We start from the raw sequence: 114019 nt of genomic DNA, 5'->3' as shown, positions 1-114019 counted from the left end.
CATAAGTCACTGAAGACGATTCATCAATTGACTTGAACATCCATGGACCCCTTTGGTATGATGTTCTCTGTTACTCTGAGCTTTACTGATGGATTGCGTCATTACCATTCGTCGGCAAGAATTCATAGAAAGTACAGTTATATATCATTGCATTCAAAATAGATATGAATAAAGATGAAAACATATAGTCTTGAGTCGTTTTGTTGAAGGATGAAGACTGGTTGGCAAGAAAATGGGAAAAACGAATGACAGAGGAACGCACTGTTTGTCGTTGCCATGGTTACTGACATGCTGCTTAAGCGAAAAAGTGTTTGGATACGGATCCTATCTTCTTCTTCTTTACTTTGTAAAGGGTAATGTCTTTTTATTTATTTATGTATTTTTTTTTGCTCCAAGCACCCGCAAGATAATCTTCAAATCGCTCGTTTAAGGAGAGAACATTAAGGTTGCAAATCTTGCATTTTGACAGGATGAACCCTACACCTTCAAAGTGAGACAATAATACCCTTTCAACTGCTGGATGGATCCTGATGAGTGTTTGTGTGTGTGTTGTGTCAAATAGTTTAATACATATTTTTTTCTTTTTCTGTTTTTTTTCTAACAATGATAACGCTCGAAAGATTAAATGACCTTCACAATAACGGGTCAATATCAGTCGTTTACATGGCAGTAATTCAACAACTAATGTCTAAATGACAAAAATCCGGGACTCAGGGGATATGACGATAACGTTAAATGGAGAATGAAAGTGCCGTGCAGTGACCCCCGGATTTGTGTCAGCTCATCTTACTTACCGCCACCATACTTGCACTTTCCTGGGTTACCTTCCGCAACATAACGCACTGGCTGAGGACGGAAAGTCGAATACTATATACACATACACACCTCCTCCTCCCCCCCCCCCCATGTTATGTGTTTAACCTGTTACAGAAGATCACATTGCGGTATATGTTTGATGTATTGTCATTTGTTTCTTTTTAAACCCAGAACGAAATTCCTTTTTATGAGATGAAAGTCGAGTCATTGTTACGCGATCTGATTGTGACATGCGCGACATACAGACAGGTATGAGTATCTCCAGAATAAAGCGGATACTATAGTAAGCACTTTCCCCCTTAACAAACCCAATAAAAGTTAAAGAGGAGGATGACAAATAGTTCACTTGGAAAGCGATAAACAGTGACAGTTATTGCTTTCTTGAGAATTCTCGGTTATCAGATTATGAAGTTGTATATAGTCAGTGGTGATAGTCAATCATTGATACTGACAATAATTGTATTCGATGCTTCAATTTCGATGAAATGTATATATATATATATATATATATATATATATATATATATATATATATATAAAAGAAAAAGTATCAGAAGTTTCACACTCACAATGAAAGCAACAAGCATTACTGTCATTACTGTTACTGTTTTCTGTAATCACCAGTATATTACTTCTGTTAAACAAAAAAATAAATAAATGAATGTATAATTTCCAATTTATTTCATTTACTTTACTTTCATTTTCAACAGAGTATCAGTACACAAAACAGCATGAAAAATATGTATGAATATTCTACATACATCAAAATATAATGTAAACACAATAAATTGAGAGGGCTATAGATGCATGATATTTTCTAAATAATGTTGAAATGTAAGCCTGTCAGTTGAACCATTCATCCCTAATATAAGTACTGTTTTAAACACGCTAAATTACTTTCATAATCAGCAGCATTATCCATGAAGATCATTAAATCCCCAGTTAATTGTGGTAGTCATAATTATAGCAGACGTGACGTCACGGCAATTAAAGTTCGATCATTTGAAAATGCCATCTTATTATCTCGTCTTCTCGCTTATGTTCATGCTTTGGAGGAATATGTAAACCATGGTTCATGCAAATTTCTTCTGCGTAAATACGATTGACAGATTGTGACGCCAACAAACGTCTTGTCAAAGGTCCGCCTATTTCACGCTTATTTAAGACCATGGTCTAAATTTGTACCATGGTCTAAGTTTTGTCAGGTTTAAACTATACCTTCTTGAATTCTGGCCAATAATGCGGGTTTTTTTTTCTTTTTTTGCAGGTAAACATTCATGACATAATCTGCCAAGTCGCAAATTAGTGAGAGGAATGTGAGCTGCTATCCTCTTTGTGTGTGTAACAGAACAGAACAGAACAGAACAAAACAAAACAAAATAAAACAAAGCAAAACAATTTTGTGGGAATATACGGTGTTTATATCATTGAACAAAATCTGAATAAAGAAAATATAAAGTGTGTGTGTATGTGTGCATTCAGCGCACTTGTTAGTGACAGGTAGTGCACATAAGATGCACATAAACTTACTGCACATTGCTGGCAACTAAAATCTTACGTGTCACATTTTATTGACTTTGCCAAAGATACGTATAATCCTTTCAAGCCGAAAATCTTTTCAAAACTTTCAAACAGCTTGGCGCGAAACCGTATACATCAGATGGATGGATTCGCATATCTGTGACATGTCGGAGACTGGGAAATGTGAGCAGACGGCGCAATGTTTGAAGAGATCAGCGAAATTATTTCCCGAAAATGGAGGAAAACAGAACTTGGGAAAGCACGAATGAAATCACCAGATACCATGGCATACCATGATGATGGATATGGCGATTTCCCTCCAGTTTTTCTTGAGTTTCATGGGTTGATTTAAAATGATGCAACAAAGAGTTCACACACACAAAAACCAGCGTGCTTTGAATCATGTTCTGCCGAGTGTAGTAAATTGGGGCTTATACTACGGGACTGATGATTGCAAGGCATATGACATTGATGCTATACGTGTTGTCTTTGTTTTGATAGATTTGAAGGATACGAATGATCTCCGATATACTTCAGTTCAGCGATCGTTTTGCTATTTCTACTTCCAATTATATCTTGGTTTTTACTGTTTACTTTATTGACAGTCATGCCAATATGATTGTAATTACATAATCAATGTTATGTCATATTATGTCAGATGTATAATTTATGATATATTATATATCATTATATCTATGGTTTATTTCTTTCTGAAAAAGAAATAAGGTTCAAATTTGCGAAGGTTCCTCAGAAGGCATCTATTTTCATTTTCAGATTAACAAACATCTGGCATAAAGAGTTTTTGTGTTTCGGAGTAACGAAGCATAGGAATAATGAAGATCACCTTTGTATGTCCATCTGCCTATCTCTCTATTACATTATATATTCATATATCATATTCATATATATCATAATTATGTGTATATATGTAATGATTTTTTGTAATCTATCTATATTTTGTAATGTGCGTATATGAAATGTATGTATGTAGTACGTAAGTATGTATGTCGGCCTATATATGCCTGTTACTCGATCTAGTAACATGACATAATTTTAGGAGCGATAATGAATTCTGCCGAGGATTCATCCTGTTTACATTATCGCTTAAATATCACTGGAAAAAAAAAGATCATAAACCTGTTTTTCTTCGAGACCCCCGCGATGCGAATCAATAAGACCATCGATCGTAAATTCACGAATGTTTGTGATCCTCATAGCTTACATCCATCCCCTATGGATCGTTGGGAGGGGTAAGGTCGCCGGTGCTTATCCCGGTGACGCTTTCGACTCCCCCTATAGTCGGTTTAAAGTCTTCTATAGTAATAGTCGGTTATATGCTTCATTTTTAAGCGATCGATTTTTATGCCATTTTCGATTTGATTCACCTGTCCCTCCTCACCATAGTTACGAAATGAATCAATTGCACATAATGTAGTGGAAATTATACATCAGACCGGTCATGTTACAAATTATCGATGGAATTCATAGAATAAACATTCCTAATATTATAATGGTCAAACTGAGCTGAACATAAAAGAATTATACGCTTAATCAGATCTAGGGGGTGTTTCATAAAGCTGTTCGTAAAGTTACGAACAACTTACGAGCGACTGGTGATCAGTTCTGATGTGCTATACTTATCAGAATTTCCATAATGCAGCACAAGAACTGATCACCAGTCGCTCGTAAGTCGTTCGTAACTTTACGAACAGCTTTATGGAACACCCCCTGGATACAAGGGAATGATGATGTTCTAATTACACCGAAATCTAGAGAACATTTTTAAACAGGGAATGGTTTATGTCGGGGAGGTCTCTTTCAAGCTCCCTGGTTTATTAAGTACCTGACTTTCATAATCGTATTGTTGGGCGCATAATTATATTATTGCTTAAAGGACAAGTTCACCTTCATAAACATAAGGATTGAGAGAATGTAGCAATATTAGTAGAACACATCATTGAAAGTTTGAGGAAAATCAGACAATCCGTTCAAAAGTTATGAATTTTTGAAGTTTTTGTGCAGTACCCGCTGGATGAGAAGACTACTGCAGTGTATGAATAACTTAGATGTCACATGCGTACAACAATATAAGGAAAATATAAAGAGAATTTCACAAAATTCCATCTTTTGAAAAAAGTACACATTCCCCTGACTCGTTACCGACAAATGTTATGGGTAATATTATTCCCTCTGCCTTTAGAAAGAGGCAAGTCAAGTGCTCTTTTATTATGCGAAAAAAGTGAAAATATGTTGAATTTTCTTTTACATTTTCTTTATACTGTTGTACGCATATGACTCACAAGCTGTAGTAGTCTCCTCATCCAGCGGTTCCAACACAAAAATTTAAAAAATTCATAACTTCTGCATCGATTGTCCAATTTTCCTCAAACTTTCACTGATGTGTTCTACTAATATTGTTGCATTTTCATAATCCTTATGTTTATGAAGGTGAACTTGTCCTTTAACTTCTTCATTGACGATGGCTACATGCTTGTATACAACATGGAAGCAGGGGGGCAATTTCTTTGGCAATATTACTATCAGTGTCAGTGTCAATATCCATATCAATATCTTGGGACTAGTCATTCTACGACTTACAAAGTAGGCCCATGAATCAAAGCATCAATGATCTCATTCTGCTCGAAACCCTTGTTGACGATTTGCAACGATAGCAAGTATTATTCGTGTTGTTGTTGTTGTTGTTGTTTGTTGTTGTTGTTGTTTTTTGATCATGTCAAGAATAACACTTGTATTCTTTGGAAAGATGGTTAGCATCGTAGACTGACTTGTACAAAGATGGTACATTTGGCTACTCTGACATCATGGCCTGTTCCTTGGTCTGCTCAAGATCAAGATCAGTCTGAATCCGAGGGTGGAGCCTCCCTCGCCTCCCCCTCGACAGAAATAGCGTATAGTGTGACCGAAACACATTGATACTAATGATAGCTGTGATTCTGGATGACCTTACCTTACGATTAACGACTCATAACATGGGTTATTCCACCGTAATCGGACACCACGGATCGAATGGTCTATCAATGCGTTATCAATCTCACGCCATTCTAATCGCTGTGATTGGAAAAAGGATGCGTGCACATTATTACGCAATATCGGATGCTGCCGTGTAAGTAAAGAGCTATCGAAACCAAAGACGAAAGCGGCAATTAGGTGCTGGGCATCGCCCTCCAATAAATAACCACAATCACCACAATCACTACATCATGTGAAACAAGTCATTTTTGATTGCACATTACTGTGAAGCGAAGGAGATATAACACATTCTCCCCTGTGGCACAGATTTTGTAGATATCGTTTGCTTTTTGTTTGATTGTTCTGGTTGATTGTCTTTTTTTCAACATTAGGACAAGCATCATGCCTCTGCGTCTTTTGGTTTTACTGTACGCAGGATTTACAAAACGTAAAAAAAGTGTGGGAAAAATTTCTATCAAGCCAGGCCACGGACTCACATTAACTCTTTCCTGAGCAACGTATAGAAATGTGCGTGGACAAAATACACATTGCTATAGACTAGCAGTAAATACAGCTTTGATAGTAATGTGGCATAATAGAGAATGCGGAGCACACATTATTCTGCTTGAAACTGCGATTAGATCCTAATATAGCGAATGACATGCCCTCACTGATCTTATTTATTTCGTCAAAAAAAAAAACCGAACTTTAAATGTATTTTGACTGCAACTAACTTGGTTAGAAGCAAAAGCAGTGAAAGGGCATTGGCTACTTTAAAAGTATTTGCTATCGTCGTATATAAGCTACAATTGAATACAATGTCACCATTTTCCTCTGTTTTATGTCATGCAACAGGTCAATGATTTGTGAACCATGAAACAAAGATTATTCCCTTTGAGTGATAAGTGTCTGCTCTGACTAGAATCCCAGATATTGCGAGTAGACAAGTTGCCACCGCCACGAAAAGGATAAAAAGACAAATGAAGCATATTAAAGAACATCGATAGTTCAAAGCGACAGCAGATGAGGTGACATAAAACCTTATTGATATTCCATGTACCCATCTCGGCCCATGTGGTGTGTTGTATTGTGATACATAATTATATTGATGTTTTCTAAGGTATGAATGAAGGGAATTCTGATTCATGTATGAAATCATGTTGAAGAAAATAAATCAACAAGCAAATAAACGAATATTCTGGTAACTTTGATCCAGGAGGGTAAAAGGGAAATGGTAACCTAGAGTATAAGAGGTATAATAAAAGGCGTGAATCCTAAAGTATACAGAGGGTAAGAGTATACAGAGGTGTGTTATATTCTTAAAACAAAGATTCAGGTGGGTAAAAGGTGCCGTGTAAAGTGGAGGGTGAAAAGAGGGTGCATGGTGTATTCCAAAAACATTGATTCATAGGGTAAAAGGTGAAGGATCAACCGTAAGAGTGTAAAATATGCTGCATTCCTTCTATATACAACACCAACTGCTGATGTAATGGACGATTGACGCTGTATATTTCATCTCGTGTGACAACAGTACACGTGGAAACCAAGTGAACTGAAGTGTTGGAATCTGATCTATACCAACTTAAAACAATTATTTATGAATTAGAATATCAATGCGCAAGGAACCTAACAGCATTTACTTACCGGAAACAGCTGTAATGAAACCGAATCCTGACATACCGTAAACATGATGGATGATTAAACTGCCCTTTGTCAAAGTGGGTTTCATGATTTCCAATAAAGCCTTCTGAAGCCACTCACTTTGTATGCAAATTGTAAGGCCTGTTTAAAGGGTCACAAACTGTTTTGATCGACATAATAATGGTGGGACCTCGATAGGATAAGCCACAAAATAATGTTTGCTGTGGCATACATTCAATTTCGAATAATTTCTCTACTGGAGAACCTATTGCATTCATACACATTTGTAAACTGTCCTCAGGGATGATTTGTCCCAATGGGCAGCCGACTGATTTCTATGGCCCATTAGCTTTTCTTTGACAGTAACTATTCTTCCATGCCGTTTGTGTGCTTATAAGCCTCAAACGCAGACGATCAGTGTGTGCATAACAGTTACATTTTCGCGGACACAGCAGACAACGAGCTGCAATTCAGCTCAGGTTTCCTTGTTCATTGTCGTTTGGTGACACAACACTTGCTCCTGCGACAATTGCACCGGTCTTTATATAGTTATAAACTTAGGGTATGGGTTACGGTTGTGACATAGGGCTTTAGGTTTAGTTTGATGTGAGGATTAGGATTAGGGTTAGGGTTATGTTTGTGGGTAGACTTTGTGTTTGGCGTAAAGTGCAGATATTTCATGGGAACAATATTGTCGCAGAAGCAAATGTCGTGGAGCCTGTTTGGTCAGACAAGAGAGATAAATGGATAAATGGAGAGAGGGAGAGAGATGGAGAGAGGGGGAGGGGGAGGGAACAGATTTAGAGAAAGTAACGGGAGGTCACGACTCAGAACTGTCACTCCTGCTGTCTGCTGGAATAGAGGGAGGAGATCAAAAAGTGTGTGGTATGTTCTTCTGCTGTTTGCTTTCATTCCATATATGTGCAATGAGCGTCGGACTGCATAATAATTATGTTATCAAATGTGAGAAACGCAGTTAGGTGTGTATAAAGCCACATGGGATTGATATGATTCTGTGGTTATTAATCATGAAAATGCATATAAAATGGGGAATAATTCAAAGTCTCTTATATATGTCTGTTTGTTTCATATGCAAGATGAAGTTCACGTGACAAATTGCTCTTTAAGTTTAGGGCATGTGTTGTTCTGGTCCAAAATTTACGAAAGCTTTTCATTGAGGAGTATACTTTAACAAATCCATTAATTGTAAAATGAGTTGGTTAAAGAGATTCCAAACATACAGCAAACATGTTTAGTTTATTTCCAATCGAACGTTTTCGTCGCACCATCATTATCGAAAGAAAATAAACGACTGGGATCAGTGGACATGCAGAGACTGCGATAATCGGATCCTGTGATGACGAAATGAAAAGTATGAACAAATCTGCACACACAAAACTGCAAAAATCCGGGAGAGATAGCCTCTTAGACTATATTACATCCTGGGTGTGTAATATTCTTGTCTTGATTAACAATGCTGGAAACACTTTCATGAAATTCCTAACAGGACATTTTTGTAGGATCGAGATCTGCAAAAAGCGTCAAGTACTCACCCATAGAATCGAGTCTTCACGACTAATCTTCCGAAATAAACACGAATGATGACGTCAACACCAAAACAGAAGCAAGTACAAAAGGCAAGAATCTACCCGGCATCCAATCTCCATCTTTTATACCAGACGCCGCCGCGGCTCGCGGATAGAGTAGGTAAGTTATGACTTCACTTCACTTTCTGGGGTAGGCCTAGGTATAAATCTGTTGGTCCAGGCACTGCGCAATGAGAGTGTACCCTGTGTCCCGTTTGTGTTCGGTGCGGGAGCGTTTTCAATGAGCGAAAGGAAATACGTATATCTTCCAGGCATTACAACTCATACTAGTACGGTGCCGTACGAGGTCAACCAATGATGTGTATCAGTGTGTAAAACCGCCGACCTCAAACTTTTCTCATGCTGTCGTTCGCCGATTCCAATCCTTTTTTTCCCAGTAACGAATGACAGAAGTAACTCGGAATCATATATCCTATTTCATTTAAAAACAGCGCCATTCATATCATAGTGTCATTATAAGTAGATAAATAAAAAGATGAATAGACAAATGAATTGATCAACCTAATATACACATATACGCACACATACACATAAACATAATATATATGACATACGTTTACATGTATATGTTTATGTTTATACTTCGATATAGTTTACTCAAGGAATCATGAAAAACTAAACATGGAAAAAAAAACATTGACAAGGAAGAGTTATGATGTGAAGAACGCCAAGACAAAACAATATTCATGCGAACAGCTGCAGATGTGTAGGCCTATATACGTATATCTCTATATCTGCATATTTTTATTATTCATAGCGTGTCTATATATTACTTATATATACACCGTACTTGAGACTGATGTTAGCCATGGTAAAATAAGAATATATTATTAGACTGTCATACTTCTGCTTCTCTTTTCGGTTAATTCCATCATTGTTTCTAGACCCTCGTCCACATTAACTTCCATCTATTTAATTGAGGCAGGTGCAGGCCTAATCAAACTCCTTTTTTCCCCTTGATATTCATTGATTTCATTCAAATCATTCATAAATCAACCCATTCTGAGTGTAACATGAACAGAAACGGTACAAATGCAATTCAAAACACAAACAAATCCATTTGTCAATTTATACTGCAAATAATCTCTCTTCAACTTAGATAACTCGATTATAAATCAACCCTATACTGACAATTTCTTCACGAGAAAGTATTAACATGTACTAAACCTATATCCCTTGAATATATTGAATTATATAACTCATTCTCACTTACGAGGGCATATACATAAAAAAAACCAAAACAAACAACCAAATACATTATACTAATCTAGAATGAAATCATTCAAAAAAAAAAAAAAAAAAACTCAACCATGCTACCTTTCCCCTCCCAACCAAAACAAATCTACATCTATCCTAAATAACAAATCCTACCAATGTCTTTCATACAATTTATAACTTTTACACACATACACACAAAACCCCCACACAGGTACGCACACACGCACAGTCGCTTAAATACACATGCAGGGTCGCAGGTATATGTAAGGATTCACGATGTACTATGTACCAGAGAGTGACGTCAGCGCTGAATCAATATGGGTTAAAGCGTCAAAATACTACCACGGAAGTCATTCAACCCATAATATCTGCTCACTCACTCACTCAGAACCAAGGAGCTTCGAAGCTCCTTGTTCAGAACACCTCAAAGAAGGAGCCATGAGTACATAGTAGTTCAGTCTGTGACGCACACTCAGTTTGAAAACGGGGGATTTTCGAAAGTAAATACTAGTACCTGAATAGGACATTGCATTACTTAGTCACGAAATTAAACATTGTGCATACATGAGAGTACGTCAAAATGTGTTTGCTGACGTCAGCATGATAATCAATTCATTTGGCCAATCAGATTGAGAGAAAACACAACGGGTGACCGCCAAAAAACAAAACAAACAAACAAAAAGAAACAAACAAAAAACCCAAACAGAAAGGATGACATTGCCTCGTTGTATGGCTAATGCTACTGCATTATTCTTGTGAATGTGACGTATTACAAAATCAATGTGCGTGTTGTTGTTTTTTTTTTTTTGTCATTATATATTTCCATACAGTGACGAAATATAATAGTGTTTATGAAATCCGCGTGTAGAGAGCAATTCTGTTGATAAAAAACAGTTTTTGTGTCACACACACACACACACACACACACAGTTAATATCGCTGTAGGTCTTGCATGGTCACAAAGATAACTCATTGTAAATTATTTGACGCGCGAACAAGGATTTTGGCAATGGGTTGCCAAATGGGTTCACTTAAAAACCATATCAACAAATAGAACCTACGTTCTACGTTCTATAAATAGAACCTAGCTCACGGGAATGGACCACTTCCGTCTGACACTTGACCTTCTGACCCTCTCGGAACCACTCTCGTCGAGATGTCACATTGACACACTTTTAAACTTACAGGTTGCCGATAGTAGTGACAGAAAAATCCAAATTATCTGAGATATATCACAGACCTGGCCTATCCTTTAGTCCTTCAGCCATCAGGTTGTGGAGTTGGAAGTCAAAAATACATGTAAATACATTCCTCGGTTTTGTTTGTTTAAGAAGGCAGGGGCGGGGAGAAAAATAATTGACCAAAGTTTGTTTGAATTGATGTGTAAAAATAATAATGTTAACATGCCGGAGAGTATTAACACGATCATGGATAACAGATGATGAACTATATAAAGAGAGCTAATCGATCATAACTGGCGGCGGTACAAAATTCTGTCTCCCTAGAATTTACCTGGGCTCAAGTTATTGATACGACAGCACCTTCTATTTCGATGCTACAGTCGGATCAAAAGTGAGAAAAATCAAAATTTGAAATCAAGCTAGTCCTTTAACTTCCTCTGCAATACTTTCTTTTTAAAAACAAAATATGGTTTCAGCAAATTAATGGAATCTGCGTAACCTCTAACCGTAGGTTTGGTTACTGATTACTTCCATTTCAATGATAGTTGTGACGACAGTGACAGAAATCAGAATTAATCATGCCAGTTCTTCAACTTCCTCTGCCATACTTTCTTTTTAATGAAAAATGTGTGTCTCATGATTTCAGCAAATCAATGGGATCATCGTGACCTCTAGCCGTGGGTTTGGTTACTTGTTTCTTGATAAGTCAATCGTTTTCGGCTCGATCAAAAAAAAAAAAGAGACAGACAGACAGACAGACAGACAGAAAGAAGAAGTATCACGTAGAAATATCATCATAATGTGATAGTTACACGATATCGTTTTCATTACACCTTTGTCCACGACAGTAATTCAGACCGAGAACTTGGTTTATAGTATCGCCTAACATTCCTGTAGCCACGAGAGGGGTTCGCTGGTCCCTGGAGCGCGCTCTCCAGAGTATTACAGATACAAAGGGTCAAGCTGCAGAGTGAAACGGGAGCAGCAAAAAACAGCGTTGACAGTAAATGACGGAACAATCGATGAATCAATCCCAGGTTTACGGTCATGATGCTTCAGGCGACGGTATGCGAATAGGAAACAGATGTTTAAACTTCCAGGATCACATCAAAGTTGGCATCTTCAACGGAAACTTTCTTGAATTGGGTTATACAGGACAATGCGACGGACGGGGGGTTAGTGTGGATGGATTTGGTCGAAAACCCCTTCAAGCTGAAAAGAATGCCTGAAGTTGAACATGATAGATTCGGTTATGTGACATTGTTAACATTTAAGAATACAAATCATCGCCTCATGGTTGTCCCAGACAGTACATACTCGAGTTTCCATTTCATTTTTCACTCTGCGCATAAAAGGTTCGTATGCTAGGCCCTAAATGTATATCGACCATGGACCGACTTTAGCTCAGCGCTGCCATCTGAGACATGTTTACATCTTGCTAAAATATGAAACAGGACTCCAATAATGTATAACCTAACCAGAATCTAGCCCTGAATGGCTGAAGACTTGTCTTCGTCGTTGAATTCTTTATGCCACGGCACCATGCGTTGTTTTGAGAAAATGAACGTTCGATTCAATGTATAATACATTATGTTTGCTGTCAATGAAGAAATGGAACACAAAACTTACCTCGATTTCTTATTGTTGCGTTTAAAATATTTCGTTTATACGTGAAAATTTCAGAATCGTCAGCCAAGTTCTCAGGCATTAAAAAAAAGTAAATATTAATAATATGAAACAAAATACACTTTGTATTGAAAAGAAAATTGCTGAAAAGAAAGGTAAAGTGAGTAGTCATTTCAAGAATTGACCATAAAAATTGGCTCTCATTGATGAGGTGATATCATTTATGCAATCATTATCAGTTTTCACGAGTGAGACAAACCCCTCCCCCCCAAAAAAAAAAAAAAAAAAAACAGAAAAAAAAAACTAGAAATGTCGCTATGGCGACAGGTATGCCTCCGCCATAATGCATGATTCTCCTAGTAGGTCTAGATATCACATATGGACAATGTGTGATTACATTTTCACAAAATTGGCAAAATAGTAAAATGACAAGTTTGTCACAAATGTGTTGAACGTTCACCTTCCTTGACCTAGGTTTAATTGAATGCATAGGAGAGCATGTATTTGGGGAATTAAGGACTTTGACCCATTCATACATTTACGCATTGAGTAATTTTCAAGGTATGGAGAAAAAGTGCAATTTCTGTATTGAATAGTAAATTGTTACCATTTTCATCTGGCCTTTGACCCTAAAATTCATTAGATAATCACTGTCAGGCAGAACATGTATAAATATGAATTAAGTTTCAAGATAACTTGAGCCACTTCCGAGATATGGAGGCAAAAGTTAACTCAGCACTTTCACTTGATCCTTGACCTTTTGACCTTTGAGACAAAAAAAAAAGAAAAAAAAAAACCTTCCAGAGAATTTCTATTACGTTACACTGTATGCGTACACCAAGTGTAAAAAGAAATATAATCCTGCTGGCATTGCATAAACATGAGGGAAATAGTAAAATTTTGAAGTGTTGCACTTGACCTTTGACCCCTGACCTTTGACCCCATGAACCCTACATTCTCTAGATAATCACTCCCAGTCAGTACATGTATATACTATGTTCCATGAAGATACCTTGAACAATTTCCAGGGTACGGAGGAAAAAAATGAAGTTTTAATATTTTTACTTGACCCTTTGACCTTTGACCTCATGACCCAAACTTTCACCAGATAATCTTAATTGGGTAATACACGTATACACTAAGTTTCAGGAAAATATCTTCTGGCATTGCATCGATATGGTGGAAATAGTGAAATGTTATGTATTTGACCTTGACCTTTTGACCTTTGACCTTGAGCATGTGCATCCAAAAATTGATAGGCACAACTTCACCCCCTAATACACATACATGCCAAGTTTCATTAGGATACCTCAACAGGTTTTGATAGTAACCTTGTCCACAATATTCATTACGGACGGACGGACGGAAGGACGGATGGGACGGACGGAAGGACGGATGGGACGGACGGACAACCCGAAAACATAATGCCTCCGGCACCACTTCGTGGCAGAGGCATAAAAACAGAGGGCTTTCATCTCTTTACAACCTCCCTTTATTTTGTGCGCGCTATGTCCTCTCCAAACTAAAATCCATATCATACCAAACACACATGCAGACGCACATGCGCGCACGCACATACCTGCACACAAACAAACATACATTTTCATCCTTGCTCAGACTTCTCCCGCCATTAACATGGACATGGCATAGATGAAACACGTAACAGACAAACTTCGTCGAGACAGGCGTAAATATCGCAAGTTGTATTATTCACTTACAGGGATGACTTCCCACACTGGCACACTTTGTCTCAAGGATAAGTTACACAGATCATCATCGTACAAAATTAATACAATTATAGAATGATGCACATACATACTTAAAGGGGATGGCTAGTAACCGATCAGTGGGAATCAGTGGGAATGCTGAGGGATGATTGTTCCAATCCTTGTGGGATTCATTTAAGAGTACATTATATATCTACTGTTGTGTGAAAATTATTTGCTTCAGAACGGTCTCATATTCAAGTAATGTGCAGATTAATGCCCCGTCACTGACCAGGCACGATAACCTGGAAGCATTAAACTGCACATTACTTGAATATGAGACCATTCTGAAGCAAATAATTTTCACACAACAATAGATATATAATGTACTCTTAAATGAATCCCACAAGGATTGGAACACTCAACCCTCAGCATTCCCACTGATTCCCACTGATCAGTTACTAGCCATCCCCTTTAAACAGTGAATACACAGGTTTTTCACAATTTCTCTCCAGTTCCTTCACACATGTATTCAACTCTCAGATACTTGTGTCTTCCGCACCACATACATTTCAGAGCCTAGAAAAAAAAAAACAACAAAAAACAACAATGCTTTTGGCGACACTTCATGGCGGGGGCATTAAAACACCAAAATATACTGACTTTAGATCATGATTTCCACTCAACAGCCACTCCGCCATAAAAGGTTTTATACAACGTATGACAGCAGTGGCATGATGGAGGCAAAACTCGGTTAAAATTTATGAGAAATCTGACAAAAAAAAAAAAAAAAAACCCAACCCGAAACAAACAAAATAGCAGGGACTATGATATAAATAACGACAAAGCTGGTAAAGGCTGGCTACGCTTATCATGAAAAAAGAAAGAAAACTAAAACACCAAAGAAAATAAAGAACAAACAGAGAAGAGTACAAATGACAGTTTATCCAGGCTATACAGGTAAAGTCTGTCCACTGAGGGAGGTCAAGGCATAAATAAACATCCAGTTTGGGTGCCAGCAGTTTAGACTGTAACACCACAAAAGAAATGTCTTTTCATTATTATTCAGTAGACCATCATGGCTTCCATCTCCCTCAAAACAAAGATTAAAGGGATGGTATAGCATTGGTTGAGTTGAGGATTGAGCTTTCAACATTTTGTGAGATACATGTACTAAAAGAAACCATGTGTGAAATGTTACAAAGCATACAATTCTATGAGGAATTCAAAGATTATTTTAAGAAAATTGGTTTTGAAATGGCTGAGATGAAAAAAACAGAGTAAAACAAAGAGATCCTAATAAAAGGTGAGTCCCACCTTTTATTGGGATCCCGTTGTTTTGGATAGCTCAGCCGTTTCAATCCCATTTTCATCAAATAAACTTTGAATCCCTCTTAGAATACCATGCTCTTTCATATTTCATAAGAGGTTTCTCATCATCACACACACAAATGTTGGAAACCTGAAGACCCACCCCAACCAAAACTACACCATCCCTTTAACTCCATATTGCATGTGTGAAGAAGACAGCCCATCCCACAACCCCCCCCCCCCCCAAAAAAAAAAAACAAAAAAAAACAAAAAAAAACAAAAAAAAACAAAAAAAAAACCCCACAAACGTCTGAGACAGTAATAAAACCCCTACAACATAAGACTTTAACTGGACATAAAACAACAACAACAACACTTAACACATAATAGAGGAAATTGTATGGGGAAAAGAAATATACCTATTCTTCCTTGGTCAATTCCACTCAGATCATTTTCATGTAACAGCACTTTTGTGAACTGAAAGCTGTTCTTTCTCTTTGCATGAATCAATGTACACACTTGTGTATACATATACCACATTCAGTGTATTGAAGGCTTACATGCAGTGTACAATATACAACATTCATACTACAGTACAAGTATTATACACATTCATAAGTGTACACTGGCCTAATAAAGTACCGTTAAGTAGTATGACTGTAAATCTGAGAGTACACTGCTCTGGAGCACAGTTCAAGTTGTATTATAAATACATAAAGGGTTAGATCCTCTACTTTCATATAATGATGGAAAGGTCCATGACACATTTGTGAGTTTCCTTTTGTCCAATCTGAAGGACTCTGAATATGTCACTGGTGTATAGATAACACCTCCATGGTTAGTCTTCGTTCAAGGCATTGGAGGTTGCAGTCCAAATTGCCAACTGACTCAATCTGGAAAAGGTTCGCATAATCCCCAGTCAATCTGCATAATTTGACTTGCGATAAAAGCTTACAAGTCAGATGTATTAGATAGGGAAACTAGAGGAATCACAGGCACATTCATGGGATAACGCATTTCATGGCTACTTAATAGTGAAGAAGATTCATCTCAAATGGTAACAAGTTCATACAAATCAAGTCTATAACTCAAGTGTGGTGAAAATTGTGAACCGAAGCTGAAATGATCTGCTGACTTCAGTGGACATAATGAAGCAAATTGTATACTAAGTTCTTCACTTCCCTTTTAAGCAAACAAATACTTGCAGGCACTTCAAAACATTAAAGTAACTCTCCTGCTGGAATAAATGCTAAAACAGATTCTTTTTACCAGCATGAGGGCCCTTTTAGATATGGGCACTTTTGTTTGCAAGTATAGCAAACATCACAATGAAGAATGATGAGCTGCGACCAAGCCTCAAAAACTTTCTAAGCCTCATATTCCATTTCTACAGGATAACAGGCAAGAATGTACTAATGAAGGTATTACAGATACACTAATGTATACACCATATATTTTGCAGGTTTTTTTTCGCAAGTTGGGCGATATTTGCAAATTTAATGACACATGAAAATATTACCCGTACCTCTATTCCCCACACGAATGCAATGTGCATGCATATGTACACTGGTACGCAATACACAGTACATCAACAAGGTGCCTGTAAACTACAGTTTAGTATATTGCAGGTTTACGTCTTGGCGCACCTACTACGGTGTGAACGGATTTGCACATTTCATCTTGAAAATAGGTGAATAATACTGATTTCTGTCCATTGCTGTCACTCTTCAATCACAAATTTAACCCCTCACGAACTGTAGGGAAGTCGCATTTCGCAAAATATTGAACTCAACTACATTATGGTGTATACAGTAATCCTTTGATGAGAACAGATAGAGTAAACCTACATGTACTGGTTATACTTTGACAGAAAAAGGTAGGTACATGTAGTAGGTAGGTACCACGGGTAGTATAAGTATAAATTACATGTAATACTTCACTGCTTGCAAATAGTATACCAAGCACACAAAAATACAAAATGATGGCTGAGCTCTCTGAATGCAATCTCACTTCCGTATTACCATGCAGCTTGTGCAAAATACAGTACATTGATGCAGGAATATGATGATCTCAAACACGCCACAAGATGGCGCTCTTTGAGAAGAGAGGATGTACAGCAGTTACACAGTGAGTGATTTCAAGTCTGGTGCTACTGCTAGTCTGACTTTTCCATCATGTGTCAAATATTGAACAGTCATGGTTTTACTTTGTCATATTTGACTTGAACCAAATTCAATTACCCTTTCTTTGTGGATTTCTAGCAAGATCTCGCCGATTCTCGTGGTTCAATGTGTGGAGGTAACACTAGCTGGAGGATGGACAGCTATGACTGCTTTTACTTGTGCTAATCCAACGGTAAGTCAGTGTTGCAGCTCGATTTCACATACAGGTAGCTGTTTTGCAAAAAACACCAACACCAGCACATAATACACCCGAACGTGGAACTATAAAGTGTTACTGTGATCATTCCGGGAGTTGAAGGCTCCACACCAAAAGAGATAAACATGTTATGGATTTCTGCAGATAGAATATATTCCTTCTGGCCTCCTTCCACTGCAGAGGAAAGCATATCAATATTTCATTTTTCTGTAAAAATACAAATCATCACATTAAAGGCTCAGGGTGTTTGGACAGGAATATTAACGTGACACAAAATGACTCACAAACAAACCAAAGCTTTCACACTCTTGTACGGCAGCGTGTGCATCAATGGAAATTGAAACAGATGGAAACAAAACATTGGAAAATTGAAAAGAAAACTTACTGAGGAGTGAAAGATTTTGAAATATCAAGACAAGTATTGAGGTTTAAAATGCTTTGACTTACGATATTATGCATGTTAACTCAAAGATACTACAGATATAAAATTAACTGCTCGATAGATTCAAGATGAAATGCAGCGCTTGTACACTACTGTTCCACACTGACCAGGAAATTACATGTAGTTAAATTCTATGATAATAAAACTTTATCTTATACACACTTCAGACTGATGCATGAGAAGACAACATAATGCTTCGTTATTTTTGAATTCTTCAGACTGTTCAACAGCCCCAACTATTAAAAATACAAATATCCAAAATGCCGCCACTTATTGTCCTTCCCAAGTCAACATATGAAAACTTTTATGGTTTTTATCTAGAAATGTGAGCTATAAAACATGAGATGAAAAAAAAAACAACAACAACAACACAATTATAAATCAAAGCCAAAGAGAACAATGATGAATGTCATTATATCTTTGATAATCTGAAAATGAGACAAGAAAAACAAAACGAACTTGAAAAAAAAAAATGCACTTTCCTATCGGGACAAGCAGTCGCTACACATACTGGTAATACAATTTTTACTTTGCTGTATCTGGCCAATTTCATGCATTACTTGTTTTTTTTTTTCTTTATTTGTTATTTTAAAGAATATTGAAAATAAAAACCAACAGAAAGGAACAAGTGCCATTTTATAATGATATTGAAATTGTCTAATGATGGACCAGCTCTAATGTTACATCTGAAATTCAATGATGTGGGTGATGAATCTAAGATTTTGTGCGCTTCTACTTCCTTCTGCAGAGCTACACCCTTTGCTGGGCCCCTGTAAGTTGAACCACAGGGATTGAACCACTGGGTGTAGACCAAAGAAGATGCATGGGACTAGTGTGCACACAACAATGCAGTCGCTCGGAGCTTGCCTCCAAAGTTGGGTCCGTAGTGACACTCCTACGGCACGCTTGTCGATAGTGGACATGCACACCATGCAATTGCTTAACCGAATCTGCCCACAAGATACTGGGCAGCACGAATCAAGCACGTAAGGAGAGCGGCAAGCGTATTAAATGCCACAAGGCATGACTGTGCACAGGAAAATGTTCACAATGTCAGACGCGATGGTGAGTGAGAGTCAGCTATCGGTCTCCTGCAGATACCGAATAAGATCGATCCGTTTCCTTGACGACAAGACAGAGGACGCTCCTCGAGAAAAAGACACAAAAGCATAAAATGGTTCTCTCTCTTATCCCTCACGCTCTCCATGGGGAGTAAGAGAGCTACTCCTTCAGTTCGAATTCCCATTCAAGCTTCTGTTGAACTCCTTGTGCAGTTCCTCTGTTGCAGACGGCTCGGTGGTGCCGTCCTCGATGTCCGTCGTCGTGGAGATGCACTGAATCCTGCTGTCGTCTCCGTCTTCCTCGGGTGCGTGCTGGCCGCCGGATGCTGCCTGCTCGTTCTGGAAAAGGCTGTAGGCTCCCGCTGAAGAGGCGCCCTGCTTGGTGGGCTTCAGCGAGTACACCAGGACACCAACCATAATCACGCCAAAGCCAAAGAGGTACAGGCCTGAGAACTGGAAAAAGAAAAAAAAAAAAAGATTGGCATGTATGCATCGACAGGTGTCTCAAATTGGCAACAATGCTGCTACGACTAAAACTGTACATAAGTATTGTACAACCAGAAACATTCGCGGCATGAAACTATTGCATATTGGAGCCGACCGTCTTTTCTCCGGCATAAAACTTCTGTGAATTGCCACTGGCATTCAATGCATTGGTGTTGGCAAAGGCTTTCATGTGCCTTTTACTTTCTGCAAATCTTGGCTCCTCATAAAATTCATGAAAATTTCACACACCAAAATTTCTGGTTTTACAGTATGCCAGCATGATGGTCGAGAAATATCTTCAAGCATAGTTGGTGCAAAACTGAATCATTATCTGGTAATTATAGTGTTCAAAGATATTTAGGCCAGGTGAGGTTGTCTAGAACCCGTTTCCATGGCGATAAATGGCTGTGACCTCACACTTTGGTACTTTTCTAGGTAAATGAACGTAACACAGATCATAATGAAAGCAGTCACATGTACATGTGAAAGGTATGTCCATTTTTTGTTCTTGCTTTTCTTTGTTTTTATTTGCTAAATTTGAACCAAAGATGTAATTTAACTCTTTATGTGCCACGTTCACAAGTCCGACTCAGTCGATGGCGTGCCAACTTCGCATATTCTGCTCAAACGCACAAACCTGCCCAAACCGATCGATAAATCGCCAAATAACATAGTAAAATAAAAGTGTTTCTTACGATTCCATTCCTGTGGCATGAAGCTTGCATTTTACGTGGTGAATGACTATCAAGCAGTGTCCTACTGGATTTGCAAGTAAATTCTAAGTTTCTGTCACTGTTTTGAGTGCAAAAGTCATGCCTTTACAATGATGGTCATTACTACTGGTCATTTGAAAGAAAAGCAATCACAGATTTGTCAAAAGAATTTACATCAAAACAATACTTGGCCCTTTTTCTACATATTTCCACATGGATTTGAAAATCAGAACGTTTTCCCAAGGCATGACTTGCGTTGCTATCTCTGAATAATGTGGCACACAGGGGATTTACATCGTGGCACATAAAGAGTTCAACTTTGAGAATTCAAGCATGTACGATTTAGGCAAAAGTTGTTACGGATTGTAGAAGATTTTGACGAGACGAACGTACAGCAAAGTGGAAGACGAAGAGGCCAATGAAGAGGGTGTACATGTCGGCCGTGAGGATGGAGAGGTTGACCACGGTGGCGCTGCTCCACTCGATGACGACGGGGAAGAGGGAGTAGAGGAGGAACATGCAGGCAGCGAAGGCCAGAAGGAGGAGAATGGCCTCAATGTGCCATGAGAAAGTGGATAGCTCCTGCCTCTCCAGGACAACCCTGGGGAAGACAAAAAGGGTGATTGAGACTAAATAAATAACAGGGTATTTGAATATATATATATATATATATATATATATATATATATATATATATATATATATATATATATCCCCGCCAAGGGAGGAGGTTATGTTGTTGTTACCGTTGGTTTGTTTGTCTGTGTGCAAAATAACTCAAAAAGTTGCTCACGGATTTTGATGAAACTTGCAGGAAAGGTTGAAAATGACACAAGGAACAGATGATTAAATGTTGGTAGTGATCCGGAAATTTTTATGGATTTTATGAAGGATTTTCCATATTTTGGTAGGTAGGGTCAATGAACTTGGGAGTTCAAGTTGCGCATTTTTAAGGTTTTATATGCGCACTAAAGTGCGTGCTCTAGTTTCTGCTGGGGCGAGGTGTGCCGCGCAGCTGAGGATTTATGACATAACAAAGGCTTCTATATTGGGAACCACCTGGGCGATTTTGTCAGCACGGAAATCACTGATCTCTATGGAAGAGCAAAATCATCGGTGGAAAGTAGCTTCTTGGCGGAGGTCTGCGCTCTAAGAGTGCTTTTCTAGTTTATACAATTAATGATTTAGATAAAACTGAAACAAAAAAAGTGGATACAGAGATAAACTAGAAATATCACTCAAGGTGATTAATACATTTGTACCCCCGCCCCGTGACGACAGTCTTACCCAAGGAATGATCTTTCCTTGATCTTCTGCCATTTAAATGCCGTGACCATGGCAACGCAGCTTCCAACACGTCCGAAAAATATGTCTTGCACATCTACCCACCAAGACTATTGTGTGTGCCACATTTCATAAGCTTTTGTCAAAAACTGAGGAAGTAGTTCAATCCACAAGATCTTTCCTTGATCTTCCACCATTAATATGCCGTTACCATGGCAACGCAGCTTCCGACACATCCCAAAAATATGTCTCGCACATCTTCCCACCAAGACCAATGTGTGTGCCACATTTCATGAGCTTCAGTCGAATACAGAGGAAGTAGTTCCATCCGCAAGATCTTTCCTTGATCTTCTGCCATTTATATGCCGTTACCATGGCAACGCAGCTTCCGACACGTCTGAAAAATATGTCTTCCACATCTTCCCACCAAGATCAAGGTGTGTGCCACATTTCATAAGCTTTGGTCAAAAAACTGAGGAAGTAGTTAAATCCGCAAGATCTTTCCTTGATCTTCTGCCATTAATATGCCGTTACCATGGCAACGTACTTTCGGGTACTGTCAAAAAATGCGTCTTGCACATCTACAACCAAAGGCACACATCTGTACCAAGTTTCATGGAAATTGGGCAAAAACTGAGGAAGTAGTTTGCAACACGAAATTTTCCATCATTTTGGCTCATAATATGTGAGCTGTTACCATGGCAACATACTTTTTGTCACTGTCAAGAAATGTGTCATGCTGACCTATATCCTAAGACAAACATTCAATATGAATTCCATGAGAATTGGAAGAACACTGATGAAGCAGTTTTGCCATGAAGCATTTTGCCCTATATTTTACCAATAACATGCCGTTACCATGGCAACGCACTTTTTGCCACTGCGGAAATATGTGTCTTGCACATTAACATATTCAGACGAACATCTGTACCTACTTTCATAAAAATTGATCAAAAACTGTGGGAGGAGTTCGCGACGCAAGATTTGTACCCATTTTTGCCCATAATATGCCGTTACCATGGCAACGTACTTTTGGGTACTGTCAAAAAATACGTCTTGCACATCTACAACCCAAGGTACACATCTGTGCCAAGTTTTATGGGAATCGGTTGAAAACTGAGGAAGTAGTTCGCGACGCAAGATTTGCAACGGACCGACCGCCCGACCGCCCGACCGCCCGACCGACCGACCGCCCGCCCGACCGACCGCCTGACCGACCGCCCGACCGTCCGCTGATTCCTATATACCCCCTTCAAACTTCGTTTGGCAGGGGTATAATAAGAAATTGTGTAATCAATGACTGGTATGATCAGTAATCAAATATCCAAATGGAAAAATACATAGATTTCTCTCCATATTTTTTCATCCCCGAATGCAGGAAAATTAACTACCTAATCAATCCAACAACGTGAAGTACTCAACCAACAACATGAGGATCCTACTATAAACAGCCTAACTACATTGTATTTGTATAAACCACATCAAACACTGATGATCAGGCTGACAGTATCAGGCAAAACTTGATTCTTCTAGTTTCATAAGCTTCCGTTCACAAGGGCTGCACACTAACCCATTTTTTCTACTGGTCCAACCTGCCTGTCAGACCAGCTGGTACCCAATTTTGTCCATCTTTTACTACTTTATTTCTGAAAAAGTAACTGGTCCGACAGTGACTTCTACTGATCAGGGACTGTCGGACTAGCGCCAGTGTGCAGCGTTGCATAATTACAGTATACAATAATTTGATACAACTGAAAAAAAACCACCAAAGTGGATAAACAGACAAATTAGAAATTGTATAATCAGTGACTGGAATGAAATTAGTAATTAAATAACCAAATGGAAAAATACATAGATTTCTCTCTCCACTTCTCATCTCCCAGTGCAGGAAAATGAACTACCTAATCAATCTAAACAACCTGAGGTACTGAACCAACAACGTGAGGAACCAACTAACAGCCAGCCTAACTAGAATTATCACTGAAGGCAATTAATACCCCCGCCCCTAGTGTTGCTTTATAGTGTGTGATGAGGGCAATGACGTTAATACCAAGTTTGTGCATTTGTCGAATTGGAAACAGAATAATTCTAGTTTACTGTACAATTACAGAGTTGACACTGAGTATAAAATTTGTACAGCAAATGGAAACATGCTTTCCCCCAGCATCACTACATTTAAAGACCATCATACACACCAAATTTGACCTTCATAGCTTGAATGGTTTATTTTGATACAAAAATGAGTGGTTACCATGGCAACACATTTTCCTTAAACTAACACATTGGTGTCTTGCAAAACTACACTTCTAGCTCATGATACATACTAAATTTGACTTTAAAAGTTATTCGATCTGCAAGGTTTTGGTAAAATTGTGGTTACCATGGCAACGGTTTGTGTGACAAACACAAAAATTATGTGTTCCACATCTATACCTCAGGGCCATAATGCCTACCAAATTTGGTTTCAATTGCTTGAAAACTGTGGAAGAAGTTCACTCCACAGGATTTAAAAAAAAACATGCGGTTACCATGGCAACGCATTGTTCGATACAAATACAAAGGACATTTTGCAAAACTACACTTATCCCTAAAAAGACTGGGCTATTTCGGTAGCTCGAAAGACTGGGGGGGGGGGGGGGGCCTAAAGGGCCCCCCCTTAAGATCTCGGCCGTGGATCGCGCGATCGCCGCGGAAATTTGCACAATGGTAGTGTGCGATGTAATCTACAAGATCGTATATTTAAATTTTCCAAAATAGTCTTCTTTTATCTTATTTTGATTAATCATGCTAATTTATGCGAGAAACCAGACTTTTTTATCTAAATCAGTAAATAAAGCTCCAAAAGTGCTCATTTTTGGTCTAGATATTCTTTGTAGCATTCTTAGCAAATGTACTTGAAAAAAAAATCGGTATCAAAATTAATTTCTTATCTATTTTATTGTTTTATGAATTTCTTATGTATTTCTTTGTTTTTTCGACCTTTTGTTTCTGTTGTTTTTTTCAGCAAAATTTGTGGCAGACCCTTTTTGAAGCATAATACTACTAAAACAAATTGATTTTAGCCATTGAGAGTAAAAATACGCATATTTATATGAACCATGTGATAAAACTCAATTTGTATTGACTTTGTACACAAAATCACATTTTTGAGCCATTTTCGGTCTCACGTGCATGTACAAAAAGTTATGTAACTTCAGAACCGTACCCCCGGGCGTCACAAATTTGGTGTCAAAATGTGCGGGAAACTCGAAAGAAAAAAGTCATAGAGCATCGTGGCGAGAGCATTGCGTGTTGCTGAGTAATCGCACGAAATGTCGAGGGGGGGGGCCTTTTAGGCCCCCCCAGTCTTTTTAGGGTTAAAGAGCATCATACACACCAAATTTCATCTTCACAGATCAAATGGTTCAATTTGATACAAAAATGAGTGGTTACCATGGCAACACATTTTTCTTATATCAACACATTGGTGTCTTGCATAACTACACCTCCCAATCATCATACATACTAAATTTGACCTTAATTGCTTGAATGATGTGGAAGTTATTCAATCCACAAGGTTTTGGTAAAATTATGGTTACCATGGCAACGCTTTGTCCGACAAACACAAAAATTATGTGTTCCACATCTATGCCTCAAGGCCATAATGCCTACCAAATTTGATTTCAATCGCTTCAAAACTGTGGAAAATTGTTCACTCCACAAGATTTCAAAGAAAACATGCGGTTACCATGGCAACGCTCTGTCAAGTACTAACACAAAGAGTGTCTTGCATAACTACACCTATAGATCATCATAGATACCAATTTTGAAATTGATTGCTTAAATACCATGGAAGTTATTCAATCCACAAGGTTTGGGTAAAATTATGGTTACCATGGCAACGCATTGTCCGACAAACACAAAAAACATGTCTTGCACATCTATACCTCAATATCATCATTTACCCTAAGTTTCATTTAAATTGCTTCAAAACTGTAGGAGGAGTTCGCGACGCAAGATTTTGCAACAGACCGACCGACCGCCCAAAGGCCCGCCCGCCCGACCAACATTACGGTGATTCCTATATACCCCCTTCACACTATGTGTGGCGGGGGTATAACTACATTTGCATATGTAAATGTATAACCCAAATCAAACCCTGATGATCAGGCTGACAGTATCAGGCAAAACTTGATTCTTCTAGTTGCATAAGCTTTCCTTCACAAGTGCTGCACACGAGCCCATTTTTTCTACTGGTCTGACCTGTCTGTCGGACCAGTAGGTACCCAGTTTTTTCATGTTTTACTGGTCCATTCCTGAAAAAGTTACTGGACCGACAGTGATTTTCACTGGTCCTGGACCTTCGGACCAGTGACAGTGTGCAGCATTGCCTTCACTATGTAGTTAATGTATAATGACAGGTGAAAATGTTCCTTTCTTCGATGAGGCTGAAATTTGAGACTAGGGCCAGTCACCATCTCAAGGCAAGGTTATTTCCTCCTTGTGCCTGAAAGTAGAAATTACCTGCATGCCTCAAACCCACTGACCTTTGCTCAGAACAATAGCAGTGCCCTGGTGTTCCGGAACACCGACCAAATGACACATGGTTATAGTATGGTGCACAGCTTTGGTTAAATAAGCTCATTGCATTTCCCACACGATAGTGGATGCATGCTTTATTTCAAGTAGGGTGTACCCAAGCAAAGAGCACTGTCTTCAAGAATCAAAGACAGTGACATGATGTCATTGGTGGTAGAGTACAAGTATCGGATCTGAGTGAAATCAAAACAGGCAGAAGGCTTTAATGCTTATATCACAAAATGAACATTAGGATATTGAAATCATTATAAAAATAGGTGTGAATCTTCACGTCGATGTGATGTCATACTGAGGAGTCCTCATATCGCTGGTTTTAAGCAATCTCTCGAATCTAATTTAAACTATTGGCATCACTTGCATTTCACATCAAATTCCAATCTACATTGTATACAGTGTCTCAGTGTGCGATGTTTAATGCAACCCATGTATTCAAGAGTGTGTGTGCCTAGAGTATCAATAGACACATTATTTAAACTGCATGTGATTAGCCAGTTGTGATAGATGTGTTGCTGATGCACTAAGTAACGTTAAAAGTATTAAAAAAGTCATAAATACGTTACTCTTTTTGATGACGTTTACAACTGAATTCACAGAGAAATCTCACATAAAACAATTTTTCTGTCCATTCACACTCTGACTGAAGATCGCAGTTCTAGTTTTAGCTCTTTTTAAAACGCAAAAAGGCCAATATTCATCAAATGAATTGGAAAATGATGTCTGAACTTTTTCAAACTTTTTAGTATTCTTGCCATTTTTATGGGAGCAGGGATTTGCGCACCCCTTTGAAGGATACCATAAAGGAGATATGCAATCTAAATTGGATGCCGACATCCTAAGGTTTATGTCATGCTTGATGCCTCACTGTTTGCCGTACAAACAAGAGGGGATGTCGCCAACGAGAGAAAAGTTCCTGACATGGAGTGAACTTACAGAGAGAAAAAAAAATGAGTACAGTGTCATGCAGACAATTGTGGTATTTGTTCTTTTTCTTTTTTGTTCTTTTTTAAAAGAAAAAAAAAACTTTTTTAGAGTGTGCAGATCTCTACCTTCTAACGACGTACCACTCTGCTCTTTGGCCCCTGTATATCAAACACTTAAAATAGTCTTACTAACTTAAAATTACAGTCAATTAAGTCAAAGTCATGCGAAAGTCAACTTCAACTTCCTGACAGAGCTTGAAATATCCATATTTTCTCCAAGACAAATCGGCTGGAATTAAAAAAGCACTAGGATCAAAATTATCATGACGATATCTCAAGTTAATACACAAGTCAGCAGGCACCGAAGTGCTTAGATTAGATTAGATTAGAAGCACACTGTAAATTCTCCCATAAAAGTGTAATGTTGGTAAATATCAAGCAGACTAGTGTTGGATCAGAAATTGCAAAATAACTATAAAGAATACCTGTTAGAATCATTATATAATTAGGAAATATTTCTAATGGAAATTATATACATCTTCTTTTCACTTTCAAATTCAAATAAGAAAGCATTGATAATGCTCCTTTAAAGCATGTAGAAGAAAAACAAATGGCAGTGGTCAGGAAATCCATAGAATGTGAGCTCTTTCATGTGGGACCCAAGAAACACTTTAAGATATGCCAACAAAACAAAACAGGAAGCCATACTTACAGCTGTATGCCAGAGATAAATGTCCCGAACAGTCCGACCATCCCCAGGAATTCCGTACGGGTGTAGTGCCTCACGATGTACTCCTGCGCCACGTTTGAGACGCCATAGAGGCTCGCCCCGAGGATGCAGAATATATCTCCCAGAACTTTGTTGGGCGGGGCATTCTCTGGGGGAATGGAAGTGGAGAAAAGGGGTGAAAACAAAACAATGAAGTAGTAACAATTCATAATTGTGTTGATGAACAATGAAATTCATAATCATAGTGTTATCTTTAGCAGGTTGTTGAAATCCATTACATCACATCACTATAGTAATGCAGCTTCAATAGATATAACGAGGGGTGGAGAGGTACATCATGTGTATAAACAAAACAGCGATATTGTAATGATTCATAATCGTGTCTAGCTTTTGAAGGTTTAATGATTAACAGTGGGGAAAGGGGGATTTTATACAATAAAGTTGTAAAAATTCATGCCACACCTAGGTAGGATACTATGCAATTTGTAGCTTCTATAGGTATTATGGTGGTGGGGGAGGGGTTGGAATAGATGATCATGGTGTGTGGTGAGGAAGGTTAAGTGTAATACCATCACACACATGTATGTAACTCGCTGCACAACATTGCATGTGACTCCTGGCTAAAAAAAAAAAGTCCAATATGGCATCAAGAATGTCTGATCTATTACACAGCCAGCATCCTTCATTTCCCATACAACACTTATTTACCCACTCTTGGCTACAGTCTCAATTAATTAAAGGCATCATTTACCATTTGCAGATGAAACAAAAACCCAGCTTTAGTGCTTCAAAATAGTTCTACAATGTGGGTTAAGGATAGAAACAACTAAATGTAAAAATTTGAATCAGTATTATAATCAATATTGATATTGTGAAATATACAAAATGTGAACAACAGTTATAATAAAAATGTTTCTAGACTAAACCGTCTACAGTTATGGTTTATTGAGAAAAAGCGTGATATCTCCATATATTTAATGCTTTGTTGGGAAATGTTTATATGGTAGGATTTTTGTGATACAACTGACCTACACATACATGTATGCAACAAACGTAATATCTCGAACATTTTTTAAATCACTGCTCCCAATGGTAAACCGTACCATTAACCTGCACTTCAAACGTACAAGCTGTATCCAGCACATTGCATCTGAGGGGAATGATTCAAACAAGGTACATTGTAAATGACATCACCAAAACTTTAAAGAGTTATGGAACATCTGTTTCCATCTGTGTGCCTAACCCTGGCACCAATAAAGGAAATACTGCACTGTAAGTTTGGTATGTTAAGGAGCACTGAGGTTAATGACTTTGGAAAAAACAGTTTGCAACCTTGGATTTTTTTTTTTGGAAAAAAACATTGGCCGACCCCATACAGTGTAGGCAATCATACAAGGCAGATTTTTTTTTTTTTTTTCAATAAGCATATATGGAAAATATATAGCAATTTCAATAATTTTGCCCCCTATAGCTTCTATTTGAATTTTTTTTTTTTTTTTTTTGCTTTGTTATATGTTGTTCACCATGAAGCCTTACAGGACTTCTAATTACACCTAACGGAATGAGCAAAATGTAGAAAACTAGATTCATAGTTAAATGCTTATTTTGATTCTTCTCACTACTCATGTACTATCAATACAGGACATATGCCGATACTAAATGTACGCATGTGCTATACAGAATCACAATCTTAACCGGCTGAGGATGGACTGATTGTGCTACAACACTCATTTCCCATAGACATCTGCCTGAGTATTCTCGGGACTCGTCTTCAATGGGTTAATCAGCATTGGTCCCCATCAAAAAAAAAAAAGGTACATTGTATAAACTGTACCTCTCATTTAAGCCATTTCTTATGGAAAACATTTGTTTTCATTTTTTTCATACCACTGGTTGATCTCCCAGTTAGGGCGTCCGCGCCAATCAATGCTCCTAGCCCGGCCATGCAGATGACCACTCCAATGATGTGAATGATGCGGTATCGGACTCTCAGGATGAAGAACGAGAGTAGAATGACCACGGGAATGGTGATACAGTCCAGCAGCTAGTTCGGAAAAGGAAAAGAACAATGAATGAGATTTGGAACTCTTACAAACATTGCCAACGAAAATAATGAAAAAAAAAAAAAGCATGGTGACCACTGATATGGTCCTGTACTGTAAGTTTCTATAACTACCACGTTCATGACAAATTGTAAAATCTATTGCTACTCCGTCCACTAACTTACACTTTACAAATGTATATCACCACTCGACACTCCTCCCTGACGTTACGACTGGAAATCACTCTTTTTGGGGGGAAGGGGGGGGGGGGAGTACAGGAGAAAAGTGACCTTTGACCTTCATCCCTGACCTTTCATCAATATCAAATTATCATGCATTCATTTTAACCCATCCTTTGAAATCATAATTCCATTGGACATTTTTTTTATAAAGTTAGAGCTGATCAAATGCTATTCCCAAAAAAAAAAAATTTGACCTTCAAACTTTAGGAATTTGTGCCTACACTCTCATCTTTCCATCCAATTTGCCAATTTTCGTACCTACGCTACATGTAGGTACCAATGAAATCCACTAGATGACGATGATTTGTTATTTTATTTCTTCTTCTCTTCTTTTTTTTTTTCAAATCAGGATAACAAAGTCTTTGCCGAGACTGATAGACAATCTGAAAAACATATCACCTTTGGCAACTTCCTTAAGAGGCATTAGAGTCCCGATTTGTTTTATACATTGTACATCTTCAGAAGACACCAATCACTATCACAGACCTCAGCTGAACATTACTCATAAAAGTTAAGTGTTAGTTGGCTCTGGAAGGAAGACGTTCTTTGGACTCTTCGAAAACGAATCCTCTGATATCCATCCTCTAAAAATCGCACTGACATAGTCAGTTACACACAGACAAGTTCCGACTGGTATGGTACTGATAAACTATAAAGGTACAGCCAGGCAAGGACTTTGTTTTTGATATACATTGTATGACAGATACATCACTCAAAAAAGATACTGTAAAAGTGGAAATTTTCGCGGTGTTGAAATTTTCGCGCATTTCGCGCAACCAGAAACTAGCCGGAAAATAAAAGCACGCGAATATTTTTGCTTGCCATATGTTCCTGTGCGTGATGTCTTGATTCCGCGGAATCAAAAACAGCCGAAACTCTTTTTACCCGGCCAAGCGTGAAAAATTAGTCTAGCGAAAATATCCACTTTTACAGTAAATAACAACTTTTTTCCTGTAAAGAATTACAACCTGCTACAGATCAGTGCAAGGGGCAAAATTTATGTAATTTTTGCTGGAATAATGCCCCGTGACGATACAGAACTCAATGTAATCCATGAACGTAGAGTGATATTTTGCCAACTCTGGCAAGCACCAAGTTGCAACAAACATGGGTGGGTGCCGATGGCTGCATGATAATATAGTTGGCCTATACAAACATGTACAGCATGTAAAAGTAGTATCGACACTCGGGACATAATGGACAGAAGCTACTGTATAAGCTTAAATGCAAGCATTACACGTATCATTAAAATGCACAAACAGAGGAAAGTCGTGCAAGGAAATCATAGCCATGCTCCAAACATTTCATTAGCATGTGTTTTTGAAGTAAAAACACAAAAAGGATTCCACAGCCTGATATTCCCCTTTAAACGACAAGGACCAATATGGCACCATGCAACCAGAGTACATACTTTGAACACACAAGATATCCACCTGACTGAACGCAAGTCCCTATACTGAAAAGCTTCCCTTTGTTACGGGATTTCATGTCACTCTCGCTGTTATGTCTCTTGCTCTTTTGTGGTTGATTACTCATCTTGAAGATTCTCAGGGTCTACGCAATCTCAGTCTTCCCTGCTGTATGTACACAAGCCTCTAAGCTTGCTGCACAGGTAGTGTAGTGACTACACAGGGTATATGCACGGCTGATAGTGTTACCCCTAAAAGGTACTACAGTAGGGAACCTGCAAAAGTGTATCTACTCTACACTCTATTTCTAAGGGGCCGTGTCGACAGCAGGTGCAAATAAAACTTTCACACAACAAGAAGCACTGTACACTCATAATTCCCTTGAGAATGACAATATTTACCAATTAAGTCCACCTGTCATAATTTTGGATGAATATATGGCTATAAAGACTGAGTCAAATTTGCAATTCAAGATCCTAAGATGCGAAGCTATACTACCTGATGATTAAAAATGAGAGGCAGTTCCCAAAATGACAACTGAAAAAAAAAAACCCAATTGGATAATATATGAAATATATATTTTTTTTGAACTGGTAATGCTTGACTCAAATGCAAAAATGGCAGACATTTTGAAGTTTTCACTTGGGTGCCTGAACCCATGCTCACAATTGGTTCTATAGGTACCATTTTTACAAGGAATTCTGAGGGGGAAGGGGGGGGGGGAGTTCAATAAAAGAAGAGCAATATGACATACACAGTGGATCCTCATCAGCACTTTAATAACACTAGACTCTCTGCCACATGTTTGACATACTGTACGATGACTCAAGTTTGCATAGCCCATGCAATGCTTACACATGACTCACAACCTCTCTTATGTCTGAACAATAGCATTCTTTGGTCTGGACAAAGTGTATGAGGCCATCAAGCTTCCTCTTAAAAGCAAGTTCTGAGCAATATATTACACTTGCTTGTACCTCATCTTTGAGAGGTATTTTACTCAAATGCAGTCCAAATTGCATCTTAAACAATTGCAGTAAGCTAAACGGCATGCATTGATCAAAGACAACTTTTATATCAGTTTTTACAACAGATTTTGTTAATTCTAAACTTTAATAGGGACTGACATGTGTAATCAGAATTAATACAAACATTTTAACAGCATCTTTTAAACCATAAAACAAAACAGACCAAAAGAAAAACAAAACATAATAAAGCATAATTGCTAGCCCATGTAGCAAAAAAAAAGAAGCTTCATAATAATAATCTGTCATACTGCCAAGAAAAAGCTTTTTAATACACAAATGGCTTCCTCTACTATTCACTGAATTGTGCAGTCTCAACATGAATAATTTTATCCATTTGATACAGCAACCATTTTCAACCTGGCATTCACATCAAATCTTATGAAAACTATATTGTATATGCCAAAAAAACTCAAGGTTTTCATTTTCGCCAATTTCGCGAGTCAGGTGTCATTCGCGAAATTAAAGACATGTGAAAATATTGACTCTGATCCTGATGTGGATGTGACGTACGCATGTACATCATCTCCGTTCAGCACAGGACTCCACGATCGCGAATTTAACCACTCGCGAAATCGTTGAGAATTCCCGATTCACAAAAATTTAGACTCGCGAAATATATGGCATACACAATCAGTACAGTACACCGTGTGTTTGTATGTCTCATTTACATGGTCCCTCCTCCAATTAAAAATGTACGTTTGTATGTGATATGTCACAGAAGTGTGGTATTCTCTTGTTAAGGCACTGCTCCTATCTATCCAACTCCCACTTGAATGAAAGCCACTGCATTCATATAGTTTGTACTCTAGGTACATTGTACTTCAAGTCAAATGACCTTGTTAATAGCTTTTCCATGGGCCTGAACCCTGTGAATCTTCTTTACTTGTAAACCGTTCTAAGGCTAAAAATATATTGATGCTTCGTTAACTATTGTCAGTATTGAGTTTTCACTGTCTGGCACTTTCAATATAAAACAACAACGCCACTTTAAGCAATTACTGTAAAAGTGGATATTTTCGCGCGACTAATTTTTTGTGCTTGGCCGGGTAAGAAGAGTTTCGCATGTTTTTGAATTCTGCGGAATCAAGACATCAACTACTGGGACATATGGCAAGCAAAAATATTTGCAGGCTTGTAATACTTGCGCTAGCTTATGGTTGCGCAAAATGCGCGACAATTTCCACTTTTACAGTACCAAACAACTTTAATGATATGTACTTGTTCCCTACACCATGTGTGCATATATACAAGGTATATGTTTAGTTGTTTATTTTTTTTTGGGGGGGTGGGGTATGGAGTAGGGGTAGGGGACGCAGTGCATTGACCTCCTCACTTCCCAATTTTACAACTGTACACTCCATCAAAAGTAATAAGAGTTACAATAAAGTTTTGCATCAGAATTTTAATACATGTTATAAAGAACTTTTAGTACAATGTGGAAAGTGTAGACAAGACATTTTAGGACCTTATCACAATGGAGTGAATCAGTGTATCACTCACAAATCATACAAGAGTTGAAATGTTTTGAATCTTGTGAAATTCCATTTGCCTAGATCCATACAAATACTTTCCATGCCAAAATACAACTGCAGATGCTATCTATCAGTCCAATATTGAAATAATCTATACCCACATTGAAGTTTTACCTTGGTATACCAGTTCCAAAAAAAAACAACAACTATAAAAGCAGTGACTGCCATGCAAAAATAAAGAAATAATGGAATGAATATTTCCAAGTGCATTGAAAACAGAAAAATAATACTGACAATCAATCCACACCTTAAATCTTTTTTTTGTTTTGTTTTTTGGTTTTCAGTGAAAATCTGCATATATATCTTAAATGGCACTTTATGGCACCCTTTAAATTACTCCCCCCCCCCATTTTTCCTCTCTCTTTCATCTGTCCGTCTGTCTGTCTGTCTGTTTGTCTCTCTCTCTCTCTCTCTCATGGAATACCTGCACCAAATTCTTGCAGGATCTTAGGATTTTGGTGTTTGCATTTATCTTTCCTTTTTTTTAAAAAAACTGTTAATAGCAGTCTAGTAAAACCCTCACCTGTATGCTTGTGATCGTGGTGTACTGATAGGCTTTGACCACCAGGTAATTCGCCTCCACGTCCACCGCTGCAATCAGAATATACTTCCACCATCTCTTGGTGAAGACGGCGTAGAAGTTCTTGTCCTGGGACTTGCGAAGGCAGAGGAGGGTGCAGTAGACCAGGGCCAGGAGCAGGTAGTTGGCGAAGCTCTGCGTTGTCGGGGCCGACACATGGTGCGAGTCGTTCAGGATCTGGCTGGTCACCCCCGTCCCGCAGATGAGCAGGGACAGGGCCTGGCCACCGAGGAATACCTTCAGGAAAGATCTAGCGGTGGAGAGGAAGTTCAACAAAAGCCATGGATGCAAATTTAAGATAGCATGGAAGCTTGTAACTTAGCCATTAATACCAGTGTCATGGAGAGGGTTAATGAAAAAGTTGTAATTTTTGCGTACAGATATTTTCACAAGATGTTGTTTTCCCAATTTGACACCACGGCTATGCCATAGCAGGTGCATGCCTTTCTACCATGTAGACCAAATCTACATTGCGATATTTTCATGTGTTGTTTAATTTGTCGCCAACAGTGACTTGCGACCATCGAAAACATTGAATCCCCACAAAAATAACTGCTTCTTCAGCATTTCTTCGTTTAATCCTAGTACTTCGGAGTTGTAACAACCTCAATCCCGTCAATGACTTCAAGTTCAAATTTAATCTTACGACCGATTTGTTTTTTCAAGCGACTTTGTGAATGATGTGTGAGTCTGTGAATGATACCATTCATTGTGATAGGATGGGAGGTGCTAGGTGGGCACCTCTGAACGTTTCTAAATATTTACAGATACAAATCTAGACCCTACTCAATGAAAATGCTGCTAGACTTCCATTATCCTACAAATGTCATTTTATCATCTTCATTTTCTGCTGTGTCTCAGATTCAGAATCAGAGACTTAACTGGTCATATGCGACGAGACTCGCACAGCTCCCCCTGATTAACTGAATTGTTTTCTCAAGTTTTTGTTTCTGAAAATTACTACTACTACTAGTTTTTAACGAATGTCAGAGATAAAAAAGGCGAAAATTGACAGAGCTTGGAAAACCATTTAAAAAAAATGCACATTTTAATTTATGCAACAAGTTGAACAAAAACAGCAACAAGTTGAAAAAACAAAGAAACAAACAACGTGATGATGTTTGAAGCTCCTTGGTCAGAGAGAGGAGCTCAGCACCCTAACCCCCCCCCCTGCCCTAGCTGTCTGCTTTCTCTGTTCTGTCCTCACCCTTTTCGCTATTCTTCTTTCATCCCGTCTCTTCCACGATGTCTCTGCCTACTAGGCTAAACCTCATAACTTAACACCTAGGCCGATAAGACAACTAGAGGCGCCTGCCCCCGGGAAAGACCAAGACATCACCGGCGTCGGCGGGCGGGTCCTCTAGGCTCTACCTGCTTTGCCGATGGGAACGGCGTATCCCTGCATTTTGGTGCAGGAGTAGGCAGGTGACATCATTTCCAAAACCCTGTCCCCTTTCCTTCCTATGTAAATATATCACTTGTAAATATCAAAAATAAATGTGATTAGGTTTTTTTTTTAATAATTAGAAGTAGTGTAGGTTTTTATAATTGAATTTAAGGGTATATTTGAATAATTATATTTTTTGGAGCAAATTGCCCACCCGGCAGAGAGCTCCAGAAATCTAAATGAACAACAAGCTGAGCATCCCTGCCATCCATGGCATGGCCTGCCCTGCAATCCTATGATCCTACTAATTACTATTCCTACTCAGTTGACAGGGCTGGTCGGGGGGCCAGTGGTAGCCGACCAGCAGACGCCGCCGTGCCGTGCCCGATCACCACTCACTGCACTGCACCCGTTTACTGCCACTGGGCAGCGGGGGACCCATCCCATACCATACGCAACGGCGGCAAGGATTGCAAGGATGGGGCACGTGCGGCTTCGAAACACATGTCATTGCTGGCTTTTCTACTCACTTGGTGAACAATGGAGAAACAAGTTTCTTCAGTTTTGCCCGGTAGTTCGACGGTATCTCCTCCGTCGTACTAACGTAGGGGACCTCGTTCCCATGAACCATTTTGTCTCCGAGATCAAGTAAATTGCTTCAAGTTCTTTACACAATCTACAAAACTACACCATGTGTGTACCACGCCGTATTCGCTTTCTGATGATGTCGTAGCGTTCGATCTTCTACTTTTTGTTACCGTCCCCCGTGCGCATGCATGCGTATAAGTATGCGTAATGCATGAAGCATGCGGTGGCGCCGCGGTCGTAAAACGTAGTCGTCGTATGTGTGTAGCACATTTAGCGAAAAGCCACCAGCCAAGTGTATCAAGTTGTAAACGCAGATATCACGGCGTGATGAAGAGAGAGAGAAGAGAGTGATAGACAACACACTTTTTTGACAGGAAAGTTTAGCCTCTCAGGAAAACCCTAGCGCGACTTTTCCCCATTTTATTTTCGTACCCTGCACTGCACTGCAGTCACCATAGAAAGCCAAATATTTGTTAGGGTCATTTAATTAACTTTTCATCGTGAGAGATGTTGTTTATGTTTTATTTTGTTAGAGGTTGGTCCGATCGTAGAAAAAGAATCTACTCATTGGTCATTAGACGAAGTAAGGTAAATTCTGAACCAATCACAGTGGACGTATTAAGTCAACTACATTGGACCCGACCCGGAAGTGTATTGTCTTCATTTTTAAAGGTTCCGAATTAAAATTCTGACTGAGCGGAGCTGACGCTCGAGTGCACGGCTTCCCACACCGCGCACCGCACTGAACTGCAGTGCAGTGCCAGTCGTAGTCAGTCGACGGCGGTGTACTTATCGTGTGTGAACTAACGGCACATTGTGTACACGAGATACACTAGTCGGTCGATCCGCGCGTTTTACTCACAGAGCTGAGTGTGTGAACAGACTGTAATTCATCAACTTCGGCGTTTTCTTCTCGTAAATTTCCCGTCAGGAGTGTTTAGGATAATGCAGCTATGGCGACGTCTTCTGAAGAGTTAGCAGGACTACCACCAGAAGTGATTTGGGAGTACCAGTTTCGCTTGATTTTAGTCGGGGACTCGACAGTCGGAAAGAGCTCCCTGCTCCGTCGATTTTGTGATGGCAAATTTGTGGAGGTTTCCGACCCCACAGTGGGAGTGGACTTCTACGCTCGCTTGATCGAAGTTGCGCCGGGTAGAAGAGTCAAGCTGCAATTGTGGGATACTGCAGGGCAGGAGAGATTTAGGTAATAACATACATACCTTGGATGTGGGCGTAAAGTTATACTTAACTTATTTGCCCCTCGGTGTCGTCATTACATGACATTAATAACTTTTAGTTAGGCGCTGTGCAGTATAACAATTTAACATGGACAAAAAATATCCCGTCGGGGTTGTATTTGTTCTTGTCTTGACTCCAGAACCTCTCAAAGTTAGACTTGAAACTATTCACGGATGGGCTGTCGACTACAAATGATCGCAACTTATTCCACTCACTAATAACTCTTTGAGAAAAAGAGCACTGTCTCACTTTGGACTTTACAAATAAATAAATAATAAATACAGTGGACTTGTGTGGCGATCTAACTGTTAGACCATGTAATTAGACCCTAACTTTAGAGTAAAACTAACAGTTTTCGAACGCTTAAGCTTTTCTGCAATATTTGTTCAGCTCAAATAATAAATTTACATAAACTTTAATAGTTGAATTACACAATTCTATAGTCTAACGCTAGACCCTATCTAAATTTACAACTAGCTTTTATCTCCATGTTGATTTTGTTAAATACATCATAAAATTGCACAGAATCCCAGAGAATATTATCACCTTGAATCTCTTGATAATCCACCAGAATCAATCAGTCTGGCCCAGCTCCAGAATCCAGACACACGCTATCGTATTCAATGTCAATTGACAATGGGCGTACAAGCCAGGGCCCAGGCCGCGGCCGCTGAAAAATGCACCTCGCCATACCTTGTTGGCGCAAGGTTTATAGGTTTCATCAGGGACGTTGCGGCACCCGTTTGTGTCCAAATTCTGGCAAGTCGGCACTTCAGTTCGGGAAACCCACTCACAAGGGGGGCCCCTCCTTATAAGTAACCCGTCCCCCTTATAAGTAACCCCGTCCCCCTTATAAGTAACCCCCGGGGCACCCCTTATAAGGAGTCTCCACGCTTTTTTGCAATGCAACGCGAAAATGAAAGGACTGCGGCAATTCGCTTGATTATGTCCATAAAGCTTCACAAGTTTCATAGTTACTCACGAAATTTGAGCAAAATCGGTTTGAGGCATCATATCTAAAATCATGGATTTAAATGCGATGTCAAAACGACCCATGCGAATGCTGAAGTGCGAGCGATTACTGGCGTGAGTGTCGCCAGGCGCGGCGGCGCGGTAATGTTTGAGTGCAGACGTGGCGACTGAGTACGGAGACTTTCGTACTCAGTCGCCACGTCTGCACTCAAGCATTGCCGCGCCGCCGCGCCTGGCGACACTCACGCCAGTAATCGCTCGCATTTCAGCATTCGCATGGGTCGTTTTGACATCGCATTTAAATCCATGATTTTAGATATGATGCCTCAAACCGATTTTGCTCAAATTTCGTGAGTAACTAGGAAACTTGTGAAGCTTTATGGACATAATCAAGCGAATTGCCGCAGTCCTTTCATTTTCGCGTTGCATTGCAAAAAAGCGTGGAGACTCCTTATAAGGGGTGCCCCGGGGGTTACTTATAAGGGGGACGGGGTTACTTATAAGGGGGACGGGTTACTTATAAGGAGGGGTCCCCCTTGTGAGTGGGTTTCCCGAACTGACTTCCATTCAACCCCTGCAGCCCTGTTAATAGTCACTGATCTGAATCAGCACCAACAGAGATTTTTTTTTTTCTTTTGACTTTGTGTTTTTGAGGATGCCATCACCCTCTGACCTTGCTATCACGTAAAAGCAAAAATCTTGCAACAGAATGGCATATTTCTTGATTTTTAGCACTTTTTCGGCCTCCCTGATTCCTGATTCTTATCGTGGGACTTAATTTGGGTGCGCTTTGGAAAAGTTGCACCGATTCTGCATTTTTGATGGCGAAATTTGAGATTTGAGATGGATTTTTTAAGGTACAGGGACCTGAATATGTTCATGAAATACAATTGTAGGCCTAAATGGGATGGGTTTTAAGTTTCTTTTTGAAAATGTCAATGGAGGTAGTATGCTGTAGCGACACCTGTGTACAGTGACGGGCTGTTTATAGTTATGAAGGTGAAGCAGGACTGAATATGAGTAGGGTAGAGAGGTTGTTCCAGAGAAAGGGTCACAAACAGAGAAAGCGTGGTCACCATATCGATTGTGGGTGCGAGGGCCAAGTTTGAGCTGATGCCTGAGCTGTCGTAGTCTGATGTAGAGATGATGATCTTATGTCCATGACTCCACACGTTAGTTAAGCTGCAAACGCAAGTGGTGAGGATATGTCCAAAGAACTTCTACTTCTACTCTGAAAAAGTCTATATGTGGTACTGTGTGATTGATTTGGCCAGCATATACATTTTTTTTTTTTTCGTTTGGAGAAGTACAACTGTACAGTACAATTAGCTTAAACTTGTATTTCACTCTTACCGCAGGTCTATAACCACATCCTATTACCGGAATTCGGTCGGTGTGATGCTGGTCTACGACATCTCAAATCGGCAGAGCTTTGAGAACCTGCAGGAGTGGCTGATCGAGGCGCAGGAGAACGTCATCTACCCGCACAGCACCACCTACATGGTGGTCGGCCACAAATCGGACTTGAACGACTCACGGGAGGTGCACCGAGAGGAGGGCGAGCGCTTCGCCCAGGCGTACGGGATGCGGTTCATCGAGACCTCGGCCAAGGCGTGCACCAACGTGGAGGCCGCCTTTTCCGTCATGGCCAAGGAGATCTACGTGAAGCTCAAGGAAGGCGAGCTGCGCATCATGGAGGGCTGGGACGGCATCAAGGGCGGATTCACCGCACCCCGCGAGACCCTGCGGTTAGAGGAACCCATCGAGAAACCTAGGATATGCTGCTGAGGCAATGCACAGATGTTTTTATTTTGTAGTAGGTATTAGAAGAGAGAGAGAAAAAAAAAGAAACATCAAAGAAAGAATTTATCTTATTGGATGTTATATTGTTCGGTATATTTGCAAAGCAAATGTGTGTGCTTTATGGTTTCACATGCAGTTGTATGTACACACTTCAACCTTTATCAAACCTTGCATATCCAGTAAAAATTCTGTCCTCCGTAACTTCATTGTTACATGTGTGTTGACATGTTCATGGATGGATATGGTTGTTATTGTATACAACAAATCATTTTATTCAGTTTATGTTAGTTATGTTCAGCATCAATGAATGAGATATTACATCATTGCCAAGTATTTCACAATCCACATGCTGCTGATCAGGTGAAGTGTACATATGGATGTGTAGGTTACCCTAATAGATGATGATCGGCAAAAGCAGTGAGGAGCCACAATCATAACTGGCCTTTTTATTGCATCCTTTCGCTTCAATGTATGTTATGTTACATGCTGAAATCTCTTTGCCTAAGCTGTCATTGTCAATAGTGCATCCATTTAGATCTCCTTCATCTCATGATTTTGATGACAATGAGGGACAAAATGTACAGATACAGCACAGCGTATATTTGTGAACCCTGTGCTCTCATACCTTAATATAAAGTACTTATAATGGCTACATACTTGGGAGTGAGGTTTATGAACTGTTTGTAAATCTTGATTCTCATTCACATCTTGTTTAGTGTGGGCATGTCCAAAAGCTCAGCGATAGTGTGCCCACATGTCTTTATAATGATACATGATCTGTATCTCATAGATCCACAGCTCCTGTTTTGCAACCTCACTGGTGGCAATATGAGTGAAGACACTGATCCCTTTAGACAAACTTTCTCAGATAGGAATACGTTCCATGGGTACCTCTTCGAATATCAGATGAATGACCAGATATCCTGTTGAGGGCATCTCATGGTAAAACACATCAAAAACATGCCCCTTATAAGCTGAGTTGGTCAAAGGGGTGCAAGTGTAATACCACCTACAAACAGACGTCAATTTGCGGTTCATTTCGAAGGCGTGCTGTCACAAGTACTATGGTAAACTCTTTCTGCTGACAGTATTCCTTTGTCCCTGACTTTGGAAATTGTCATGCAAAGCCAAAACTACATTGTACAGATACACGTAAGGTCTTTATAGCTCCCTAAAGCAAACAACACCAACCAAAAAAAAAAAAAAAAAAGCAACAACAAAAAAGCAACAACAAAAACAAGAAAAAAATTCACACCTCTTTCTTCTGATTTCATTTTTTCCCCTTAGTTCTATAACTTGGACGGGAAATGAGATCAATGCTAAGAAATCATTAAAGATTAGAGTATTATGTGTAATTGCCAAATCAGGTGGTAAACTACATGTGACAGGTCCATACTCTGCATGTTCATGTCATACCCGTGTTGTTTATATGATTTGCCTATAGATATTACACATACCTTGTTATATCACATTTCAGAATTTAGCAATATTATTCTTTTGTTTAGTACATGTCACCTTAAATTAGCAGGGATGGGATCTGTTCAAATACAGATAATGACTTTTGATTATAAAAGAAAATTAAAATTGTTTATTGTAGGTGACATCCTTCTCACATGCTATGTACAGGTTGTACATTGTATTTTGCGAATTTCAGTATTGTTTTGACGAGTACTTGTGGTTTCCTTTGATTTTGCGAATGTACTTACTGTAATTTTCATTTGCATTAATTGTGTTTGAATATATGTGGTATATTTTGTCTCCAGGCATGTAAGATAGAATACAAAGTTAAGATTTATACTGTGTTTCTTTTATTTTCTGTAAATAGGTGTGATGTACTCTGATCTTCAAATCTTTTCACTCTTTCAATTAAGAGAACTTATTTTCTTCTTGAGTTCCCTGCCAGTGGAGAATTCCAATTGACATAAAGATTTGTTTGCATTTGCATGATTATTTTTTTTTGTCCAATGAAACTGTGATAAAGAAAAAAAAAGAAAGAAAAAAGCAAGTCATGCCATAGGGTTTGTTTTATTACTGTACATGTACATGCAACTTTAGAGTGATTCCCAAAATGGTCAAATTGGTGTTTTGTATAGAATTCCTATAAAACAGTGAATGAGATGCATGTTACTCTTAAGCTTATTTTTTAAGTAACGTATTACAATGTGCAATACAAAACTTTGCTCAACTGCAAAAGAAGATATAAAGCAATGTAATATAGATTTTAGCACGAGAGGGCTGTACATTGTTGCTGTATAATTTATCCACAGATGTTCTGGAACAATACGCCGTTCTCAAGAAGTTCCTGAGCTATGTGTAGGATCTTTGTGGATCGGCTTTGGAGTAATGCTGTAAATATTTGCCATTAACTGTATTTGGGTTTGTAGTTGATGTGCATGGACAATGCATAATTATTGTATCAAAAGCATTCATCAACATTTCTGAAGAGGCACTTCCTGTTACATATGTGGACATCGTGTTTCAGAGGTTTGTACAATATTGTCATCATAGCAGACATACGATGACTTGTATTTATTAGTTCCCAGGGAATAATTTTCCAACTCAAATTTGATTAGCAATTCCAGCTGATGAACAATATTTCAAATGGTATCATACTTCTGTGGAAGTAAACTGCTACACTAAAGATAGTTTGTGTAGCAGTGGTGTAAAAATGCATGCATAGCAAATTGCAATGCGATACCAGGAAAATTATTCCCTGGTTCCTCGTCCTACCTCTGTGTGATTTGCAATCAGAAGGGAAAATGCTTTAGATGTATTTCACCCTGTATTGGCATCGTGGAAACTGTGCGTTGATTATATGATGGTTTACCAATTTCCTCTGTATGTATGACGTGTCTTATTCTACGTACCGCTTAATATCCCAGATCACATCAGAATACAGATTATTGTACTGTACATACTTGCTGGAAAGTACAAGTCATCATACTCTTTGACAAGTGACATAGTCTGGATTTTTTGATGAGTAAATTACATCTTGTACTCTTGCAAATTCATCCAGTGATGCTTACAGTAGTTGTCAGTGGGGCTGAAGTGATATTTCTCTGCCCTTTAATGGCCACTTTGTGGTGCCAGAAGTGTGTATACAGTTGTACCAAATGTGTTGTCCATCCGTCCTCTGGTATTAGTGGTAATCTTTTCTTGTTCGCACGAATGACGCAAGAATAGATGAAAGTCTGTTTGTTTATAAGGAGCATAAGAAAAATTGCCTCTGTTTGAGTTAGAGATTTCAAGTCAATGGCTTCCTATGAGGTCATAAGGTCATGGTCAAAGGGCAACGTTATACATGTATACACTGTATTTTCCAAGTACAATGTACCTATATCTGAAGTGATAATTCAAGAGACATTAACTAAAATTTGATCAAACATCGTAGCTACAGAATATGAAAAGCATTCGGCTTGTTTAATCCATGGGAAGATTTGCTGCAAGCCAGAGTTGCATTTGAAAGTTAATAGTTAACTAATTTTACATACTACTGTCAGAACAGTTCACTGGATACACTAGGTTTCGGATTATGTGATAACAGTTCATTATCAAAACCATAAAGCATGTGATATTTGCGGTATATGTAAGATTGTAAAATTATTATTCATGCTTACGATTATTCTGACTTATATGACAGATCAGTTCGTGTGACAAAGCTCATGGTAAATATGCATACAATGTACACTGTACATAATGTAAATTCCAAATCAAGGGATTGATGGACAAGTTCAACTACCAATATTATTGTGTGTAGAGATATAAGTGATAACTCTAGAAAACACTTAAAAAGCAGAATTATGATGCGATACTTGAATAATAAGTATGGGGGTTCAAACAGTTCAAACACTTGGAGAAATCATTCATTTTTAACTAGATGGGACTTGCTGTCCAGAAAGGGCAGAAATCATTGTCCAGAGGTCAGTGTACAGACTTTGTGGCAGAATTTCACTGATTGGCTAAACATTGTAGCAGGAGGGAATAAAACATGGGTGCTGTAGATCAGATTGGCCTTTGAGTTCATGGCCATTCTGGAGATCAGAGAGATGGCATTTTAGTGTCCGCCAACTTTGTGATATATTCAATTTTTTGTAGTTTCCGGATATGTGAGGACTTTAATACGTTTGTTGTGTCTGCAATTTAGGCATTTGCGTCGACTCAAATGAAAGGCTGAAATTGCAATTTGATCATGGGCCATGCAGTGAGTGTGTCATCGAGGTCCTTCAAATTGTGAGAAATGAGGCTAATGACTGTTGTTGTTGTGAGAATTTGGCGCTTTCACAGATTCCCCTCAAGCGGTCAGTGGTCAAGCAAAGTTCTGACACCCATTGATTCTATAGAGTAGTTTTGAGATTGATAGTAGCTAGCTTTTCACAGAAATCGTCATCCCTAATCGCCATGTTCGTAGTGTACAATATATTTCCAAATTGCTCATCATGCACACATACAACCGTATTGTGCTTGTAATACTCCATGCATACAGTATACATTGTACCAGTGAATTGTAATACATTCTAATGTTCATTGTATATTAAAAGCCAGATAGTATTATTTCTCTAAATTAAGAAAAATTCTATGTACAATGTACAAGATTTAAGGCTTGCGATTCACACAGGGTGCAGGGAAGTTCAATAGCATGGTTTATAGGTCTCATTGCAACATCATTACTTCCATTTATTAATACAGAACATATAAACAGAGCCTAATTGAGAATTAGATTCGAACACTGTACTATGTGATTCTGTACTATCTGTATGCACACCATGGAACAGAGAGGCAGCCGTGGACAATGTAAACACTGTCAGCGCTTTGATGCACTGTCCAGTCAGAATGGCCCTCCTATAACTGTAGGCCCGTTATCTGGTGAAGATAACAAGCTATTTGCCGAGTTTCTCCATGCGCTGTAGGGAGGCTTACTTTAAGCAGCTCTTAGGGCTCCTAATAGGAATAGCTCAAGATAAGAGATATGCAGACCAATCATACCAAGCTGTGGTAAGTGGATTTTTTTTAAGTATTGAAGACCAGTCAATTGTTGTTGTTGTTTTTTTTTTTATCTCAGTTTGAACCTGCAACATTAATGGCCACCATGTATCAATGTCACATTTCAACAGAAAAAAAAAAAAGATTATATTGTGTGATGATCAGCCCAAACGACATTCAAATTAAGACACAAGTTACTTTTGCGACTCTAATGTTAGATATCCCAGATGTCTTTTCAGTGGAAGTTTGTGCACATTGTACACTTGAGAGTAAAAACTATGGATGCCATCTGATCATAGGGCATCAATGTGCCAAGAAAGATGATAGTTCTGAATTTCTTGTCATCATGTCCAAGATATATTGTGCCATATGCACGTAGAAATAGTCAAAGCACTCTCTATAAGTTCCTGTTTTGTATGTTGCACTTGTTTTGCTGCTCTTATGTACCTCGTATTATATGTGTTTATATGTATATTATACATTATTTTTCTCCATATCAGAGCACATGTTTGCCACTTGTGCTTGAATAGTCTCTCACGTTTGATTTTCCACATGGATGTGTTGTTACGTGTTCTTCTGTTAATCTGCTACATTCAGCACCATATGTCCCAACAGCAGCATCAATGCCAAAAGTGTATCCCCAGATCAAGATGTTGCTTCAGACATTTCGTTGACCGCCGTTCGTAGGATAATTTCTGCCTTGGCCTCGAGGAATCCAGAAGCAGAAATAAATTGGCATCAAATTGAGATCATTGTTTTTTAGTGGTTCACTGGTAGACCAGACCTACCAAGTCTCGTGGCTGTGGCATGAGTCTCACTCCCCAGCACTCATTTTCTCATAACTCCTAGAGAAAAAAAAAATACGGCAGGGAGATCAATAGTAAACATTGGATGAGAAACCCACTTATGCTGGGTTGAGTCTACCTTCCTTATTCGCTTTGTTGGCTGGAGGATACCTACATGGTTGTATCTTACAGCTATATTTCTTTCTGTTAAACTAGATAATCCAAAAAGGTCTCTAAAATGTCAGTCATACAATCTAGACTCAATTTACCCTTGACCAAAATTTTTGGGGAAAATGCTCAAAATGCTATCTTGCAGAACTATCTTCCATAACAAAAAGATGAGAATTATGCTATCAGAATTATGAGTGTGTCCCAAATTGTACAATTTATCTCTTATTCCAAAATGAAAAAGCTCAATACAAGGGGGGGGGGGGCATTCACTTCCCCACCTATTTGGTTACGTCGTTAAATTGCAGTTCCTCACTCCCAGCCAGTTGAGAAACTTCACATCTATGGTAGACATCCCATCCCTCCCCTACCACCTCCCCTCCCTCCCCCCTCCCCCCCCCCCCCCAGGAAAAAAAAGAGTGTGTTCTTCCATGGACTTGATTAGATAATTTGGCCTGCATTGCCTGTAAATGAGACACTCATCAGAGAGAGAAAAAAACACAAACACACACACAAAACACCCAGATACAACAAGAATGAAACGAGGAATAGCGCGTGAGATTGGGACTCCCGTGTTTATGTTGGTTGTTGCCAGACACGTAAAGTACATGTACGTGTGTTGATAATACCAAACCTTGGGGCACTGCATGGCTGAGATAATTAATGGTGGAGAGAATTATATATCTCTCTCTTTCTGCGGACATTTCTCCAAAACTGGCCCGCGGGCTCTGTCTGCAGACGACCGGCAATCTGCTTGAGTAACTTGTGTTTCAATAGTGTGTTCTAGCTCTCTCCCAGAACACGTTCAACTCTGGCTCTCTTCTCAGGTACATGTATACTGTACACGGGTTGGATGAACATCCCAAAGTAATACTGTGCACAGCAAACTAAAATTGTGTCGGCCGGTCGTCATATTCTGCAACAAATTTGCAGACATTCTCCTCGGTAGTACATGCATGGAGGCTTTGTCAAGTTTTTGTAGATGGAAAATGGTGACAATAATCAGCCGTAATGTTAGATTGCCACAAGTCTGCAGAAAGAGAGAGCAAAAGAGAGAAGGAGAGAGAGCGAGGGAGAGATTCTTGTTGCACAAGACAACTTGCGAAGTTAATCGTATCTAGTCCAGTTTATGTCTTAGTGCTTTCTTGTAAACATGGAAATGTGATGACTTTTAAAAAAATATCTATACTGTATTTATATCTGTCTGCATGTCGTGACTTCCATGTGTGTGTTAAGCTCGAATAGAACTGCTAACTTAAATCTTTCTGACATTTGCACTGGTATAGAAAAATGTAGATCTGCCACGAGCATATAAAGTATGCACTCTTGTATCTTGTCTTTAAAGACGATTAGAATTAATCACTCGGTTTCTGTTTTGTTGTCTCTGAGTGAATGAATACTGGTATAGACAATGAAGCCTTTGGGTGACAGTTTGTCTGTTTTAGAATGATATATTACTGTCATCAACCTTGATTGCTGACAAGTGTTACAGTTCTGTGTTCAGATGAAACTGTGTGTGTAGTCGTAGTCTTCCTTCATTTTTTAGCACGACATATTTGTTGTTGTTTTTTTAATTTTAATTTAAATCTGATATCTCCATTCTTATAAGACTTCTTGTATCCTTTCTTCTTGTGTGTCCCACATTATAGCAAGATACTTAGTCCAATGTGATAGGCAGAGGTCTCACTAGAAGTATTTGTTCATAATTCTTGCTGTAACAAGTGTAAATATACATTCATTTGTGTAACAGAAACCAAAATAATTGCAAAGACAATGCATTATCTTGCCTTGTGGCAACCAAAAATGTAGAAGTGGGTCATAGTAGTTGCAGTTGCTGTCAATTTTTGAAGATGTTTTTGGTATGTGAATTCTTAAGACATATATATGACTTCGTTTTATATTGTGCACAAGTTAGGGCATTAGCAGTTAGCTTTGTTCCCCCCTCACGATGATAAATACCCCACAGACTTTGCGCATATATCTGGCAAGATCCTTTGGACGATGGGTAACATGATTATAAGCTCTGCTTCGTACAAGTACCGGTATCTTTGATGACATACATCAAGAAGTTCAAAGTGTTATCATCATAGAATTGATATATTACGCGCGACAGGTCAGTATAGCCACAAATAAAAGATATTTGCTTTTTTCACGGCATGTGCGATATTAGACTTATGAGTACAAACACTCATGTAGGATGATATGAGAGAAGAATGCATCCTCTTGGCATAATTGTGAATTCTTGCAACAGCCTTATATATCTATATATGCTTTTGGGATAATGGCAAGTAGGTTCGTGACGTGCTTTCCAATTCAACTCTGTTATGTGTTTCCAGCAGTACTGATTGATGGTATGTGATCTATCTGAGGAGAATACAGCTATATAGCTTCAGGCCTTCTATTGTGATGTCATCAGGTTCACTGTATGAGCATTGTTGGTGCAGCTATTCATGGTACTGTGTTCAGTGCTGGAGGTGGCATTCGGGTGAAGTTTTCACCATTTGATATGTGACACCAAGAGGAAATGGTGACGATCCACAAGAAATATGTACATGTATATCACAGTCCCATGTGTATATATTTTCTGTGAAGGCACTGTTCAATATATCTTTCCTCTCTTTGGGGCCTGAATTCCCAAGAGACGTTTTACATCTACTTTTGGTCTCGGGATTATATGCAGATTTTGACTGCCCAAATGTGTGTGATGCATATATAGAGCATATACCCCAACAGACAACATTCATGAATGCATGCTATAACGGGCACATGCAAGGTATGCCAACATCTTGCTTGTTTCATTTCATATGGTCTAAACCTTGACCATCAATCATGACCATGGATTTGATTCAAACCACCAGGTACATGTTTGTGAATTCAGACAGTTTTTCGGTCCAGTTATGAATCCACACAAGCACCAACGAACCTAGTGTCGATCTAGTTACACCTTGTGATATTGCATTGCTGTTATATTTCCGTTAATTGCTTTTAATTGGTTGACTTCAGAGTCTTTGCAAAGTGAGAACTCCGTCAAATAAGCATTGCGTGTGTAGCGAGATATATCTTGGAATTTGTCAGAGGGAGCTTGCAAGTCCAGGTAGTCCCTATCAATGTGTTAGTTTGGATGTCCAGTTTCTACTAATTAGTCTGAGGTTTGCATGATTACTCTCATTAAATCCATCCACTGCTGATACCTCTAGCGCACACTCAACAGTCAGTGTAATACATCCAATCACTTTAAGTAATGTCAAATAGTATACACGTACACCCTCTCTCTGGTTTTTCACAGAAAGACTGAATGAACTTTGTCCTTTTTTTTTCTTCTTCTTTTCTTTTACTTGTCTCCTATGTGTACACATCCAAAAAGTCATTTGAATTAAGATTTGAATCATAAAGATAAGTTATCTATACTCTGTGATCATCTAAAGCATTTTGTCCTAGCTTCGAGATCTCCAGAGTGTGACTTACTGTTGTGAGATGAGGTGTCGCCTGACTAGGGAATTTTCACTTTCTCAAACTGATTATTGGGCCGCATGAAAATATATTAGTCTGCAGAGATCTGTGGGAAATTAAAGATTCTTAGGTCTGATTAAAGTACAAACTTGAAATTTAACAGAGAGAGAAAAAAAAAATGATGTAAAAGCTTTGTGTTTGTCACAGCAACATGAAAAATGCATCAGCATGAGCACTGTTCCTTTTTCATTGGGTGTGTACAGTTCCTGCAATCATGTCAGTCATTATGTCAGCAGTGACATTTTCAAAATATAAGCAGAATTCCAGCCATATGAGTCTATGCATGATGCAGCCTACACACATTGATTTTTATTTTTTAACCCCCTCTTTCTCTGTGATATCCCCTTGTACTGGTCTCTTAAACTGACTTTCATACCATTGATACAAGCATACATGTGTTTGTTGAGGTTGAAACAGCTCTATACTTCACAACTGTTTTGATTGCATTACCAATGCACTGGGCATGTGTTTGGAATAACAGTGGGCTAGTAGCCAATCATTGCATCAATTGCATACTTTTTGTCTAAAAATCTGTTGTTATATGGTTTTGATGGACCCACTAGCTACATGTACAATGTATAAAAGAAAAAATAAAGAAAACATACACACAAAAAAAACAACCAGCAGAACAAAACAAAAACTGAGCCAAATGGAAGGGTGTTTGACAATGTGTAAGCCCAGAGAGTGCAGTGTTGTGTGCTATGATGGCTGATCTTCTGTATGTAGCGCTGCAAAATGACATAGATTTTTAACGGTGTAGATTTTATCCACTTAGTTATCTGTTTCGTACTCCATGTCTGAGATCCTGCAGTTGAAACTATTTTCTATTCTAGATGGAGAAAGCACAGTAGTTTGCGTGATGGCAAGTTCTTCAAGATCTAGAATGTTTTTTTTTTTATTTAACATTTCATCATTTCTTTTTGTTTTTGTTTTGTTTTTGATTTTACTGGGAAATATGGCACTTCTATGTGATCAGTGAGTAGCCACCATGGAACCTGTGTACATCGGACAGGGTTGCCGTTAAATATTGGTATACATGTATGTCTTCAAATTTTTAGATTTTAAAGTATGTGTGTAAGATGACAGTGCTTGTTATTGATGAGTGTTTTGTATGTATTTCTCTTTGCTTTCTTACGGCTTTGTAGCTCAATAATGCGACATTGAGCCAAACTCAAACCCTTGATCATTATTGTAGTCAGGTCCCGAGAGATGGCAATTTAAATGCATAATATCAATATACCCCATCTAAGGTGTGAGGTCTAGATATTTTACCAGAGTATTCAAGCAGTGATAGATTTACAGTGTAGCACAAGGACTCGGGATTCAAGATTGCGCTGTTGGATTGCGTGATGGTTGCCTCCGTCTTCATTTAATACAAAGATGGACAATGTATAAAGACTAGTTAAAGCTGTTCATCAAAGTAGATCGCTGGTGCGTATTGCATGCGCTCTCTTTACGTTAAAGATTCAATAGATCGATTTGCCGTGTACACTGAACCAGGAACAGCCAAATCGAGGCAAACTGAGATATTAATTGGTATTATTTTGACCATTTTTGATGTACTGACCATAGGAATAAGTTTCATACAACCAATCAACCAACAGACAACAAATATACATACAACCAATATACAACGAATATACGACCAATCAACTAATACAACCAATCAACCAATATACAACAAATATACAACCAATCAACAACAGATATACAATGTACAACCAATCAACCAATATACAACAGATATACTACCAATCAACCAATATACGACAAATATACTACCAATCAACCAATATACGACAAATATACTACCAATCAACCAAAATGCAACAAATATACAACCAATATACAACGGCGCCCTTTTGAATCCCTGGTCAGCGTGCTTTTAAGTTTTATATGTATCATGACATGCAATGCATTATCTTTTAGTAAACTGAAAAAGGGAATAAGCAAACTAAAGAGTAACGTTATGATTGGGCATGCAGATATATCCACGGCATTGCAGTCTGTTCACTAAATTTGTGTTGCAAAAGCTCCATCATTTTCACTTTCTCTCTTATATATAAATTGCTCGAAACTTTACCTGTTACAACTCCAGAGCCTGCCGGCAGCTTGCCCCTCCTACCACTGATTTAGTGACTGCTTTACACTACAGTGTATATGTGTATTCTACCCTTGGAAAGGGAAATAGACAATTTGTATAATGGCTGAAATAAATTTGGCTAGTTGACAGATAGGCATTATGCATTGAAGATTACTGTTTACATACATGTACGTGGATCTGCACTTGAAATTGAATATTTTGTGTAGGCAATCATGTCATTCCTGATTATTTGTGTCAGAAATTCGACTTTTTAAAAACAAAATCATGAACACTAATGTGATGTACGTATGAGGTGAATTCTTTCCAGAGGAGGGGGTTTTAATACCCATAAAGGGAGATTGACGCTGTATTTCTTCAAATTGAATGGAATAAATAAAGGATAATATGACAGAGAAGTTGAGTGAAATGGAACAAATGTTACAAATTCAAGTAATTTAAATTAAAGTAATGACGCAATGAATGTCTGTATATTTAAAGTCATCCCGCGAGGTGTTCAGTGGGCACCTTGAAAGATTAAGCATCTTGGTCGTGTGATGAATGATATTGTGTGTTTCTCCTCGTTCATTCATGCTGAGACACGTACAGTATACTGCGTTATACTCAGATGACAAGTTTCTCTATACAAGATGTGTTCATTCTACGAAACTCTGTATGAAATATGTTGGTTGATATAAGCACTACAAACATTTGCTTCAAAACAGCAGAAAGAATTAGGACACTGTGATATACCTCTATGTACATCATAATTTTAGGGTCTGTCGCTGGAGGGTAATTTGTTGACTCTTGAGCCATTTTTTTTTTTTTTTTTTTTTTGCTTCCTATCCGATATCAGCGCTGCTGTGATTCTTAAATGTACATCTGATTTCTGTCTGAAAATGTGTTGATCAATGGGATTGATTTTGGTGATGTCATTTGAGACAACTTTCTCAATGTGGTCAATGTCTCTTATAAGGATGGTGCTGATAATTCACCCAAAGTTAACTGGCCCTAAAGGCAGTTTGATACCCCAGGGGGTGCATACATTGAACACTTATTAGCAAGGACAAGTTAAGCCACATGCTGTAATTTCTGCTGTACAAGATTTTGGGTGTACCCGCGATGTGGTAAATCCCGAGTATTGTGAGTTTTCTGCTCTGTGAAACACACTCCAAAGTAGTTTGGTTTTGTGAGTTTAATACACCCAAGTACAAGTATCCGGTTTTGATGTCTTCTTCATCTGTGTGAAATTGAGCCGTACGTACACGTAGAGGTTATTTGGTATACTGATGCATAGACTTTGCGAAAAACCAAGATGTGTACATGTTTCGGAACGTCCTGCCGTAGATATGCACGTATGTGGTGACCCACAGAGAAAAGTGGTTTAAATAGTGTCTGTGTGACAGTGTCGTGTGCATTAAAGTATTGTTCATAAACTTTATTGAAATAATTATGATACTATGTGTTTCCATGAATGTTGAGACAAGATTAAAAAATGCATTATTAACTTAATACACAGTTGAGGTTGGTTACTGTGTCATTGCTTGTGTATTGCATAGTTGATTAGAACCAATGAAACTTGGGAGTACACACTGTACATTACTACAATAACTAATGTTGTGTGTATTACATTGAGAGCTATGAGTGTGTGTATTTTTAAAGAGTATTTCAAGTGTGCATGCAAGGGATATGTTGGTGACTAATAGATGCTGTAAAAGTGGAAATTTTCGCAAATTTCGCGGAATCCTAAATCAGCGCAAAAATAACATCACGCGAATATTTGTGCTTGCCATACATTCCAGTAGTTGATCTCTGGATTCCGCGGAATTAAAAACACGCGAAACTCTTCTCACCCAGCCTAGCGCAAAAAGATTAGTCGCGCGAAAATATCCACTTTTACAGCATGGTGTGTGTTACTGTGTGTGTGTGTGTGTAAAAAATGAGTCTTTGCTTACAACGTGTATGTTTGTCTGGTTAAAGGTGCATAGTCCCGGTAGTGTAGAGGGCGCTGTTGATGATACTGCCGATCACCGTTAGCATTGATATGAAGATTACCGAAGTTGAGCTGTCATCAAGAGTAAAGTGCATAGGTGTTGCTGTCTTCTCTGCGCATCGCGCAGTCTGTATTAATGCCAGGGTGCGTGCATATGTGCTTCTTATTATGACATCACAAGAGAAGTTTGCTAAAGCTGTCATCCCCCTCAGCCGAATCATGAGCCGAACTGTGGTCGGACCACTGACAACAGTGAATCGGACTTCTTCGGACTCGGGGAAGTGGGCCACAGCGTAAGCGCCAAAGAGAAGTCGATAGCATATAGGTCTCTATAGGAAACTTGCGCCGTGCGGCCGCGTACGCATTTGACTAAAACACCGGGACCATGCACCTTTAAGTTTATGATTTGTGTGTTTTGTTTAATACTACAATGTAGTAAAGGGGTGTGGGGCTGTCATTTTAGACCGAGTTGTCAGTAACCTGCTCACTAACTCCATTTCTTCTCCATATTTCCACTCAGCAGTGTAAATTTACAACTACATGTATTTTTTTCTTATTAATGCCCTTGTACAATGTATGTCTCCCTCCCCAGCAATATTCTTCTTAGACTCAAAGACTTTTGATAGGCTGGAATGTCAGTCATTTTCTTACAGTGACATTAAAGGTGTATCATATTCAAGGTTTAGATCGAAGAGATTTTAAAGGGGCATGAGAGTACGCACTCACCATATGCGTGCATATATGCAAACGAGACGTCCAAAATTGAAGAGGGAGTGCATGCGTTGATCTGAGAAATATCGCAGTCTACGTGCAAGTCATATCTTGTCATATCACATCAAGAGTGATTTTTTTTTTGTTTTTATGACACATTTTATTGTTCAGACATGCAATGTATTTTATTGTTTAGATATTAGTTTCTATGACAATATATTTCCTAGAGTCGAGACCTTTTTATTTTTCACAAAATAGACAATGGGAACTCGAGAGTGGACTAGAAGATAGTTTGAGCAGTACGACATTTGTTTCGCATACATACTTTGAATGACGACACTATAAAATCAAACGGCAACAGCAACGTACATTATGACATTTCATTATGATTCCTTGAACATTTTGACGCAACTATAAAACAGCACGTGGCCGACTGCGTTGAACATATGGGTTGAGCATACTTAAATAGGGCTGTCACCTTTTGTTCAATCACTGTACAGGATCCAGGCAAAACAAGCGCCCACAACCCAAAATGGCAGCTCCCTTGCAGGCCTGCCTCCACTCGATCTGGACTACACTCTCTAGCATCTGTAAAATCAATTACGGTACTAGTAATTTAGTGGCCCGTTGCATAAAACTTACCATTGAATTTCAGTGGCAACTACCATCAAAATTAGGCGTCACAGCCAATCAGCATCAAGGATCGTAAAATTTACCGCCAATTTGAAGACTTACCGCTAGAAAGGAGCGGTAAGTCCAGCGGTAAGGGTTTTATGCAACAGGGCCCAGGCTGAGGTTTAGATAACTACAACTGTAACTCACCACTGATTTATTCATATATCACAACATTGCTCTCACACAATTTCTCTCTCGTGTCCGAAACTGAGATGGTCTCAACATTGTCTCTCAAAGCAAGTGAAGGACAGAAACCTCCTCCCCAAAAAACAAATAAACAAACAAACAGACGAAACACACAAACACACTTACATGTACACACACACACACACACACTCCCACCAAAACAAAACAGTCTCGCCAGTCAAGGAGTTTACATGAGACCATTTCATAGCCATTTATTTTCTGGAAAATATTCTCATCATAGATTTCAAGTCAGGAGCCATTCAAATACATCAGATAAGGATTCCGCTACATGATACCCACTAATACTGACAATTCAAAAGGTAACAATTAAAAAAAAAAAACCACAAGATTTTTAATTTGAGCCAATACATTCCATTCAGGTACAAAACGATTCTGGCAAAAGATATTATATAACATGAGTTGTATACGGCTATCAAAGCTAAGAACAGCTAATGTATTACCTTGCATTACCACCTGAGAACAAACACTTCCATGTACACGTGTATTTGTAGAAGTCCATCGTCAGCTGAGAACAAGAAGGGCGCTTTTGCGTTCTTACATTAGAGGGAAAATGAAAACGAAACAGTCAGTTTCCATGAAATAAAATGTTTATTTAATCTAAGGTGGGTAGATTTTGATGCAAGTTGTATAAGCATTGTTTAAAATACAGAGTGAAATATCACCCCCGTGGTTTTAATTTTTAACATTTTAAAGAAAATGGCAATATTTTAAAATTCACTCCATAACGTAGAGGAGATTGAGCTTTACAATATGATACTGTACCAATATGAAACTTAATACATGTACTCCTAAAAATTGTGACAAAGCCCTTCTTGTTCTCAGCCGATGATAGGAACCTTGGTGAACATGAAACCAATTTTCATTTGACTTCATTTGTATGCCCATGTTTAGCTAGAAATGAGAACAAAGACACAGTTTTTTACAAACACCAGCTCTGTCACCTTATAATCGCAAACGACACACCAGAGGACTGAATTGATTAAATAGCATATAATCTTTGTTGCTGATACACGCGGATTACATCTACCATATCATCACGCCATCATTTTTTGGGCTAATTTGATCCTAGTGGTGATAATGGGGGGGGGGGGGGGGAGGGGTGCAGAAAAAACTTTCTTTTGATTGAGAAGACTATAAGAGCAGCAGGAGAGGGAAATGGAGTATAATCCATCTCAAAATGACAGAATAAAATCATACCCAATGCTCAATTTGTTTCCAGGTGGCAATTAGCTTCACATGCCATTAGTGTCCGAAGATTACACTTTCTATTTGCATACAAGATAAATGGTACAATAGCATGAAGAGATGGTGATGTCGACTTCGTAGCTTGTGGGTTACCGTCTATTATTGCCTATGAATCTATTGCTACAAAGACATTAGATAAAGTTGTCTTCACTATATGCTTTTCCCCTCGCTACAAATTAGCCTCTGACATAACAAAAAGAAACAAAGACTGGAATAATGGATTTGGGTACTGTGCATTAATTTTTGCATGTGACACATCTAACTTTATCTCTAACCCACTCACAGCCTTTCAGGATTTCCATTTATTTGTTATCTTCTTCCCTCCAAGCCTATACAGCTGTAACTGTGGAAAAAAAAAAAGAGACAAAATAACTACTTCGATATGATAAAAACATATTTACAGAGGCAGTTTTACTTTTAAACATTTTTATGCTCTTCTGTAGGAGACCAACACATTGAAACTGTCTACTCACTCTTTGAGCTAGTGATGTGTGCCACTGGGACACAATACTGTGCACATGTTCGTGCAACCGGTCTTCAGTTTGCAGTGGGGACCAGATGGGAGAATCTCCCGTTTACGATATGTTCGGGGTTGGAGTCTCTGAACATGAGGCATGTAAGACTTACAGTACATCACGGATAATATTATATCAATGCATGAAATCCTGTTTTGACTTTTGATATTTAGAAACTCGATATATGTTACATATGACTTGAGTTTTATATGTTCTGTGACCATTACTTGACATGTACGATACGATTTATTGCTTTGCATCCAATGCATGTGGGCTTATTGTAACCATAGATACTACTGTAGGTGTTCTTAAAATTTGTACTATAGCACACCTACAATGGTGTTCTTTTATAAAGACAAGCATTATACATTCAAGATTACGTGTAGAAAGAAATAGTTTGTGAATTCGAGTGAGTACCCCATCACAAGTTGATACTCTACAGGTAATGTGTTGAGTTTTTAGGACATTTTGAATACTAGAGACTGGGAAAAGTTTTGGGGAAAGGATCAGAAAAATAATCCAAATTATGACCTTTTTGCCCCCTAGAATCCCACTGACAGGCGACATCATGAACTGAACATTTCCACAAACTACTATGAGGGCAAACATTTGATAATCAAATCATTGGAATACTATTTCTCCTATATCTGATCATGTTTCATATGTGAAATGGATTATTCCAAACCAGCATAACAGTGTCCATGCTGAAATACTTGTTCTCATACGCTCGTATTAGTTGTAATAATATATACTTTCTTAATGTTATGTTTTCTTTAACACCGTTGGATGTCCACACATCTGACAACGCGTAAGAATGCCTACGTTCCGTTTTACTCTAAAGCTTATATGGCCAGGTTCTCTCCGATTATATAATTTCCATAATTATCAAACAAAATTTTTCACAAAATTAGGAGCTTTGATGGGGATCAGCAGAACCAAGCATGTACAAGTGTATCTGAAAGCTCTACGACATCCATGCAGGCAAATTCATGAGCATATCGATTGGAGCATTGGGTGCAAGCATAGGTGTAGAAGTATGGAAATGAGATACATGCTCTTGTTAGTACAAAATACATTATAGGCCTACAGATATACATCAATGTGACTTTCAATAGCAATCAATTCAACAGCTAAAAGCATGATGATACGTGGGAATTTATTTCTAATACAAGTATTCACTGAGATTTCTGGGTAGTTGATTACTTGATACATTAACTTCAATTTTTGTGCAATATCCCATGGCATCAAGTTTCATATCATCTCATTCCAGCCAACATTATGCTACCTATTTTAACATAGTCTATCATTGTATTTCTATTGGCAGCACAGGAATAGGAAACCATACAATACACTGTAGGTGTCATCTTTTGTTAGACATTTATTGTGCCAACTGGGGCAGGGCCTTTGTTAGCTTCTGGCCTTTTTTGTGCATAACAGGGTCCTACTACGGTCAATGAAACAGAGGTTACCGATTTCAGCTAGCAGTCTCAATAAAAACGCTCGTGGATCGAGGACACATTTTTGCAAAGAGTTGATATCAAAGATATTGAGGTTACTCCACTATTACAGATTCGAATTGAAAAAAGAACGAACCCATCAATTTGAGCTTTGCTAAAGACTGGGGCTTTGTTGGCACATGATCAAGATGAATGGAAGGAAAACGGTCTGTCCATTTTTATAGCTATTGCAGGACCACACCCAGCCCAGGGACCACACCCAGCCCAGGGACCACACCCAATCAAGGGACCACACCCAGCCAAGGGACCACACCCGGCCGATGGACCACACCAAGCTTAATACTAATGATTTTTTTAAAAAAAAGTAATTTACAAACTGACAGATTTAGAAGCTACTATCAAAATGTACCAGACAGTCCTGTGCCTTTAATTCATGAAGGGGAACATGTTTCGCCTCTATTATACATGCCTCTAATCAGCACCGTTTGCAAGGACCATTGGCCATGAACATCAAAAAGCAAAGACTCAGGAAGCCTGTTAATATGAGAATAGCTCTACCTCCACCTACATGTAAGGGTGCGTTTGAGCGCTCTCCTAAAGCGTACCGTACCGTACTGTACCCGCGCCAGAGGAGCGCTCAAACGCTCCTAAAGTGTACGGTACTGTACTGTACCGAGCCAAAAGTGGACCACTTCCCGATGTGCTCCAAAAGCGTACCAAAAGCGTACCAAAAGTTCGTTGTAAAGCATGTGCGTTTCATGCGCATACGTCACAATGCAAAAGCATCATTCTCATTGTTCGGGACAGCTGTAAGTAGGTCAAGCGCAAGGTGAATGACCTTCTTGCTACAAAAATGTGTTACCTTTTCTAAAAATAACTCTTGAGGTACGCTTTCTCAACAAAGCGCTCGAACGCTCCAAAACTGGCACAGTTCGGTACGGCACGCTTTGGTTCAGTTCGCTTTGGTTCGCTTTAGAACGCTCAAATGCACCCTAAGACACACAGTAGCTCCCGGTCCCACTGTGAAATAGTATAGACAGAGACAGAGTGTGTGGGTGATCTGTAGCATTCTAAACAGTTTGAACGAATAGTTGCAGAAGGCATGGGCAGCAGAAATCCTGTACACACACTAAGGAAAGATTTCTGCACAAGAAACTGAAGTTAATGTTACATTGTTGTTTGTTTTGTGTGTGTCTGTAGGAGATTATATCAGAAAGGCATTTGGGCCAGCTGGATTGATTACTGTATACGCCGTATATTTTGCGAGGCTTTTATTTTTTACAAATTTCGCTAGTTGGGTGCTATTTGCTATTTGCGAAAATATTAATTCGATCCTGACATGAATGTAACATGCACACATACATTTCTCCGTTCAATACTGTACTCCACGATCACAAATTCAACCACTTGCCAAGTTGTCAAGAAGTCCAGATTCGTGAAAAATTAGACTCTCTGCATATATGGCGTATACAGTATTGACAATCTAAAGATCGCTCTGTGTACAACACTTATAGACCACAGGGACAAAAAGGAACACTACGGGGTTTAGTCATCTCTTGACTCAGTATGGTTTTTGCTATGATATGATTCCTCTACACACCAGCATCCTACTCACCTATCACATTATAACTATTCTATTCTTTATCACTTAATATCGTTCTGTGGAATGATTATTATACCGTTCTGAAAACAAAAACATTAAAACAAGACAAAGGATTTCATAGAGCTCTTCAATATTAACATCCACTACCAAACTCTGAAAGAGGAAAGAAAGAGAAAGAATAATCGGTAATAAAAAAAATGAAAGAGTTACAGATTGAAAGAGATCCACAATTTGCCTGCAGTCCCTAAACTTCAAAATGAGACATGCATTTCTGTCCACAGATGCACCATGACCAGCATTTACATCACGCATCTACGTTTGTACGTCAGATGCACTCTTACAGTTTGAATCAAACTGACTTATAAAAGTCCCCTTTTTTTCAACTCCACAAACAAATTTGAATATATTTCAGCATAATCTTTATCCCGTAACTTCACTCGTCATTTGCAAAACATGAGGAAAGTATAATTTTTTTCTTTAGTCTTTTCTGATTTCATTTGTTAAAAACATGAGAGAATAAACTTGATTACTTGAGAATATTTCTGCATCATTCTATCCAATGCCACACTTTCACAGACCAAGGAAGATACACGTACATATGAAAAGACACATATCTCCCCTCCGCGCCTCATAAAACTGTACATTAAACAAACCGACAACAAAAAAGAGACAAATTTACATCTTCATCACCATAGCAACGCGATTGTTATTCATATACACTCTGATCACGACAGATTATTTCACATCTTGGCAAGTTAAAAACGAACACGGAGGTCATGATTGGTCAAAGAGGTGGAGGGTCAACTTGACCTTGACCTCTCCAGTGGACACTTCGTGGAGCAGGAGGCTCTTGATAACTGGCCCACGGCCCTGTGTCTCCTTCAAGATGTCCGCGACTCGCACCTCGGTCCTGCCCAAAAAGTCTGTGCGTGGAAAAACAAGAAAAAGTAATACAGCAAAATCAACAACACAGATATAAAAGAAACATACCCTCATAATTAACTGGTGGAATTCATCTGATCAATTCTTTAACCTCTGACTGTGGCTGTGGCACCTGAGATACTTTGCAAGGCGGACACTTGTATATCTACATTGTATATCTTTGAGCATTCCATTTATTTCAGGCCTCCCAAACTATAATCTGTAATAATGTTACAGTGGAAGCTTTACACAATATATTACTGTGCTTGTCCACAGCGAGACAAAGTTTACATATTTTTTTTTTTTTTTTTTTTAAATTGCTTGAGATTAATTGCTGGAAAAATAGTGTAGATTCTCATGGATGACCACAACCAACAAGCAATAATCAGATCGCTTTTCAAAAAACAAGTTAGCGATTTCCAACCTTGGATACAATATACAGTCAAACCTGCCTTAGCCTTCCACCTGTCTACAGCGACCACCTGTCTATAGCGGCCACTGAAAAATCCTGGTGTTGGCATACGTACACACATACATGTACAATGTACATGTAAGGATACAACGATGATACATGTACATGTAAGCAATGCACACAAAGTTGGATGACCTGTCTATAGCGGCAACCTGTCTATAACGGCCACTTTTTCCGTCTCCCTTGGGTGGCCGCTATAGACAGGTTTGACTGTACGTGTTTGTGTTACAAGAGGCAATAATTTCACACATTCTCAGTTTCACGAACATTGCCTGAGTAAAAAAGCATCAAGAAATATGCAATGTAAACATTCTTGTATAAAAATATGACCCGCAGAGTTTAACACACGCGCGTATGCTCAAACACGAAGACATATATCGTCGCTGGGGTGACAAGACCTCGTATCTCAAAAATGTCAAAAAAATTTTATTTAGCTTAATGGTCAAATAATGGGTCAAGTGATGTCTTGGCCAAATCCCAACTGTCTTACTCCAAACAAGAAGCCACCATGACATGTCAAAGAGAAGGCTTTCCCATTCACTATAGTGCTTTGGCCGCCATGTTTTTTCGCTCTCCTGAACATTTGACATTTTTGAGATACGAGGTTTCGTCACCACAGCGATGATATGTAGGACTACTGTAAAAGTGGATATTTTCGCGCGACTAATTTTTCTTGCTTGGCCGGGTAAGAAGAGTTTCGCGTGTTTTTAATTCCGCGGAATCAAGACATGACACACAGGAACATATGGCTAGCAAAACTATTTGCGTGCTTTTATTTTTGCGGTAGTTTCTGGTTGCGCGAAATGCGCGAAAATTTCAACACTGCAAAAATTTCCACTTTTACAGTATACACCAAACGTCTTTAATGCAAATTAGCTCTTTTACCATTCGGTGAGAAGAAGTCTCTGTCATAGACCGTGATACACAGGACATCTTCCTGCAAGTCACGGACGATGAACTGCATGGATGAATCCCAGACAGGGTTGAGGTTGTCCGGCACCACTCTCGTCTTGTGCTCCTGCGACCCCATACTGACCTCGCAGTAGGGGTCGGCGCGACCTGAGGTCAGAGTTCAGATATTGTTGTGACATTTGACTTGCATGGAACAAATTACTCTACCTGTATACAAAGTTCCCCCTGCCCCCCCCCTCAATCATTGCTCTGTATCATTTGTTGTATCATATTAATGTTTTGATAGAGATCAGGGCCCCGTTTCATAAACTTGTATAATATTGATAACAAGTTACAATAGCTGTTATAAGCTATTTAACTTAAATTCTTGCATCTTATTGGCTGAGAGCAAATTTGTCGTAGAAATGTGGCAGTTGTTACTGATAACAGGTTTTATGTAACAGGACCCAGGTACACTGCATGATCCCATGAATTCAATAACAGTCTGCTGAAGAACATCAATGCCAATATTGAAAAGCAGTGAAGCAAGCTGGCAAACACATTAACCAGTGAAAACAGTACTGAGTGGATTAATCGGTAGAGTCCAAAAAACCTTCAGGATGACTGACCTGTGACAGAATTTGACGGCTTGAGTTCGTAGCCCTCGATGATGACCACCATGAGACGACCGACGCCTTTACTCCTCTGTGAGCGAGCTGTGGACATACAATTTAGGGACAATTAATGCAAGTATGGTATACAATGGAGACTGGACTATTGGGAGCATTAATGACACTTCCCACTGAGCGGTTCATAAAACTATGAAGAAAAGGTCTCCCTTTTCAGAAAGCACATCCTTAAATCATCATGGAGTGTCCCCCCCCCCCCCAAAAAAAAAGCAATCAAATTGTTGGATCATATCATGATAACCTAGCTTTATTACAAAGGAAAAAATGTAGCTACAAAGTGAAAAGAGAGACTTGCAAAATGGTTCAACATTTAAACTTTGAACGTATTCAGATGATGTCGTATGTCAAGAAATGGAGCAAAAAAGAAACTAGGAAAAGTGGGCAGACAGGGACTAGACATTTTTAGAATCTTTGGTATATGTTCTGCGCAGACTTCAACACAGGCTGCCATATCTTTGCCAGAGTAAAAGCCATGATCTCAACGTACCTCTCTGGAGCTTCTCTCGCTTCTTCTTTTCCGTCTCCACGTAGTTCTTGGACGCTTGCTGAATCCTCTCCTGCCATTTTGTCCTGTTGATAGAGAGGATGATGAACAGACAGTGAAACCCCTCATTGCATAATTAATTGATCGGAAATCACAGTCTTATCGAAAGACATAAATTTCCCAGTATGGAAGAATGTTCACTGAACAGTGACGTCTCGAAAAAACTTTCATCCAGGACTGTCACAGACACTACAAGCAATCAGTCATCTTTCATTAAAGATGCAGCATGTTTTACAACTGTGCACTTTTTTAGAATCACAAAGAGTCATTAGAATATGTCACACACATTTTCTTTTCACACAATATGCTTCCCCAAACTTGACATACATGTAAGAGCGCTGTACAACCTTTTGAGGCATTCTCAAAACATTATAGTATTGACTGAAGAATGCTGGTTCTTGATTTCAACCTTGCAACACAATTCCTGTAGAAATGAAAGGGTCAACTTTTAAAAAGAAAAACAAACAAACACACGCATATAATTTTAAAACATTGAGCATCTTACATATGGGCAGAGGAGTGATATTTCTATGATACTATCAACCTTCCACAACAGACTGGAATAATGGATGGATGGATAGATAGGCAGATATATAGATAGATAGATTGATAGAGAAATATATAGACATAAAATGGATATATACAATCATGTCAATGGATATATAGGCAGATATAGATAAATAGATACAGACATACAGACAGACAGATAGCTGGCTAGATAGGCAGGTAGATAGATAGACAGAGATAGATAGATAGATAGATAGATAGATAGATAGATAGATAGATAGATAGATAGATAGATAGAAAGCTAGATACAACCTGTAAAACGAGGAATGTTCGTGTGCATTTTAATTTCGCAAATTTCGCGAGTGCCAAGATTCTCGAAATTAAAATGCATGCGAAGTTCTTGTCTCCACTATGTACATTAAATGCCAGTGGCAGTTCGCGAAAATCTCATGCCGCAAAAAAAAAAAATCTCATGCCGCGAATATATCATGTTTTACAGTAGATAGATAGATAGATAGATAGACAGAGATAGATAGAAAAATGAATAGATTGATACAGATAAATAGGCAGACAGACATATACAAGTAGTTGAGGACAGTGGAGGCAAAACTGAGGAGTCTGGGGCACACATGAGGGACCATTATAAGGCAGCTGGCCCAGGAACAGATCTGAGAGGAATCCATGCTAGGAGGCATTATGGGCAGCAACGATATGTGACCGTGCATCACAAAATGAACAAAAAGTCGCACCCCTTGATTTCACATGAGGACTCAAAAAAGGTGAAACGGGTCAGCCAAGTCAATCTTGAGTTTTTCATATCATCTAAAAGAGCTATTCTTCTTCTACATTATCCTTAAGTTTGGGATCATAAAATCAATTGGAAAGTGTGTTTTTGGCAGTTTTTCTACAACCCTTTTTTTGCAGATTGGTGTGATCAGGTATGTCTTATCGAGGTCCCTTTTCATATCCCTTGCCCACTCGTCACTTTCAACTCTAATAACTTTTGAAAGGATAATGCTACTGCTTTGAAAGTTGGTAATAATCATGGACAGAATGTGTTAATACAGCATGCTCAATGTCAGTTTAATTTGATAATCCCTTCATTGTTGTTGCTCCAGTGGTTTATATCCTGTTTTTGTCCCATTCACACCACAGCTAGCAAAGCTTGGTAAAGATTAGTGCTTGAATAGACCCTGTACTTCAGAGCCACTTTTCTCAGTTCACACTTTCCAGAGTATGTGCTTTCTTTCCATTATCTAGATAGCTTAGGGGAGTCCATTTGAATTGAGTTTGATACATCATTTTAAAGCTAAGAGTTTGCTCTTTCAGAATCTACCCTTAACTAAAGATTCATGTCTGGCGACTTTTTGTTGGTTTTGTGATGCAGGGTCACATATGTAAACTACAGAGGCACTCTGAGAGCACAGACCTCCGCCAAGCATGCAGCTCATTTCCACCACTGATCTTGTTCTTCCATGGAGATATCAGTGATTCCCACCCATACGTACTTGGAAGTCACCCAATTTCCCAATATAGAAGCCTTTGTTACGTCATAAACCCTTAGCTGCATGGCGCGCCTCGCCCTAGCAGAAACCTCAAATACGCGCAGCCTGAACTCCAAAGTTCATTGACCCTACCTGCCAAAATATCAAAAATCCTTCATTAATTCCCCCAAAATTCTCGGATCACTACCAAAAGTTAATCGTTTGTTACTTGTGTCATTCTCAACCTTTCCTGCAAGTTTCATCCAAATCCGTTTGCTACTTTTTGAGTTATTTTGCACACAGACAAACTAACTAACTAACGAACAAACAAACCAACAGTAACAACTAGAACCGGAATTTGTCAACACTGACAAATTAGGTGATCCGATCTCTTCGAAAATCAATGATTTGAGTCCTGATCCAAATATTCATGTCCATACAGGTTTCATCTGTGTTGACGGGACATTGGCCGTGTGATGTTTGGATTCTCATTTAGAAAAGGGAGTGAGACCTGCCATCTTTGGTACCGAATTCCGTATACACTAACGGAAATACAGAATGAAGTATATTTGACCTTTGACCTCACTTTGCACACCCAAGATGGCGTCTAAGCAAAAAGTGATTATTTTATGAAATGATTCTTGTAACATGGTTTTTGCGTGTGCAAAATATGGGAAAGATAAGACATGTATTCACCAAGATACAGGATGAAACATTTATGACCTTTGACCCTAATTTACATACCCAAGATGGTGTCCGATCAAGTAGTTGTTATTTTATGAAATAATGTATGTGACATGTACTAAACATATGCAAAATATGGGATAGATAGCCATTGTTGTTGTTCATCTATTGCACAGAAAGTAGTAGAAAGAAAGACAAATAAAGAAAAAAATTATGTTATGTTATAGAAATTTGAAGGAGAAGCATAAAAAAATCAGAAAAAGATAAAGTAAGGAAAGGGAGATTAAGATTAACTAAAGAAAAAGAAGAAAAAAAAAGTGTTTGAAAAAAGTGTAAAAAAATATTGGCAGGGGTTAGCCTCGAACCAGGGACCTTAGGATTACGAGTCGGATGCGCTACGCAATGACCTATTTCATTCTCCATAGGCCCTGTGTATTAAGCAAAATGACGCTGCATCGAAGCCTCGTGCCATTTTCAACCAAGTTTTTCGACGTGATGCCGACATCGTATGAAAAAATGGAGGGCACATGCACGATAGCCCAAAGTCTCAGCTACAACATACTAAAATCTGGGAGAAATTCACGGAAGCATAAGTGAGCTAGTGCTCGAAAAAGAGAGTCATATCAATTTTCACTGCAAGAAAAACTGCTCTCCCATAGAGATAACACGTAAACTGGTCAAATTTGACAATATGACTTTCAATCCATTTTTACGAGGTGATGCCGTCATCCAATCAAAATGTTGTAATTATATTAATGAAAGATCATTTAATAAGCTACAACATACTGAAATCTGGGTGTAAATTGGCAAAGGATAAGTGAGATACGCTCGAGTGAACTTGAAATTTGATGACGTCATTTTGAAAATTTACTTTTTTTACTTTATTAAGAAATTTGATATCTTTTAATCATTTTGCCAGCATCGCCAACTCATAAATAACATGTCCAACTCATCAGCTTTCTGAATATGTAAAGAAAATTGGGGGTTACCGTCCATCCTGCCGAGTAAAATCGGATTTAAAATTGGCATTTTTTTGGCATCGTTGCACTGTATATCGCCATTGACGCGCGCGCGGAATTTCAACTTTGACCGGCCCGTATGACGTCATATTGAGTCGGATTGACTTGAAACTTGGTAGAAATATTCCTTGACATTTTAGGCATCCGATAAGTGTGAAAAAACGGGAAATTTCCATTGCATATGAGCTGTGTGTGCGAATATTTGCGCGTGCGTACGCGTCCGTCCAATTTTTTCAATTTTTCAAAAAATGCCCCAAATGGTCTGAAACGTGTGCAAAAAAAATTTGAGCTCGATTTGAGCATACAAATATTTCAACGCGCGCGTACGCGCACGTTTTAAGAGAAAATATGAATTTTGAGAATATGAGTAAAATGCGCATAACTTGAAATGTATGTGACGTAAATTTCATTGAAAAATTCCATTCCATTAATGAGATATGAATGAAAATGTGTTTTCATATAATGACGTCATAGTGACATCACGGTCGACTGATCACTATGATTTTACTTGATCTGTCGTCTTTGCAACACGATACATGTATGGTATAAGTTTGAAATTGATAGGCAGAGGACTTTCTGAGCTAACCTCTGCACAACTTTTGTCCAGAAATAAAGAAATAAAGAATCCGTACAGATACAGAAGGTGATCCGAAGGATACTCGGATCACCTAAAAACATAACCTCCTCCCTTGGCGGAGGTAAAAAACCAACAGTAACAAAAACATAATCTCCTCCCTTGGTGGAGGTAACAAACCAACGGTAACAAAAACATAATCTCCTCCCTTGGTGGAGGTAATAAGTAAAACAAGGAAGTAAATAGATAATTAGCAGGAGAGGAGGAGGAGAGACAGACAGACAGATAGACAGAAATAGCTGGAGCTACTTGCTGCATGGGCTCACCTGTCCTTTTTGCTCTCTGCCTTGAGTGCGTACACCTTGTCGATGTGGTTGATGTGGAAGACAAAGTCATCTGGAGCCGTTTCATCTGGGATCTTCACCTCCACTTCATTCAGAAACAGTGGCTGTGGTGGTTTCGGGGAGAAGAGATAATGCAATACATGGACATTTCTGCCAAATAACTCAAGTATGCTCCTTTTCAGAAACGATACGTGTAATTTTTTCTTTTCTTTTATTGCAACTGATTGACAAATTGCACGACATCGACATAAATAAGCACTGAATTAATCAATGTTTAGTAGTTTGTAGATGTGTCTCAAAAAACAATAAAACTTGATGCATGAATTTGATTCAATCAAGTAAGCGTAATATGTAGCAACATGCAAAACCCAGCAAAGAAGATGAAAAACACTATTAGAGCTGTACAAGCCTTCCAACTTATAGACAAATGATCTCTTTGATTTGTTCTTATAACCTTTAGCATGACTCATTAACTTCCTGCAAACCACAAGGAATGGAATGATCCAAATCCACATGTACTAAGACTGTAAAAGAACAACAATAACAACAACATGACCAAACATGAAAAGAAAAATATCTTTGGCTATCAGGAATGATATTCAGTGAGCACGCTTACATGTTTGTACATCTTGTACTCGATGGCAATCTTGGAGTCCCCCGCCAAGAAGGGTGCGCGGAGCCCAGGCTTGACGGGTTGGGTGAATAACAAAAAGTCGTTGAAGAGGAACACATAGAGCTCCTTGTTGCTCTTAGCCTGGTGTGATGCGGGATAGAAGTTTGGAGGGAGATTTAAGATGAGAAAATAAGGATATTAATTCAATTCCATTCAATTCAATTCAAGTCAACTCAATTTAATCCTATCCAATTCAATTCAATTCAATTCAGTTCTATTCCATTCCATTCCATTCAATTCAGTTCCATTGAATTGAATTGAATTCAATTCAATTCAATCCAATTCAGCTTTATTTTTTGTTAATATCAAAAAGGTAATACACAATTCAAAGCATATAATTGTCAATTCATATCATTGTTGAATGATTTGAAAGAGATGATTTCACACTCTTTTTTTGTTTCTTTTTTAAACCCTTTGCTGGAAGAGATACATGCCTACAGTTCCTGAAAAGGAAAAAAAAAATGTTTAGTAAACCCCTATAAACCTATAATGGTAACTTTTTTTATATTGTATCGTTAAGAGCTCTTTATTTCTATAATCCCCTTGAACCACAACAGAGAATTTTCATTAAAACTTTATAAGTGCAAAATTTAGATTGTTCATCAGGGATAGAACTCTGTAACTCCTAACCCTTCCTTTGTACAGATGCGCTGTGGAAGTATTGGCATACATGTATATGTCACTTGTAACATGTTCTTTAGGTACGTGTATTTCATGATGTTATGCCCAAAATCAACCCACATTACAGCACTTGTACTTCTGCGTCTCTAATGAAACATGGCAGGTATGACCTTTGACCCTGATGAGCATAATCAATATGCATGATGTCATGTAGGTCATGAAAGTTGAACTAAAAAAACCAAAAAACAAACAAACAAAGAAACTTTCCTAAGATTTATTTGAAGAATTTGATTTTGTGGTTTTCTTTGATACAAGTCATGTCAAATACATAATGTGCATGAAGGCGCATGTGCCTCTATGTCCATGTGACTATTGTCCTTAATAACTCAGTATTCTTACTTTGACTCTGGCTAATGTTTAGGAACACCCTGAACCTTATCCACATCATCTTCATCCACAGAATACCCAGACCCAGACCACATTTTGAACAGTCACGCTTTTGATGTAATTATGATTTCAAGGATACCATGAAGTACATGTATGACCATTTAATCACCACCTACCTTGCCAATGAAATTTAGAGGCATTTCGTCGAGGGTTCACAAGTTTGAAAACAAAGGGGAGGGGGGGGGGGAGAGAGAGAGAGTACATGTATGTGTGTGTGTGTGTGTGTGTGTGTGTGTGGTGTACATGCATACACGCCTATTTGTGTGTGCATGAGTGATTTTAGAGCAGCAATAATGTCATCGTTTTGGCAGTTGTTCATGCTGCTGCAAACATAAGTCCAGTCATGTTACTCACCACTTTCAACTTGTTCTTGCAGTGCATCTTTTGACCCTAATTTGCATGAACAAGATGACTTTGTAGAATGTGGGCAGTACTACAAAAGTAAAACAGCCACCCGATAAGAGCCTCAATTTCTCTATCTGTACAAGACTGGCAGTGTATTTTGGTAGTAAAGAATTTTGTAATACACGATACAAACAAATGGGGAATTTGTGTGTGTTGTGTTTAATAATAGCGTGCGTGTGTGAGCTAGACTGCATATGTGAGTTCTGCAATTTGATACATGAGCAAGGGAATTCTTGCTGTCGCGACCAAAATCAAAACTTTTCGCTCGCCAATTCTCATGGTCGGACATCCGGGTATTTTGCGTGTCACGGGGTCATGGATAGCGGTGGAGTGAAAACAAATAGTCGCGTGAGCCTGGAGTGGTAACGCTGTACGTGTTTTCTGCCGGGGCGCCCCGTGAGCATAGCGCTAGCACAAGCTGTACTACTGTAGCTGTGCGGGAGGCAGGATTAGGCCCTAGGCCTACCCTAAATTAGGCCCTACCCTAAGTCTACTACAGTACTAACGTTAGGCCTGTAGACCTGCCTGAAGTTTCTATGAGGTACCAAGTAAGCGTAGATATCGGGGTAGGGCCTACTCAAAGAGGTTCTACTGCACATCTGGCCATTTTGTCGCGTCGTTGATCCAGAGTCCTGCCGCGACTTCATACGGGCACAGGTCCAGTCCGACTGCCTTCAACTTGGCAAAATACCGGGACCGATCGATCGACAGGATCCAGATTATTAGAATATTGCTGGCAAGACATGATGCATGTATCTCATGAATGATGGCACAAATGACAAAATGAATAATGAAAAACAGTCCCCATGTCTGCGTAGAGTTGCACATAAATTATACGCGTCGCACATGCACAGCATGCAGTATGCGCATTATGCAGGCTTAGCGCTTGCAAGCTGATTGTTTTCACTCCGGAAGTGACGTGTAGCCGACCGCAAGAATTCAAACACAGCTTTCACGTTCTAAACGCATCTGCTGATACAAACTGTGAATGGCGTAATAATTCACACTACAGAAAAAGCATGTCATCCAATTCTGACTTTTGCGGGAAAAATAAAACATTCATGAAACACACACTCTGAGGGTTTATAGAGCCTACACAAGAGTGTGTGCTTTATCATAAAATGGACAACTTTTGAAACAAAGGGAAACAAAATCAATACGTTGTGTGAAGAATAGCTTTATCATGCTACACCAGCAATGTGGAAATTTTGGCATGCAAGCAAAATGAAATGTGGACAAATCAATTTGAAAATTTGGTGTAATAAAGAGCAGCTTCACAGCTTAAGCAGCACTTGCTTACTAAGGATCAAACTGAATAATGCTACTCTGCCCACATTCAAAACATAATCTTTGCCTCCAAAAATTTCATTATAGTTGCGAGGTTCTAGTTAATTTTCCTATTCAAAAATCCTAATTTGTATTGTGTAATACAGATGCTCTCAGAATCTTTCACACTGTGAACATTTGATGCTGTGAAAAATTAGGGATGAAAATGAACACTACCAACAAATGCTTCAAAGAGTGCAAAACTGTGAGTGACAAGATCAACCATACTCAATACTTCTCCTAGATAGTAACAGCATAGCTCTGGAAAGCTTTTCTTTAGAATGGCAATAATTGGACACAGATCGCTGAACAGTTACATCAGAATTCTCAAAATTTTTGCCTGCTTGTGTGCTGTGATTTCTTTCAAAATGCAATTGAACATCATCATACAGCTCAGCCAGCAAAACTTCAAAAATATACATGATATTGAGCCTCCATGACATTAAGCTGTGTCTTTTGACTTCCATGAACAAAATGGTATTGAATAATGTTGGTTTCATTCAGAATTATGATTGACTGAATCATCTGTGCACAATCTATGTGCACACTTGTTTCATGGTGACACATTTGGTCAAGTGATCCAGAGGTAAAAAGAATATTAGGGGAAATACATGAATGAGTGAGAGTGCAGTACTTGAATTTGAAAGCCGTACTTCATTCTTAACTTATAATGGTAGGGGACACCGATACTTGAAAGCAGAAATATGGTACCTAATCCTTTGATACATGTAATTCACCTTTGCATTCAAACATACAGTCAACCTTGCCTAAAGTTGAATCTATCTGGACTGAAGAAACAGCTCCGACTTGACTTACGAGGGATTAAAATCAACAGAATATAAAGACCTTTGACTTTGGTGATTTATTATTCGACTTAGTTGAGGTTGACTTGGGTAAGGTTGTCTGTACATCTATAATGAAGTGAGATTTTGATTATCATTACATAATCCACTGAAGATTAATAACTTTTTCGATGTTTCTGTGAAATTTCACTATAAATTGTCGAACCTGTTACAGAAGTACTAGAAGTCTAATTGAGTTTTATCAAAACTTTGAACAAGACAATTCCTCTTGAAAGGATTTTCCAAATTTGTTGAAAATGTCTCCTGGGTTTCGTAAACACATTCTATATTTCTGATGAAATCCAATCAGTATAAAAGGCACTGTACAGCGGACTGTTCCTTTAATTTTTGGCTTCAATGCAGATAAATAAATGTAGTTTGGAGTATTAACCTATTCACATGTACATATATTTTGATTAAAAAGTTGGCCCTATCATTCTAATCGTGAATTTCAGATGAAATTGATATTCCACAACCAAGACATCATCAACAATGAAAGTTCATATACTGATGACAAAGTGGGAGCACAATTTTGAGTTTCTCCACACTGGTGCCATACAAACATGTCGTATTTGAGATATGCAATGAACAAATTTTGCTAAAGAGGTAACAGAAATTATAACTAAAAACCTGAAGAATTATGAGGTCATACATACAGTGATGCCTATGATCTACAACATACAGTGAAACGTATCAATGAAACACTCCATCCCATCCATTTTATAATCTACATACTGTAAAACGAGGAATGTTTGCATGCATTTTGATTTCGCGAATTTTGCAAGCGGCAACATTCGCGGAATTACAGTGCACGCGAAAGTTCTTGCCCAGACAATATGTATTGGATGCCAGAGGCAAGTAGCAAAAATTTCATGCTGCGAGAAAGACTGTTGGCTCAAATTCGCAAAATTTTCATGCCGCGAATATATCATGTTTTACAGTAATCAAAATGCAAGATCACTTCCATGACTTTTTCTCAGCAATTTGTTGGTCGTATCTATTTAACAGCAGCTGTACTTTCCGAGTTTGCAAACATGCCTATAGAGTTTTATCATCATCCCTATACTCCTTAAAATCCTAGATATTAAGACAGTAAACATGAGAGCCATATTGTACAGCAGACTCATTCAGTGTTTTGTGTTCATGAGTTTTATACTTTCTTTTAAAGTGAAAATGAATTACTTGAGTAGTAAGGGTCATCAATTTGTGATCATAATTGTACGCTGCTTCAACGGCAGACATAAATGGCAGCAGTTTTGAAAGAACCAATCAGGAGTGAGCACTTCCATCATTCCCATGGTAACTGCCACCTACAGGACTGCTGCCAACATTTACGCATCTTGACATCCAGGAGGTTCAACAGGAGCAGTGAGGGAGATATTTATATATATTTTAAAACTAGAAATGTCGCTTTGGCGACTGGTATGCCTCCGCCATAATGCATGATTTACCCAATAGGTCTAGATAGTACATGTGGACAATGTGTGATTACATTTTCACAAATTTGGCAAAATATTGAAATGACAAGTTTGTCACAAATGTGTTGAATGTTCACCTTCCTTGACCTAGGTTTAATTGGATGAATAGGAGAGCATGTATCTAGGGATTTAAGGACTTTAACTCGACTTTGACCCATTCATACATTTAGGCATTGAGTAATTTTCAAGTTAAGGTACAGGTGTGGAGAAAAAGTGCAATTTCTGAATTGAATAGTAAATTGTTACCATTTTCATCTGGCCCTTGACCCTAAAATTCATAAGATAATCACTTTCAGGTAGAACATGCATAATATGTACAAAGTTTCAAAGATAACTTGAGCCACTTCCGAGATATGGAGGAAAAAGTTAGTTCAGCACTTTCACTTGATCTTTGACCTTTTGACCTTTGAGGCAAAAAAAGAAGAAAAAAAAACTTTCCAGAGAATTTCTATTAGGTTACACATGTATGCATACACCAAGTGTAAAAAAAAAAATAACCCTGCTGGCATTGCATGATAGGAGGGAAATAGTAAAATTTTGAAGTGTTGCACTTGACCCTTGATCCCTGACCTTTGACCCCATGAACCCTACATTCTCTAGATAATCACTTCCAGTCAGTACATGTATATACTATGTTCCATGAAGATACCTCGAACAATTTTCCAAGGTACAGAGAAAAAAAGAAGTTTTAATATTTTTACTTGACCTTTTGACCTTTGACCTTTCACCTCATGACCCAAACTTTCACCAGAGAATCTTAATTGGGTAATACATGTATACACTAAGTTTCAAGAAAATATCTTCAGGCATTCAATAGATATGATGGAAATAGTGAAATTTCATGTATTTGACCCTGACCTTTTGACCTTTGACCTCATGACCCAAACTTTCACCAGAGAATCTTAATTGGGTAATACATGTATACACTAAGTTTCAAGAAAATATCTTCAGGCATTCAATAGATATGGTGGAAATAGTGAAATTTTATGTATTTGACCCTGACCTTTTGACCTTTGACCTTTGACCTCATGACCCAAACTTTCACCAGAGAATCTTAATTGGGTAATACATGTATACACTAAGTTTCAAGAAAATATCTTCAGGCATTCAATAGATATGGTGGAAATAGTGAAATTTTATGTATTTGACCTTTGACCTTGAGCATGTGCACCCAAAAGTTGATAGGCACAACTTCACCCCCTAATACACATACATGCCAAGTTTCATTAGGATACCTCAACAGGTTTTGATAGTTACCTTGTCCACAAAATTCATTACGGACGGACGGAAGGACGGACGGACGGACGTACGGACGGACGGACGGACGGACGGACGGACAACCCGAAAACATAATGCCTCCGGCACCACTTCGTGGCGGAGGCATAAAAAAAACCACCCCCAAAACACAACCACAACCCCCCCCCCCCAAAAAAAAAAAAAAAAAGTCCCAAATTCAGGGAGGATTTTATGTTCTCTTGTTTAGAATTGAAATACATTTTTTTTTTTTTAATCAGAGATCCTCCTGAGAAATCAGGTAGACTGGGAAGGTACATGTAGGGGGCTTTGCTGCCATTATTGCCAATGAGAAGGATTGCAAACATCTCTGTGGAATGCAGTCCATATGAATGATTCTTACCTTGTGCAGCTTTCCAGAGTGTAGATATTTCCTTGGGCCAAGGCAATTTGTCAGAGAGTTGAATATCAGCTCCTGCATGGACAACAACAATAACAAAACAGAACAACATTGGTTTTGAATAGTCCTCAGACAATGACAATCAGAGAATCTGTAAAATGACCTTTGTTTTTCTTCCTTTGCTCGTTATGTTTGCTATCAAGTTGTTCCCATGGTAACTGTCATCACAGGCCCACCAACATCCATGCATCAAAATCTGGGCAGTTCCAAGGATCAATAAGGGAGATACTGGTCTATTACACACGTCTCAATGGGGCGAAATATATTCCATAATCTGAATGTTTCACATCATTTCATAAGGATGATGATGATGATGATGAAAAGCATATTTCATAAAACCCCATTTAACGTCTGAATAAATGTCAAACTTCATACATTTCACATACAAATGTTAGTTACCTTCTTTTTTTGCAATTTTTTCATCTATGGATCTGCGACTTTACCACGGTAGCACAGTGAAAGGTCAAATACCTTTGAGCCATGTCAGTCAAATGCTGACATCATGGTGGTTACTGTTGTCATGCCAACAAACACTTCTGTGCACTATGTACAATAGATACCTCGGCGAGTCCAGTGCAGTCCACGTGGTTCTGAAGCCACTCCAGCTTGTCGGAGTTCTCCTTCTCCCGCACTCCCTCGTTGACCTGCTGGCACAGCTCCTCCGCTTTCTCCGTCGCCATCCTGATGTTCCCGTAGTCGGCATGGCCCTCGGGCGTGTACTTCAGGATCTGCATACAGAGAACAAAAATAGAAAGAAGGGTCTTATTTTGTGTTAATCACTTTACCCATTCACTGTAGTTGGATTCCACCACTCTGTCACATTTTCCCCAATCAACAAAGGGAATGTGGAGTGTCTTCAACTTTCACAAGCACAAATTTTGGATCTGAATTATCCAAAAAAAAACGAACAAACTGCCATATAACTGATTTGTAGATGATCACTTTAATGTGGTATAATTCTGAAGGGCAATTGGGGCCCCCGCAAGCTCTTTGAGGTCATTCACATTTGAAAATTAACAGTAAAAGTCCCACTTATCATAGTGCAAAGCCGTGTTACTGTAGTGAAGCATATGAACGGGCCAGTTCATTGGGTGATGGTCAAAGTCCCCTTCGCGATCAACACAATTTCAACAACACTTTTCTTTACATATTGTTTCATATGGGTACATATTCAGTCACAAAACAGGGCTAAAAAAGGTAGACACTTTCAAAACAATTACCTTCTGCAAGCAACTTGTAATATCTTATGAACAGATTTCATTCACTTTAGTCTCTATTATATTTTTCAACAGACACTTTTTTTTTCAATTGTCCATGAAAATTCGCCTTTATGTGACATCAGGTGACTGTCAAACTACATGAAAGGCTAGAAAAAAATATCTCTGCAGCGAAAAGTAGCCCAGTTGCAAGACTTTGCAGGGCGGGGGGGGGGGGGGGGTGGGGGGGGGAGGAGTTTAGCTACACATCATGATCAGGTCTGTCAATATTCACACAGCAAAGTTAGGAAGATTCAGATTTTCCAAGGAGGTACTGATGTGCTATAATAAAATGTACATTTCAACAGGTGAAGAATAATTTCTAAACCAGGGAGACTTGCATACTTAATATGCCCTATATTTCACAGGGTTTAAATTTTCACAAATTTTGCCAGTTGGATATGCTATTCACAAATTTTTTAATGTGAACAGCTATTAACTCCGATCCCAACATGAATGCTATGTGCACACATCCATCACATTTATCATCCCATTGTTACATTCCGCAATAAATGAACCTCAACGTAACCACTTGCAAAATTGGCGGGAAGTACCGACTCGCACAAAATTATTTTTTGCTATATATATGATATAAAGAATAGTACTCTTTCTTGTCAGGTGGTGCAGGATAAAGAGAGACTTGGCAGCTCTGTGCGTTTGTCATGGTGATGCGCCTGCCTGACTTGCATGAACGGTATGTCACGCATGTCCAGAAGAAAACTATCAAAGTGGTGATGAAAATGGATAATCATGCCAGGAAGGAGATTTTCCTCTCCTAGAGCAGATGAATGTACAATTGGTGTACACAAGGATTTGAATAATGATATTGATTGCATTTTGATATACGTCGCTTTATACGGGCACTTTTATTCAGCGCACTGGTGCTACTGTATGTCCGTATATCTATTTTGGGTTGTACAAACCTTCTGGACCAGTAGAGGGTATCGCGTGATCCGCTGCATGGGTTTGATCAGGTAGCTACTGACCGGCATTCCTTTGGTCCGCTGGTCTGAGGCGAGTTGCTGGTTGGAAGAAAAAAATTGTACAAAGAAAAATTTGAGCGTAACGGCCGGCTGACAATCCGTTGAATACTGCTAATGGCATATTCCATTATAAAACTATACTCATTACTCATTGTGGGGGCGTTAAATTGTGGAATAGTGGTTAAGTCCACTCCCGACTTCCAATTGGAGGACCCGAGTTTGAATCCCGCCCAGTGCTCACGTCCTTGGACAAGATGTTCTTACCAAAAATGTCCCTCTCGACCCAGGTGCATAAATGGGTACCTAGCAACACTTGGGTAATAATAATAGCAGGGCCCTCTGGTAGAGCAGTGGCAACATGGAAGAGGCTGCCCTGGGTAAATAAGACATTATTATCATTATTATCATTGTTGTTATTGTTGTTGTTATCATTATTATTCTTATTATTCTTATTATTTTTATCATTACTATTATCATTATTATTATTATTATTATTATTATTATTATTATCATTATTATTATTATTATCATCATTATTATTAGTAGTAGTAGTATTATCATTATCATTATTATTATCATTATTATTATTATTATTATTATTATCATTACTATTATCATTATCATTATCATTATTATTATTCTTCTTCTTCTTCTTCTTCTTCTTCTTCTTCTTCTTCTTCTTCTTCTTCTTGTTGTTGTTGTTGTTGTTGTTATTATTATTATTATTATTATTATTATCACTATTATCATTATACTCAGCAGTGCATTGGAAAGCTGACAATTATCCACAGTGCTCACTCCACAAGCCACAAATTGAGGATATTATATCAACCATCCTCTGGACCTTACCTTGACATACTCCCTGAAGTCCGGGTCATTGTCGATCTTCTTGGACAGCGTGCTGGAGGCACTCAGCTGACAGCTGCAGAACCGAATATACGGCGTCATCCGAGGCAGCTGTGGATTGGGGGTTTTAAACAGCATGCAAAATTAGCTTGAAAACCATCTTTACAGGTGAATTATCCATTATTTTTTACTTTTCAGATGGGAAGACCAGCAATATGGGCGGTGCCATTGATACAAGGTGATCAGAAATGCAACTTTGTGCCCGCAAAAAGTCTATATGTACAGGGGGTTTACCATACTAGAACATTTTGGTATAACAGAAGTGCAAAAGTCACTGCATACAGTATACTTCAGAGAATTTTTGTCTGCAAATTTCTCAAATTAACTGATACCAAATAAAGGACTCACAAAAATAATGCCTTTCATATCACCGATGCGCTATCATCGTCAAGGTGAACATCAATAACTTTTGAAAAGAGATTCATACATATTTCTCATTCCGCCATTGTGGTTCTTGATAGCAAATTTGCAATGATTGGTGTATTGTCCCACTAGTCCCAATTCGCATATCATTATGCACACAAGTGTATAGCATTTCTTGAAGCAGCATACTGTAAAATGAGAAATGTTCACATGCATTTTAATTTTGCCAATTTTGCAATAACCAAGATTCGCGAAATTAAAATGCACACAAAAGTTCTTGTCTACACTGTATGCATTGAATGCCATTGGCAATTCGCAAAAAAATTTCATGCCGCGAATATATCATGTTTTACAGTAGGTGGAACAACATATACTACATGGGTATATTGAATGATATTTCCACATTCTATAAGCTAAGAATGGCAAGTCACTTTCAACATGTAGTTCCCACCATGGACCTTGGCACATGCATTTCACTTCAAGTAGCTCATTTCCATACAGGCATTTGCATTTAGATTTAGGTGCTCTAAAAACGCATCTTGAGAAGAGGAACGAAAGAGCCACAAGTGAGAAAAATTATTGCGAAATGACAAACTCTGGAAATTAAGGTATTTTGAACACATCTCTGTAATGCAGAAAAAAAGGAACAGTGAAAGGAAAAATTAACCAGTGTTTTAAATCAAGAAAATGGCCAAAATATGGAATTAACTGTTTCTGCGAGGGGAGTTTAGTGTGTGAATGTGTGTGTGATGGGGGCACAATATGGTATAATATATGAGTCACTCTTTGATTTTACTTGTCACTTACTCTTGTCTGTGTGACAATAATAGCACAATCAACTTTTGCAAAGTCTACAACCTCAGCATTCATGTAAAACAGGGACTACTTTCCAATGCGATGCAGCGATCAGATAGCAAGATGCTTCGATGGCCAGCTGCTTTCTGACAGACTGACCTGTTCACACAAGATATCGCCAATCATGTGGACAGGCTGCTCCTCACCGCTCATCTTTTTCCTGACTCTCAGAGCTCTGTAATGAAGGCATGAATTCATTACCATGAGAAATAATCAAAACTTGGCGTGCGTTCGAGCGCTCTCCTAAAGTGAACTGAATCGTACCGTACCTGCGCCAGAGGAGCACTTGAATGCTCCGAAAGTGTACTGTACTGAACCGAATTGAGGCAAAAGTGGAACACTTCCCGATGTGCTCCAAAAGGGTACCAAAAGCGAAACCAAACTTCCCATATGAGAATGTGTGTAACATGCACATACGTCATAATTCAAAGAGTTCATTGTGTTTGTTCGGGACATCTGTAAGTAGTGTAAGTGTGCCAGGTGAATAACCTTCTTGCTACAAAATGCGTGACCCCCTTGAAAAATAACTCATGAGGTATGCTTTCTCAACAAGAGCGGTCGGACACTCCAAATCTGGCCCAGTTCAGTATGGTACAATAATGTACGCTCTGGCTCAGTTCGCTTTGGTTCGATTTAGAACGCTCGAACGCACCCAAAACCAATGTCACAGAGTGAATGCTGCCTGGATTTCTACATAATGTAAATCATATGAAAACAAACAGAATGTGGTCAATTCATACTCGGAACTCTAGAAATAGCAAACTCTTGAATAACCTTGTATGGATAGTAATGTAACGTGCACTCCATCTATTAAAGGGGCTGTACAGTACTGGTTGAGGTGGGGATTCATGTTTTTTACATTCCTAAGTGAGAAAATTAGAAACCTCTTATGAAATATGAAAGAGCATGTAATTTTAAGAAGGATTCAACATTTATTTGATGAAAATTGGTTTTCAAATGGCTGAGATATCCAAAAAAGTGATGATAATAAAAGACTACAGGCCACAACTTTATTAGGATCTCTTTGTTTCATCTTGCTTTTGGATATCTCGGCCACTTCCAAACCGATTTTCATCAAATAAACTTTTGATATGCCCCTTAGAATTGCATGTTTTTTTACATCTCATAGAGTGGTTTCTGAATATCTCGCAAAATGTTATAAGCTAAATCCTCACCTCGACTAGAACTGTACACACCCTTTAAGCTTGGAACAAATGAGTGGATCACTTTGTGCTACAAAATCAAAATCTCGTGAATTCGCGGTGCCCGGTGGACATCACCCCTTTCATAGCAGCTTCATGCATGGAGGTGGCACCAATTAACCTTTAATACCAACTTCAGGGTGAATTTTTGTGTGAGAAAGTGGAGCAAATGACAGCAAAACTGTGACAGAGTGAAGTAAAGGTAAAAACCCCTCACACATTTTTGTGACATGCTGAAAATGTTGCAAAATTATCAGTAATTTCCGGTGATCTGAAAAATGTATTACTGGTATTGTATTTGAAACATTACTGTCTATAAAGTTGAAATCATCGTCAAAGTAGCTTAAATTTTTTTTTATTATCTTTCCCTTATTGCTGAAAATGAAAAATATGTTAATTCAGCAATCCCTCTTGACTGGTAAGTTGAAAATAAGAAGGGAAAAATGAATGCAAATGTTGATTTAGCATGGGTGAAGTGAAGTCGTGTCTTACTTGAGTAGTTTGGTATTGCACTGAATGAGTTCCTTCCAGTTGACGAACACCGAGGCCATCTCTTGGACCGACATCATGCCGGAGTCCAAGATGGGTCTCTGGAAGACCTGCGTACATGACACAGATAGAGACAGAACATCAATAGAGCCTTCACGGTCAATCAGCATGCTCTATTTTAACTCGGGAGTTTCAAAGGAAGAACTACTGTGGTTCTCACGACAGAAAATGATTTTCCACTGAGACATGTGTTTGACATATGACGTCAAAAAATTGTGTAAATTACACAAAAGATTTCTTTTACTCGACTGCTAAGAAGGCACAGAATGGGACCAACAACTTTTAAAGGCTAAGTTTACTCCAAAGGAATAAGCGATAAGGATAAAGTGCCTTGCCTAGGGGCACAACCACTGTAGCCAGGGGACTTGAACCATGGACCTTGTGATTGAGAGTCTGTGGTATCAACCACTGAGCCATGACAGCTCCTCACTTCTGTCCTGAAATTTGGGTTGTTGTTTTTTTTTTCTGATGAAAATTTGATCACAGATTATACTTTCATGACTCAAATTTTTTGTAACTCAAATTCACATAGCATACTCGAATATGCTATAAATACCCACCATAGTAATATTCACTTTGTGAACAATTACACAACCAAGCAGAGTAAGACTATTGTTAACATTAAGGTGTTTTCTTCACGAAGACTAAAGTGTTGTGATATGGATAAAACCCTAACCCTTCCTATTTTCCTATTGGGTGTGCAGTGTGATCCACTATAGAACCATACTTATATAGCTACCTTCCTTCTTCACAATACAAACTGTAAATGAAAAGACAAAAAAAAAAGAACAAATAAAGAATGGGACTCTTCTTAGGATATCTTTTTTTTTTTTCAGTACATTACAGCGAAGACCAAATGGGATGGACGTACAATTCTCATATGTACAGTGGATGTGTGTGTGTGTGTGTGTGGGGGGGGGGGGGTGGTTTATAGGCGGCGAGAGTTCACTGACCTCCACGGCGAGCTGCATGTCGTCCACGTACTTCTGCTCCGTCTGGATGAGTTCGTGGATGCGACCCTGGCGGTGTCTCTCCATGTCGCTCATGCTCTCCAGGACGTGGAGGTCGCGGGTCCCTGGATCGAGACAGAAAGGAGGGATTATATGGCGAAAAGAAGATTGCATTTGGAACGTTCAGGGGGGATCGAGGGTGAGAACACCGCGGGCCCACAGGGTGGAAATTAGGAGCATGGCAAGAAGCCTCTAGTTAAAAAATGTCACATACATAGAGAGTGACAGAGAGTTGGGGGGGGGGGGGAGGTGAGAGCAAGAGTTAAAAAGTACCTTGAGGAAGATAGTTGATAGACAAGTGTTTTTTGGGTTTTTTTAAGTTTAAAAAAAAACCCACCACAAATCCCTTGAAATTGGTTACTAAAGGTAATGGATAAATTGAAGAAAAAAAAAGAATCGAAAAAACAATAAACAAGGGGTCGACTGGAAAGAGAAAACAAAATCTTAATATGAGTTCATGAATAAAAAGTGATGTATGAAGGGTATTTTTCACCTTACAGACAGCAATATCTTTAACAAAATCTCTTTCATGGGGCTTGAAAGGTTTATGGTACATGGATGGAAACTAGAGAATTAACTTGGGAGTCGGAGATGTCTTGATCTCCAGGTTGAAACAGGAGGAATCAAAAGTGGTGGCTTTTTGTTTTGTATGATAAAACAAAACAAAAAAAATTAGCCAAAGTGGGGACATTACAGATAATGGGTGTCTGGATAAAAAAATACAAATATGTAATTGCGAATGTAAAACATCTTGTGGTGTGGAAAGTTTTGCCTTTTTCACACCATGTGACACCAATTTCAAAATACAAAGGTATTCATATTTTGCTTACTACACTTTGCACCTAGCTGTCAATGCCTGTTCCTAGTAATGGGTCAATAGTCAGTGGAACAAAAAAACCATGCAAAAAAATTATGGAACAAGTTCACTTTATATTAATAGGCAGTACCCCTGTATGAAAGATCTTGGTGGAAGAGGTATTGGCGAAACTTCAAGGCCTCATTTCATTAATAAACAGTTGCTATGGTAGCAACTCTTGCTAGAATGGCAAGTGTCATGGTCATATTAAACAAGAATTCTGCTTCCTGATTGGCTGTTGCTAGGAGAAATTGCTTTAATTTCTAACAAGAGCTCCTATCCTATTACATCTTTTATGAAATGGGAAAGAGGCATGAATTTGGTCAGGATTTTTTGCTCTCCCTAAAGAACAGCAGGAATTAAGAGTATTTATACTGACTATGTCCTTGAATACGCAGTGCTACAGTGCTTGATCTGTTTATGTTAATTTGGATTCTGACCCTTGATCTTTGAAAGATGTCTGTAATAATGATAATTAAAACAAATCTCCTTGGCTTGTGAAAAGCACTAGGTTGGAAATGTTAGCGATACAATGCACTTTCTGCAGAAATTCACTGGACAATAATAATGTGAGTGATGTTCTTGGATTTCTGTACCTACAATGAAACCTAAATTGAATGTCTGCTTGTATGAATAGTGTAACCCTACCTCTGGGAAGTGAAATGTTGTGAAGTGTGTTAACCTTAGCGTTGACTGATATATCCGAGTGTGTGCTGCTGCTTTAAAAGTACCCAAGGATACACATACTGTATTTCTTTTTTTGGTTCAATAGTGCATGTACACACCCACACCCACCCATCCACCCACACATATATATACACACACATGATGCACACACATAATAATAAACACACACACGTAATCTCAGCACGGTAGTATCTCTTTGTATAAAAACAAGGGACATAAAAAAAAAGTCATGATCATGACATGAGTTATTTCCACACTGGCACCCAAGCTAATTTGGTTTACAGACAAGAGCCCATTCAAACCACATATATGCATGGAATGGTGTGTCTAGAAACCTGGCTTTCATACAACATAATGAAAATTTGTTGTATGACAGAAGATAATACACTACATGAAACCTCGAAATGGAAAACATGGCTCTAACTCTCTATGTGCATTAACAGCAATGTGAATATATTGCACAATTTACAATTAATAACCAAAGTGCCCCTGTGCTTTAAACATTATCCATGATAATCTGTTGTTGTTTTTTCCTCTTTTTGAACAACAGATTACAAAAAAGAGGGGCTCACTGTGTACATGTGTATGATTTAGGCCCAAACGAATCATGTAATACATTATGACCAAAAATTGCTGCTTCAGCAAAGATATAATCAAATTCAGGGTGGAAAGATTTCATGTCTAGGTACACTGTAAATACATGTGCGGCATAAACTGTCATAGGCAACATGAGATCAATAACCCTGAATGGAATTTGTGAGGCAAAATCAAACAAATAAACAAACAAAACAACAAACACATTCATTGTTTTCGTCTTTTTAAGAGCATAACCAGTGATGGTACAAAGACATTGTCCGAGAAGGAGTTCTTTATAAACATGTTCCTACCACATTCAACACGTATTTGGGAAAGAATCCTTTTCAAGCACACACATCGCTTTCTTAATCATTTCATTTTAATCAAGAATTGTACACATGATGACAAAATTTGTACATGCACACATTAGCTCATCATAAATCACATAGAGAAGAATTTTTCTACTCATTTTTTCTTTTTCTATAATATACTGTAATATACTAAACATTTTTGTATATAATATGTAAGTATAATATATTCATAGATTTCCGCATGCAAACATGTTGGTCAAATCTGGTTCAGTTTTCGTTAGAATACATTAAAAACTTTCTGCTGCCGACAGCAAAAAGTTACACAGCACCGTGAGATCAAGAGTCGTAAATAACGTCACAGTTCACAACGTAGACACGACTGTTACACGAAAACTCCATGCAGCACATGTTTTACCGCTCCTTCCACGGTACACGACAGTAACGATACCTGGTGAACTGTGATACTGTTTTGTCATTTTGCTGCACTGATGAAGAACGTTCTATAGGCGCCCTATCATTTCACAAATCTCTACAATGCCTTTTTTAAGTACTAAGTAATAAACTGAAATCATTTGGCCAGCATGCAAATCAAATACTTTTCACCAATGAGAACATTTTTATGGGGACACCAACCCACAATGAAAAATATTCAATATGATTTATCACTACAAGCCTTATATTCATGTTGGGATGGATTCAAAGCTCAGATACAAGTACTGAAAAAGGAAATGAGGCAATATATGCAAATTGTATTTGATAAAATGTCCACAAAAAAAAATGTGTGCAGAACAACCACGCCTACAGTCTATCTCCTCCATCATTTGCAGGTCAACAATGCTATACCACAAACAAATGCAATCAGTGGTTTTATAGAAAAGAAAAGAGGTAAAAGGCGATTATTTCTAATATCTAATGCACAGCCTTATCTGCTTAAAAACAATGGCTAAAATTTCATCTTAAGCTGTGGCTTTTGTCAGGGACTTTTGCCGGGAGCTGAGCATTCTGATTTTCTGTCTTTATCAGTTTAGTTTCAATCTTTAAAAATTTTAGAAACATTCAGTTTGTTAGTTTGAAGAAGACACTTATCAATATAAAAATAAAATATGGTTAACATGAATATATAAAGTACAACAGTATATGTGCATACAAATAACAACAGATGCTCATTTGTAGAAAAAAAGAAGATTAAAACCCATTATGGACCAGGGGAGAATGGCTACAAAACCTTGTCCATTTTGAATCCCAGAGCTTATAGTCTTTGACTTGTATTTTAATACTATAAACTACTATTCAGTATTATGTGAACTATGTTTATGAAGGGGAAAAAGGCAAAAAGGACTTATTATCACCACTGCCAGATTTCTGCAGCAGACTTAAAACAGGATAAATATACTTCATCTTTTTAGACTGGAGAAAACATGAAATAATCTAACATAAATGAATGCACATGACATTGTGTATTCTGTAGCGAAAGGTCAAAAAATAAACATCCATGTCTATAAAATACAATTATATTTATTGTAGTGGTTACACTGTGTATATTATATATAATGGAATATATGTTTTTCCCTTCCAATAATCACTGAATACCAGCCAGGGTGTATAGCATAGACGATCACATTACTCTCTCTGGGATACGCAACATCTCACTGAACTATCTCAATGCTAGAATATACCACGATTCGAATGCTAGCTATCACGAATACCAGACAAGTAAGACTTCTCCATAACGTTTGCTTGAAAAGGCAGCGCCTTCACGAACATTTGTAACGGTGTAGAAAGAGAGAGATTATATGTCTGCAATCTGCAAAACTGGCAGGAAAACATACACACAGTATTGTAATACCTACATACATTGTAATATATCACACTCACACACGTACACATCATATTAATGGTGATGGACATAAGTCGGAAATAGCAGTGGCCCGGGATCACTTCGTCATGAGGTTCAAGCTGCACAACACGACTACAGAGTTCACGAGAGGTTACACCGTCCAACACCGTCAAGTCCCAGAAAACCATTTTGGGGGAGTTTAGTGCTGTATCTTCGTACAACAATTTTAACTAACTATTGTTTAAGTGTTTCACAAGGAAAAGTGAAACATTGTTCATTTGGGCCCTTTGTTGTTCATGCATCATATTTGTTCTCGTTGCAGAATTTCCAAAGGCTTCTTTATTGCTACAATACCTCCAGAACTGACTCTAGAATCGGCTATGCACTTCAGATCAAAGACCCTGTTTCTCTCAGAGATTTTTGCATTCAATATTCCGATTTTGTGCAGATTTCATAAAATGGTCCTGGCCAGTTCCTAGAATCTTTCTCCAATATAAGTTATGCAGTAAAACAAGGATAGATGCCAAATCAATCAAATAATGACAAGTTGATCATATCTGCAGCGAAGTTCCTTCCCAAGACTACCCTACATTATGTATATATGGCTTTGAGCAGAACAACACATTTCCACATTGAGGTTTAAAGTATGCTTGTCCCTTTTGCAACTCTAAAAATTAGATCCCTTTCATAAGCTGGTGTATTGTAGAGGTAGGTAACTCAGACTTTTCCTCAGAATGATAAAACTGGAAACCCCTTTATAATGTAGGGAGAAATGAGGTCATTGACTTCAAAAGACTTTTTTTCAGACCCTTAAAAAAAAAGTGAACCGTTATTCTTCGTATAAAAGGGGAGCATATTCTTGAGTGATATAGGGGTAACAATTTTTCATTTCTTTTTTTTTTTGAAATTTTTGAGGTTCTTACCATAAGATTTCATACATGATATTGGGAGACATTATTCTTCAACCATATCAAGATATAAGACCTTTTACAAGCTACTATTTGAAAGGGAAAACAGCTTATAATAATCACGTTCTGACAAGTATGGACCCAAGTGGCATAGTGTATGTGTATGTACTGTTTGTAATGCCATTAATACCTCAATATACTGTTTTGAAGCAAGTTCACTCATATATTCAACCATGAGCATCGGCTGAAACTAAATGTAGCTTCATTCTACACACTTCACATCGACATCTTCTGAATCCGATTATCTCACTTACTATTCTCATATTATCTTATTTCCCAGTGGAATTTAAAAGCTCAAAGTGCTTCCATCTGAGCACAAGTGCAGTGCATGAATGCTTGAAAGTATCTGTGGTCAGACACCCTGAATATCATTAAAAGTGAGTTAAAAAAGGAAAACAAGGTACATATCACACAACTTTGGCTGTGACAATCTAAAATAGTGTGTTCATAACCACAAAGACATATTATGCGTCATATCCCTCCTCCATTGTCTAAATTGCACTCTTTTTCTTTATTTCTCTCTTGATTTTTATCTATTTATCTTTTTCCCAGTAGAAGTGTGGCAGTGTATAAGTACTGACCATGAAATATAAATGAAGCGAATACATAATTCACAGATTATCCCACTTGACATTTGGATTTATATTATTGCATCCTAAATTAAGACACTTGACTATGATTAACGATGATATATCTTATTTGATCATATTTGCAAATTCTGCACAAGTCTGAATAATAATAAGAAATGCCACTCTTCTGGTCCAGTTTGCAAATGGCTGACTTTGAATTGACAAAAGAAAGCAAGAACTTTCAAACCAACGTTACACATCTCTTAACCCCATTCATTACGGGAACCTGGTGGCTTGTGTATTAAGTCTATGGGGATTTCGGAATTCAGTATGGAACGGGTTAATCATCCAGTCTATTCGGAAAGAATTGAACTCAACAGGACGAGCAGCAGCTGATGTTTTAATTTACAAATATACATACATGTAGTGTACGCCTGGCTGAATATAGCGAGCTTTAGATCTGCAACGCGAACGCTATAAAGACGACACCAATTAGGCAAAAAAAGGTTTTCTGCAAATGCGTGAGACAGCCGTGTCCATTGCCTAACCTGGGAGGCTGCGTCCTCTTTAAAATAGCGTTCACATCACAGATCTAAAGCTCGCCATTTACACTATCACACATTTGACATATGATCCACTGTGCGCAGTTTTGGGTTTCAGTGATGCCATGTTTTTTCTTGCTAAAAAAGTGTGCCCCGTTTCATCCCCACATCACACAGGCCAAAACAATGTGATTTCCTTGATTCAAGAGGGAGTTTGGGGTGGGGCTGAATTTTTGCAGCATATTGGAAAGGTCTGCCTCCTGGGCACCCTATCTCTCCATTCCAGGACCAGAGACGGAAGAAGGCATCAATGCCGGGCATCAATGCCTGCCAGTTCTCTACGGCTCTACTTTAATATTTCAGAAGTCATCTCAACTACAGCAGACATAATCTGAAACTACAATGGCTAGACTTCAGTTTCCCTTTTTAATATTACGATGCTCCAATTTACATATCGCACACACCGCATATTTTAGGATGGTTTCTACCGAGTGTAAATTTTTGTCTCCCGACTAATATTTGTTTTTTTCTGCGACATGGACAACACGAAAAAATACCATCTCCCGTATTGAACACGTGGTTATGATATATGCAATGCATATAGCTCCCAAACTGGAAAATCACAAACTTTGCTTTTTGTTTAAGGGATAATACTCATTTCTCATTCTGTCCCTGAGGTTGTTGATCGTCAATCTAACCACTAACAATTTTGTTGTTCATGTCCTGATTTGAAGAATAAATCGTGTTCATAAAAGATATGATACATACATACATATATAGAGAGAGTATACCCTTCTAGACACTTGTGAATGCCATGCACCCCCCCCCCCGAATAATTAGAAAAAAAAGAATGATTTCTGTGCTTTTCCTGTATATAGTAAGAAATAGATACATGGATATGTATACAAAAAGATTAACAAAGAAGACAGGCATATCTCAAGGATTGTAAAGTAAAATTTCCTGTTCATTGCTATGAGCTACCAAAAACCATGTAGCTGTGGATTCTATCATCCTTAATAAACACATGTGCACACACAAATTCAAAATACCCTGTTTATATGTCAGAATCAAGATCACAAAGAAGAATGATAAAAAAAAAACTTTGCAAATCAAAAGATCTCAAGGCATTACTGATTTGTTGTTTCTCCTCTGAACTAGAAAACCCTACACAGTCGCATTAATAAACCATGCAGAATCTAAGGGATGTATTGATATCATATAGATTAACATTAAAAAGCAATTAAAAAAACCATATTGAATCACTGCATTGTCTTAAAAAAAATCTCTTATCCATGAGGAAATGTGGTTTTCAAGTGTAACTTGACCTCTGACCTATAAAACTTAAGAGACTATACCCCAGGTCAACAAACTCTCTAAACGCATGAGCACTGAATTGATCAGTGTTTTTGTAGTAGCCAAATTAAAAGATAGATTTGTCAATCAGTTTCAACGGAAACATCTCGACGGAAGAATTTCGTGAATTTGAAAAACTCTCTAAACTTGATCGTCACATCAGTGCGTCAAGTTGAATGAGAGGACACTAATCAAGCTTTTGCGGACAAATACATTTCAAACTTCTGACTCTAACTACTACCTTTATGCTGCAAATCGAACGCATAAAAGTTTAATCACATGTGCAAACCCACGTCAACATGTTCCCTTTCATTGGAATGCTCTCATAACAACATGTGATCTGTCCATTCAGGATGCAAATCAATGACGCCAACTACACTATGCACTAAGGGCCTACCAACGGCGTATAAAACTTACAAAATACTCAATATTCGGGACTAGTACAAAAAATGATGGAAGACAATCATGCACACATTGAAACGAAGAAGAGTTGGCCTAAATGTGTCAAGTACGAAATGAAGTGGAAAGATGGCAGATCAACTTTGTTTTAATACTTGCTACAACATATCCTGTATAGAGACGCAAAACCATTTTAGCATAAAAAGAGTGTGCAACTTCATTTTCTCCTTGCAATGAAGTCAGGTTGGGGCGCGTTTTCTCTTATTTACGGTGTTCTCGACACCAGATTTGGCAGTATTGTGCAATTAATGCCAGCATTATGGATTAAGATTTGTAGTGCCACTGTAGTAATGTTGTTGTTGCTGATTTTGTGGGGACACAAAAAGACACAACGTATTAAACATGGGATTGAGGACATCACACAGTGCATGTGCAGGGGGCAATTTTTTATTTTTTTTCCCCGAGAGAGGTCCCTACAAGCAAATTGGTGCTCCCGATTGTTGTGTAAACCTGTGACATGGGTTTCACTGAGATACAACTTTCCTTGTCACTCTGTAAATTGATGGGTGGCAAGCATCCATGGCTATGACCTTGCGTACAATCGTACGGTGCATACGGCAGTTAGTGTCTATCAGTGACCCGTTATCTTATGGCTGGGATGAATAGCTGGCATCTTTCTGCGTGAGAACATACACACATGATGACCTTCCCCCCACAGTAAACACATCTCCTTCCCACGTCTCAACATCACATGCTTGCCAACAATACAAACCTGGCAGCAAACAATTTGTCCATGTACTTTCAAATGTTCTGACATGAAATCTCTGAACAGCTTCTCAATGAAAACAAAAAAAAAAGCTTCAAAGAGTATGCATAAATGATTATCATTAGGGTTTTTTTTTGCATTTAAGCAGTCTTCCTTGGTGCTCACATTAAAAAGACCGTGAACACACAATCGAAAGGCTGTCGACCTGCTAGAAGACATAAGAAGAGGGCTAACAGCTAAAAACTAGTACAATCATTTTGGTATGGTCAGGTTTGTCACAGTCCCATATTAACTATTCTACTGCAGATTATACTGTACATGCATTTAATATATTCATATCAATATATTATGTAAGAGAGAAAGATAGAGAGAGAGAGAGAGGAAGGAAAGAGAAAGAAGAAACATCCTGATTTAAAAAAAAACAAGATTACTATCACAGTTTGTACTGACATAAAGCAGTGAGTTGAAAATCAGTCATCGACTGAACAATGTATCATCACCTATTGCATCAAGATCGTTTGTGTCATTTGCACATAATATAAATGAACATCTCCATGGTAACACACTTACAGCGGCTGGCTAGCCTCAAAAACAAATAAATATTGAGACTTTACCGAAATCTCATCAGCTTGAAGGCAATCGATGGTAGTGGGTCTAGCGAGCTACTTCTACAGGTAAAGATTTCAGTGCGTGAACTTCAAAGAGCGTTAGGCAGTAATAGCTTTGTAGCAGACTCTCACCCTCGCACAAAATGGACAGAAAAAGCAACGCCTTGCATCGTTAGGGGGGAGAAAAAGGACTAAAATGTTTTGTCTACGATCTAGCGTACGCACGACGAAGATTGAAAAGAAGCAAGTGAAGACCCACTACCAAAAGCTGCCTGGTCCATGCGCCACAGACGCAAAGGAGCCCGCGTTGCACAAAGTTCCAATCAAACAGAAAGAACAGAAATATGGGATTCACAAATCAAAGACCGCCTTGTCCCAGTTGTTTAGATGAAGCTCCCTCTCTATCAAAGCATCCATCGCTACGATGACTTCTTGACTTCGGGGGGCCTCGTATCCGTGGCAAGAGTGACGTGAAATCCAGATCTCTGTACGACAAGCAGCGCCCGCGAGAGACTTTTTTTTTTTTCAAGCGAGTCTTGGCTTGTCGACAAAATTTGTCCATGGTTCAAGCAGATTTTGGTAGTGAGTCTTAATATGCTTTTTGTTCTTTTGCGCTTCTTTGGAATAGGCTTATGCGAGGTCCCTATACCAGTGTCTCTTGGTTCTACAGAATGTGGGAGAAAAAAATTGGAAAGAAGGAAAGAAGAAAAAGTTGAGAGTGTGGTTCATATGGTGGGGACTTACAGAATCACAACTGTGCAAAGTGTTAAGGTGGACAGCTTGAAAGGGTGTATCTCACTTACCAACATCCCACACCATCTTGAGGGACATGATAAGCTTCAGTTCTATCATGTTCTCTTCAATACTACTCACAAGGCCTTTCATAAATTCTTCTCTCACACATCCCTTGCGATTAACACCGTTGGTGCCTAAAATGTTCGTGGCTTTTCCCGTTGTCTCCTGTTATCACAAGTTCCATAGTGTCTCAGTATGTAGTGACTGCTTTGATGGGAACCTGATTATTGAATACGTACTGTGACATTCATTCAGCAAATGCAGCCAAGAAGAATGGCAAACAGACTTTGAATAAAACAAGAAAGGAGGCAGGCATGACAATTATAAATATTTTGAGAATCATGACTTGAAAGACAAAATTATGTGAGTGGTTGAATTCCTGATTGCGTACCCACGGTGAGCAAAATAAGAAGCATTCTCCTCTTTCAGGAGAGATTTGAGGAAAAAAAATGATTTCCCCTTTTCTGCTTTTCATTAAACAGCATATTTCACTCTTCCAAACTTAATGATTTTGCAAACACCAGAAGACCTGCCAAATTTGCAAACTATATGGCACACACAGTTTGTCCCCTGATAAAGCCACATTACCACACACAATCTACATTGTACCTACCTGCCTTCCCTGTTTAAAAAAAAACAAACAAACCCCCAAAACAAACAGGCATACAACAAGAACAAACAAAAGCCAAATGGACTGTACATTTATAAGCACCTGATTTCCAATGCCGATCAAACACACTCTTTACCCAACCACTGACCTGTGCAACTATGTCAGCTCACCACTTCCTCACGAAAAAAAACCGGCATTCACACCCTCTCACACTCTTAAAAGTGTCTTCTTGTTTTTGCATGGATTGAAAGAGAATCTAGCTGCATTTTCAACCAATAGTTGTACATTACCTCTTTTCTGCTATGTGGACGAGTGGGTACAAAAAAGCCTCAGCAAGATTCCTGTCATCTTTCATTATTGTTTCTCTCTCTTCTCATTCAATCCTCGAATCGTCCACTGAGAACCAGAAGGGCTTTTATCGCAATTTACCCCAAATTTGGAACAATGCTTATAAATCCACCGACTTTTGATTAAATCTAACTTTTATTTCATGAAAATTGATTGTTTTGTTTTCATTTTCATGCTCAAGAACTGCCACTGCTCTCATCGATGAATTTCTGCTCCCGACTGCAAAAGCAAATTTTAAACACCGAGTAGCTTTTCACCGCAACTGCAAAGTGAGAGAAAGAAGGAAGGAGAAAATCGTAGCACTACTTACAGTCCGTCGCCGGCCCGCTCTTGCTGTCGCCGATCTCCTGCACGTAGTTGGACGGGAAGACGCCCTCGGAGCCGTTGAGCTCGCCCCGCCACCAGTCGGGGTCGTCCTTGTTGAGCACGTTGATTACCATGCCCTTCTGGAAGCTCAGCTCGTCGTCGTTCTGCTTGGCGTACTGGTAGAGCGTGATCACCTGGCAAACTGCACAAAAGGAGGGCAGCAGAGAGAAAAAAAAAATTACGACAACTGTTAAAGGGACTGTACAGTACTGATTGAGGTGAGGATTCAGGTTTATAACATTTGGCAATATAACGAGAAACCTCCTATGAAATATGAAAGAGCATGTAATTCAAGAAGGATTCAACGTTTATTTGATGAAAATTGGCCTTGAAATGGCTGAGATATCCAAAACAGCGATCCTAATAAAATTGACAGGCCACGACTTTTAGTAGGATCTCTTTGTTTTACCATGTTTTTAGATATCTCAGTCATTTCAAAACCAATTTACATCAAATAAACTGTTGATTCCCCTTAGATCGTACGCTCTTTAACATTTCATAAAGTGGTTTCTAAATATCTCACAAAATATTACAAGCTGAACCCTCACCTCATCCAGTACTGTACAGTCCCTTTAAAGTCATTGTAATGGCTCTTCTCCCATCTTAGGGGTACATGCAGATCGCTTACTGCATACACCACATCCTCCCTGTGGTGACAAGACCGCGTATCTCGATCGGCATGTGAATTATATCCCAAAACCTCCTGACTTAATTTTGCATATCAGAAATACTGATTTGAGTTTTAAAACATTACAATTATTTACTGTTATGCAAACAGTGTTTCTAAAATTCAAATTCTTGATAATACTTACAAAATAGAAACATTGCAAAGTATATGAGGTATACAACCTGCATTTGATGTATGTACATTTTCACCAATAAGAACGAGTCATGACCTGTCTATTGTACCCGTTTCTACTTCACACATTCTAACAAAAAACACCCCCCAAAAAAAGAGGAAAATGTGTGATGTACTGCTATCACAAATAAGTCAATGACAAAGAAATTTTGAAATGAGTCATTCCATCTATATCTCTGTAATCACCACTCAGAAAAACAAATACAGGTACGACATGCTACTCACCCATATCAATGCCTGGTGTCAATCTCTGTTCTGCTTGCTGAAGAAGCAAGAAATACAGATGAAATTAGAAGATTGGGAGGAAGTGATCACTTTACAAAAGAAAATAATCATGTGTGTACGAACCAATGGACAGTAAAAGTCTTTATCTGGTACAAGTCTCTTTGATAAAAAGACAGTGGAAGTTGTAGGAGTAGGTGTAGTTACCACAGCAACAAGTGAACCTGAATGCTACAAGCTGATTGGTTATTTTGTGGGCTGTAGCAGGGTTGGGAACAATATTCACACATCAAAATCCATGAGATTCTACGGAGCAATCATGGAGCTACTGTACTTGTGTGATGTATGCATCTCAAAAGGCAAAAACAAATCCCCAAATCAGGAAGATCTTGGTATTTTCTTGTCAGGGCATGAAGAGATATTGTATTTTTTAGGGAGTCTCCTGCCAAATCAGGGAGACTCAGCAGCCCTCCTGTTGCCGCAGCAAAAACTGAAGAAAATCACAAAAGTCATCATGAAAACAGGCCCCTAATGAGATGATTCCTCGAGGTGTCATACTGACCATTCTTATATAACACTCATTTCTAATAAATAGCCAGAATAACAAAAGTATTCAATCAAGAGCCTCGAAAGAAAATTTATCTATTTTCTGAATAATAGAGCTGGAAAACCCTGATTACTCCAAGGAAATGACATGTCAGAGTTTTTGAACCGCAAACTGAATTTGGTGCACAACCCAAAGGCACCCTGAATAAATTAGAAATGTCGCTACAGCGACTGGTTATACCCCCGCCAAACAACATTTCATAAGCTTTGGTCAAAAAACTGAGGAAGTAGTTAAATCCGCAAGATCTTTCCTTGATCTTCTGCCATTAATATGCCGTTACCATGGCAACGTACTTTCGGGTACTGTCGAAAAATGCGTCTTGCACATCTACAACCAAAGGCACACATCTGTACCAAGTTTCATGGAAATTGGGCAAAAACTGAGGAAGTAGTTTGCAACACAAAATTTTCCATCATTTTGGCTCATAATATGTGAGCCGTTACCATGGCAACATACTTTTTGTCACTGTCAAGAAATGTGTCATGCTGACCTATATCCTAAGACAAACATTCAATATGAATTCCATGAGAATTGGAAGAACACTGATGAAGCAGTTTTGCCATGAAGCATTTTGCCCTATATTTTACCAATAACATGCCGTTACCATGGCAACGCACTTTTTGCCACTGCGGAAACATGTGTCTTGCACATTAACATATTCAGATGAACATCTGTACCTAATTTCATAAAAATTGATCAAAAACTGTGGGAGGAGTTCGCGACGCAAGATTTGTACCCATTTTTGCCCATAATATGCCGTTACCATGGCAACGTACTTTTGGGTACTGTCAAAAAATACGTCTTGCACATCTACAACCCAAGGCACACATCTGTGCCAAGTTTTATGGGAATCGGTTGAAAACTGAGGAAGTAGTTCGCGACGCAAGATTTGCAATGGACCGACCGCCCGACCGACCGCCCGACCGACCGCCCGACCGACCGCCCGACCGCCCGACCGCCCGACCGTCCGCTGATTCCTATATACCCCCTTCAAACTTCGTTTGGCGGGGGTATAATAATCAGTCTGTGGTATTCAAGGGAGATCTGCAGTATGATATCTCTGGCATACTGGGGATCCCATCTACAGGAGTTTATCAAATTCATCACTGCAGCACTGCATTACTTATACGTCTATAACTGCAGCACACTCTTATTAACTTGCTGGAACCGACTTGAGATCTTCTAATTACGGCACACATTTTTCAACCTTCTTATTACAGCAAAACATGATGACATATTATATTCTAAAAAGTGGCAGTAGGATGGGTCACAATCATGATAAATCAAATTCTATGGCTCCATTTCATGATCACCGAAGTATGAATGCATGCATCAGTTGACATTGATGCAAGGGAAGAGATTCTCAAGTTTTCTGTTCTTTCTAACACTCACCGAGGGTGCGGCTAGACCCAAGTTTGGTGACTTGCTTGGGTCACTGGGGGTCGGTGTGAGTCTGCCCCCAGACTCCATCAGCTTGACGTAATTTGCAGGGAACCAGCCCATCTGACGCTTTTTGCCCCTCGCCTGGGAAGATGTAACAATGAAGTCGTGTGATGCAAGTGCATGGATCACAAATACAATCACTTCATAATGGTATATATCACATATATAGTTCACAGGCTGGTGAAATATTCACACAGCACATCCATCATCCCTTATTGCTTTAAAAAATTGCTTTAAAAAAAACAAGAAACAAACAACATGTTTGGATAGCATATGGATAGATATTTAGCTACGGGCTTCACTCCAATTGGTCTTACTTGGGCTTATCATAACATCTGCAAGTTATCATTTCATTCAGTATGATGCATTATTCATTGTCAATCTACAACCTCATCTACAGCCTCTGCATTCCCACTTATACAGATATGACTGTGCTTTGGTGCTATGCCACATGGATGATGGCACGTTATAATGCAATGGCCCAAATTCACGAAAATAGTTTAAATCAATACATGGTTTGAATTCAGCTCATGGACTAAAATAAGCATGAAATAGATATACTTTCCAACAAACGAGTATCAACGCACACTCATTATTGCATATCTGCTAACACCTTTATGCCATCTGTCATGCGCATTTAAGCAGAAGAAATTTGCATAAATCACGGACTAAATGTATACTCCCTTCATGAATTCCAGGCAATGGTTACGTTCACAAAAGATCTCTTGTATCCTTTAAGAGGAATGTGCGTCATGGGTTTTGAACCTATCACCTGCAGAAAACACCCAGACCACAGGACCATTGTGGATCATCATCTCACCTGTAGCTCTCCCTGCCACCATCCACTGGGGCTCTTCTTCCTCACCATGATGAGCTGGCCCGCCTCCAGACTCAGCTGCTCTGTCCCAGTGGCTTGATACGAGGCTATCACCTTAGCTATCTCTGTTTGGGGGTGGGGGGGGGGGGAACCAAAAAGCAAACTTTGGTATAGTATACAAATAATGTTATGGTCACGAGTGTGATGGTACAAGATTTCGCACGAGGTGAAAGATAGAGGCGATCTATTCAACGGGGCAAAGCCAAGTTGAATAGTGCACCTCATCTTTCACCGAGTGCGAAATCTTGAATTCTGAATTCATTAACTTCCTTTTGTTTACATAATTCCTATCTTAATGGTTAGTCAAGCTTGCCATTCTCTGCAGCTCAAAAAACATATCCATGCACGGTAACTACAAACACATTTCTAAGACGAAATTGACTTTTGGCTTATAATTGGAAAATTGAAAAATATAAACCTCGCGAAATATTCAGCGTATACAGTATTAAAGCATATTACACTCCGACGTACCTGGCTTCTTGGAGAGAGAGCCCGTCTTGGCGGCGGTCTCTGCGGGGACGATCTGGGGGGCCGGAGGGGCCAGGCTCTTGGCGCTGGGAGGCGGCTGATCGGCGGCTTCAGGCGCCGAGCTCAGCCGGACGTAGTTGGACGGGAACATGCCCTCCCTGTCCCCGATGCGACCCGTCCACCACTCCCCCTCTTTCTTGACCACCGTGATGGTCTCGTCCGCCTCGAAGATCAGGTCCCCCGGCTCCTCGGAGGAGTATGGGAAGAGCGACACACAGACTGAGGGATGGGATGGCATGGGATGACAAAGAAGAGATACTGTAAAACCAGAAATTTTCAATTTATTGCATTTTTAATTTTGCAAATGCCGCAAGAGCCAAGATGCATGAAATCAAAATGCATGTGAAAGTCCTTGTATACATTACTAAATACATTGAAAGCCAGCGGCGATTCCCAAAGACTTCATGTCGCAAAAAAGGCTGTTGGCTCCAATATGTGGAAACTTCTGGCTTTTAATACAGTACATAACATTCGTTTCGTCTGCACGGGCCAAGGAATCAGCCACACTGGTGACATTGGAAGGTACGTTTTTTTTGCATGAAGTACAGCTGTATTTACAGAATCCAGTTAAAAGCACCAAATGTAATTTATTTATTTATTTATTTATTTATTCAGTTTTCTTTACCCAGGGTAGCCCCATCAGTGGTTTAAACACTGTTATCCTAGGGGGCCCTGCATAATCATGTTTATCACAATGTAAAATCACTATGAGCGCCATGGCATAGAAGAAGGCACTTAAAAAAATGTGTTTACAGTGTGTTGTGTGTGTAAAGTGAAAAAAACAAAACAAACAAACTGAAGGATATAATCCACCATTGAAAAAAAAACAACAAACAAATTGAAGGATATAATCCACCATTGAAGGAATACATTAATGTGTGCATACTTTCATACGACTCTGCGGATACAGTCTCCTGTTGCTGTGGAATGTTGTTCTCTTGCAGTTGTTGCGAGGGTGATGCAGATGCCGTTGCCACTGGTGGTGGTGGTGGCTGTTGCTGCTGCTGCTGCTGCTTCTGTGGTTGTTCAGGCGGCGGGGTGGGCTGCTTCGTGACCTTGGGCGTGTTGGCGTAGAGGGCAAAGGCGGACTCCTGCGGCGGCTTCGGGGTGTTGGCGTAGATGGCGAAGGCCGACTGGTCCTTCTCCTGAGTGAAGGTGTGTGTGCTACCTTCTGGTGCCACACTGGGAGAAAACCACAAAGACACAAATTCATCTTAAAGGGGAATTCTAGCCTCACTGAAAGTTAGTCTGATAACAAAGAGTAAGATTTTATGCACATATCAGTCAAAACCTAATCAAGATTGGATATAATTCAAGAAAGTTATGAAATTGTGAGATTTTTCTCATTTAAATAGAACAGATCTTAAACAGTCAATATGAATATTCAAATGAGTTGATGATGTCATCACCTCTCAACTTGCCATATACAGTAGTTTGTACACAATATCTTGAAATTATGTTGTTGTTGTTGTTGTGGTGGTGGTTGTGGTTGTGGATGTGGTTGTGGTTGTGGTTGTGGTTGTGGTTGTGGTTGTGGTTGTGGTTGTGGTTGTGGTTGTGGTTGTGGTTGTGGTTGTGGTTGTGGTTGTGGTTGTGGTTGTGGTTGTGGTTGTGGTTGTGGTTGTGGTTGTGGTTGTGGTTGTGGTTGTGGTTGTGGTTGTGGTTGTGATGGTGGTGGTGGTTGTGGTGGTGGTGGTGGTGGTGGTGGTGCTGGTGGTGGTGGTGGTGGTGCAATTATGCCAAAGTCTCAAATCCTAAAACATCTGACTGATCATTATTTTGGACTGGACATGCCTATCTAAAAACATGGAATATAAACATGACACACATGCACCTATAAGCCTCACATTACTATATAACAATTTGAAATAAAAACATATGGACTATTATTTAATGAATACACAAAACAAACTACAAACAAACAAAGTGATTTAGGAAATGAAACAGGTGAGGTGGGTGGATGGACGGACGGCAGACTCACTCATCCAAGAACTGGACGTGGGCCTTGGGGAACCAGCCACGGCGGCCGTCGATCCTCCCCAGCCACCACATGTCCTGCTTCTCCAGCACCGTGATGACATCACCCGCCTTGAAGGACAGGTGGTTCTCTTTCTTAGCATCCCAGTCGTAGAGTGCCTTGACCTCCGTGCCCTCTGGCTCCTTCACCCCCTGCAATGTAAAAGAGACAATGTAGGCAGGCTCCCTTTGGATGCATTTTCTTCATTCTTTCTTTGAAGAGTATGGCATAATGTTCTCTGTTAGTCCTGTTTATGATTTCATACATGGTTTAAAAGATGAATCTTTCTTGTGAAGCTATTAGAAATCAAGCTTTCAAATCAAATTTGTTTTTACAGGTTTCTGGCATGATGGAGAAGTCATTTAGAACAGTCTGCACTAACTAAAAGCAACCTGGGTGTGCATCCCCCTTTGATTTTCTTAAAATAAAAGAAATAAAGAGAAAAGGTGAAAGGGGAAGGGTGCCCCCCCCCCCACTTTAATTTTTTTTTTAAAGTGGCACCAGAAAATTGTGCTGAGCCCTTTTTCTTGCTTGTCAGCTGATAAAACTTTGAAAAGGCACCAGAAATATTTCTTGTGCCCCCTTCCCTTTACGGAATTCCTAGATCTGCCTCTGAACACACAAACAGACACACACACACACACACAAACTCCAAACAAATCAAGAGCAAGTGGTTTCCATGGCAACTCCTCCACCCACCTGATTTGGAATAGGTGATGATGTGGGACCAGACTGGGGCACGACCTTGGTGAATGACGAGGCACTGGCCGGCGCTGCTGCTGCCAGGCCAGGGGAGGCATTGACCCGTGCTTCTGCCTTTGGCTCTTCCGCTTTCTGCTCCTCCATCTTTGGTTCTTCTGCTTTGGGTTTGTCTGTTTTCGCATCTTCCACCTTTCCCTCTTCGGAAGTGTCCGTGGGCACAAGGATGGGTTTGGGCGAGCTGACCTGCGGGACGGCGCTGGCTTCTGCGGCAGCCGTGAAGGCCGCCGCCAGGGCCGAGACGGAGTGTTTGCTGGGCTCGCTCTTGGGCGCGGGTTCGGAGGCCGGCGGCTCTGGGGCGGGCTCCGGAGCGGGTTTGGGAGTTGGTTGAGGGATGGGCGCTGGGCCCTGTTTGAGTTCCTGCCGGGGGGCCGGGACTGGGGTTGGGGTGAGGCTTGATGAGGCTGGAGGGACAGATGCAGCAAGACTTGGAGAAGGGGCTGATTGCTGCTTTACCTCTTCAGTCCTGACAGGAATAAGACAAGGATGATGATATAACATGCAATATAGCATCTACCTCCTTATTTTCCTTTAACCATGCTGACTTGTGAATTAAAATTTGCTGCAGTTAACTGCACTGATTGGTACTTCTTTATATATGATCTGATTTCTCACATCTTTTCTTTCTTGTTGTCTTCTTCTTCTTTTTTTTTTTTTCAAGCCAGAGAACAGCTACTAGAGTTGTGACGATGAAATGACTGGTAAAATTGGCCTGTGTCTTCACCACTCTAGTATTCATCGCTAAATGCTTGCCATCTCAGTACTGCAATGAAGAAATACAAGAGCTTTCTTTAACCCTAAAAGGGTGGGGGGGGGGGGGGGGTCCGCCCCCTTGATGTTTCACACAATAATTCTGGAAGATGACAGATCTTGCCGTGAGGTTTCTTGACATTTTTTTTTTCAAGTCTCGCGCAACTTTTGAAACCAAATTTGTAACGTCTGTGTGTACCGTTATGAAGCCACATCCATTTCTATAACGGCATGTCAACCCAAAATGGGCACAATTTTGGGATTCTGTGTACATTTCCTATGGAAAACAGTACTCTGTCATGAAACTCACAAAAACCTGACTATTTTTACTATTCATCAGTTTGATTGATTAATTTTATGCTAATTATGGTAGAAAAGTGGTCCATGACAATTTCCACTGAAAAAAAAACAAAAAAAGAAAAAGTTAGAAACAAAGAAATACATAAGAAATTCCAAAAACAATAAATTACGTAAGAATTTAAAAGACTTTTGGAAGTTTTTATAATGTACAATTGTACATCTCAACATCGAACACAATAGCCCTCCCGGTGCTCACTTCTTGATCTGCTGCTCGAAGCCGCCCCAGCTGGGGACGTCGCTCGTGCCGACGACCAGACCGTTCTCCGCCGGGGGCTTGAGAGGGGTGGTGGGAGGGGAGGGGAGCTTCTCGGCATAGTTCTCGGGGAACCATCCCGTCTTGCCGTTGAGCTCTCCGCCCAGCCAGCCGGGCTCTCCATTCTGGTTTTTACCCACCTGTGGGCAGCAAGACAGGAGTCAAGTCCATAAACAGGTATCAGATCTGACTGCAGCAATCACTTTTAATAGCATTTAGACAACATGCCTACATTAGGAAGGAGGATTGTCTGCGATGACTGTAGTGCCTCATCATATAATCTTTCATTCATGGTGATTTTAGGACATTGCCTTGGCTTAATAGCTCAAATAATCATTGAATAGGTGGGCACACCATGGCGTTTTCATGACATGGCCAGAGTTGCATAATAAAGGTACCACGGACTTTACATCATGAAATCAACGCAGCATTCCATACCCTGGATTAGATTGAAAGTGGCCGAGAGGAATGTGTATGTATTCGATTCGCATAAAGAGACAGAGATAGGTAAACTGTACCTGCTCAAGACCATAAACACCCTTAACAGGCATGCCACATATAATGTCATCATCCAGTTTTGATCAGGGTTTGTTCCTGAGAGAAGGAGTGGCCGGATTTACCTCTTTCTATCAACAACCACACTCATACCCTCTCACCAGATTTGGGACATCCTCCCACATTGTGCCCATGTGGCGTATCTGTCAATTCATATTTAAACAAGAGTGAATTGCAAAGTACTTCTAATCCATGTCATTTTCATTTCACATGGCAGATCCTGATGCTACAAAATTACATGGGCACTTCAGTCACCTTCAATAGACACTGTTTTAAGTCATACTCTTTCAGGTAAAAATTTCAGAGGCAGAACAAGCATTTGTTCAAACTGTGCCATGGCATGAATCTAATAGAAGATAGAGACGCTGTTGTTGTTACCTTGTTATGCCTATGTTGCTTTGTTATCATATCACAACTGGCAGATGATGTCTGTGACAGCTAACACTCACCAAAATGATGTCGCCCGGTTTGATTGACAACTCGTCCGGCCCTTCCGCATCGAACTGGTAGAGGGCCTTGTACTGCGACAGAACCGACTTCACGTTCTTTGGCAATGGCAGCACTGGCGACGGACTCTGATTGGTCACGCTCTGCACGGACATCGCTGCCGTCGACGCTGCCTCCTGGTTCGCGGCGGGCTTGGACTCCACGGCGGCCTGCAGCGAGGGTTGCACGGTGAGTGGACTGGGTTGCAGGGGCAGCGGCGAGGTTGCTGGCTGCGGAGTTGGGGTGAGGGAAGTGGCAAGAGTGGCAGAGGTTGTTGCGGCAGGTGTGATGCTACTGGAGGAGGTTGCTGCAGTCGTCTTTGTCGATGGCTGCTGCTTGAAGCCCGAACTGAAGTCGAACGTCGAGTTGGAGAAGTCTGGACGATGATGAGAATGTCACATTGAAAGAGAAGAAGTCATCGAGAAACACAGCCATGTCACAATACACTCATAAATTACACATTGGGGCTATGCATTAAGTGTTCAAACTGGCTGACCTGAAACTCCAAGAATGACCATGTAACAGGACAAGAGTATGTTCTATCATGAGGGTTCCAGACAATACCAAAGACAGTGCCTCGCCAACATGTACCGAAAATGGCATCAATATACTACAGATTTTTTTAATGAAAAAAAATGACAACCAAAGCTAAACATTCACAGGTTGGTTGCTTTGTCTTGTATGTAGAAACATTGTACGATATTACATGTAGCATACAAACTTGTGTAGTACTGCACGCACACACTGCAAAATTTCTAAAGGTAACTCATACGGTACCCTAATATTGCAGGGATAGATAATGGCACTACATTTATTTTTGCTTGTTAGTGGCTTCCATAATTTCTTGAGAATGGGGGTAGGGGAACGATCTGCTAGTGCCAACCATGTTTCCAATCTGCTGGAAATGACTGCACTCACCAGCGAAAGCTGAGAAGGGGTCCTTCTTTTCAGTGTCCGACTTAGCAGGCTGCGCTGCTACACTACCAGCTGTGGCACAATGGGTAATAAAAACAAAAACAAAAGAAGCATGAGATAAAAAAAAAAATCCTTGCATTCATATGCAGATACATCGCACTTGGATTTTATTGATATGTACATTTTGTTTGTCATGCAGGATGTATCTCTACAGTACCTGTTGGCCATTTCGTGCCATTTTTTAGCCTTTATTTTCAGCAAAGTTGCCAGTCTCATAAAGATCTATGTGCATGAAACAAAAAGCCATCACAGCACTTACTTTTTTCTTTTTCTTTTTTGAGGTTTCTGTTGAGGTTTCTACCTCTTTTTTACGAAAAAATGAATATTTACAGAAAAGTTCAAGGAGACATGCAACACACAGCAAATAATATCACAGTACACTGTACAAGTCACTTTCATGCTACATAGGTAAATAAAATATCCAACACTTTGCAACGGGGCGTGAAAAGTCATCCATCTTCATTTTCACTTGTGGTACTGTGAATCGACGACAAGAATCTAATACAGGTGGTAAACACAACCTTCAAGAGGTGAGAGTGGAGGTATTTTCACCTGAGAATGCAGCGAAGGGGTCGCTTGGATCACTGGATGATGCCGTCGTCGTTGTTGCACCACCACCTGCAGATACAATCATGGACACTTCCAGTCATTGTAGCATGAAGCACATACTGTTAGTAATAGTCATCCAATTACAGTCAAGGCATTTGTTGTTTAATCATGACTTTATTCAAGTGCAAGAAAGTGTTTAATAGATTAACATGTATACAAAAGAACCAGGTCCACGGTTTCATTCAAAACGAATGGCAGGTTTAGACGCGTACATGGGGTCAATATTGGAGTTTACATTACTGCAGCAATACAAAAGAGGGTGATTCGCGCAATAGCAAAATCATCAATTTTCAAACAAATTCAGAAGGACAGAAATCTCACCTGAAAATGCAGCAAACGGGTCACTTGGATCTTTGGATGTTGTTGATGCACCATCTGTACCGGAAAAGAGCAAAATTTGAAATGTGAAATGACTGCATTTTTTTTTTTCTTAAGGGCACGACCATCTTCATTATCAAACTCTCTTTACAGTCACAGCTTCTAGTTTATTCTGTGTTTCTACTTACAGATCTATACGTGAGATAAGCACAAGCTAAAGCGTTATACAATGTATATAAAGCGAATCTTCTTCTCAAAGAATCCAATGTACAGAGAATTATCATTAACATACCACTTTCCATATTCTTGTTGTCTTACTACAAAATCTTCAGCACCTGGGGTGTGATGGCAGATATCATCAAACACACAAAGCAACAACACCAACAACACCAACAACACCGTTCACACTTACTATCAAATGCTGATGCTGATGTAAAGGGGTCATTGGCACTTGATCCTGTACGCAAATAAAATGAATATGAGTCGAGTATGATTCTTACTGGGATGGGGAACAGCTGTCACAAGAAGTAAGAGCGATCTCAGAAAATGAAGGCAGCAGGCAGTTGTACAAACAGTCATATCATACTAGTCTCTTCATGGTAATACATGTACACTGTATCTTCATTGCCTAGACTTGCAAGTTCCAGTGTTGTTGAAGTGTTGCTTGATGAGAATGTACTACTAAATAGAAACTGATCAGCATTTAACTACTTTGCAAAGTATGTGTCAGTCACATGGTTCTTTTTGCTGCGATTGTGATGTGAAAAGGACAGTTTGCAGTAATTATTTTATTACCGGGGAATGGGGATTGTGTTTTTCCAAAACTGAACATGGGCTTTGATGGTGTGATAATCTTTGAATATACGGAAGAAAGACACTAGTTGTACTTTGATATTGTCCCAAGGCTTCTGGTTTTGAGACTGAAACTTGACAGGAAAAAACAAATAAATTAACAAAATCACATATCAATTAACTCCAGTGTGAGTACTTGAGTCACAGCAAAACTGAAATTCAACGGCCTGGGAAAATGGAAGTGGGGGCAAACAGACTTCTTGCCTCCTTCACTTTCATTTCCTTGAGTATTTCTGTCCTACTTCTGAATTAGAAAAGGGTGGAGTCCTTGGTAGAAAGAGGGATAATATTTTGGCTTCCTTGCAAAGAAATATTGTCCGAGTTTCCTTTCTGAAAGTTCAAAGAGGTTTGGAGTGCTGACGCTTCTGCTCAAGAAATGAAAACAGGAAATGACATTTGAGCCATCCTCCTTGCCAACAATTAGTGTGCATTGCAGGGTGCCATTACTGAAGTGCAGTCTCAAACTAACACACTACAGGAAATAATGTCCATAGCTACATTTGTACCTACGGGGAAAGAGGTGTAACAGGACTAACAAAGAAAGTGCAACATTACCTGCATTCAATGTGTACAGTTTTACCTCAAGCACAAATCTGGAACACCTTGAGGCATACCCCTTTTGCAAACATCTTGAAATTTTGCATGGTTGAAGAATAATGTCTCCTAACATCTCATATGAAATTATGGAGTAAAATACACCTCAGAGTTTCTTTTCTAAAGAAATGAAAAAGTAACCCCATGTTCACTGATGTCATTTGAGAGTACACTCCCCCATTGTAAAAAAAAAATTGGTCCATTTTTTTTTTTTTCAGGGTACAAATAAGTTCACAGGCAATCTACTCTATTTATTCCCCCTCCATCATAAAGAAGTTTGCAGTTTTATTACTCTGAGAAAAGGCCTAAGATGCCCATCTCTCAAAAATACCAGCTTATGAAAGGAATCTTATTTTGAGGGTTGCAAAGGGGACACAAGAACAGCTAAAGGGTATCGGCTGCAGTACCAAGATATAACTCATTCACTACCAAGAAGTAATTCATTTGTTTTATACTGCCTTTTTTTTGGTTGCCGTAACTCATTGAGGATGGGCTGATTTTGCTACAACACGCAATTCCCATAGACCCCTGCCCGAGTATACTTCAGACTAGCGCTCAATGGGTTAAAAGTGAGCTGTGATTTAGCGTAAGAAGAATGAAAATGTGACATCACAGACTCACCAAATGCAGCAAAGGGATCACTACTATTTGCACTTGTTGTTGATTTCTCCTCCCCTTTCCTCTTCAGCTCCTCCTCCTCCTTTCTCCTCTTCTCTCGTTCTTCCTTCTCTCTCTCGGCCTGCTGCTGGGCTATCCTGATAGCCTCGAACTGCTGGGACTTCTTCTGCTTCTCCTCCTCCTCTTTCTTCTTGTGCAATGTTTCATGTCTGGGGGGGACAAGACACATTCAGCATAGCATGACCTACGAATTGTACCATTTTGCTCTACAGCCTTGGACTGAGGCTATCGCATGTCGTACATTGCCAAGTCCTGCAAACACATACAGACTATGCATACACACAGAATGGAACTAATTGGCTATACCTAAACAGAGCCATTAAAGTTGATGTATGTCGCCCTTGAGAGCAAAATTTATTGGACAGCATGGATTAGGTCTAGCAGCCCCGTATTGCTTGTTGAGGAGTCAAGAATTGCAGAGTGGGATCATGACACCAACAAATTTCACTGAAACCTCTACATTTGGTCCCACACAGTGGTACTAAAAACATAATGCAACAGCTGGGATGCATTCACTGATGTATTTCTCACAATGTTTATGGTTTTCATTACTTTTTTTTTTAAGATTCTCTAATTTGGGGGTGGGAGAGGGAGGGAAGTCCTGGGGGTATCATGGTGCCCACTTGAACAAACTGAAATCCCATCGCTCTTTGGATGCTACCTGCCAATTTAGGTTGAAAATCTGTCATGGGATTTGCAAAGAAAAAGCTTAGAATATGAAAAGTTTATGAACAATGTACGGCGGATGATAAATGATCCCAACAGCCCACTTGAGCTTTTAGCTGAGGTGAGCTAGAAAACGCACTTTAAAAAGAACGATCTCGAGTCAAAATCTAATGTCAGCTCACAGACAACACTTCCGCAATGAGGCATGGGAGAAACAAAACCAGGGCCCAGTTTTATCAAAAGATATAATCGACTATAAATGTCCTTAACACACAGGCTGCCATAGACTTATGATAGAAATTAACTTTATAATCAATTATACTGTATACGGCAAATATTTTGCGAAGTTTTTATTTTCGCGAATTTCGTGAGTCAGGTGCTCTTCATGAAATTAAAGACACGTGAAAATAATTGACTCTGATCCCGATGTGGATGTGGCGTACGCATGTACATTTCTCCATTCAGTACAAGACTCCACGATTGCGAATTTAACCACTCGCAAAATTGTCAGGAATTCCCGATTCGCGAAAAATTAGACTCGCGAAATATATGGCGTATACAGTAACTCTTCATTAAACAGGGCCCAGAAAGAGAAACATTTTTTTGTCTCCTCCTCACTTGATTCTCTCGTTCTCCCGATTCTGAGCCACGGACTGCTTGAGGAGGGTCTGCCTCTTCTCCTCCTCCAGACGCTTCTTGGTCCTCTGGTAGTCACCCATCTTGGTCTGGTACGCCCTCTTTAGTTGGTCAAGCTCCCCCTGCTCCCTGGCCAGGCTTGCCTTCAAGTCCTGCAATGAAAAAGTGAGGGGGGGACAAAAGATATAAGAACAAAATTAATTCATAATTTGTGTTTTCCGTTGTCACACTACGGCTTGTCACTATTGCATTTCGAATGTAAAAATGGCACGGATGCCAACCTTGTTAACATGACTGCTGTATTCTGAGGGCTAAAAGCTATATTTTTGGTGAAAAAATAGTATTTTAGGTATGTGTAAAAATACAATTTGGGATCAACACTATTTTTCGTAAAACCTGGGGTATTTTTGGCAAAAAAAGAGAGAAAAGATACAAAATACTGCACAAAAAGTAATAGTAATAGCTCACATATCGGTATAATATGTCCACTATGCTCTGTGAAAATGAAACCATCTGTTTTCTTATTACAGTAGCCAAGCTAAAATGTGTAAAATGGCTCCATGACTATGTCATACTTCACAAACAGTGCTCAAGATATGCAGAAATTAGCCAACCATACATCCCAGCCAAGGAATGCAGATGCCAATTAAACACATACACACACACACACACACACACACACACACACACACACACACAAAACCCACACTATTTGGGGGGTATTCTCACACAGATTTTCGCAATATGCCAACAACACAGGATTAACAAGGAAAAGTAGAAATTACGCAGTGCGTAACATATGTCCCCGCCGGAAGTAGCATTTTGTAACAAAATGTGCAATATAGGTAAAAAATCAAGGTCAAAGGTCAAAGAAGTCAAAGGTCAAAATTCTGTGTAGAAGTTTTGAAGCCCTCACCTAGTGCCATCACATAAAGCAAATGGAATCGAAATTGGGTTAGAAATGGCGAAGGAGTAGCATTTTGTAGCCAATGTACAATATAGGTCAAAAATCAAGGTCAAAGGTCAAAGAAGACAAAGGTCAAAATTCTGTGTAGAAGTTTTGAAGCCCTCACCTAGTGCTATCACATAAAGCAAACGGAATCGAAATCGGGTTAGAAATGGCGAAGGAGTAGCATTCTGTAGCAAAATGCACAATATAGGTCAAAAATCAAGGTCAAAGGTCAAAGAAGTCAAAGGTCAAAATTCTGTGTAGAAGTTTTGAAGCCCTCAACTAGTGCCATCATATAAAGCAAACGGAATCGAAATCGGGTTAAAAATGGCGAAGGAGTAGCATTTCGTAGCAAAATGTACAATATAGGTCAAAAATCAAGGTCAAAGGTCAAAGAAGTCAAAGGTCAAAATTCTGTGTAGAAGTTTTGAAGCCCTCACCTAGTGCCATCACATAAAGCAAACGGAATCGAAATCGGGTTAGAAATGGCGAAGGAGTAGCATTTTGTAGCAAAATGTACAATATAGGTCAAAAAATCAAGGTCAAAGGTCAAAGAAGTCAAAGGTCAAAATTCTGTGTAGAAGTTTTGAAGCCCTCACCTAGCGCCATCACATAAAGCAAACGGAATCGAAATCGGGTTAGAAATGGCGAAGGAGTAGCATTTTGTAGCAAAATGTACAATATAGGTCAAAGGTCAAGGTCAAAGGTCACGACTGAAATTCTGTGTAGAAGTTTCAAAGCTCCCATGTAGTGCTATCATATAAAGCAAACAGAATCAAAATTGGCTCATAAATGACAGAGAAGTAGCAAATTGAAGATTTTGATCACACACGGACGCACACACGGACACACGGACACACGGACACACGGACGGACGGACGGACAGACGGACGGACACACGGACACACACACGTACGGAGCCCGTTTCATAGTCCCCTGCTCGAACTCGTTCGGCGGGGACAATTACCAAGCAGTGCACTGGCAAAGTTACAGCAAACTCACCGAAAGTTTGGAGTGATTACTGTCCGTATCCTGCAGGCTCTGCGCCGTCTTCTTCTCCACGTCCCGGAGGGCCTCCTTCAACTTCTCCAGGGTCTTCTGCTTGTTGCTGTAACTCGTCATCACGGCGGCGTATGTGTCCGCTTTAGGGCATGGGGATAGAGAGACAGACCTTAGGACCATCTTTATCACACTGAGATGTCACAAGATGGACTCATGCTTTCAAAGCAGGTCCTCATGGTTGTAGGCCAATTACCCCCTGGACAATTACCCCAGACCCTTCCCCTGACCCTAACCCTAATACTAATAATGAACCTAATCCTAATCCTAACCCTAACCCTAATTTTTACTCTTACCTTATCATTAACCAGTATTTAGCTGGGGGTAATTGTCATCAGGGGATAACTGCCCTGATACAGGTCCTCACGCATAAACTGCAACAAGGACTCTGTAAAAGCCTTGTTCATTTATAAATTTGCCAACAAGAGCATTTCTTTACCATATCAACTATCTCTGAAAAGATCTGTGTGTGTCTAGGTACTGCTTTCATTCTGGTTCAGTTGAGCGCAAAATTTGCATGAGTCATCACAATGTGAAGGATTCCAGTATGGCCTCAAATCAATCAGATTTCATTTGTCTGACATTTTGCACGTTGAACATGCATTTTATGAGACAGAATAGCAAAGGCTCAGCAACAAGGTAAGACAATATTGACATGCTGAGAATTTGGATCTTGCTTTTGAAAAATGGTTTGACACTTTATTGCATCTTTTAAAACTAACCAAGAGTCCAGTTTGTAATTACACATAGCAAAGTAGCTAGCCTCAGATTGACTCGAAAACAGCACAAAAGTTTGACAACTGCAGAAGTAAATCTTCAAATATTGCAATCTCCTTGCAAGGACGGTGACAACTTTATGAGGGATACCAAAACAAGTCAGACTTATAAATACTGAGTGTGTGCAGAAATTCTGAACTGTTTCACGTCAAAGCATGCACACCAGTACAAGCTGTTGGACACAGTCAATGTGGTAAAATCAAGAAATACTGCAGAAATTCGTAGATTGCTTGTGGATGGGTTGAAACTTACAGACTTGTAGATTGATGTTGAGTTTCTTGGCCTGCACTTGAAGCTCTTCTTTCTGCTGGGCTCTCTGCTGCTTGAACTGTCTCAGCTCCTGTCATGGGTCAAAAGTCAAAGGTCAGTTATTACCATGTTCTTCATCTCTTTTCCTCTTTTCCTCTTTTCTACGTGAGGATACAGGCTCTAATACACCACTTCCACTAAAATGTAAGACCAAACACACCAGGTAGAATATGCACAATATACTAAAAGAATTTTTCATGCAACCTGTTCTAATTCTCAATTTCAAGATTAAGTTAGATAAAGTTTGCCTCTGTTTTATGTTGACACATTATCAGTGATAGGATAAATGAACAAAGACAAAATAACCAAAACACACAAACTATGTCACTTCTGCATACTAGATAGAAGAAATCATATGACAAGTCAGCAAAGAGTCATAGGCCTCATCATCCCAGTACATTAACCATTTTGTGTGTGCAAGTGTGTGTGTTTTGACCACATCATTAGCATTTCTCCGCTCTTGTATACAGTCTGACCTCTTCTATCTGGCTTCCCTTTATCCAGATTTCTCTGTTATCCGGACGTGATCTTGACATGGTTTTTTTCTCTCTTTTTTCCCCCAATCTAATAACTACCGGGAAAAGGGGGATTTCAAACTCAAAACAAAATTC

At 39.2% G+C, this 114019-nt stretch overlaps 3 protein-coding genes across 3 annotated transcripts; 1 reads left to right on the top strand and 2 right to left on the bottom strand.

The window, feature by feature from the left end:
• Positions 1 to 18966: 18966 nt before the first annotated feature.
• On the bottom strand, positions 18967 to 37542 carry LOC139740282 (solute carrier family 35 member F2-like). The gene is made up of 6 exons (XM_071650864.1): positions 36941 to 37542; positions 34967 to 35273; positions 30055 to 30234; positions 28173 to 28336; positions 21072 to 21279; positions 18967 to 19932 (listed from the first exon to the last, which is right to left on the bottom strand). Exons 1-6 carry the CDS (start codon positions 37039 to 37041, stop codon positions 19648 to 19650), a joined length of 1245 nt encoding a protein of 414 aa, XP_071506965.1. The 5' UTR covers positions 37042 to 37542; the 3' UTR covers positions 18967 to 19647.
• Positions 37543 to 37795: 253 nt separating this feature from the next.
• On the top strand, positions 37796 to 41630 carry LOC139740281 (ras-related protein Rab-39B-like). Its single transcript, XM_071650863.1, has 2 exons — positions 37796 to 38202; positions 40568 to 41630. The coding sequence occupies exons 1-2, from the start codon at positions 37952 to 37954 to the stop codon at positions 40995 to 40997; spliced, it is 681 nt and encodes a 226-aa protein (XP_071506964.1). The 5' UTR covers positions 37796 to 37951; the 3' UTR covers positions 40998 to 41630.
• A 19678-nt stretch (positions 41631 to 61308) lies between these two features.
• LOC139740280 (intersectin-1-like) lies at positions 61309 to 113439 on the bottom strand (the record flags this gene model as incomplete). Its single annotated transcript, XM_071650862.1, has 29 exons — positions 61309 to 61864; positions 63220 to 63393; positions 63855 to 63941; positions 64402 to 64484; positions 69053 to 69174; positions 69687 to 69824; positions 76499 to 76570; positions 77116 to 77283; positions 78735 to 78833; positions 79644 to 79751; positions 81018 to 81093; positions 82613 to 82719; positions 83623 to 83744; positions 95215 to 95412; positions 96355 to 96391; positions 98351 to 98482; positions 99222 to 99343; positions 99750 to 100025; positions 100693 to 100988; positions 101788 to 101975; positions 102523 to 103048; positions 103889 to 104085; positions 104950 to 105362; positions 105905 to 105973; positions 107301 to 107345; positions 108956 to 109161; positions 110297 to 110466; positions 112266 to 112405; positions 113352 to 113439. Coding segments are annotated over 29 exons (4608 nt in total), but the record flags the coding sequence as incomplete, so codon positions are not given.
• Between the last annotated feature and the right edge of the window lie 580 nt (positions 113440 to 114019).

The sequence above is a fragment of the Diadema antillarum genome, unplaced genomic scaffold (assembly GCF_040938485.1).
Source record: "Diadema antillarum isolate AM-2024a unplaced genomic scaffold, OU_Dant_1.0 seq00000846_RagTag, whole genome shotgun sequence".
Taxonomy (NCBI): Eukaryota; Metazoa; Echinodermata; class Echinoidea; order Diadematoida; family Diadematidae; genus Diadema; species Diadema antillarum.
The sequence above is the reverse complement of the archived record's forward strand: the minus strand, read 5'-3'. Positions and strand labels throughout refer to the sequence as shown.

Bases quoted from the DNA above. Each gene is read 5' to 3' on its own strand.
- LOC139740282 (XM_071650864.1), bottom strand. From the start codon at position 37,041: ATGGTTCATGGGAACGAGGTCCCCTACGTTAGTACGACGGAGGAGATA. The intron at 35,274-36,940 runs GTGAGTAGAAAA...CTCCACCGCTAG, and splicing joins GTTTCTCCATTGTTCACCAA to ATCTTTCCTGAAGGTATTCC. The intron at 21,280-28,172 runs GTAAGTATGGCT...TGTCTTCCCCAG, and splicing joins TTTATCTCTGGCATACAGCT to GGTTGTCCTGGAGAGGCAGG.
- LOC139740281 (XM_071650863.1), top strand. From the start codon at position 37,952: ATGGCGACGTCTTCTGAAGAGTTAGCAGGACTACCACCAGAAGTGATT. The intron at 38,203-40,567 runs GTAATAACATAC...CTCTTACCGCAG, and splicing joins GCAGGGCAGGAGAGATTTAG to GTCTATAACCACATCCTATT.